This window comes from Echinops telfairi, unplaced genomic scaffold, assembly GCF_000313985.2.
Source record: "Echinops telfairi isolate 266 unplaced genomic scaffold, ASM31398v2 ScPeMD7_25;HRSCAF=90, whole genome shotgun sequence".
Lineage (NCBI taxonomy): Eukaryota > Metazoa > Chordata > Mammalia > Afrosoricida > Tenrecidae > Echinops > Echinops telfairi.
This window is the reverse complement of record NW_022103922.1, coordinates 25,635,625-25,779,803: the sequence shown is the minus strand read 5'-3', so window position 1 is coordinate 25,779,803 and position 144,179 is coordinate 25,635,625.

Here is a 144,179-nt window from a genome sequence, read left to right as displayed (position 1 = left end):
GTAAAGTTGCTCATTCCTTGAGGCTGAATTGCCTTGTTTATATAATTAACCCCTTTCATTTCCTAGTTAAATTTATTATGATGGAAAATGCTTTCTATTTATTCTGAAATTTTCTTTCTGTAAAGCCAATTTCTGCTTTCGACTTTGTTTAAACTGGGTTGACTAGAGAAACAAATCCAATGACACTCATATGTGTAAGAGAGAGCTTCATATCGAGTAGTTATTATATATCAGGGGAACACCCCAGCCCAGTCCAGATCAAGTCCATATGTCTACTACTAGTCCATGAATTTGATGACTAATTCATAAATCCCTCTTCAGACTCATGCAGTCACAAACAATGATGCAAAATGTGGGAAGATCACAGGTAGTGGGTGCAAAGTTTTGTGACTCCAATGGCGGTGGCTGCTGCAGGTCTCAGTGTGGCTCACCAGCAGGAAGGCAGAGAGAAAGAGGGAGGTTCCCAGAATCCTCCTTTTGAGAAGGCAGAGAGAGAGAGAGGGAGAGGGAGAGAAGTTCCCAGAATCCACCTACAGGGAGGCACCCTCAGTCTGTGACCTGATTGACAGGGTAGACTCCACTCCTACACTTTTATATCTTCAAATTGACATAAAGTTATGTAACTACCACAGACTGGAATGGCTAGGATGAAACAAAATGTATGTTTTCTATTTTTTGTCCTAAAAATCTACATAAAGGAGATTTTTTTATATGTAGATACTTGTTCTTATAAATAATATGGTATAGAATGAAAATATTCTGATGCACAGGCATTTGAAGGGTAGAAAATGTAAAATCCTTATGGTTTTAGTTAATACTTTTTAAATTGTATAAGTTCTAAAAGAAGGCCAGACCCTCAATAACATAACTTCACAAGCCTCCGGTTCCTAGTTTCAGTGCTAATTCTTTGTTATTTTGGTGATATGTTTGTTATTGGGGGATGGCAGTCAAAGATATTGTACTATTATTACACAAGGTTCCTTCATAAAGCCTTTATATTTCCTTCCCCTTTGTGAGTCTTCAGATGGAACCGAAGGCTTTCCTTGGGGCATAGGTGAGGCTACAACTGTCATGATGGTGTCTATCTCTATGAAATTATACAGAGTTGTATTCTAGGAAAGCATTGCATTCTTCATAAATGTATACATAGACATGTATAAAAGGTCACATGTCTTTAATAACACATTTTAACAGAGAGATATGGGAATGACTTTAAGAGCCAATTATTCAAGACGTTACCTTTTGTAATGAGGAAATGAAGATTCCCAGAGCACAGTTAGAACGTGGGAAGTCAAGGCTTGACCTTCTAGCACAGTGGGCTTCTTTCTTTAAAACATTGTATATGTAGATGCAAATAGTTATGGGTAGAGATGAAACAGAAATATATCTGTAATGCAAAATTGTTTGGAACACATAATTTCAACTGATTTAATATAAAATGGGAACCAACAATTCTAGCTTGAGAGTAACGACTTTATGTTACAGGGTGTATTCCAAACTGAAAATACACACCCATAAAGAAAAGGGAACACTTAGAAGGCTAACCAACTTTGAATATTTGATTTTATAACAGATCCATAGAAGTTTCCACAAAATGCTCAATTCTACACACTTTGTGTAATAAAATTTCTCTTCTTGAAATATCCACCTACTGATGAGAACTGCAACCCTGGGTGTGGGGTGGCAACGATTAGGGTCCAGACTGACATGGGACACTTAGGATGACTCGGTGGAAATCTTAGTGGTACATTCGTCACAGATCCAGTGTAGGTTGTGATGCAAGGGTTGCTCAGATATACTTTTTCTTTTTTTTTTAAATTAGTTTTCCATTCATTAATTTATACATGTTTTGTTTTATGTCATTGATTGCAATTCCCAGGATGTAACATCGCCCTAGTTCTGCTTGCGATTTCCATGTCCATTCCTGCTTCTCTTCTGCCCCTGCCTGCCTTCTGCATTTTGCCAGGTTTGGTCAGAGAAAAAGAGAAAGACCTTCAAGAAAATGGGTTAACCCAGTGGATGTAACAGCAGGTCCAAACCTAGCAGTGATTTTGAGGATGGTACAGTACCATGGGGGCAGTATTTGGCTCTGGTGTACACAGGATCACTATGATTTGATAGCGTCTAACAAGAATGACAAGAGAATACCCAACACCGAGTAAAGGGATGAGATACGGGTCTCTCCCCGTATACTGACACAAATGTCTCTCATTCCATCATAAACTTACATGGAGCTGCTTTGTGGATGATATCATCTTCATGTGTTTAAAGATGAAAAGGAAGGGCATTGCATTGTTAAAAATGCCTAATGGGCGCCAGTCATTTCTCATCTATCACCTTGATGGATCCATACGACACCTCATGCCATAAGAATATCTTTTGTGCAGTCAGGTGAGAAAACGGAGGCTTTCTTCAAGCAACATGTTCAGAGTCACAACCAACCTCCGCATAACCATAAAGCCCCTGCTTTTGCCAAACCATAGTCAAATCTATTACCTAGCATGCAGGCTTCATAATGTTATGGTTTTTGTGTAGCTATTTTTAAATGTCTACAGGCCTGGGTGGGTCATGAAAAGAAGGGGAAAAAGAATAGAATCAAATTCCCCGGAAAGAAAAATTTCAGTGCAAATGGCATATGCTAATTTTGCTTTGCTTGACTTCGTAGTGCATCCCCATATGGTGCAACTTTATATGGAAAGAGTTTTATTTTTTAAACAATTAGACTGGAAAGCGCCCCCCCCCCATTAATTAATATCCCTTGACTCTGGAGCTCAGTCATAATCTGGATTCTGTCTCCAAGTTTAATTTCTATTCCTTGTACATATCACTTAGTTGTCAATAGACAGAAACGTCATGACTTTTGTGTTGCTGTGGCTCAGGAGCATCTAGCTGAGGTCATTTCCTTATCTGACCTGCTGAGCACAAGAGAATACAGTTCTCTGTCCAGTGATCTTTCTGGAGGCCCTTAGTATTGGAGCTTTTGCCTTCCAGGCCCTCTGTTGTTCTGTAATGTCATCGGATGACAAGATTTCTAGACAGTAATTTCTGTCTGCTCAAGGAATGAAAGTAGTTATGAATATGGAAGGAATGGGGAACAAGAAGCATTATAGGGGAGAAATCAATAAAGTCACAGTGGTCAGCATGTAGCTTGCTGGTGAAACAAGAGCTATGGAGTGGGAAAATAAGCTCTACATTTGTCTCATTTTAATTTAATGAACTCTAAATTCAAATCAATTCCATCCCACCCCATTCAAAACAACAAATATTGCCTTGATGCCCTCATAAAGAGCAGGTACTGTCCTGCCTACTGAAACAACCTGGATTTCCTTCTGATGTTGTGTGGCCACACCAAGCAGAAGTAATGATGTAAATAGCATTGAGGAAGTCAATATACTTTCCTGGGTCCTAATGTCCTCATCTGTAAAATGATGGTCTTCTCCAGCTGCTCCCATTTGGTGATAGATACTCTTTCTGGGAATGCAATATGTTGTCATTGAGAGAGGTGTTACTTCAAAATCATGTGACTCAGAGCTTAGTCCTAGCTGTTGGAACTTGAAAAGTTATTCAACTTGACTAAGTCTCATCTGAATGACATAGAAGTTACTTTTGAAAATTTCCCCTTTATACCAAGTTTTTATCAGGGTAAATGTAACCTCAACAGCCCATATGTCTTGCTTATAGTAAGAATTCTAATAGTATTTTTCTTTTGGCTGACCCTACTTGTTTTCTTTACTCAAAAGGGGCACAATCATGTGAGCTTGTTTTGTGAAATGTTATCACGTAGGTATGTAACAGGCAGTTGTAACAGATAATATGGCTCAGTAATTACGAGGAGAGACAATCAAGTAAAATAACTCTAATGCTAAAAATAAAGCTACAGTTGTATATATATTTGAGTATCAAAAGTATCTCCCAAGATTTCACTTGGTGACTATGTTGTCAACATACAACAAGAACAAAAAGAATGTATTACACTAACACTTACTGAGGTCTGTATTAGCTTGCCTTCTCAAAGGGCCCTTTGAAATGTTCTGCTCAGCTCCTTTAGTTCATGTTGCTTCCACTTGCTTGAGCTACTCTCTGATTCCGAGCACGTTTCTGAGTCTCTTCTGACGTCCACCTTGATCTTTTCTGTCCTATCTTTTTTTTTTTTAACAAATAATTCTTTTATTTCTGTTCAATGGAATATACAATTGTTCCCTATGCAAACAACTTTTACTTATAACTACAATTTTATTTCACATTAGCAAAACACAGATGGTAAAAAAGACAACTTTGGTTGTGAAGATCTAATTACAAGAATAAATAAAAATAATTTATACAAGGAAAAAAAAGAATTCAGCTGTTTTCACAATTGTTGCTAAAATACATAGATTAGGAAACCGCTGTCTCAAAGATGAATTCTAAAACATATGTATACAGTGTAATTTTGTCATAATGCAGTTGATTTTTCAGTTACCTTTTTTGTTATTAGGACATACCATTCGTCACTTAATTGAAATGGAAACATTTCTGGAAGCTCTCCAGATCGTGGGAAAAGTTCTATACTACCTTTCAGAATCTTTAGTTCACAAGAGGAAGAAAAGTGTGGCTGGGGAAATTGTACTTATAACAGGAGCTGGGAGTGGGCTCAGGAGACAGCTGGCCATTAAATTTGCCCATCTTGGAGCTGTTTTAGTTCTCTGGGACATTAATAAAGAAGGCAACATGGAAACAAGTAGATATTTTTCTTCATGTATGATCTTGATATCGCCAAAAAGCTCATCAGATCTTTTATCATTATGGTTCAATGGATAAAATCTTGAGATGTTTTTAAATTCAGGTGAGATGCACTCAAAGTTCTATTTTGAATCTCACAGTCTTGTTTTAATTTTCTTCAACTTGAACCTGAACTTACATGTGCGCAGTTGGTGGCTTTGTTTAGTGTCTGATGCTGAGTTTCTCCCTCATCTTTTCCCACAGATGTAGTCAGTTTGATTTCCATGTATTCCATTTCCAGAAGTCCATGTGTAGAGTAACCTTTTGTGTTGTTGAAAAATGGTATTTTCTATGAGCAAGTGGTTGGTCTACAAAGTTCTGTCATGTGAACTCCAGTTTTCTTTTGGTCACCAAGACCATAGTTTCTGAGTACTGGTCTGTCCTATTTGTTTCCAACTTTTGCATTCCAATTGCCAATAATTATCATGTATTTTAATTGCATGTTTGATCAGTTTCACACTGAGACTTCAGTAAAGTTCTTTATTTCCTGCATCACTGGCTTCAGTGGTTGGTATGAAAACCTGAATAAGAGTTGTGACGACTGGATCTCCTTGTATCTGGATAGACATTAACCTATCACAGACAGCATTGTCCATCAAAATGGATCTTGAAATAGCTTTTTTGAAGATTAATGAAAAAAGAGGAGCTGATACTAAGGGATCAAGTTGAAAGAAAATGTTTTGAAAAATTATAATGGCAACATATGAACAAATGTACTTGATACAATTGATGTATGGATTGTTATAAGGGCCCCCAATAAAATGATTGCTATATATAAAACAAAGAAATGCCATTCCCAGCATCGTAAACCATATGATTTTCTGATGCATAATGCCCAATACCAGTCCCAGTCTGCTCCCTAACACCTAGGGTATTGATTTTTATGCATTCCATTTCATGTTTGACGATTTCCAATTTTCCTAGATTTATACCTTAGGAATTCCAACTTACAACTATTAATAGATGTTTCCTGCTCTTTCTTCTAATATTGGGTCATGCCACATCAGCAGATGAAGGCTTCAATGGCTTTAGTTCTGAAAGCGTTCCTCCACCTACAGCCTTACGGTTGACCCTACCTTGACAGGCAGCTCCTCCTGTTATCTTTTGAGTAATGTCTGACCTGAGGGGCTCCTTTTTGGCACTATCCATGGCAATGTTCTGCTTCTGTTCATTAGGTTTTCAGTATCTGACCATTTTTCACTGCTATCCATAAGATTTCTAGTGGCTAATTCCTCTGAAGTAGACAGCCTATTCCTTCTTCATAGTCTGTAAGCTTTACACAAAACCTGTTTACTTTGAGTGACCCTGCTGGTATTTGAAATGCTGGTGACATAGCTTTCAGCATCACAGTGACACAAGCCACCACAGTACAGAAAACTGACAAGTGGCGGACAAAGGGCAACTCAAGAAGACAAAGTAAAATATTATAATGAAATGTGCAAAGACCTAGTTAGTAAACCAAAAAAGGAAGGACATGTTCAACCAGAACAGGTCAGTGAAAGAACCCAAGAAAAATTCAAACTGTGAGTTGAAATATTGAAGGATTCTATGGGAAAAATAGTGAATGGTGTAGGAAGCATCAGAAGAGATGGAAAGAATGCAGAGTCACTGATATGAAAAGAACTAGTCGATAGTCCACCATCTCAGGAGGTAGTATATGAGCAAGAACCAATGGTGATAAAGTAAAAAGTTCAAGCTGAACTGAAGCTTTAGCCAAAAACAAGGCTCCAGGAATTGATAGGATATCAACTGAAATGTTTCATCAAGCTGATGAAGCACTAGAAGAAGAAACTGTTTGTTCTACACTAGGAAATTTGGAAGACAGCTACTTGGCCAACTGACTGGAAGAGCCCCATATTTGCACCCATTCCAAAGAAAGATAACCAAACAAAATGCTCAAATCATAGAATAATATCATTGATATCACCTGCAAATAAATTTTTTGTTGAATACCTTCCAACATCAGTTGCAATAGTACATTGAGAGGGAGTTCCCAGAGATTCAGGCTAGATTCAGAAGAGGAAGTGAAACAAGGGACATGATTACTGATGTCATATGGATCTTGGCTGAAAGCAGAGAATACCAGAAAGATGTTTACTTGTGTTTCTTTGACTGTATGAAAGCTTTCAACTGTGTGGATCCTAACAAACAATGGATAACCTTGAGAAGAATGGCAATTCCATGACACGTCATTGTGCTCATTTGGAAACTGTACATAGATGCAGAGACAGTTATACAAACAGAGCAAAGGAATACTGCATGATTTTAAATCGGGAATGTTGTATCCTTTCATCAAATTTATTTGATCTGTAAGCTGAGAAAAAATCAGAGAAACTGGATAATATGAAGAAGAATGCAGCATCAGTATTGTCGAGAGACTTAATAACCATCTATGCAGCTGACACACCCTTGCTTGTTGAAAGTGAGGAGGACTTGAAGCACTTGTTGATGAAGATCAAGGATTGTAGCCTTCAGTACAGATTACAAGTCAATGTAAAAAAAATAAAAAATGACCAATAGGTAACATCATGATAAATAGCAAAAAGAATTGAAGTTATCAATAATTTTTTTCTTTCATGTATGCACAATCAATGCTCATGGAAGTAGGAGTCAAGAGATCATAAGACCCATTGCATTGGGTAAATCTGTTTCACAAGACCTCTTTAAAGTGTTGAAGTGAAAAGTATGTTTCTTTGACATCTAAAGTAACCCTGGCCTATGACATGGTATTTCCAATGGCTTCTTATGCATGTAAATGTTTGACATTGAAAAGGGAAGACTGAAGAGGATTTGATACATTTGACACATTTTAATTATTTGAATATTGAAAGTACCATTAACTGCCTAAGGAACAAACAAATCTACCTTGGAAGAAGTACAGCCATCCTTACAAGCATGGGTGGGGAGACTTGGTCTTATGTACTTTGTACATGTTATCAGGAGAGACCAGTCCCGGGAGAAGGAGACCATGCTTGGAAAAGTGGATGGGGCAGCCAGATGGAGTGACAGAGTAGCTACAACAATGGGCTCAAACGCAAGTACGATTGCGAGGATGATGCGGAACTTGGTGGTTATGTTAAGCTGGGTTGTCTAGAGGAACAAATCCATTGACACATATGCATAAGAAAGAGCTTTATCATAGGGAATCCAGGGCGGATGATTCCTTCAGGACCAGTGGTGTGAGTGGCGATATTGGGAGGGTAAAGGGAGAGTGGGTTGGAAAGAGGGAACCGATTACAAGGAACTATGTGTGACCTCCTCCCTGGGGTACGGACAACAGAAAAGTGGGTGAAGGGAGACGTCAGACAGGGCAAGATATGACAAAATAATAATTTATAAATTATCAAGGGCTCATGAGGGAGGGAGAAGCGGGGAGGGAGCGGAGATTTTTTGTTCCTGATGCTTGGGGCTTAAGTGGAGAGCAAGTGTTTTGAGAATGATGAGGGCAATGAATGTACAAATATGCTTTACACAGTTGATGTATGTGTGGATTGTGATAAGAGTTGTATGAGCCCCTAATAAAACGATTAAAAAAAGAGCTTTATATTAATAAGGAATTATACATCAATAAAGTGTCCCAATCCAGTCAAACTCAAGCCCATAAATCCCATACTAGTCCACAAGAGTCTCTTCAGACTCATATAGCCACATGCCAGTGATGCAGAATGATGAACTGGGAGACAGGAGGATCACAGGCTGGCGGGTACAGAGTCCAGTGGATCCAACATTGGTGGAAACATGACAAGGTGCTGACAAGTCTCTGTGTGGGCAGCTTTCCATGTGAGCAACAGAGTGCCAGCAGGCAGGAAGGCAAAAAGGAAGAGAGATGTTCCTAGGGTCCTCCTTATAAGAAGGCCACATCTACCTGGAGACAAGATCAGGCTGTGACCTGATTGACAGAGTCCACCCTGCATTTTTATACATCTTCACATTGACATACAATTATCTAACTAAGCCAGAGATGTTTCATTCTGGTGTACCTAGAGTAGCTCTGAGTTGCAACTGACTCAAAGGCACCTAGCAACATTAATTGTCTGTATCATGGTTGTCTAACTATATATGTCAACCTTTTATTATGATTGGGCAATGACTTACAGAGCAGAGCATCAGTTTTACATTTAACAATTCATACACATTATATTTTGTCTCATTCATTGGAATTGTCTAAGTATTTCCATTTCCCTCTCTTTGATGCCCTCTTCATCCAAGGATGATATTTCCCTTCCTGATTGACATTGGGTTTGCTATGTGACTTGCCTTAACCAATAAAATATGAAGGAGAACTTAGCTGTGTCACTTCTGAATGACCCCTTTAGGACAGTGCATGATGAGTACTGTGACATTTTTCTCTTTTACCAGTAATGAGACCAGCAATGTTGCATAAAGTGAGGCTCCACCAGACTGGGGCTGGTGTGAAAACACAGTGGAGCCATTCTGTGTTCAACGTGTGTTGATGAGTTCGCACAAATCGTTTGCAGTTGCCACATAGGTCTCTTAGGCTGCATTGTAACCTGGTCCATTTAGAATATGCTGTACTTGCTACTGAGAACTCTAGAGGTAGCCAAGACAAATCAGACCCAGGGTCATTTATGGGTATTGTAGTTAAGTAAGATGCATTAAGATATAACCCATATGTATTTTAGGTAAGATTTTATAATAGCACATGACCTATGTGATTTTACAGGAAGAATGCAATGCATACATATATTGGAGGAAGCAAATTTGGTGTTGAGGTCTGTCTAATATGCTTTTAAGCTGCCAGTTTTTAAATGAATAGAGATGAGGCTACAAAGGGTCAGCTGGAGGAAGAGAGCACTTCAAACAGAAAGAAAATCAGAAGCCAAGACAGAGAGGCAAGAAAATTCACACCAAGCTGACTATGGCTGCAAGATAAAGTAAAAGGAGAACTGGATAGGCTTGTGGCTGGTGAGATCATATCAATAGCCATACCCCTCATTTCTTGACATGGTTGGGTTGCAAAGACCAAATCATTATGCAAAAATCAGAGTTATTTAAAGTGATAGACAATCACAACATCAAACGACTGAGAATCATGGTCAAGTATAGCCGACACACAATCTTAACCATCACAACCAGTTACTTGCCTCATATGTAGGTGATACTTACTGGAAGGGATATGTTGTGAATGTGCAAAAAAATGAAGGATAGTAGGTTGTTTTACTATTGTCATAAGTGTGAAATGTTGGATACTAAGGTAGCTGAGAAATGAAGGGTAGGTATAATAATATTGAGTTTTTATTATTTTTTTCTGGACATGATTAAAGTCACTTTATATATAAGGAGATAGGGCCTTGTTGATCAACCTTAAACATCACACGGTTAAGCTAATGGAAGAGGTGGCAGGACAAACCCACCAGTTGCTCTGCGGGAGGAAAGACCTTATGGTCTGCTCCACTGGGACTAGAGCCCAGGAGGCCCTCTGGGACACGCCTGCTCTGTCATATCGGGCAGTTATGAGCCAGAAGGGCATAAACTCAAACAAAGCTAACAGAATCCAAGAGGATTGAAAGCTTACCTGTAACTACCTAGTAGGATGTGTTATCCGATGGACAACAGAAAACCATTGAATTGTAGTACACAGTTGTGATTGTGTAAGCTTTGTGATCAAAGGTTTACATTTGTGAAAGCCTATTCAGGCCAAAGTACGTTTCTATCTGCTTTGAGGTGATGTGGGCTTAATTTTCAGTTTGCTTTTCGCAATCTGGTTTCATCCACCTAGAGAGGTGGTGGAGCATACAGCTTGGAAACTTCAGAAAATAATGAATTTAAAGAGATAGAGGTAGTACATGCAAGAGAAAATATATTACTGGCCTCAATAACGTTAAGATATTGACTAATTGTTTAAAAACAATATAAATACAATAAAATGACTCAAAAATGAGCTCCTGTACCCAATTCAAATAATGGATGTGATATTACATCAATACTTTGAACATTTCAATTTACTTTTGACTGTAAAATAGATAATAGGGTGGATAGATGAAAGGCAAAAGCGAAAATCTTTAAAGCAAATTTCGTTAGTGGCCTGTGTATTCTTTCTTCCTTGTTTATTGAGGTTGAGTGATAGTGATCATCATTTGCATTTTTTTCTTGTCACAGAAAGATGTATAGACCAAGAAGAGAAACATTTCTTTATAAATGACAGTGACGTTTCTGACAGTTGCTTTCTGTGAGTTATTACCTGAAGCTAATAGAGACCTGAGCCTGAGTTAAAGAGGTCTCTGAGTCAAAATGCTAGGGACTGTAATTAATATGAATGTTTTTTCAGTCTTTGTCCTGTCTTGTTGAAGTCTTAATTTTGTGCCAACAAAATTCAAAGGAAAAATTGTACAATTTCAACAGTTACCGTTTGCTTCTTAACCCTGGTGGTGAAGGGCTTGGCTGCTAACTGCCAGGTCAGGGGTTTGAACCCAACAGCTGCTTCCTGGGGAGGGCGAGCTGGAGGTCTGCGTCCATAAATGTTGCCGCAGTGCACAATTCTACTCTGCTGTAGGTGCTTATGCTGAGTTTCAGTCTACTCCCCACCTCGCAACAACCACAGTGCACACGAACCTCAGAGCCCCACCCTATCCCTTTTCTTTTGTCTTTCTCCCTTCCCTCACTGCCGTTCTCCTTCCCCTGGCCTCTGCGGGCTCGGGTGAAGCGTCTTTCTTCCCTTCTAAAACAGCCCATTTCTGCAGAACGTAACATGCTCGAAGTGAGCTGACTGCCAATGTGCGTAAGATTGATTGTAACAGAAAAAGAATGATGTAAGACATTGCACATATTAATCTTTCCGTTTTGGTCTATAAAGACCCAGGTTTGGCTACTTTCACTTTTTATGCTTTTAAGGAGCTGTAGTTAGGTTGGATAGGAGATTCAGGGCATGATAGATGGAGATTTACAGCTCCAGTGTCGGGGAATACAGATCAGCTCAGTATCCTGGTGTCTCATTATCAGCCACAGGCCCTGCTTCCTTCGAGAGACCATTCCTAGAGCCAGGCTTGGCAGAGGTTTTCAGTGCGGCTCTTCCCAAACCGAATGCCCAGCCAGGGAAGTTGTCAGAAAAGATCAGAGCTGGTTTAGGGATGGTTTTTTGAAGTTTTCCTGAAATAACCAATAATGAGTTGCCAGCTTTGATAGCTCTTTTTATAGATCTTGCAGCAGCTGGATCAAAATCTAATGAAGATGATTGCATCTGACAACGGCAGGCCCGCACATTTCTATCCTATTTCTTGAGTGCGCAAATGCGTTTCATTTGGGAACATGAAAGGCATATTTAGTGACAACTGATGGTTCTTTGTTTTTTAATTCCCAATAATGTCTTCAGTAAGTGCTTTTGTTAACATTTTTGCATTATACAATAGGTGACACAGGAAGATAATCGGTGTGCTGAAAGCAATTAAAGAGTTTATATCCAACTTGTTCTGCCTATTAAATGGATCCATTCGGCAGAGAAGCACATTAGCATCTTTACAGTGGAATGCTTGTGGAAATAGGTTATTCAGGGGGGCCTGTGCATCTTCTTTCTGCGACAATAAGACATATCTTCAAGACTGGAGAAAAGGAATGAGCCATTTTTCTCCCCTTGCAACTGTAAACAGAAGTAAAACTATTAATAGATGCTGTAGCTAATCCCAAGAAGCTGCAACTGAGAGATTAAATAATGTCGTGAAGAGAGAAAGCTTGAATAAAGGGGAGGGAAGGAGGGGGAGAAGAGGGAGGCTAGTTCCCTGATCCCTGAGCTGCATCAGACAAGGGCAAACTGAAGGACTGTAGCAACAGGCTCCACACTTGGTAAAACGAAAATCCTGTTTTCAGCTGAGGAAATATCACTTCATCTAGTTCCCGAGAGTTATTCTAACAAGAATATTTCTGTTGTGGTGGTTGTTTTATATAGTAATCAATATTATTATTTTTTAAATGGGGGTTGATTGCCGTGGAGACATAACTCAGCTGAAAGGGGGCAAATGGGCTTTGTGAGAAAATAAATGTTTTGTAATTTTAAAAAATCAGAGAATTCAGAGGTTTTTGGGTTAATTCACAATCTGAAACGGGGACTCCGTTTTATTGTCATATAGTATGAGATGTAACAAAAGGTATTCAAACATAATTAAATATTGTATCTGAGTATTAGAAATAACTAAGTGTCCCCGGATTTTATTCCGACTAATACACTTGGGCTTTTGTCCCTCCTCTAGTCAGTGAATACGAATTGAATGAGAGGCGTTATGAGTCAGCAGCTCCACTGAGGAGCAGCTCATCTTTTTGGATATTAACAGAGACTTTTTGGAATTGACGTTGTTGATACATTTTAGGGCTTCTCAAAATGTGGTCTGTGGATTCATCAGCATCTTTTGGGAAAGTATTAGAAATGCACATTCTCAGGTCCCTCACTAGATCTAAAGCCTAATTTCCAGGGCTGAGGTTCAGGAATGTATTTCTAGCAAGCTCCCTGGCTAGTTTTTGTGACCACTGAAGTTAGTAGGGAAGCAATGTTTTGTGACGGAAGACTCTGAAGTCAGAGTTTGGAGTGTTCTGATTAACATCACACAGCTTCAGGGAAACAGAGTTGAATTTTGACTTAGGATTCCTGTGCCCTAAGCTGAACTCTTTTGTAGCATTACAGAAATAAGTGGTTCTGGGGTCAGCAGCACACTTGGTCTCTAAAGATGGTCTGTCCGTAGGGAGTCTGTGCTATGGTTCTTTGTCAATGTCTAGATTTTGATGGGACCAGAGTAGGTCCCCAGAGGGGGCACAGAGATCAAGGGAAATGCAAACAGTGGATCAAACGGGGAGAGGGTGTGACATTCATCTATTTCATCCTCACATTCCCCACAGAGAGGACTGAATGTTGATCAACTCTCAGTATCTTTAGATCAGTTCTGGGGGAAAGGAATATCTCAGAATATTTTGAACATAAATAGGATTTAGTTTAGTGGTTGTGGATCACTAAAAATTAACAACGGATTAATTAAGATCAAGGAATGTTTCTGGCTGCATGAGAATATGGACCAGCACCTGGGGAAACAAGTTTATTGATGGAGGACCCCATCACCTGTGATACTTCATGCTTGAATAAACATTAACTCAGGCCTTTGGTGTTTGGGTGTCATTGAGCGTTCAGGAAGAGCGGAATAGTCGCTCATTAGAATATTGTTGCTTTGCTGACATCATTCTGCTTTGACTTCACATCTCTTTTGTATTCTCTGGATTCCATTGGGGAAGTCATGACCCAGAGATAGAAATATGCTATCCATTAATACAAGCAAAAACTAATTAAGTTGTCATTGGCTACCTATAATCTTGAATAAAAAGCCTCAGTGGTGCAGCGGTTAAAGCACCCAGCTGCTAGCACTGTTGGTTTGTGTGCATAGGCTACCATGTAGGAGCAAGTTGTGGCAGTCTGCTTTTATAAAGAGTTACAGCATTGAAAGCTCTGTGGGGACAATTCTATTCTATCCTATAGTGTCGCTATGAGTTACAATCAGTGACAACAGTGGGTCAGGCTTAGATAATTATCTTGACTAAAGGGTTTCAAGGAGGGAGTATATTTGTGGAAAGAACCTTTGGTGTCTTAGGACCTGAAGTTCCAACCCTGGGTCTGCTACTTGCTAGTTTGTGTATCCTTGACCTTGTTACTTTTAAATTCTCTGAGTTGTAGTTTCCTTTGGCATAATAGTGGTATATGAGTAGAATTTGTACCTCAAAGAGTGAGGTATGTGTTAGTCTAGGTAGACTAGAGAAACAAACTCATAGACACTCATGTGTATAAGAAAGAGCTTGATATACAAGAGCAATTGAATATTGAGAAAACATCTCAGCCTAGTCCAGATCAAGTCCATAAGTCCGATATTAGCCCATATGTCTGATACCAATCTAATAATTCCTCTTAAGACTCACGCCACACGTGCAATGATGCTGAATGCAGGAAGATCACAGGCCATTGGGTGGAAAATCTTGTGGATCCTGTGATGGTGTAAGCATCTCAGTGCTGGTGTGGGTCTCCACGTGGCTCCTTGAGCTGCAGGGTTCTAGCATAGCTTCACATCTCTTGTCTGCAAGAATGGCTTGCAGGAGTGAGCGTGTATCCTGCTGCCAGTGAGCTATTTATCTCCTTAGCTCACTAACGTCAGGTGAGGTCATCAAGTGCAACCTGATTGACAGGCTAAATTCAACCCCTTCACTCTTATGTCTCAAATTGACAACAGATTATGTAACTACCACAAGGTACAAGGGGAGGAAACAATGATGATCATATATTCAATATGCCCAGAACTGTGCTGATTTTCCTGGTTTGTACCTCTTGCCTTGATGTAACTATTGATAGCTTTAAGTTTAAAAATGTTAAGTAATTCTCAAAAAAATTTTTTAAGTACTTTACTGAAATTGTTTTGATTTGCATGATATATTACATAATCATGTTGATTAAACAAGATAGTGCATTTATTGTTTACTCAATCTATGCTGACCAAGTAATCCAAGTTAGATAAAGTAGAATGTCACATCAGAATTGAATGAACCCTCATCAATGATACAAAAGTTTACAGACACGACCTTGTTTGCTAAAACCCAAGAGGGCTTCAAGCATCGAGGAAGGTCAGACTCAACCTTCAGAAAAACCTATACTTCACACACACACACACACACACACACACACACACACACACACCGAAACCAGTAAGCAACATCATGGTAACTGAAGAAAAGATTGAATTTGTCATGGGTTTCATGATATGTGGATCCATAATCAACTCCCATGGAAGCAACAGTCGGGAAACCAAATGACATAGTGTATTGGGAAAAAGTGCTGCAAAATAGTGTTACAGAGGCAGTCTATTACTTGGAAGACTTTAATATCCTTTAATGTGTTCCAGAGACAGAATGTCACTTTGTGGACTAACATTCTAAGCCATGGTATTTTTAATCACCTCCTATGCATACAAGAGCTGGACATTGTATAAGGAAGCCTGAAGAAAAATAGATACCTTTGTATTATGTTGCTGAAAATATTGACTATTCCATGGCAGGCCAGGGGGCGCCCTGGTGGTATAGCGGGTTTCCTGTTGGGCTGTGAACTGCAAGGTCAGCAGTTTGAAACTACCAGCCACTTCCCAGGAAGATGAGTCTTTCTACCCTTGTAAAAATCTGCTGTCTCGGAATCCCATAAGAGCAATTCTACTCTGCCCCAAAGGATCATGATGGTCCAGAATCAACCCGATGGCAGTGGATGTGAATTCTTGGTGTGTGGACTGCCAGAGAAATGAACAAATATATCTGAAAAGACATGCAACCAGAATGCTCCTTAGAAAAGTGGAAGGGGAGACTTTGTCTCGTGTGCTTTGAACAAGTTGTTAGGAAGGAATGCTCCCTGCAGAAGGACATGCTTAATAAAAGTGGTCGGTGAATACACGAAGGCTTTGATACAGCAGGATCAGTGAGGCAGACTGATCGGTATTTGCACGCGTGGACTCAGCCATAACAATGGGTGTGAGGATGGGGCAGGAGCAGGCAGCCTTTGGTTATGTTGTATACATGCACACCCTCAGGGAGAATCAGAATAGACTTGGTGGCCCTGAAAAACAATATGTGTTGTGTTCATTGCATGGGTACATAGCAATGGAAACTATTATTTGAAATATTGCACCTGTGGGCCAGTTTTATAAGCAGAGCGAGTGTATCTCCCTGGAAGATAAATCGTCAGACACTCTATCGCCAACTATGCAAAATAGCTAGACAAACTTGATTCTCTGTGCCACCACCTTTAGCTTGAGCCACTTAGGTCAATTACAGCAAAAGCTTGGAGCAATATTCGCTGGTCAATTCTATATACCTGAGTGCTTCTGTCATTTAGGGGGCATTGGGAAATTGAAATAGTCTATTAGAGCATTTAGAAGAGAATTTATGATGCAGCAGAGAAATACATTCCGTATGTGGAGTTCCTACTCAGTGTCTTAGGAATCTTGGTGGTGTAGCGTTTAAGCACTTAGCTGATAATTGAAAGGTCAATAGTTTGAACCCAGCAGCATCTTCATGGGAGAGAAAGACTTAGATATCTACTCTTGTAAAGATTACAGCCGAGGTAACTGCATAAGGCAATTCTACTATGCCATTTGGGTCATTATTAGTTGTAACTAACCACACAAAAGACTCAATGCCAAGTGTCATATCCTACATCCCTTATCTCAATTCTCACAAAAATTCTGTAAAGTAGGCATTATTAGTCTGATATTTGGAGACCCATAGAGAAAGAAACATGGTCAAGGTTACACACTTGATAAAAGGAGATGCAAGAATTCAAACTCCTGGTTTTTGTCTCTTAGGCCCAAGCATGTTCCATACCAAGGCTCACTCAGATGACGTTAATGAGGAACCATTGTAATAGCACACAACATAGTGAGCAATATCAGTCAGCTTGATATTAGTCCCATCGTCCTGTCTTTGAAAGATGGCGTAGAACTACTCTATTGTCAGGGGAAAGTTTTTTTTTTTTTCAAACTAGCTTACGCTTCCACTTCTTTGATTTTATGTCCCTCTCCCTCCCTTCAACCCCCCCACCCCGCCATGCTTATCATAAACGTAGCTTTACATAGACCATTGGCCATTCCTGATAATCAATTACTGTTATCCCCCTGCCTCTGCCAGACATCACATCAGACTTAGTGGGAAGCAGATGGTCCGATTTGGGGGTGATGGGCTGGAGACTCATGGAAACTGTGAGTGGAAGAAGAGAGAAAGCCAGCGACAGCACTCAGACTGGGCCTCCCATCATAGGAACAGAGGTGAAATGTGGGGTAAAACCTGTTTCTTTCCCCTTCCTTAATTATTGTAGGTTAATTCTGACCAGCATTAGGTAGATAAAGATAAATGTGACTTTTAAATTATATTTAATCTTCATTAAAGTAATTATGTCACTTAATGAAGAATTTGCTGGGTTGTGGTTGTGCAATGGAGTATAAAATCCTAAGTGAATAAAATCAATTTCATTTTCAGGCTAGATTTTGTATCCATTAATAAACACAGCACTGGAAATATATTTGCTCAGAGTCACGCAGCCTGCTCGTAGCTCACCCAAAGCCAATACCACTGACAAAAACTGGACAGTTGGCTTCCCATTGCTCACCCTTCCTTTTTCAACCCAAAGGAGCGCTCTCACCTTAAAGAAGTTCCAGGAGCTTCCATGTGGAGGCTGTTTTCCTGGGCCCAGAGTGAGGCAACAGTGGGTGATATCTCACACCCAAATGAGTTCTCTAATGGAATGGTGTTTGTGTGGCGCTGTGTATTTCATCTTACTGCTCTGGCTTATTAATCACATAAGTATGAATTAGACTCTGGCATGCTTATGTTTCCTAATGTATGAAAATTGCTTATTTATTTCTGTGCTGTTAAAATGGAAAGAAACAGACTGGTTCTAAATAGCAGTGTACTGTAGTGTGAAGCAATTAAGTGAGTTAGGCATGCCCTTCAGCAGGAGGATAATGGAGAATTGGTGCCAGCTAGTTCTCCCTGCCACTGGTGAAAGAGAGAAGAACATGGCACAGAGGAGCAGCGAAGAAGCATCCTGTTTCACAGCAATCTTGTGAATGTATGACTGTAACATAACCTTAAGATTTAGCTTCTATGGACTTGCTGATTTGCTTAGTTAACATTTTTTGAAAGAAATGGAAGAGAGCATAAAAGTGCACCATCGATGGGAAGGTTTGTGATGTTGACGACAGACTTTTCTCTTAGTTCTCTTTTGGATACCATCACCTACCCGGTAGGAGCCCTGCTGGAGTAGTGTAATACTCATTGATCTTCGATCCACATGGTCAGCAGTTTGAAACCACCAGCAGCTCTGTGGGAAAAAGACTGGGATTTCTACTCCTGTAAAGAGTTACAGTTTCAGGAACCCACAGGGGGTCCCTATGAGTCAGATTGATTCTATAGCAGTGAGATTAAGAATAACACAGGGGAATCACCCCAAAGAGCAAAGGCTACTAGTCCTTTCTGAGGCTGAAATAGTGCATTGAAAGGAGCAGATCTGCAGGCCTTTCGTGGGATGTGAATTTCTGGGTAATTGAGTTGGTGATTTAAATGCTGTTAATCTATCATTCACTGAATTATAGATACTTAAAATGTGCCAGGTTCTGTTCCAAGAGCTTATGAAGTCATTACCAACATCATTCTCATTGTAAGCAAAGGCGCAGAGAAAACACAAAAACAAAACTCGCCCCAGGTGAAATTGCTGCTAGGTAGCTGAGCAGGATTTGAACATGGGCAGCCTGGCTCTAGACAGTATACTCTTAATGACCATACCTGGTTGATTCGGTCATTTTCATGTGACCAGACTCATGTCATAGAACTCTGCCGAACTTTATTTGTGAAATGGAAGCCGTATGGCGTACGCGTGGGGTTGCTCACTGGAAGGTGCAGTTCAAAATGACCAGGCATTCTGAGGAAGGCAGCAAGGTTCCTACTCCTGTGGGATCACTATGAGTGGGCACTAACTCAGTGGCGGTGGAATTTTGAGTTTACTATTGACTGAGGGATATGAGTGGTTCAAAGGTAAAATTCCTGTCTTCCATTTATGTGTGAAACCCAGGTTCAATTCCTAGCCAGTGTGCTTCATGTATGGACAGAACCCATCTATCAGTGGAGGTGTGTGTTGCTATAATTCTATAGCACTCTTATGTAATTGGTTGTAGAACTTTCAAACTAAGAAAGAAAAGTTAAAAAGACTTGATAATCTCCTTCTAAAAATCAGCCAAAGAAAACCCTACAGATCCCAACGGTTCTCTCTGCAACCAATCATGGGAGATGAGGTGAACAGGGGCTGGGTTTCTCTCAGTTGTAAAAGTAGTTACCATTCAGTATGGACCTAATGCAATGACAACTGGCAAGACAACATGTACGGAGGTACTACTCAAGTATTAGTTAGGTGCCTTATAAATAACACCTCATTTGAGCCTTCCTATAAGGCAGGTAAATTATCTCCATTTTACATATGGGAAAGCTGTAGCTTAGAAATATTTAGTAATGCAAAAGTCACACAGAATGTGGGACTGGAGCAAAATGTCACACGTAGGTCTCCTATTCCAAAGCTTGCAGTTCTCCTATTATACCACCACATATACTCAAGTATAAGCCGACCCGAATTTAAGCCGAGGCACCTAATTTTACCAAAAAACTGCATTAAAAATGTGCTGAAAAACTTGGCTTGTACATGAGTAAATACGGTGTTTTATGGAGGTGTCCCAGTGGTGCAGGTAAGTGCGCCGATGCTAACCACAAGATCCGTCGTTTCAGTCTACCGCATGTTGTACAGCGATAGACGTGACAATCTGCGTTGTAAGATCGCAGCCTGAGAAACCCTTTGGACAATTTCACACTGCCCTCTAGGGTTGCACCAGGGTTTGTGCGGATCAGATGGGACAATGAACTGAAAACGCCTAGTAGCACAAAAGACTACAGGCCACCTCAGAAAGTGTTGGGAAAATTGCACAAAATTCTTGTCATTACTCTCATTGCCTTTGATGGTAGCAGAAGAAGGACATGCCACCAGGAGGTTAATCTATCAATAGTGAATAGGAATGTTTACAGTACTTATCACTATGGGATTTAGAGGGTTCAAAACCAGAAAATATCAATATAAATTGTTTAATAACAAAACTATAGTACAAATCACTCCTGATACCTTTTCTAAGGTATGGCTTCTATGGTTATCCAGGAATTGGATAGACACTTTTTGAAAACTTGGTTTTACCTAGAGGACATAACATAGAACTCTGCAAACGATACAGTAACAAATACAAACGTCCTCAATAACCAATACGAAGATATCATAGGCAATATCATTTGCCGTCAAATTGACTCATATTTCTGGAAATTTAAAGAATAAATGAACTACAGATTAATTGAACATTTCCTTCATTGATGCTCTGTCTTATCGTTGTTCCCCTCTTGAACGCTGTGGTAGTTAGAATTGATTCAACTCAACTGAGCCAGTTCTCAGTGGTTTGGCAGTTGTGGCCTAGTAATCCCCCAGGATGCGACCGAATATACTGTAATCAGCTCGGTGATGGGATTTGCTGTGAGAAGCCAAGCAGTTTTAAGTTTAGGGTGGAGTGCACCCCCATACTAAGGTCACAATCCTGATGCAATTAAAAAGAGATTTCCTTGAGAGTATGGTCTACACCCTTTGCAAGTAGATGCCATGGAAAAACTTACTATTTTCATAACAAATCGTAATTTTGTAAGATTTAACCACACACATCAAGTATATGAACTAATTCATGTGTAGTATTGCATCCTCTGAATATGCCACAATTTATCAATTTCCCTGCTTTTGAACAACATTTGAATTGCTTGTCATTTTCTGTGATAAAATTCAATCTTGAATTTCAGTTTATATTATCAGAATAATATAAACATTGCTCACAGCTGAGGCATTTGGTTTCCATTTTTCTTTTGGAAATATCGTTCCTATTTGCCAGACTTCTTAGTTTGTTCGACAGCGTTTGGCTGTCTTCTGTGATCTCTCTTTTCAGTCATCTCTATCTTGTTCAGTCCGGTTTGTTTTTTCTTCCCTACCTTTCTCTTCCTTGGTTTCTCCTGCATGAAAGATGTTCTGTTGTACACAGGCCTTCAGTAGCATCATTTGTTCACTTTTCCCTCCTGTTGCATGGCAGGTGTCTGAAACTTCATTTTCTAGAACTCTCTTTCTTCTCAGATGATTGTGGGTTAGAGTTTACCTAAGAGAAATACTTGCATGACCTTTTGGGAGGCAGAAGAGGAGGAATACTTCTTCTCTGACTTGCAGGCCTGAAGATACGTGACGTGCTTTGAGAATCACCCTCATAGGTGCTTTCATGGACCTGGAATTTGAAAATTGTTTTGAAATGATCTTCTCCAGCCTTACCATTGGTTATGTTCTCCTCGAATTCTCTTTTTGAAAATCCTTTCTATTTGGAAGGTCCATGCTGCTTTTTGTTTCGTTTTCTTGATTGGTGTCCTTTTGTTTAAGCACATCTTCTATCAGTGATCTTTTGTTCTGTTTGTTGTTGTTGTTGTTACAAATTACTTTTGGCTGTCACTTAATTCTCTTCTCCATGTTTTTCTCACCCCAAGCAATGAACTACCTGCTTTCAGTGTCATTACTTTCTTCTAGAACAGCGGTTCTCAACCTGTGGGTCGTGACCCCTTTGGGGGTTGAATGACCCTTTAACAGGGGTCGACTAAGACCATCAGAAAACATGACTGTAACACAATTACAGTGATGAAGTAGCAACAAAAAATAATTTTAAGGTTGGGGGTCACCACAAGAGGAACTGTATTAAAGGGTCACGGCATGAGGAAGGTTGAGAACCATTGCTCTAGAAATCTTTAAAATGGGATCATTCAGCATGTGCTCTGCTTTGTGTGGATTTTTCAGACAGCATCATTATGTTTGGATTCTTACTCCTAGAATATAATTTAGCTTTGTCTTTCTGTCTCATCTGACGATCACTCTTTTTTAATTGGGTGTGTTAGTCTGAGTTGACTAAAGAAACAAATCAAATATGTGTGTAAGAGAGAACTATATATCAAAGAGCCATTGTACATTAAGAAAACACCCCAACCCAGATTAAGTCCATAAGTCCGATATTACCCCATATGTCAATACCAGTCCATAAATTCCTCTTTAGACACACTGCCATGCAATGATGTTGAATGCAGGAAATCACAGGCCAGTGGGTGAAAAGTCTTGTGGATCCAGTGGTGGTGGGAGCATCTCAGCACTGGTGTGGGTCTCCAGGTGGCTCCTCCAGCTCCAGGGCTCTGGTTCCATCAGTGTAGCTTCATGTGGCTTGTCAGCAGGAAGACAAAGCAGAGAGTAAATGTGGGTCTGGCCTCCAGTAAGCTTATTTATCTTCTTTGCGCTTCCAAAATAAGGTCATCAAGGTGTGACCTGATTGACAGGCTAGACTCCACCCCTTCACCCTTAATATTCTCAAGTTGATACCAGATTATGTAACTACCACAGGGTGCTTCTATCGTTTACTTTTAATTTGAGTGCAAATCTGGCTAGTTTTAAATCTACCATCAGATCATCTGCTATTATTTTGTTTCATTTATTCTTTGTTATCATTGTTCTCTTTCATGGCTTTCTTTGTAGTAATCAAATGTTAATTTGATTTAATTTCATTTTTCATTTTGACTTGCTGGTTGTAACTGTTCTTTTTTTTATTTGTTGATGCTGTAGCATGCATACTATGTATCTTGATATATTCACAGTCTACTTTCAGTGAGATGATACCAATTACTGTGTAGTAGAAGATCTATAATTTGTTTTCTTTCCTTATTTATTTTCAGGTCCTAAGGATGCTTACTTAAAGTCACTCTGAGATTGCTCCATCATTTTTGCTTTATTGGTGCCGACTGCACCTTCTTTTTGTTGTTTGTGCCATCTTCCCACAGCTCCAAGGAGACTTCTCACTTTTCTGCCCACCACGCCCCGTCCACTTTGTATTCTGGCTCCCAGGTCTCACTTTGATGGTATGGGCATCTACTCCTTTTTGGTTATAGTCTTAGAAAAATGAAGTCAATGGACCAGAAAGTAGCTTGGCTTTGTTGCTCTCTACATCTGCTTCCTGTGTTACTAGAATTGCTTCATTTCTTTTACCTTGGGTGTATCTATAACTTTCGGAGTCCTTCTTCTTGAAGAGAAAAGCCTGCCATCACATTGAATTTAGTCAGTGGGCCCATCCCTTTTTCCTATCATAAAGCTATTCTGTTGTTACCTGTTACTCTGCTGGAGTCAGATGGTTATTTGCTTCCCTCTGCTTCCATACCTAGAGTTCAACAGGCCGCTGGCTGCAGTCTAGCTCGTCATTTGAGTTTTTGCTCCATTTCTGCTGCAGTGTATCTATTTTATATTTTGAGCTAAAATGACTCTTTACCTTTAATATTAACTATTCAGTTTTTTCATTTTGGAGCAATATAGGCAACTCAAAGTGTGAATGCTCAGAGTCATATTTATCTGGAGTCTCATATTGTTAAAGACATTTACAAAGAAGTTTTATTATAATGGCATTTCTGAAACAAATACTTGAAATGAAATCCCACGTAAAAGTGAGTAGTGCTCCCTTTTTGCTTTCTCCCTCTTGACTTGAATTTGTGACGTAGACATGCTTAATCTTTTTCTCAATTCCATAGCAACTTTCCTTTGGGTATAGGAATAGGAAGAGCAGGAAATTCGCTATAGGTCTTGGATGACCCACACTGTGGGGTTGTGGGGGATGATTTGTAGTGGCTTTTGATAGTTACATTTTAAAATTAAAATGGAATTGAACTGGAAAAACAGTGAAATTACAGAAACATGCCCTCTCCTTATGCAAGGGATGCCTCCTTAGTCGAGTGAGGAATAAAACTAAGCCTTCTTGGGATGTTCCGGTTCTGTAGGTAGAATGAACACTTTAGATCTTATGGTTCCTTTAGCTGATTGCTGCTTTCCTTTACCGATAGATCTTTCAAAATTATGGAAATTCTTCTTTTTAATTTAGCAGAAAGAGTTCATTATCTACTCCCATCATGTGAAAGACTGTATTATGTCTCACTTTTTGTTTTTGTTTTTTCCCCTTCGCTTGCCTTAGATAAACTGGAGCTAGAAGGAAAGAAATGCCACATTTTCATTACTTTCTTTCTGAGCAAACTCTCCTATCCTCATTAAGGCTTCACAAACATGACAACACCTGCACCAGGCCACCTGCTTCTGTCTGTGCGACACACGTTTATTCCTCTCAGAGGTGACATTGCAGTGACTGCGAAACATCTGAAGCTTCCAGGCCTGCTTGCTCCGGTGTCTCTGGGAAGGAGGTTTGCTTGCTTTGGTAGAACCGAGGTCTTGCTATTTCAGCTTCTAGTAATTTAAAGGGGAAAAATATAGATGAAAGGAGGAAACAAGATCTTCAATTCATACGGGGCACTCTTTAGCAATGGTTAATGTGTGATTCTTCTAAGCTGATCTGGATATTTGGCCAGTTTGGGAAGTTTTCAAAATTCTGAATCCTGGAGCCAAATTCTCTGAGCTCAAATTCTGACTGTGCTCGTTGTTAGTTGCGTGGCATTAGGCTACTTCTTGAAGCCCTTTGTATTTTGCTTTCCTCGTCTATAAAATGGAACTGAAAATTAGCATACTTCGTAAGGTGATGTTTAGTACTTAATGAATTAATATATGCAAAACACTTATGACAGTGTCTAGAGCTTAGTTAACATTTAGTAAATGCTGTCATTTCTGCTATTTCTTTATTTGATCATTTACTTTGTTCTAGATACTGGAGATACATTGGTAAGCATTATAGAAAAAGTCTCTACTGTCAGAGTTTCCACCCTAGTGGGAGACAACTCCACATAAATAAGTAAACAATTAAGTCAAATATTTTCAAGTAGTAAAAAGTGCCACAACATAAATAAAAGAAGGTTCATAATTTCTAAATCTGAGCCTGGCATTTTTGATAGAACTTTACGGTTCAATAAAACAGGTAAGCCCTGCTCTTTAGATTATACCACAGATTTTCAAAAGTGCACGTAGTTTGACTTGCAGCCACATAACAAGTATTTGTAAGTAAGTGTTCCAGAACTGGAACTGAATTCGGTGTTGTACATGGTTGTGCTGCAGAGTTGAATCTTCCTCTGTTGTCAGCTGTCTCTAATCTCCAAGGATCACTCTCTCTGCCCATAGGTTTCCCTGTAGACCAGTGACTGTGATCATTCAGAATTTAACAATTTGCATATAAATAGGATCACATGCTTCCAAATTCGCCATTGCAGTGGGCTGCAGTCTCGATGAGGACTGAATCAATATCATTTTATTGTTTATACTGGTTCCCAATGCACTTGCCTCCTGACAGACTAGCCCATGTAGAGCAGCAATAGTAATGCAATTAATTCTGGAGCCTATTAAGCTTATAAAGTTCTGTAATTTAAGAAATGATGTGACAATTTATTTTGCCCATTACACTAATTATGCACTTATAAGACCCCAAATGGCACTCCTTCTAGATTTACAGTTGATTGAAGAAAAGAATATGTGTCAGCAACAGCCTATTGCATCAGAATAACAGTGAGGCTGTCCATAGTGGCCAAAGGTTACCTGACTGGGAATGAAGGATCTCGAGGCCGTGAGCACGGTTGGTGTTCCTCGCTGCGGAGCCCTCCCCTTGCTGTGGGGTCATTTCCAACTCGCCACCACCCCACAGGACAGAGCACCGCCCTACAGGACTCCGTGGACCATAGACTCTACAGAGGCCAACCACTACATCTTTCTCGTATGGCGCAGCAGTATGCTCCAACCGCTGGCCTCTAGGCTGCCAGATGAGTCCTTCACCACTCTGCTTGCAGGGCTCCTTCGCAGAGTGATGGGATGTGCTTTCTCTCTGAGATTAGGAACTACTGACATGAACATGGAACATTTTCCTTTCCAGAGAGCTCCAGATAGGGTTTCAAGTAGGGCTCGTACTCCCTGTTGAGAATATAGACATATTATTGCAACGTGACCAAACGCAGTGGTAGAGCTCTGTAGGGAAGTGACTGAAACCAGGTGAAAACCACACATTTCACTGTAATTAATAAATAGCTGATAATCCGATGTAAGCAGTTCCAAAATTTGCCTCAGGCCCAAACTGCACTTCAAAGAGCAATATTAAAAACTCTCTTCCATGCATTAACCAAAGGTGCCTACCATGCTGGCAAATCTCTGATATCAGAAAGAAAGAAATCTAAAAAAATAGTTCAAGTTAATTCTAGGTGTGCTCGAGTTAACCCTCTTAGCAAACCTAGTTAAACAGGTTGAATCTAGGCCCGTCAAGACTTCTGCAGCTGACGCTGTATTTAATGCAGACACAATTATCCAAGATCTCTGAGTAAGAGTGTTAAATAGAATATTAATGTAGTTCTGCTTTGAGGAAACGCATAGGGAAGGGCAGAGTGGCGAGCTTTCCCTGGGCTCTAGGAAACTTCTCAAAGGGAGCATTAAGAGGTCTGCGAATACTCCAGAAGAGAAAGCTCTGATCTCCAGCCTTCAGTCAGGGTTCACTGGAACAGAAATTAATTTTACTTTTTGATGTCTAAATAATAGAAACACCTTCTGTATTTTTAACTTTTTCTTTTTGAAAAGAACAGTTATCTTTATTCTACTTGTCAAAATCCTAAGGAATGTAACAGCAGCCCTGTTAAGTGGATTCGGCCTGGTCAAGTGCTACAAGGTCATGGAGCCAAAAGAACTCTCTAGCAGCAAACACTTGGAAAATTGAAAATGTTAAACATGGTTCACAACAGCATCATAAACCATTAGATGCTTAAAAGTAATTTAGCAGATATTTGTTTCTAGAAATTGACTATTTCAAAGTTTATTTGAAAGTAAAAAGGATTTGTCTTAAACAATGAAAACAATTTTAAACGAAATGTTGAAGACTTAGACTACCTGATTTCAAGTATTATTGTAAAGTCATAACCATGAAAACAGTATTTTTAACTTTCAAAACGTTTGCCAAACAATTTTATGTTTTCAAAGGCAAAATGAAGGAATATGGTAGGGGAATATGGAACTTAAATTGGAGGAAACCATGTACTCAAATTGCTCTTGCTGAAGAATCCATCTTCATCTGGAAGGGGATGCCTAGAAGTATGCCGTGTAATGAGTATCTTCACCAAATCACCAATTTCAGAAGGATGGACAGTAAGTCCTAAGGAGTCAGAGATACAGCGATACACTATAGAAGTGGGCCAAATATTTAAAATCTAAATTAATTGGGGCACATCTCTCAGGAGAACTGGAGCACCATTCTGTTACATATGGGGCGGGGTCACCATGAGCTGATCTTAAATTGAAGTGAACTTGACAGCCATATTTGTGTTTTGTTGTGCTTTCCTCTCAACAATAGTTAATAGTCATCTGAGACTTACTAGGCACTTTACAAGTGTTTAATGGACTCCAGCCTCAGCGTCTGATGAGGTTATTGTTAGGTGCCTGCCAGTCTATTTTGACTCACGGCAAATCCATGTGACAAGTAGAAATGCCTGACGGAGTTTTCTTGGCTGTAATGTTTATGCCAAGGTTTCCCCCAGGTGCCACTGGGTCAGTTCAGACAGCCGCCCCTTCTGTTAGCAGATGCGTACCTCAATCTTTGTGTCGCCGGAGAGCCTGGCCTTCTTATTCCTTCCAGCTTCAGCTGTGCTCGCTCCCTGAGGCCTAGGGATCTTCCGGAACTTGTCAGTATATAGTGAAGATAGATTTCAAATGCAAAGCAATTTGACTCTAACGCTCATGCATCGTAGATTCAAGGGAAGCCTTGAGGAAGCTTGAGGGATAAACTTAGGAAAATGTTCAAAATGTCTGGCATGGCCAATGGAAGGCCCCGGGAACGGCTGCAACCATTGAAAACCACGCACAGTAACGTCCCTTCCTAGTGTGCTCTCTGCCTTCATCATATATGAAACATTAATAATGAAGTCTGGCTCAGATCATGCCATTGCTTTGCATAAATATTTCTCTAGCTCCGCATTATTCATGCAAAGTCTCCCACCCACCTTTCATTCACAGAGTCCACTCCCCTGCCCTCCCCGCACGACACTCAGCCACTTCAGGCTGTTTCTGCTTGCACAAACTCCTCCTGGATGATCCTGTTTCCTTGCAAATTAAACGATGGGAACCTTGGCCTCTGTTAAAGGCCTGGGTCAAATGCCACCTCCTCCAGGGTAGCTGACGGGCCAAGAGAACTGTTTAACAAGAGTAGAAATTATGGTCATGGCAATCAGGTATTAATTATTCATGTACCAAAGGAGACCACACATTGTTTTTTTAACTTCAGCCACCCACTGAGCCTCCGTCCTGCTTTCTCTGGAGAGAAATTGGATGCACTGATGCTGGGTTTTTATGCATAAATGGATAAAGCATGAGCACAATTTCTAAAGCTGTTGCAAGGAAACCACTTATGGATGATATGATAAAGCTTCCCTGCATACTGTGTCTACCCTTTGTGCTGTGACAGTCTCAGGGATTCAGAAGTGGGATAGATCGAACTTAGAAACCCACCAACGTTGTCAATAATCCTTTCCGGAGACTCCCCACAAGCATTTTCCACAAAGAAGTTTCTTGGTCATCTTCTGCTCCCCTTGTCCCTCTAAATAAATACTTTGGCGTCTAGGTTATCTATAAACTAACATTGGGCATTATTTTCCTTCTTTTCTTACTACTGCATCCATCTCAGAGTGGTTTTATTTTTAAATAAAATATTCCTACTATGCTCCCTTACGCCATAATTGGCATCCGTGCACTCAGAAGTGTGTAGGACAACAGGCCGTCATTGGGTATTCCTCTAGGATGGGGTCCGTCGAGCAGTCTACACAGCTAGCTACCCAGGGACAGCTCACTGGAAGGGACATGTGATCCGCACTGGGCTGGTGGAGTTGCTCCCATCGCTTGAAAGCGTTAAGCCCAACAGGAGCTAATATTCCTAGGGACAACTCCGTAGCCATACCTTCCAGAGCCCAGTAGGGGACAGACTAGTTACCAGACTCACTGCATTCAGACAAGTATAAAGTTTGATTTCCCTGTCAGTGATTATAGTTCATGTAGGTTATAGACGGTTATCTATCAGGCTCATGTTTGCTCACAATCAATGTTATCTATAACCTAAATGATACATTCAGTGTTTACTTGTATCCTAGGAAACAGCTAGGAGTGAATCAAGGGTGAGGCCATTACAAAGAAAGGGTAAGACTTTTGTTAACACTTGGTACAAATGTATGAACCTTGTAGATTTTATATCTGCCTTTATTTTGGGGTGTTGCTTAGTAAAAAGTTTGAAACAATGTGAGTAGGAAGCAAGCTACATGAAAAGGGATCTATGATCACTTAGTCTTGATTTTCTCAGATCATATTTAGATGATTATGAGTATCACTTACATTTTTAGAAGTGGTGTAAAAGCAGTATCATAATTTTGAGAGACTTTTAATAAGAGGGTGTCTTACTCCCTTACGTTTAAGAGATGTGCTGCATCAAATTATTGAATATAGGGTATCAATGGAAACTTCATAATATAAATTGCTCCCATCTTACTAAAAATCTGAGGTGTAGCAAGATCAAACCATTTTTGTGATTCTACACAGGTAAACTCATGCATGTTATTCATCAACTGATTTAAGACAGACCCTCTACAACTGACATGCTGTTAAAGAGCTGTTTAGCAATTGTCATTTTTTTCACTTGACATTATATAAAAAAATCTTCCCAATAATTTGTGCCTCACCTTAATGATAACCATTTACATATGCCTGCATATTGTTCTAGACATTGAAATATAATGTTTTTTACATAAACTTTAAACATCTGGTTTATTGTCAACATCTTACATTTAATGTTGCCAGTGTCTCTTCTTGCACGGATTTTTTTCCTTGTCAATTCTTTCCTTTGCATTTTCTTTTGTTGGAATGCTGACAGAACAAACTTTCTCCCTAGATCTGATAATAACAAAATACATTGCATTTTGTTAATTTTGCTATGGTTTGGTCCTTTATCTTTAAATGTTTACTCCACATTTCTTTTTTATCTTTATTATTGTTTGATTTCCTTTATCTCAAATGTCTAGAAAATGATGTGAGATTAATTTGTTCTTTTTCAAATTGCTAACCAATAATGGTAGCTCTGTATTTAACAGAATGCTCTCTTGTTTTGACAAGTCTAGGTGCAATTACGGAAGTTTGTTTATTGTTGTTAGGGGTCATCAAGTCAGTTCCTACTTGATAACAGCCCTGTGTGCAACAGAACAGACCACTGCTTGGTCCTGTGCCATCCTCACGATTGGTTTATATTTGAGCCCATTATTGCACCCACTGGGTCAATCCATCTTGCTGAAGGCCTTGCTCTTTTGCACTGTCTCTCTACTTTACTCATCATGATGTCCTCTTCCAGAGATGGGCTCTCTGGACAACATGTCCAAAGTACATGAGACAAAGTCTTGTCACCCATGTATCTAAGGGGCATTCTGACTATACTTCTTCCAAGACAAATTTGTTAGTTATTTTGGTAGCCCAAGTTACCAATATTGTTTGTTGGAACCATAATTCAAATGCATCAGTTCTTCTTCTGTCTTCCTTATTCAGTGTTCCACTTTCACATGTATACAAGGCAATTGAGATTACCATGGTTTGGGTCAGGCACATCTTAGTCCTCAAAGTAAACTTATTTTTAAACACTTTTAAGAGGTCTTGTGCAACAGATTTACCTAATGCAATGCACCATTTGGTCTCTTGAGTGCTGCTTTATTGAACATTGATTGTGGATCCAGCAAGAAGACATCCTTGACAATTTCAATCTTTTCTCCATTTATCGTGACATTACCTGTAGGTCCTATTTTGTGGATACTTGTTTTCTTAACACTGCGTTCTAATCCTTACTGGAGGCAGAAATCCTTGATGTTCATCAGCAAGTGCTTTAAGTCCTCTTCACTTTCAGCAAACAAGGTTATGTCATCTGCTTATCAAAGGTTGTTCCTATATGCCTTCCTTTAATCCTGATGCCAAATTATTCTCCATATAATCCAACTTTTCTGGATTCTCAGCATATAGATTGAATAAGTCTAGTGAGAAGATACAACCGTGAAGAACATCTTTCTTGAATTTGAACCAGGCAGTACTCTGACTCGCTAGCTGCTGACTTTGGGATCGCACGTAGCTAGGTGCTTTCAAGTTTAAGAGAATATCTTGGCCTTAGCAAGTTTTGACTCAATGGACGCCACAAGCATTGTGCAAAGATCTGCTAGCTTACAGAGCTGATGTTACTTTACCATCATCTTTTAAACAAAATTGAGGCTCATTGAAGATGATGTCATGAAACTAATTAAAACTGGGGCCAGGCTTGGTTTTAAACCAATACAATCCAGAGAGCAAAATCCAATACAAATAGTGACTTCAGCCAATCTGCTGGATGAGAACGTTATGGTAACTGTTTGGAGGGAATTGCAAAAGGGTAACCTTGAGAGTTTTTCTCTCTTGTCCTGTTCACCCAACTGACTCTTTAAAAAAACAAAACAAAAACACAAAACCCAAGTTTTATTCACACATACTCCACATAGCATACAATTCAATCAATCGTTCAATTATATCAAGAAGAGTTGTACTGGTAGAGGGAGGCATCAGTCAGTGTAAGGTATGAAAAAAATATAATAATTTATAAATTATCAAGGATTCAGGCGGGAGGGGAAAAACGAGAAGCTGATACTGAGGGCTCAAGTAGAAAGCAAATGTTTTGAGAATGATGATGACAACAAATGTACAAATGTGCTTGACACAATGGAGGGATGTATGCATTGTGATAAGAGTTGTACAAGCCCCCAATAAAATGATTTATTAAAAAAGAGTTGTACAGTCATCACCGCAATCAATATTAGAACATTTTCTTCTTTCTTGTACTCATTGTTATTATTTCCCCATTTCTCCCAACCTCCCCTGCCATACCCTCAAGAAACTATTAATCCAGTTATGGTTTCTATAGATTCATCCATCCTGGATTTCATATACCAAGAAACATACAAAAACCAAAGCCAAAGAAATAAAAATCTAACAATAACAAAGTAAAATAGAGAAAAACTGCCATCGAAAGAAGTCAGAACATATTAAAAACTAGAACAAATTTAACCTGAGTCAAAAGGGATATCAAATGATAAGATATTAAACATTAACCAAGTAATATGTGCCATAATCCACCTTCCAATGCAGTATGCATGATGGGATTCACCGAGGCTTAATCTATGTACAAATCTTGCAAATGGGTTTGGGGCTTCCACTGTAGTCCCTAGTCTTCTGCAAACCAGATGTTTACAATTTAAGCTCTGATATCATTCCTTCCTTTAGATTTGGATTATATTATTTACAGTCTGCTAATTACACAGACTGTTGTGCTTCTTCCAAGTGAATTTAGTCACACAACTGCCTCTTGATCTATGTACAGAATCTGCATGAGAAAAGTGAAATGTTCTTGAATTCTCATTCTTCTCGAGGCTATCCATAGTTTGTCATGGCCCACGATGTTGAATCCCTTGGCATAGTAAAACACAAGTAATCATCTTTCTGGTATCCTCTGCTTTCACTCAAGAGCCATAAAACATCAGCAATGATATGCCTTGCTCTGTGTCCTCTTCTGAATCGGCCCTGAACCTCTGGCAGCTCCCTGTCAATGTACTGCTGCAGTTGTTGTTGAATTATCTTCAGCAACATTTTATTTGCATGTGATATCAATGATATTCTTCTATAATTTGCTCATTCTTTTGGGTCCCCTATATTTGGAATGCACGCAAATATGGATCTGTGAGTCAGTTGGCCAAGTAGCTGTCTTTCAAATTTCTTGGCATAGATAAATGAGCACCCCCAGTGCTTTGTCAACTTGTTGAAACATTTAAATTGATATTCTATCAATTTCTGGAGCCTTGTTTTGACTAATATCTTCAGTGCAGCTTGGACTTCTTTATCCAGTACCATTGGTTCTAGCTCATATGCTATCTCTTCAAATGGGTAAATGTCAACTAGCTCTTTTTGGTACAGTGCTTTTATGTATTCTTTCTACCTTCTTTTGATGCTTCCTCCATTGTTCAATATTTTGCCCATGGAATTTTTCAATATTGCAATTCGAGGTCTGGATGGATGTGTTCTTGAGTTGTCTGTTTAAGATATGCTGAGCGTGTTCGTCCTTTTTTGCTTTCTAACTCTATGTCTTTGTATATTTCATTATAATATTTTACTTTGTCTTCTTGAGCTGCCTTTTGAAAGTTTTTGTTCAGCTGTCTTACTTCATTATTTATTCCATTTGCTTTTACTCCTTTATGATTACGAGCAAGTTTCAGAGACCCTTCTGAAATCCATGCTGATCTTTTCTTTCTTTCCTGTCTTTTTAATGACTTTTGTTTTCTTCATGTCTGATGTTCTTGATATTATCTCACAGCTCATATGATCTTTCATTAGTGTTAAATGTTTGAAATTGGTTCTGATATTCTCAAAATTCAAGTGGGATATACTCAAGGCTGCATCTTGGCTCTCATGAGTTTATTTTCATTTTCTACACTTTTAACCTTAACTTACATAAGATCAGTTGATAGAATGTCCCCCAGTCAGCCTCTGGCCTCATTTTAGCTACTGATAAACACACACACACACACACACACACACACACACACACACACACGGCTTGGTGGTGTCATGGTTATGTGTTGGGCTGTGATCCATATGGTTGGCAGTTCAAAACTGCCAGTAGATCTGCTGGAAGAATACTAGGCTTTCCACTTCTGTAAACAGCTGCAGTCTTGGAAACCCACAGAGGGTCCCTCTGAGTCAGTATTGACTTAATGGCAGTGAGTTTGGTTTTTTGGTATAGGCAGATGTGAATATATATATAAATTTTGGGCCACACTCCTTTAATCTACTGAACTATATATTGATTTACTCAGTATTCACATGGTGTTTTAATTATTGCTTTTGTACAATATGTTGTTATCCACTGAGGTTGCTCTTTCTTTTTTCCTTCACACATATCAAATATCCACACTTATTGTGTGGAATATTACTTGATATTTTCATAATAAAATTTTAAATCCTTTGGCCAAGTTTCACTTAAAAAATTGGGTTCTATTAACTTTACAATTTAACTAGTATAGTCAACTCTGCAATATTAATCTTTTTTTCTAGCATAAAATATACTTATTAATATATCTGTCTGTGAAAGCTGGAGAATGAATAAAAAAGAACAAAGGAGGCTTGATGTTTTGAATTATGGTGCTGGTGAAGCGTATTAAACATGCCATTGACTTTCAGAAGACTGACTAGTCTGAGCTAGAAGGATGCTTCTAAGGAGCCAGAATGCTCCTTAGAAGCAGGGATGGTGAACTTTGTCGTCCATATTTTGAACATATTATTAGGAGAGATAAGTTGCTGGTAAAGGAAATTGTACGTGGTAAAGTAGAGAATTAGAGACAAAAAGGAAAACCCTCAGGGAGCTGGATTGCCACAGCTGCCGCAATCATGGACAATGGTCATGAGGATGACCGGCGACTGGGCCGTGGTTCCCACTCCTGTGGACAGAGTTGTTGTGAGTTGGAACTGACTCAATGGCACAAACCAGCAACTACAATGATCTCTCTTAATATTTGTTATTGATTGGTCAATTTTGCTATCTTTCTGGGTTTATACATGCTATCTCAAAAGCAGGAAAGAGGGATCTCCTTATCATCAATAAATCGAAGCCAGAAGCAGAGTGTACCCTTTGAATCTTGAGCTCCCGAACACTGAGCTTTTTGAGTCCAATAGACAGAGCTATCATCCTAGGTGGCAGACACAGCAGCATCTAGAGCATGAGGCATGGCAGTGGATACCTGGCACACGGAGAAGCAAACCTGAGTGTCCTTGGGCCAGATGCTTTCTTGCATAGGGAGCTACTTCTAGGCCTTTAAAAGGGGGTGGGGGAAGAAGGGGCGTGGAGCTAGATTTGCTGATTCATGAAACTAGAGCAGAGGACCCTGGTTTGAGCTTTTTAGCAAATGGAGTGCCCTTCGGGCGTTTATCAGCGGCGCTGGAAGAGTTTCGTAACATTTCTAGAGCAGGGCAAAGGCCAAGGGGCTGGGTGGCTGGGACTCCGAGGATCAGAGAAGAATGCTGTGGCACAGCTGACTAGAGGCTGTCCTGAACAGTTGTAATCCTGAGTTGAGACCTATTAAGATCTGTAATAAATTCCATAGTCTTGAGTCTGATTTCTGAGTTCTGTGTGGCCTTTGCTATGAATTCTTGAACTCCGCAGAGAAGTACAGAGTCTGTTGGGACTCGACTCCTGGCTGATGTGAGGATTGGGGGGACATTTGGAGGGGGGGGTGTGCCTAACCTCAGCCTCATAGGAATCTTTTTGGGGCTGATGCTAATGGTGATTTTCCCTACCTCCTCATAAAGCCAGTGAAAGTCATAGGTGGTGCCAATTCTATTTTTATGTGTCTTTGATAAACAGGTAAGTTTAAAAATGAAAATGGTTATCAGTTGCTCGCAAGTTAGTCCTGACTCAGCTGGCGGAGGAGAACTGCTCCATGGGGATTCAAGACTGCAATCCCCGGGATGGAGATTCCCAGGCAAGTCTTTCAGGGGCTTCTGGCCTACCTTGAATCGCCAGCCTTCAGCTCGTTGTTGAGTGCTTCCTTGTTTAAATGAAATAGACTTTCATTATCGAAGTCCTTTCTGTTTAGGCCAAAATACTGCAATCAATAAAGATGACTTATTTTATTTTTTCATGTACATTTGCTAAAATGGTTAAAAATAGAAACTTTTAGTATCTATTGAAATGAGTATTTATTGAAATACCAAATTTATGATCTAGCAGCAGTTACATAATTCTTAGTGTTGTGTTTTCTCTGCTTTACTCTTTAAATTAACAATCCTTGTTTACATATTGTACTGTTCAAGGTATGCAAACCATCTTTTAAGAGAATTTTTAACAAGTTGGAGTAAATTCACAAGTGTGTGATCAAGATGATGAAAGACATGGAAATGACGTCATGTGAGAACTAGGATATTCATCTCGGAATAGAAAAAACCTAAATTATCCTATTTGGGGAACGAGGATGGTTGATTTTTAAGTTTAGAAGGCTCTTTTTTGGAAAATATTTTTTAATTCCAAAAAATTCAAGGGGGGAATACATTATTAAAATGAGAAGCTACAGGAATATAGATTTAAAACAATTTTCTCAAGTATAGATATTGAGTTTTTAAATGTTGTAATGCATGAGCTATTGAGCCTCTTCCTTAATGTAAATGTTCAAGCACAGACTGGGTGGCTTTCCAGCTGTAGAAAAATTTCCTGCATTTGTTGTGTGCTTGGTCTGGATGAACTTTAATGCCCTTTCCAATTGTAAAACTATTAATCTATGATTCTATGATAAATGTGTACATTATGCTCTATTATTTCTATTCTATAAAAATCTTTTGAAACCGATGTGGTAGATGGAATTCTAACATTGCTCCTGATATACAAGCAGAGGTGTGTCCCTGTACAAATACTTCTCTTGTTGTTGCTGTCAGGTCCTGTCACAGATGGGTTTGAGGTCAAAAACCATTTTTCTTAAAACCAAAAAGGCAGATGAGGCATGGGATTGACCTAATCTCACGATCACATTAATAGTTGGTCCCAGAGATCAGAGAATGTAACACATCAAGCCTACCTTGAAGAGGAAGGGGCCCTTGTGGCATGAATCCTGGGTGGAGTTGTCAAGCTCTGTCTTGCTTTTGGATTTCAGGATCTTCTCAGGATTGAATCATCACATCAACATACAATAGTTACTTATAATGACTACTATTAATTGAATATGGTGGTAGGAGATATTCATTCATAGTTATTCCTTTTGTACTGTTTTAGAAATGGGTTATCTGTGGGTGAAAAGCACTATGCTGATTTTGAAATTGGCGATTGGAGAGTAGGCAGAAGTGACAGTGTATGATGTCCCAACATGTTTCCTCTAGCCTTCTTGTCATTTTGCTATCCATCATGAGAAGACTATGTCCAAGATAGCCATTGCTCTTTTAGACCAAGTCTTGGAGCAAAAAACCTGGATCCAGCCTGCATACTAGAGGCAACTACAGCTTAACTGTCTAGGAAACCTTAACGCCCTCCGCAGAGCCATAGCTGACCTGCAGTTTCTTGAATGAGAAATAAATATACACTGTTATGCATCATCAGCATTTCAGAGGTAGCTGTGGTCTTCTTTATTTAAGCAAATTATAATGAATAAAAATGCCTAATAATTGTAGACACTTTGTTAAATGCTTTATTTTTATGTCTGCATCCTTATAAAAATATTAAAATTATCTTATAGGATTATTTTAATTATTAAAAACATTTATTAATATATCCATGTTGTATATACAGAGAGGTGCAGAAAGATTTGCAATCTAGTTGCAACAAATAGTACTACCAGACATATAACCTTTCTCTCATGATACTTAACTTTTTCAATCTTAGCTTGTATTGTGTATTAAAATCATTTGTAAAGTTATCTCTTCCCTTTTTTATTGTGTCTTTCAGGACACAATCTATAAAGGAACTTGGTTCATCCTTACAGTGTATCCAATTCCTGTATACTATTCATATTAATCTTGTAGATAACTGAGTGAAGGAACCAACACAAAAGGTCTCTTGTTTGCACCAACTAGACAGCTCTATTGTAAAACAACTAAATGATCCTGAACCGGGCAATGGGTCATCTCAGTAGAAATATGAAGTAAGTAATAATTCCAAACATCAGTTATGATTTGCATTGACAAACTTCCTCAGAATTTATGTGCTAAGCCATTGCATATCTGAAGAAATAAATATCAGTATTAAGATATAATAAATGAAAGCTTGGTTACCCCAGATTGCAGTTTCAAAGTTTATCTGCATATTTCCTACAGTATTAGCACGTGTGACTTGAATTGTATAGCCGTTGCTCTCATTAAAATGTATCAACTCCCCCTGGAATTCATGGCTGCCATCTGGCCAAATATTGGCTTCTTACATTTAAAACTAAATTGCACTGAAGTCACTGAATCTCTCAATCAATTACAAAGGATCTGAGCTCTTAGAGTTTACATTGATTGGCCACCATTTTCCTAATGGAGTCATAGCCTCTATAATTACCCATTTGACAGGAGAGGTGCCTGCTTCCCGAAGGCTATATATCCTAGCTCTTCAGTTACCTAAAATGTTACTTGGCAGCCCTCATAAGAACATCAGCTACAAAATGTGATTAAAGTTAATGTAAGTGTAATCGAATGGTGTTTTCATCTCATCTCTACTGATTGCACATGGCTGCCACATATTATTCTGTAACACAGATTGCATTTTTAAAGTAACTTCAGTGTAGATTTTTATTTTATAATTCATCAAGAGCCCAAAAGTATGCATCTGCACACACCTTCATATGGACAGTCATATTCAAAAATACTGCCAGAGTCAACAAACTAAAATCCCCTTTTCTAATTGTATTCTGGCCATTAAAGCATGAATTACATTTGATCATAGTTTTTCCATGCCATACGTAAAAGGAGTTATGACTCCCTCTTGCTCTATTAGCAGTAGTAGAAAGAACACTGCTATTGGAGTCAGGCACACAGTTCGTATTCCAACCTTAGAACTCTCCTCAGTATAGATGTTATCATGCTTCTGATAATAGAGGTTATATGTTTGGTAGTATTATTTGTTGCAACTAGATTTATTTATCTTGGGGATTTAAATAAATAATAAAAGCAGAGACTTTCACTTCTGGTAATATCACCCTGAATTCTGACTTTCACAACAAAGATAAGATAAGCTAGGGAAGATGAAAGAAAATGTGTGTTTTAAGGTATAATGGAGCCAAAACCCTAAAAAAGTATTTTGGAGTCAAGGGCGGAAGACAGATCTCCAGAGAGTTGAGCCTAGTATTCGGGTTTCTTTTCCTGCGAGGCATTCGATGACTATTGAAGAGATGACTCGAATACTGAAATGTACTTTTGGTAGCCTTTAAGGCTAATGGGAAAAGTTGAAGTCTGGAATTTGCCAATGGGAGGGCCATTGGTAAACCTTCAGACTCCATGGTTTGGGATCTGAAAGGCCATCTCTCTAGTAGTAAGGATGGCTGGTGGTCAGTCTGCTCACTTTTTAGCCATTTGGCAGGCTCTGGAAAAAAAACCAATCCTTATAACTGTAGTAAGGCAATTCCAGAAGCCTCAAAGGGTTTGGCCCCAGCAGCAGTAAAGCTTTACTAGAGGAAGATAACATCATTGGAGACTTGTAGTTATTTCTAAAAGCATGATGTTCATCACATGAAAAAATACAAAGACCAAGTACACTGAGAGACAAACTGGTATGAATGAGACTCAACAGAATTATCAAAAGTAACTACCCACTGATTCACTGCCATTGAGTCCATTTAAATTTATTGCAACCTTATAGCACAGAAAAACAAACAAACAATGAAACTGCTCCTTAGGTTTTCCAAGACTATAAATCTTTATGGGTTTAAGCAGCCTCTTCTTTGTCCTATGTAGCAACTGGGGGTTAGAACTACTGACCTTGTAGTTAGTAGCCTAACATTTAATCCATCCACTACCAAAATCACTGCCATAAGCTTGATGCTGACTCATAGGGACCCTGTGGGGCAGCTTCCACCTGCCCTTGTCACTTTCCAAGGCTAGAAACCTGAATGCGAGCAGAAAGCCTCATGTTGCTCCTGAGGAGTGACTGGTAGGTTTGAATCACTGACCTCAATCCAACTTCCAATCCACGATGTCGCCAAGGTTACTTTTACTCAAGAAAAGAAGAGACAAATTAAAAAATTTCAACAGAGAACTGAAAAATATAAAAGGGAAAAATAGTTTTAAAACAAACCAAATAAAATTCTGAAAATGGAAAGACTGGAAAATCTTAGTTGACTTACTTTCCTGTAAAATAATTGAGTGAACTCTGCATTTTCTTAATACACTATACAGTAAAACCTGCAAAAGTCAGAACTTGTGTAAGATAGAAACCTCCCAGAGAAGAAAAACTCAAAATATTTCCCTCTAAAATGAATTCTTGAAAAGCGGTCAGACTGCCCTCTTTCAGAGGCAGAAAACTTGCGAGACCCAGAAAAACAAGCCAGACCCTTTGTGATTGGCTCTTAGACGTTTCACGATACTGTTCTATGTGTCATGTTTCACAATAAAAAAAAGGATACAGAAATCATAAGAGCAATCTGATGTTGCTGCCAGGTACATGTTGAACTGCTAACCACAAGGTTAGCCCCCAGCTGCTCCCTCGGAGAAAGGTAACGCGATCCGCTCCTGTAGACATGGCCTCTGAGATTCCACCGAGGCTCACTAGAAGTGGGTCTATGGCAGTGGGTTTGATTCTTTGGTTGTAGATTTTCTTTTTGCAAGTAGAATCTGAGTTATCCAGTGCTGTTGTAACAACATAACACAAACAGGTGGCTTTAAAGAACAGATGCATACTGCTTCCTAGCTTTGGGGAAGACAAAATAACCACCTGCCCCTTGCAGATGACACAGTTTTGGGTTTGCTGAAAACGAAGAAGACTGAAGCACTTACCAAGGGGCATCAAAGCCTTCAATATGGATCATACCTCAACAAAGAGAAACCCAGTATTTTTGCAGCTGAGCCAGTAAACAACGTGACAATCAACATAGCAACTATCGAAGTTGTCCAGGATTGCATTTCACTTGGATATATAACCAAGGCCCATGGAAACAGTAGGTGTGGGATCCAGGACACTTTGCATCGGTCAAATGTGCTGCAAAAAGAACTCTCTAACGTGGAATGAAAAAGAAATCACTTTGTAAACTAAAGTGTGTCTAACCCAAGCCTTGGTATCTTCACACACTTCATGGACGTGTCCCAGCTGGACTGTGAATAAGAAAGACTGGAAAAGAATTGATGTGCTTGAATTAGGGTGTTGGCAACAAATATTGAGAGTATCATGGACTGCCAGAAGGACAAACAAATCCGTGTTGAAAGGAGTGCAGCAGAATGCTCCTTAGCAGAGAGATTGGAGAGACTTTGTCTCACGTGTATCATCAGGAGGGACACTCCTAGTGGCGTAAATCAGGCAGTGACATGTTGGGCTGCTAACTGCAGGGTCAGTCATTGGAACCCACTAGCACGACAAGCCGCCGTTTGTCAGTTTGTCATACTCTGGTGGCTTCTGTGTGGCTGTGGTGCTGGAAGCTGTGTTGTTGGTATTTCAAAGGCCAGCAGGGACATCCAAAGTGAGCAGAGCTTCTAAAAGCAGACTGCGAGCGAAGAATCAGCTGCCCACTATGGAGCAAGTAGGGGCTGAAACCCTTATGAATAACAGAGAAACACTGTCCTATATTGGAGGCCTAAAGAATGGAAACAGCATCGTCAGGATAGTGGTGACAGAGCTTGGACCCCTCGGGTCCAAAGGTTCTCCAATGTGACTGATGAGGAGCTGCTTTCTCCATGGTGATGTGAATGGAGGAAAGCCTGTGGGAGGAGACTTCAGGATCTTCATTTGCTGATGGGGCACAACTCAAGGCTTGCAGTAAAAACTGCAACAGTCTAATGATATGCAGAACTTGAAATTAATAAACATATTAAGATCAATAAACTGAGTGTTAGTGAGCTGAAATGAACTGGTATTGGTCATTTTGAATCAGAAAATCATATGGTTTACTATGTTGGGGATAACAGATTTAAGAGTAATGGCATTGCATTTATTGTCAAAATGGTCACTTCAAGATCTATCTTAAGTACAGTGCTGTCTCTGATAGAGTTATATCTATCTACCTGCAAGGAAATCCCATCAATACAACTATTATTCAAATTTATGCACCAACCACAAAAACCAGCGATGAAAAACTTGAAGAATTCTAATGGTGACATTGATCAAACACACAATCAAGATGCATTGTTAGTTATTGGCCATTGCAATACACATACTGGAAACAAAGAGGAAGGATCAGTAACTGGAAAACATGAATGTGGTGCTAGAAACAAAGTTTGAGATCACATATAGAGTTTTGCAAGGTCAATGACTTCTTCATAGCAAATATGTTTTCCAACAACACAAAAGGAGACTGTACACTTCTAATGGAATACACAGAAATCAAATTGGCCATGTCTGTGCTAAAAGGTGATGAAGAAGCTCAATATCAGCAGCTAAAATCAGGCCAGGGGGACAGACCATCAGTTGCTCATATGTAAGTTCAGGTTAAAGCTGATGAAAATCAACAACAACAACAACAACCACAACAACAAAAAACCCCACGAGAACCAAAATAGAACCTGGTCTTTATCTTACCTGAATTTCAAAACATCTTGAAAACAGATTTTCTACATTGAACATAAATGACAGAAGATCTAATGAGCTGTGGGGGAAATCAAGAACATCATTCATGAAGAAAGCAAAAGGTCATTAAAAGAAAGGACCAAAGTGAATGTCAAAAGAGACTCTGAAGCTTGTTCATCATAGAACAACTAAAGCAAATGGAAGAAATTACAAAGCCAGAGAGCTGAACAGAAAAATTCAAAAGGCAGTTCAAGAAGACAAAAAAATAATATAATGAAATGTACCGTATGTACAAAAACCCAGAGTTAGAAAACCAAAAGATAACACACTCAGGACATCGTAAACTGAAAGAATTAGAGAAAAAAATTAAAGCTTTGAGTTGTAATATTTAAAGATTCTTTGAGCAAAATATTGAATGATGCAGGAAGCATCAAGATAAATTATTATTTATATATAAAAGAAGAATAAGAAGGGAGAAAATACTTAAATGTCAACATTCTAACATTTAAGGAGGTGGTATATGAGCAACAACCACTGGTACTGAGGAAGATGATCAAGCTGCATTGAAAACATTAGACAAGAACATGGTTCTTGGAATTGATTGAATACCAATTTAAAAGTTTCAACCAGCTGATAAAGCACTGGAAGTACTTACGCTGGGAAATTTGAAAGACAGTTACTTGGCCAACTGACTTGAAGGGATCTGTATTTATACCCATTCCTAAAAAAGGTGACCTGACAGAATACTCAAAGGAAAAAATACTCAGTATGATTGCTATCACATGCAAGTAAAATTTTGCTGAAGACAATCCAAAAATGATTTAGCAGTACATTGATAGTGAGCTTCCAGAAGAGAACATGGAACAAAGAATATTATTGTTGATGTCAGATGGATCTTGACTTAAAGCACAGGATAACAGAGATGTTTACTTGTGGTTTACTGACTATGTAAAGGCATTCAACTCTGTAGATCATACAAAACTATGGCTAGTCTTGAGAAAATGAGAATTCCAACACTTTATTTTGCTCGTGTGGAATTTGTACAGGGATCATTAGGCAGTTGTGCAAACAGAACCAGAGAATACTGCATGGTTTAAAATCAGGCAACAAGGTTGTATCCTTTCACCATACTTATTCAATCTGTATGCTGAGCAAATCATCAGAGAAGTTGGATTATATGAAGAAGAATGGGGCATCAGGACTGGAGGAAAATGTATTAACAATCTGTGACGTGCAGATGATACAATCTTGCTTGCTGAAAGTGAGGAGGCATTAAAGCACTTGCTGTTGAAGATTAAATATTGCAGCCTTCAGTATGGATTACAACTCAATGTAAAGAAGACCAAAATCCTCACAAATGGACCAGTAGGTAACTTCATGACAGATGTAGAAAAGATTGAAGTTGTCAAGGATTTTGTTTTGCTTGGTCGGACCCACAATCAATGTTCATGGAAGCTGCAGTCAGGAGATCAAACGATGCATTGCATTGGGTAGATATGTTGTATAAGAACTTACTTAGAGTGTTGACTAGCAAGGATGTTACTTTGAGGACTCAACTGTACTTGACCCAACCCATGGTCTTTCAATGGCTTCATGTGCATGTGAAAATTGGACATTGGCTAAAAAGACTGAAGAAGAATCAGTGCATGAGAATTGTAGTGCTGGAGAAGGATATTGGAATATTGGATCTGGGGGCTACTAAATGACAAGGCAATCTGTCTTGGCAGAAATATGGCCAGACTGTTCCTTAGAGGCAAGGATGGTGAGACTTTGTCTGACATACTTTGGACTTGTTGTCAGGAGAGACCTGCCCCTGGAGAAGGACGTCATGCTTGGTAGAGGGGTAGCAAAAGAGAGGAGAGCTCTCAGTGAAATGGATGGACACAGTGGCTGCGACAATAGGCTCAAGAACAGGAACAATTGTGAAGATGGTGCAGGGTCGGGCAGTGCTTTGTTCCGTTGGGCATAGGGTTACTCTGGGTTGGAACTGACTTGATGGCACCTAATTAAAAAAACAAAACAGCGGAATTCCAATGGAAAAATAATAACAATGGAAAAAGGTGAAGCTATTTGTTACTGTAAGGATTTATAGCCTTGGAAACTTTAGGGAATATCTTATAGGGTGCCTGAGAGTTGAAATCGACCTCATGGGAAAGATTCAGAGGGACTGATCTCTGGAGAAGGGGGTCAGGTTTGGCAAAGTATAGGGTCATCAAAAAAGAGGAAGACCTTTGATGAGATGGTCTGACGTCGTGGCTGCAACAGTGGGCCCAAACAGCAATGATTGCGAGGACGACACAGGGCCAGGAGGCATTTCATTCCATTGCATGTAGGGCACTCTGAGCTGGAACCAATTTGATGATAGGTAACAACAGTTTTGAAGGCTACAAGCCCAAATAAGGGTAGATAATATTTACACCCCTTTGTCCATAACTCGTGGCATGCCTTGACATTGCTTGACTTGTTAAAGGGCATTCCTCGCACTGTCTCTTTATTTTATGTGTAAATATTTTCTACTGGGTGACAGTTCAATCCATAGCCAATACCAACCAATACTTTTGAACTCATTGTTTTACTCTGTCTTTCACAGCAATCGTACAAGAGAGGTGCCATTATTATTTTCCTATACAAAGGAGAAGGTATACCCTAAAAGGGCCTTATGGTGATACAGCTGGAAAATATCTGGGCTAGTTTACAAACATAGATCTACCTGACTTCACCCAAACTCTTAATAATATTATTAAGTAGTAAAGGTCTTAAAAGTCCTTGGCAATCGGAATGGTTTCTGAGGGTGTGCTAAGTTGATGTTGGGGATAAACCTTCTCCATCTGCTGATGCTATAGTGGCCCTCAAAGAGATGATGACCTTACTCAATGGGCATTATGTTCAGCCAAGAGGCATCGAGGACAAATTGACTGGGACACTTCAACATAGAGTTTCTTACTTTTACCCACAGTGTCTTCTCTTTAGTTTAAATCTGTCTCTGCGTGAGAATGGGGCAATGGGTTCTTACAAATGAATGCTTCCTTTGTTCTTCTTTTGAACCCAAGAAACCATCACCTGTTTCTGGTCTTATGACTTTGTATACTCATGCTTTTTAGAATTCAAGGGCTTGGTTGCTTTTTTAAATACCATTTATAGTACCAAAATGTTCCCCAGTTCTTTATGTAAATTGCTTCTCCCTCCCAGCAGAGCTTGAGATTCCAAGTAATGTTGGGGAGCACAAAGTTGACCAAGCTAAAACAAAACTTCCCTTAATATTGTAACTTACACCTCTTTACCTTATAATAATGTGGTAACTAATTCCATCCAATGATTCTCCCAGAAAATACAGATTTATTCTGGGGTCACTTGTTGGTTCCATTTTTATACATAAGGTTAATCTTTATTTTTAGTTGTTAGCTTCTCTGGATTAAAAATGTTTTGTTTTTTTCCTCACTGGTGCTTCAGCACTTATTATACACAATGAGACTCTTCTCCAACCCAAATAAGCTCAACTGACAACTATTTGTGTCCTGTAATGACTTAGTATTTGGTAAAGGAAAATCAACAGACACCGTCCACATTGTGGTTGATCAGGATCTTAAAGTGTTGACCATACACGTCTGATTCTCCCCAGCTGTGAGTATCACACTATACAAATGGCATTAGAAGTGAAATGGAACACATTCAAGGGCATGGGGGCTGGCACCCACATTAAGAGAAGTGATTGGAGGAAATGGGTATTATTTTGGAGCGATGAGGACAAAGAGCAGTATGAGTCCCTGGTCCATGATAGGAGGAAATGTCAGGTGGTTGGTAAAGGCGGGTTGCAGCTCAGTATGAATAAAGTGAGCTATTCTACCAAAGGATATATTTGCCTAACGACACAAGCTGCTTTAGGAGCAGCAAGCTCTCTGTCAGTTAAATGACCTTCGTTTTCCTTGAGTGTATGGTCAGCTAAGAAATCTAAGCCACAACCCATCAAAGCCATTCCTCTGTATATAATAGCCATCTCAGACAAAGTAAGAAATGCTCAAGATCATTGGAAGCACAGTCCAGCTCTCTGAAGCAGTGGAGGCCATGACCGAAGGAGCCAAAGACAAGTGGAGTAGTGCTGACACCTTGGGACTGTGAGCTAGAGCGACAAACTGGCTTCCTGGCCCATCCTTGAAGCCAAGGGAACATGTGGTTAAGAGGCTGAGGATCACAGATAGATTTGACTCTTGGCTGCGAAGAGGTGTTAGTGTGGACCGATGACTATTCTTACTGTTTCCTGATCCTGACTTGTGCTAACCTATTAATTTACCTAGTACATTCCCATAATTGTATTGTCTGTGAGTTTGTGTGCCCATTGCAAGAAATTATTGAATCCAGCAAAGAAATAGTGTCATGGAAGAAACGGATGGTGTCAGAGTAGGTAAAGAAGACTGGAGTGTTAAGACCTGTCTGCCCCATAGCAATGGGGAGGTCAGAGGAGGTCAGATATGGCCCCACACCATTTCTTGCAGCACCGCTAGGTGGATTTGAACCACTAACTTTCGGTTAGTAGTCAAGCACTGAACTATTTGTATCCCCTAAGGATTGCCACACCTGTAGTGCAAGAACCCTAGTTCTAACTTTCATATAAGGTTGACTCGCATCTCCTTCTTGGTCACTTAACTGACAGAGAGGGATGGTGTCTTAAGTCACACTCTTTAGAAGAGTCTAAAGATCCCTCCAAAGAAAGGGTGTGACTTGGTTCACATCCCTTACTAAGGTCAGGACTTAATCTCACCTAAATACCATCTGTTGGTATAGCACAGAACTTCTTTCTCAAAGAGAGTATTGCCACAGATATTGAGTCCAGAATTATAACACATCAAATAAGAAATGTTGGCTAAAGGGGCCATGTTGATTGACTATATCTCAGGTGCTTTGGAACAAAAGCTCAGTGAGCTGCATTGAGAAGGTGCAGCCATTGAAAATCCTATGGGGAGGGCTGTTTCCCTCTGCACACATGGAGTTCCTATACATTGGGATGGGATGGAACCGACTGCTGCAAATGGTTTTTAATTATTTGTGGACTGTTCTCCAAAGGCAGTAACTACAGTTCCCATCGGAAATGTGTACCCATATAAATTTTAATATTTGGTATTATTTGGAAAATGGGGAGAATAACACAATGATTGGACTAGTCAGATATAATGCTACATGGTTGACCAAGTAGAGGAAGCTGAGATTGAATCGGTATTTTAATTGACCAGCATTAAAAATCATCGTACATACAAACAGATAACCTTGAGGTTCAGGAAAGAGCACTGGCATTTTTTTTCTTTCTCGCCTTTGTTAGACAAGAGTGTCGTTATTTCTTGTTAATTCTGTTACTCAAATCTGTAGTCTCCACAATATACCATGTGGCTGTAAGAAGCCACTGTGCACTTGAGTCAATAACTGCCGTGGTGGCCAAGACCAGCTTAATCCTGAATTTGATCAAGAATTTGTGCTCTGTGGAGAAAGAATGAAAAGATGCTTTGGGGCATTGCTTTCTGAAAAGTAATGTTTTGTAAACAAAGCTTTCACTTACTTGAGTCAGTCTTTTAATAACATAAAAGCAGGCAGAGCTTTAAACTCACTGGTTTCTGCTTTTCTGAGTTATTTGGTGTTAGAAGTTAGAGAACCTTGTTTTTCTTTGGTCTTTTTTTCTAATCAGTTTTATCTCAATAATCCCTGATTTCAGAGACAGTGGTAACAGAACTAACTGGGCAGAAAAAAATTCCCTTGAGTGCTGTTTCAGTTTGTAAACCTTTGGTAAGCAGTTTAGCACAAGGATCCTTAACCCTGGAGGAATCATGTCAGGGTTTAATAAACCTAAGCTAGCAAGAGACTTTCAGAGCTGCAAGATTTGATTGGAAGGCACAGAATAGAGGGGGGAGGAAGCTGAGGTAGGGTAGGCAGTAGGCCTCTGGTTTCCATTGTTGCAAAAGAAAACTGGTGACTTCATATTTAATCTTAGCAAAAGCTCAACAAATTGCTACCTTAGGTTGTAGGATGAATCCGTAAAATGGAAGAATGATTCTTTTTTTTTTTCCAAGACAGACATTCAGACATGAAAATGTGAGTTCCTTTGACTGTATCAACCAGGTCTTATGCCTTTTCTGATCAAAATATTCATATTGTATTACTGTAATGAGAAAAACACAAATTTTTCACATCATAGTTTCTGGTGCTTTAAATTTTGAGCTTGATCATTAATTTCTTTGATTTTGGTTTTTGCCCCCTTTCCTCCAAAATTTCTACCATTTATAATTTACTTCCAATTAGACCATGAATGATTGCTTTCATACTTTGATTTCAGATATGTCTTCTTGTATTTATATATACTTTAAGTAGTAGGTATAAGCAATTGATAATCTTGGTAAAGGTCCTTTGCTTCTTAACAATATTCCCCAGACGTATGGTACACATGAGCGATAAAATGAGAATAAGAGAGAGAGAGAACAAGATGATGGGCCAAGTCAAAGGAAAACGTTTTATAGAATACCACTTTATTGCCTTTGGGGATATTTTCAGTATTGTCAACTTTTACGACTGCTGCTTTACGTGAGCCTGGGACTGCATTCGTTGCCCCCCTTTTCATCAGGCCCATTGGACGCTCCGTTGTACTGTGCAGACTATTTCTTTAGTCATGACTTTCCAGGCTCCACGAGGGATTAGATCTAGTTTTTTGGTTTTGTTTTTCTTTCATTTTAAAAGGCTCACTTACATAGATGAAGCAAGTCAATGTGACAGGAATATATGAAAAGCGATATGAAAAATGGTCCTCTGCTTTAAGCACTGGATAGTTCTTTACAAAAGAAGTTTCTTGGATTAGTGAATTGTTAGCTGGCCTCAAAAAGACGTGGTAGCCCCATCTAATCACTTTAATGCTTTTAGAAAGGGGCACTTCTCTTTCTATATTTTGGATCACTTTCTGATATAATGGCTCTAAGAGTGCTATTGAGTTCTTATCATATGCCAGTCAACATGCTAAGCACTTTATAAAATCATATCATTCGCTACTCATAACAATCACATGTAGTGGGTTCTACATGTTAATAGATGAGGTCACTTCAGCTTGGAGAGGCTCAGTAAATTGCTTACGAGCAAAGAGAAAGGGTTTATCTGGCTAGTGCATTGAAGATCCAAGATTCCATACCAGGCAGTCTAACTTCAGAATGTATGTGCTTAATCTCTGTGTTACGCTGCTTCGTGATTAGTTGTTGCACGGACCCATCAATGGGAAATGGAAGGAGCAGTTACATAAGACTATTGTTGAGTGTCATGGGGTCGGTTCCAGCTCACAGACACCCCATGCTTTTAGAGCAGTCTCCTCTCTTTCTATGTTGTGGCATATATTCGGATAGAGATATAATGGCTTTATGGAAATGGCTCTGGAAACTGCCCCATAGGGTTTTCTTGGTAATAATATTTTTGGACACAGATTATCAGGTCTTTCTTCCAGGGAGCCATGAGGTGGGTTTGAACTGCTGTCCTTTCCATGACTAGCAGCCAAATGCTTAACCAGGACAGTCACCAGGCCCCCTCTATAGTACATATATTTATATGTCTGTACAGTATATGTACACATATACATAAAGTAATCTTTTTCATAATATTTCTTGTTAAAGCTTATGACTTGTGCCTAAGAGTATATTTTCTTCTTTAGTAATAGGCTATGTACTTTTTTGAAAAAAATTTTATTGGAAGTTCATACAACGCTTATCACAATCCATACATACATCTTTTGTGTCAAGCACATTTGTACATTTGTTGCCATCATCATTCTCAAAACATTTGTTTTCTGCTTGAGCCCTTGGTATTAGCTCCTCATCCCCCCCCCCATGCTTCCCCCTCCCTCATGAACCCTTGATAATTTATAAATTATTATTATTTTGTCATATCTTACACTGTCCAACGTCTCCCTTCACCCACTTTTCTGTTGTCCATCCTCCAGCGAGCAGGTTATATGTAGATCCTTGTAATCGGTTCCCCTTTTCCACCCCATCCTCCTTCCACCCTCCCAGTATCGCCACTCTCAGCACTGGTCCTGAAGGGATCATCCTCCCTGGATTCCCTGTGCTTCCAGTTCCTGTATGTACCAGTGTACATCCTCTGGTCTAGCCAGATTTGTAAGGTAGAATTGGGATCATGATAGTGGGGGCGTGGGGAAGAGGAAGCATTTAGGAACTAGAGGAAAGTTGTATGTTCCATCCAGGCTATGTATTTTTTAATGAAACTTGGAAAATAAAAGTTGTCTAGCTCATCATTCTGGCCAGAGTATGTTTTAAGGTTAGTTCAGGCCTAAGAAGGGGAGTTGTTTTATTTTCCTTATATGTCACCGATATTTCCCTAGAGATGATGTTGACTGGCTTCTATCACTGACATACATTAGAAAGAAACATCCATTAAAAAGCAAATATAAATCACATTTACTTTTGTGATAATTTATGCTTATGCACTAGGGTTAGGCTATGCTTTGGCACGCACGTCTATGTGAGCAGGGGTCCCCGTGGCACTGTGGAATAAGCATTAGACTGTTCACTCCTAAGCCGGCCGCTCCCCACCCTGATGAGATGCTCCTAAGGAGAAAGGCCAGGCTACCTGCTCCTGTAGAGATATGCAGTCTCAGAGCCCCGGCCAGGGGTTGTGATGAGTCAGAATTTACTCAATGGCAGTGTTGCTTCTTATTTATCTATTTGTGTGTGTGTGTAGTAGGTGTATATGTGTATGTGAGTACATAGATTTTAAATCATATTAATTGAATATTTTTTGGCTCTAGTAACAATCAATGAATAAATAGTATTCTTTATCCTTCAAGAAACCCATCTATAAATATGAAATATCTTCAATTTCTGGATTTCTAATGAACATCAAAAAGGAAACAAACTAGTACTTTTTTTCTATACTTACTACCTCATTCTTTCTTGAGAGAAGGTTTTGTTCGTCTCTCAAATAGGACCCAGACTTCTTTGACGCCCATCTCCTAAATTTTGGAATATTTTTTCCTTGAATCTCTCAATCTTTCTTTCTGCTTCTTTAACTCTCCCTCCCTTTTATTCCCCACCTTTGGTCCTGCTCGTCAATCTTTTCCTTCCTTCTTTGTCTAGATAACCCCTCTGTGTCCTTTTAAAGGTTCCTCTTAGACACCATCGCTTCTAGTGTCTTCTTTCAGGTTTCCTCTACTCGTTTTCCTCAGACGAGGCTGGTGGCTACCGTTTCTCCGGGCCCTCACTGGATCCTGGACACTCCTCTGTCAGGACCGTTCTTATATCATTTGCATTGTTTGTTCACTTGTCTGACTCCCTCCTAGACCTGTTGCTTCTGCTGCTTCTTTGAATATTGTGGGAATATAGATAACATGGAACATTTGCTGTCTCAACCTAATTCCCACATAGAATTCAGCAACTCTACTAAAGTTATAGTTATCATGTGGTTCAACCATCATTGTGATCCCTTTCTGTTTAAAAAAATTTTTTAAAAAAAAATTCCCTTTAACATAGGCCCTTGGCTTCTGAGTGAACAACACTCCTACTGCATCTTTCCATCCCTGCCAGGCAGCAGGGCGCCTGACACCTGGTGGGCGTGGCTAAATGTTGGCTTGAAGGAATCAATGTTCAAAGACAACACTCTGTACCCTCTTGGGTGCTTTTCTTCAGGAGATCCTCCTTTCCTGACTTCCTACAGCAGGTCTGGGCTGGACTACTGATTGGGGAATCAATCAACTATTTCTTTGGGGCTCTCTTTTCTGGGAAAGCAAAGAGCAACAAAACCATGTAAAGCTGCTGCCGTGGGTTTCAACTCATAGCGACTCTGTAGGGCAAAGTAAAACTGCCTGCCTGGAGTTTCCAAAGCTGTAAATCTTGATGGGTGCAAACAGGCCCATCTACCTCCCCAAGCGTGAATAGTGGCTTCGGCACCACTGACTTCCGGTTAGTAGCCATGTGCTTTACTTACCGCAGCACCGGGCCTCTCCTGCACTACTGCTGTTTTCACCTTAGAATGTTATTTACCATTTTCTTGACGTTATCCATGAGATTTTGAATTTCTTAGAGGTAAGAAAGTATGGTAATAATGACTGTCCTCGGAGTATCTTAAATTTGACTTTGCACGTAGATCCTACTTGAACTTGATACTATTTGTTCATGCATGGTGAAACCATTTCAAAAGACAGGGCCAAAGTGCTCCCTCCAAAGCACAGGTCTCACTGCCACGTCCCTTTTGCGCTGCGTTTCCTCATCCCTGCAGAAGGTTGTGTGTGGACAGGGACAGGGACTGCAGTAAAGTCCTTCGAATGCTCAAAGGAATTTCAAGAAACTCACAGTGAGTTTTCTTATGGAAAGAGAAACTAGTTTGCCGAAAGCTACGTCATTTTTGAGCCACTGTTTCCTCGCCCGTAGACTCAGTGTAATAGTGAGACTATTTCCCCGATGAGGTTGTGGTGGGGAATATATGAGAAAATGTATGCCAAATGTCTGGTCCCTGGGAGTCATCAGTACACAGTAGCTGCTTTAGTTTCCTATTGTGGCTGTCACACCAAAACCACAAATCTGTGGCTTTAAAGAAGACAAATTTGTTTGCTCGCAGTTCAGGGGGCTGGAAATCTTAATTTAGTGTCCGCGCTCTCGGGGAAGAGCCTGTTCTTGGACTCCCCAGCTCTATTTCTTAGCAATATTCACGTGACATCTGCTTCTCCTGTGTTTGCTTCTGTGTCTTATCTGCTCTTTTTACAAATCAGAAATGTGTATGATGACAGCACACTCACCCTACACTGATAGAACCTCATTAACAAAACAAAGAAAGCTTTATTTCTACATGGGATTACATCCACAGGGCACAGGTGCTGTTGCTTGTTCTTGAAGGTTCCTGCAGGCTCTGTGCGGTGCAGTCACAACCTGTCTTGGAAAGGTGTGTAAGACTGTCACTCACTCAAAACTCACTGCCATCAAGTGGATATCAACTCATGGTGACCCTATAATGCAAGATTGGACTGTCCTGGTGAGGTTTCAAGACTCTTTATGGGAGTAGAAAGCCCTGTCTTTCTCCCGTGGAGTGACCGATGGTTTTGAACTGCTTATCTTGCAGTTAGCAGCCCAACATGTAACTACTACCCCACCAGGGCTCCTTGAAGGCTCATTCACTACTGCCTTATTTTCTCTTAGGACGGATAGTGGGTGTGATAGTTGATTTTATGTGTTAACTTGGCTAAGGTATGGTGCCCGGTCTCTTGGTCAAATACAAGTCTTGATGCTGTTAGGAAGTAGTTCCAGGTCTTTAAATTAGTTGGTCAGAACTAGAGCAGCTTGCCTTCCATAAAGTGAATGGACATCATGACTCTGTTGAAAGCCTTGAGAAAAGTGATCAGCTTGCAATTAAACCCAACCCAACCCAACCACTACCATAGAGTAATTCTGACTCATCCATTAAGACAGGATAAAACTGCCCCTCTGGGTTTCTGAGACTGCAAGTATTTGCAGGAGTAGAAAGCCTCATCTTTCCCCTGACAGTGCAGCTGATGGTTTCAAACTGCTAACCTTGTGGTTAACAGCACAGCTGGTAACCACTTCACTATCAGGGATCCTGGTTTCTGCTTCCAGACTTCCATGATGTCTTCAATGTCTCTTCACATTGACTAATTTATAGATTTTGAGACATAAGTATCCCCAGGAATCTTCAGCCTGTCTCATGAGTTACAACTTTTGTGTTTGCTAGCCCACACAACTCACAATTGTATGAGTCAAATATTTAATTTTATCCCGTTCTTCCTCTCCCTCTCTCTCTCATTACTCTCTCCATCCTTGTCCTCCTACACCCCCGCCCCTGATCTTTTAATTCCATTTTGTCACAAATATGTTGAAGAGCTCACTCCTCACTTGCATCCCCATGTAGATCTTCTGCCAAGACAAAGTTACCGCTGGTGGGTGCTCTATCCCTGTCCGTGGTACAGGGTTTTCTTAGAACCCAGGGTACTTGGCCATCTAGAGCCCATCTCCCTCGTCCTAGACCATTTCAGGTACTTAGAATCCAGAATGTATAGCCCAAGCCATGTTAACCATGGCTCACACAAGACTCTTTCTCAAAATCTTCTTCTTGAGAGAAAATTAGTCATGATATGGCTGGGCTTTCCTCTGAGCTTGGTAGTTGGGAAGGGATGGTTATTTTCAGGGGTAGCATGTGAGTATGAATGTTGGATGAGAGGGTGACAGGGTGCAGATTCATGACCATACATGCTCCTTCACAGTGTAAGTTAGAATCAGGTGGGAAGAGTAGGTGAGAGGGTTAGACCTCTTGCCTACTGTGCTGCCAGATTCTGCGACGGAACTCCAAAGGGCTTGATCATTATCATTTGAATCTGGTTTTCCAGGTCACTATTAAGGTATTTTTGTCTGAGCAGAAGAAGAAAACTGATTGCATTTAAATGTTTTTATCTATTTCAGAACTTTAAATTACTTAGACACTTACAACTGTTTGGCTTTCCATTTGGACTCTTTCCCTGGACCCTGCAAAAAAGTGTTAAGTGAGCCTGAGCCAGGGCTTATAAATGCTAGAGAGACATTCAGATTCTCTCAAAGATGGGTGACAGATTACATACCTGCTTGGTTCTAATTAGCTAATCCTCATTTTTCCAGTATTCTATGTAATAGCAAATTAAACAGCTCATCCAACTCTTACCCTACCTCTCAAAGTAGAGAAGTATGGTGACTTAGTTTGGATCTGCACCAGAGGTCTTTCTGGTGAATCCTCTAAGGGGGATAGTAACTGATTACCTCTCAAGTGCCAATCGCTGTATTAATTACTTTGTTTTTATTATCGTCTTCCTCACAAAGGAGATATTATAATTCTCCTTTTAAAATCACAGAAACTTCTGTTTAGAGAGGTTAAGTAACTTGCTTAGGGTCTTATCAGAAATGACAGACTGTAACTCAGATTCTAGGGCTTAGGATTTTGTCCTATCCAGATACGCTCCAATCATAGAGGGAGATATTGTTTCATGCAAAATTATAAGGAAAGACATTATACTAAGAAGTTGAGTGTCTTTTTCCAAATGACCTTGATATTCTGCCTCTCATTTCAACCCCCACTCAGCTGTCTCCTTTCCTCTCCCCTGCCTTATGAGTAAATCACCCTAATTATTAACTTTGTAAATGAAGCTCTAAATAAGCTATTTAAGTTTATTCCTATTAGATGGGACAACAGATTAGAACTCCAGTGCCACCTGGGGTGGGAGCGTGCTAGATTTCCATGCTAATGCCTCATGCATGTTTTATGCCTTAGATTAGTAGCTAATGTGGTCATTGATCATCTCGTGTCATATGAGCTACAAACCTGCTGCTTTGAGCTAATTCTTTTAAAAACTTATTTCCAAATCAGTATTCAAAGTCCAGACTCAGGTTCCTGGCAAAAAGAGAGGTCATATTTGTTTTTGGTGAGGGTCAGAAACACTTTTTTTCTAACTACTTGTGCTTTTTGTAGATAATAAATAGGGTATAATACATCATCCTGTGTATTCTGTCCTGCGAGGTCCACGTGTATAGTTGCTATTAATGCTGTTGAAGAAAGGCATTTGCAATAAATCAAGTTGTTGGTTGTTAGTCTTGCAACGTTCTATCATGTGATCTCTGGCATAGATCCTCTCACGAAGGCCATTTTTACTAGCTGCTACGTCTTCGTTTCTGGCTTTCTCATTCTAAACACCAGTAACGCATCTTGATTGTGTGCTTGATCAACTTCAGACTGCAGACCTTGGTAAAGATCTTCAATTTCTTCATAATTGGCATTCATGTTTGCTGCATAAATCTGAATAACAGTTGTATTAACTGGTTTCCCTTGTAGGCATATGGATATTATCCTGTTAATGATAGTCTTGAATTTTAGGATAGATCTTAAAATGTTAGCTTTGAGAATGAATGTGACATCCTTCCTCAGTTTTCATTTCCCAATTAGTAGATTATGTGACTGTCCAATTCAAATTTGTCAATACTTGCTCATTTCAGCTCACTAATGCCTGTTGTCAATCTTTATGCAGTTCATTTTAATTTTTAAAGACTTCAATTATTCTTTTATCCATACTACATACACATAAACACAGACCTTAGTAGACAGAACACACAGGAATCAAATCTGCACCTTTGGAAAGAGACAACTAGGAAACTCAACAGCAGTAGTCAAAACAAGACCAGAGGCCAACTGTAGACCAGAAAATCAAATGCTTATGTGAAAATTAGAGTTGAAGCTAAATACATTTAAAAATAAGTCCACAAGAGTCAAAACATGATCTCCAATCTATCTCACTTGAATTTAGAAATCAAGTGAAGAAGAAATTTAATGCATTATAAGTTGGCACTGACTTAATGGCAGTGAGTAAGTGAATGAGTGAGTGAGTGAGTGAATGAGTGAGTGAGTATACCAGTGACTGAAGACTAGACAGGTTGGAGGATGATATCAAGGTCATCAGACATGAAGAAATTAAAATGTCACTAAAAAGATTGAAAAGAAAGAGAAGGCCAACATGATGTCAGGAGAGATTCTGAAATTTGTTTTTGAAGGTAAAGGAGTAAAGTGAAAGAAAGAAAGACAGAGTTGAAAAGGAAATGGCAAAGGGTGCTTAAGACAATGGTGAGTATTATAATGCAGTGTGCAAAGACCTGGAGTTAGAACTCCAACAGGGAAGAGCATTCTCAACATTCTTCAAGCTGAAAAACTAAAGAAGAGTTGTGTCTAGTTGTACTATTGAAAAACTCTATAGGAAAAATATTGAATGGTACAGGCAGTATCACAGGAAAATGAAAAGGATACACAAAGTATCTGAACCAAAGAGAATTGGTTGACATTCAACTTTCAGGAGGTGTCATGTGGTGAAGAACTGACGGTATTTAAGGGAGGAGTTAAAGTGGTAGATGCATTCGTGAAAAGCATGGCTCCAGGAATTAATAGAATATCAATCGTACTGAATTAATGTTCTCTAATTTATCTCTATGTTCTAATATCCATTGCAATTACTACATGGAACCCACAGACAACATTCATGGTTAAAGGACTTATTAAGGACGTTAACAAGCTGTAATGCTAGTGAGAAATTCTCAGGGTTGAGTTGTTTATCAGCACAGGTTACACAGTTCTGCTAAATTGGTAAAAAATGCCCAACGGGCATAACACTCTCCTATAAGCTCAACCAGAGGTATTCAGTTTAAGCTTTGTGGGACAACAAACCTAACTCCCTGAATTAAGTGCCTAGGGGCACCCCGCTCCTGGAAGCCTCAGGCCAAAGGCATTTAGCTGCTTTTCTGTGGGTCAGCAACTCCAGCGTCCCCATTAAGTCCCCAGAGGCATCCCTCAGTGAAAGTCAGCTTCATCTGTACTTGCTCTGTGAGTTGGGAAGCGCGTTATTCTGACCCAGGCTTTGGCTCCTGGTTCTGCAGCAAGTCCTCTGATTGTCTAGCTGACGATTTTCTGGATCCAGAAGGGTCACTGTGTGGGGCTTTCCTGTACAGAGGATGGACTCATCTCCTGGCTCCTCTCCTCTCTCCTCCTTCTGAGAGCGCTCATTCTGTACACAGCAGGGACGCGTGTTCCAGGAATGCCCCTTCGCAAACACTCACAAGCGAATCCTGTTACTATCTTCCCCCACCTCCTTACCAGACCCAGGCAGGGAAAGGTCATTTGGTGGGAGTTAGAGACGTTGGCTACAAGAGTGACATGAAAAAAAATTCACTGCCCTTGCATCAACTGAAGGTTTCAACAAATGAATGCAGACTTGGAAGCACCCTGCCGAGAAATGTAGAAGCCAGCTACCTAGCCAATTGTCTGGAAGAGAACTATAACTTGTTCCTTCCAGAGAAAGATAATCCAGGTGTTTTTGGAAATTATCAACCAAAATAGTTAATATCACATGCAAATCAAATTATATAGAAGGTCATTCAAAAAAATGAATGCAGCTGTGAATGGAGAGGGAGCTGCCAAATTGTGGATAGTTGATGGATCTTGGCTGAAAGCAGAAATTAACCAGAAAGGTTTTCAATTGAATTTTATTGACTGTACAAAGGCATTTGACTGAGTGGATAGTAACCAACAGTGGATAGCACGAATATTGCAGAACACTTAACTGTGCTCTTGTGGAACCTGGACCTAGACCAAGAAGCACCATTGGAATAGAAAAAAAAGGCTATTACCTGGCTTACAGCCAGGAAAGGTTGTGTCAAGGTATCTTTTCTTCATACTTATTCCACATGCTTAGCAAACAGTCTGAAAAGTTGCAGAAGGATATGGCATCATGAAAGAAGACTCTTTAGCAACATGAATCATTAACAACCTCATTAACAAATAAAGATAAAATAGCCATCTTTGCTGAAAGTAAAGAACACTTGAAGCATTTGCTGATGAAGCCATTAGTGTTGGTAGTATTAACATAAAGAAAACCCAAATCCTCACAACTGAACCAATGAACAACATCCTGATAAACAGAGGAGATAACTGAAGTTATCAAAGATTTAATTTTACTTACCGGTAGGTCCATAATCAATACCCAGGGAAACAGCAGTCCAGGAATCAAGTTATGTATTGCATTGGGCAAATACGTGGCAAAAGGCCTCTTGAAAGTGTTAAAAACAAAAATATGGCCTGAAAGAATAGCATGTGCCTGACCCAAGCCATGGCATTTTTAACCTCCTCATCTATATGGAAAGCTGGAAAAGGAATCAAGAAGTCCAAAGAACTGATGTCTTTGAATTATAACATGTGTGAAGAATACTGAATACACCTCTGCTAGAAAAACAAACAAATCTACCTTGAAAGAAGTACAGCCGGATCTCTCTCAGAAGGAAGCCTAGTGAGACTCTGCTGCCTTGATTGCTTTGGGCATGTTACCAGGGGTACCTGTCCCTGGAGGAAGACACCATGGTTGGCAAAGTAGGGGGCCCATGAAAAGAGGAAGGCACTCAAAGAGAGCCGTTGGCACAGTGGTTCACACATAACGATGACCGTGGGGATAGCACAGGACCGGGCCACATTTTCTTCTGCTGTACATGGGCTGCTGGGTCAGAATTCACTGGAAGATACCAAACAACAGCATCACTGTATCTGTGGAATAAGTGAGGTGTGCGCAATTGCCAAAGCAGAAATATTCCTAAAATGTGGGCTTGGAAGGCCTTTTGTTGCCTCCAGTTTCTTTTTCATTCAATCCAAATAAAATATTATCTTTGTCAGTCGAGCTAAGTTGGATTTGAATGAGCTATTTTTCACATAAAATGGAAAAGTGAGGTCAATTTAACTTTAAGCTATTTAGTTCTGTTCTTAGAGAGGTCTAGCGCAAAATCTGGTCTCTTTACTCTGTACCTTTGTGACTTTTATTAACCAGCTTCTTATCATTTCTCAGTGTCAGATTTTTATTGGAAATGTGAGACTTCTGATAGCAACTTCTTCCTTAGAGGTTATGAGGGTTGACAGAGACAAGGAATATAAAATATTCACACTGAGTAAATACATAAATATTTGTGCTTATTTCATACCTCTTCCGTTTAGAAAATCATGTGATAAGTAATTCATTAATTGAATAGCTCACCTCTCTTCTTTCCCAGGCAGAGATGTTAACAATCTTCTGCTTTGGGAAGCCAGTGGTGGGGCTGACAGAGTGATGGTTACTCTCCCCAAAGGCGCCTCTCGGTGTCTCCAGATTCAGATGCTCTGGTGGTCCAACTAGGTCAGAGGTAGGAAAAAGTAGGAAATATCAAAGCACTCCACCCCCGAGACAGAAGGCCAGTTCCAACTGTGACTCACACGACTGACCCTAGACAGAGAGAGTTTATCTTTATGTTGCCATAATTAAGAGAAAATGGTGAACTTTGATGTTTCCCGCTTCTAGTCCTCGAAGCATCCTCCTCTCCAAAAAACTGGAGATTACTGTGTTTCTAAGGAGAATGGGCAGGAGTAGGAATTTGTAAAGGAATGCTCCTGAGGTGAAGTTTCCTTTGGCTCTGTCAGGGTGAAAGCAAGACATGTTGGTCTCGCGGCTTGGCTTGCAGCTTTTCTTCTTGCAGCTGCATCACAAGAACATTAGGCAGTCGGTGAGGCTTTGAATGACTCTCTGGCCACCAATAACTTCATGAACTGGAAGCTGAAGAGCAGAAGTTTTGGTGATCAGGGACTTTTTGGTTCAACAAGGACGTCCCTATGGTACAGCAGTGCCATCCATGACTAGTGAGTGGGTTGAAGGTTCTGGGTTAGACAATTTTGTTTAAAAGTGCTTGCTGGGCAGCATTTCCTATATGACCTTGGTTTCTTCTTCTTTCTTTTTGATGGTTCAGGCAAATAGGATGAAGTGGGGCACCAAATCTATAAACTTGATGTGTAATTCGCTAAGTTAAGTTTGCTCTTTCTCTTGGTGAACTTTTGTTATGAACTTTGAATATAAAAAAATGTTTCATAGATAATTACAGAATGAGTTCCTCACAAGATAATTGAGATCTTCAGAAACATTTTATTCTCAAGACAGAGAATATGTATCTTCAAATGTACAAAATATGTACACATTTAGAGGTATACTTTTCTCTTTTAAATAGACACAGATATAAAATGTAATATTTGATTGAGCAAAACTTTGTTTACATATTTTGTCTCCACTGAATATACAGTTAATGATTTTTATTGTAAGTACAAAAGAACTTGATCCTTTACACATGCTACCTGTGTTAGACAGGGTTGTCTAGAGAAACAAAACCAGGGCACTTATGATTTTTTTTAATATATATATATATATATATACATACATATATATACACACACACAAATACACATGACATGATGAAATAAACAGCTAATTAGTCTACAGAGCAGTACAAATGGCTTAGTTCAACTCACTTTTATGAGACAGTTAATACATTGACAGTCCTTCAACTCACAAGGGCTGCTGGGTGCAAGTCCAGCTGATTCTTCTGTAGAGCTATACAGGCAGTCTGGCCACAGGCAGCAAATAGGAGGGCAGGAAACCAACTGTCAGCCAGATGACAAGGTCCGACAGTCCCCAGCTCAAGTGATGTATATACCAGCAGTGTGGCAAAGCAGGTCTTGAAGGAACTTCAAACTATAGTGACACGATCCACGGGTTGGGTGTCCCACTGGTAGTGTAGTTCACAAGTTGAGGCAGAGAACTAGCTAAGGCAGCTGCACACTGGTCTGATCACTAGAGCGCAAGAGACAGAAAGGCAAGGCTTGCCCAGCCATTTATCTCTTTGCTCTTCAATTAAACAGCAACCTTATTAATCTCACATGTGTTTATTGGCCAAGCTGGCACAATAAACCTATCATACTACCTAAGCACATGCTGAACATATGGTACGTATTTTACACATTGGTAAAGAAATAAGACTGGATAAATGAAAATTATTAAGTTCAAGACAGAATAAAAATTAAGAAATTTCAGGTAATTGACTTTGTGTTCAGCTGAGCTTTCTAGAGAAACAAAACTAATGATACTCATATATGTGTAAGAAATAAAATGAGGGGGAAAAAAAGAGGAGCTGATCCCAAGGGCTCAATGGAAAGTAAATGTCTAGAAAAGAATGATGGAATATATGTACTAATATGTCGGACATAATTGATGTATGGATTGTAACAAGAGTTGTAAGATCTCCCAATAAAATGATCTAAAAATAAATATAAATAAATTAAAGAAAGAGCTTTATATGAAGAAGTAATCTTTTATCAAGAAGGCATCCTCGCCTAGTCCAACTTAAATTCATGGGTCTGGTGCTAGCCAGAGCCCTCTCCATGCTCATCATAGTTGCAAGCCGATGATATATAAAGTTGAAGCAGGATGCAGGAAGTTCACAGGCTGGTAGATGCAGAGTTGGATAAATCCAAGGTCAGTGGATACAAGGCAGGGAGGGCATTGACAGCTCTCAGGGCTGGGTGACCCCAAGTGGGGGAGGAACAGAGTCCCAGTAAGCAGAAAGAAAAATTAGAGGCACAGGAGGAGGAGGACATGGAGGAGGAGGCGGAGGAGGAGGACGAGGAGGATGAGGATGAGGAGGAGAAGGAAGAGAGAATCCCCAATGTCTACTTCAGAAAGGGCCCATACCTTCCAGGAGGCATCATCAGGCTATGACTTGATGGATGAGGTGGCCTCCACCCTGACGCGTTCATACACATTCAAGTTGACATAAAATCTAAGTACCACAGACTGGTCAAATCTAGAGTTCAAGAAATTCTCTAGAAGTATTTGACTGCAAATATAATTAAGAATAAAACGAATTGAAGTAATCACTATGGAAAACAAAAAGCATTTCAAGGATGGGAAGTCCCTGATGGTGCAAATGGCTACTGTGCTAGCTGCTAACTGAGAGGTTGATATTTTTGAGACCATCTAGAGACACCACAAATGGCATGATTTGCTTCTGAAAATGAGCCTTTGAAGTCCCTATAGAGCAAGTTCTATCAGATGCTGTGGGATAGCTGTCAAGGGAAAAAACAAATTTACTGCCATTGAGTCGTGGGATAACTGTGAGTCAGGACTGATTGTATGACAACTGTCATTAAAGGAAGGGCCAAGCCTTGCGGGGAGTGTTACAGATTATAGGCTCTGTAGAAAGAATAATAGGCATGATTCCTGAGATTGCTCTTTTTTTCTGTAGGTAACTGGAAAACTTACTCTAGCATAACCACCCCACCTCCCTTAAAAAGCCAAACCTAACCAGAACAACAAATCTCATTGCCAGTGAGCCAATTCCAACTCATAGTGATCCTGTGCGAAACAAGGGAAGTGCCCCTGTGGGTTTCCAAGATTCTACCTCTTTATGGGAATGGAAAGCTTCATCTTTCCCCATAGAGTGGCTGATGATTTCAAATGGCTAACCTTGAGGTTAGTAGCCCAAAGTATAACCTACTACACAGCTTTAAAAAACAGACAGAATGAAAATATCTAGGTTGTTTGTAGGATAAAAAAAAAGTCTTCTTGGAGAACTTGATCCACAACAACAACAACAACAACAACAACAACAAAACTCGACTTTTTTTTAATCATTTGATTGGGGCCTCATATAACTCTGATCACAATCCATCCATACATCCATTGTGTCAAGCACATTTGTACATTTGTGGCCATCATTTTTCTCAAAATATTTGCTTTCTACTTGAGCCCTTGGTATCAGTTTCCATCTTTCCCTCCCCCCCATTCCCCTTCCCTCATGAACCTTGATAATTTATAAATTATTATTATTTTGTCATATCTTACACTGTATGATGTCTGCCTTCACCCACTTTTCTGTTGTCTGTCCCCCAGAGAGAAGGTTATATGTAGATCCTTGGAATTGGTTCCCTCTTTCGACCCCATCTTCCCTTCACCTTCCCGGTATCGCTACTCTCAGCACTGGTCCTGAAGGGGTCATCTGTCCTGGATTCTCTGTGTTTCCAGTTCCTATCTGTACCAGTGTGCATCCTCTGATCTAGCCAGCTTTATAAGGTAGAATTGGGATTATGATAGTGGGTGGATGGGGAGAGGAGGAAGAATTTAGGAACTAGAGGAAAGTTGTATAAAACTCTACTTCTGTGAAGTTGATTCAGACTTATAGTAACTCTCTCGGACAGCCTAGAGCTGCTCCTTAGGGTTTCTAAGTCTGTAATTCTTTATGGGAGCAGACAGCCACATGTATGTACCATCTAATGATAATGAAGAAATTGAAAATTTCTACCAGTTTCTTCAGTCTGAAATTGATTAAACACATAATCAAGAGGCACTGATAATAGTGATTGAAAAGCAAAAATTGGAATACAAGAGGAAGAATCATGACACTGAAGATTGTGTGGTTAGAATTTTCGAAGGCCAACAAATTATTCATTGCAAATATCTCTTTCAATAACATAAGCTATGACAGTACATCTTCAGATGGAATACACAGGAGTCAAGTGGACTATATCTGTGGAAAAACACAACGGAGAAGCTCAATATCATTAGCCAAGGGCTTACTGCAGAACAGACCACCAGCAACTGTTCATATGCAAGTTCAGAATGGAGCTGAAGAAAATTTAAACAAGTCCAACAGCCAAAATAGGACTTCAGGTATATCCCACCTGAATTTAGAGACTATGTCAGGATGGAGTTGATGCATTAAATACAAATGATTTAAGGCAAGATGAGTTCTGGGATGAGATCAAGGACACCATACACCAGGAAAGCAAAAGGCCATTTAAAATAGACAGGAAAGAAAAGATCCAAGTGAATATCTCAAGAGACTGAAATTTTCTTTTGAATGTAGAGAAGCGAAATCATATGAAAGAAATGAAATAAAAGATCTGAACAGATTTTCAAGAGGCAGTTTGCAAAGACAAAGTGCAGGATGAAAATGAAATACTCAAAGACCTGGAGTTCGAGCGCCCAAAGGGAAGAGCGCACTAAGCATTTCTCAAGTTGGAAAACATTGAGAAAAACATCCCTGCTTGAAGCTACAATAGTAAAGGAATCTTTAGGCAGAATATTGAATGATTTAGGAAAAATCAAAGTAAGATGGAAGGAATACACAGGGTTACTACACCAAAAATAATGGTTGATATTCAAGAGGAAGCATATGAGCAAGAACTGATGGTACTGAAAGTCCAAGCTGCATTGAAATAAAAACCAACAACAAAAACCCCTCACTACTAGAGTCAATTCTGACTCATAGCAAACCTATAAGACAATGCAGTACTGCTCCTGTGGGTTTCCAGGACTGCAATTCTACAGGAGTGGAAAGCTTTGTCATTCTTCAGTGGAGCAGCTGGTGGTTTCAAACTGCTGACCTTACAGTTCAGAGCCCAATGAGTAACAGCTATGCCAACAGGGCTCCATAAACTGCACTGAAGACAATGGCAAAAATATATATATATAAGACTTTAGGAGTTGACAGGAAAGCAATGAAAAAGGTTTCAACAAACTCATCCCGTGCTTGAGATGCTTGCTTATGTATGCCAAGAAATTTCAAATACAGTAGGCTAGCCAACAAACTGGAAAGGATTCATAGTTACGCACACCTAAAGAAGGGTGACCCAACAGAATGTGGAAATTAATGAACAAATCATTAATATCAGAAGTATGATTTTTCTGAAAATAATTAAAAAACATTTGTAGGAGTATATTGACAGGGAGCTGCCAGAAACGAAAAGCAATTAAGAAGACGACATGCTATGAGGGAAATCATTGAGTGAGTGGAGACTAGCGGAGATTACTAGAGTCTCATAGAGACTATTAGAAAGATGTCTACTTATGTTTTATTGGCTATGTAAAATCATTCAACTGTATGCATAATGCTATGAATGACACTTTCAAGAATGGGAATTCCAGAACACTGACTTGTCTTCATGCAGAACTTGTACACAGACCAACATATAGCCGTTTGAACAGAACGATAGGATACTGAATGTTTTAAAATGAGGAAAGGTATGCATTAGCGTTGTCTCTCTTGACCATATTTATTCAATCTGTATGCAGAGGAAATACTTTAAGAAGTTGGGTTATAGGAAGAAGGATATTGCATAAGGATCAGAGAACATGCTCATTAATAACCTGCCCAATGCAGATGGGAAGCCCCGATGTTGTAGTGGGTTATGGGTTGGGCTGCTGAACCCATCGCCAGCAGTTCAAATCCAAGAGGTGCTTTGTGGGAGACAGATGAGGCTTTCTGCAGCCTGAGAAACCTAAAGAAGCAGTCCTACTCTGTTTTACTGGGTTCTTATGAAGCAGACTCAATTTGACGGTAGTGTCTGTAGTATATATGCAGATGACAACCTTGCTTGCTGAATGGGAAGAGGCAGTGAAGCCTTTACTGATGAGGATCAACACCTTCGGTGTGGATTCCAACTCTGTACAAATGGAACATTCCTCACAGTTGGACAAATAGACACATCGTGGTGAACAGAGGAAAAGATGGAAGTTGTAAAGGATTTCATTTTACTTGTATCCACAACCAATTCATGGAGGCAATAGTAAATCAGATGACATATTGCATTGGGGGAATTTGCAGCAAAAGACCTCTTTAAAGCATTAAAGATCACAGATGTCGCTTTGGAAACAAAAGCGTGATTGTCCTGAGCTCTAGTATTTTCAGTGGCCTCCCGTGCCTTTGAAAGCTGGACAATGAATCAAGAACAGTGCAGAATAATTGATGCATTTTCATTATGGTGTTGTCAAAGAATCCTGGATAGACCATGGACTGCTAGCAGAAGGAGCAAGTCAATCTAAACCAGCATTCTCCTTAGAGGTGAGGATGGCAACATTGCAGTTCAAGGACTTTGCACATGTTATCAGGAGGGACCAGCCCGCGGAGAAGGGCTGCGAGAAAGAGGAAACTCTTCAGGAAGATGGATCGACACAGTCGCTTCAACAGTAGATGCAAACGTAACAATTGTGAGCACGGTGCAGGACTGGTCCATTTCCTTCTGTTGTACAGAGGGTTGCTATGAATTGGAATCAACTAGATAGCAGCTAACCACACAGTCTTGAGGAAAACCGACTGCGACATCTTTCTCCATCGGCTCAAATCACTGACCTTTTGGTGAGCAGCCAAGCCACCAAGGCATATAAGTAATGACTTGTGCCAAAATGGTTAAGCGTTTGGTCGCTAAGCAAGAAGCCAGAAGTTCAAACTCACATGTTTCTCTGCAGTAAGAAGCTTTCATAAAGAGGAAGCCCTATGGGGTAGTTCTACTCTGTCTTAAAGAGTCACTATAAATTGGAATTTACCTAATGGAAACAGTTTGAGGCTTTTATTTAAAAACGTATTCAACACTTGACTGACCTGTGATTGATTTTGTATTGTGTATATTGGATACTAGTCCTTTCAAATATTTTATTTTTCCAGTTTGTGGATTGTACTTTTCTTCTCTTACTAGAAGTTTTAAATTTTAATAAGATCAATCTGATCACCTGCCCCCACCCCCTTATGAGTCCATATGAACGGGGGAAAAAAATATCGTTAAACCCAAAGTTACCTAGATTTTCTATCATAGCTTTAGAAGTTTTATAATTTATGTCTTATGTTTAGGTCTGTAATCCATTTTGAGTTCACTTTCATGACAGACATAAGGTCTGTATCTAGAGTCATATTTGGGACGTGGATGTCCAGTTTTTCCAGTACTATTTCCGAAGAGACTACTTTTCCCACTCAATTGCCTTTGTCCTTTATCAAAGATTAGTTGACTATATTTGTAAGGGTCTCTTTTGGGGTTCTTTATTCGATTGAATTGATACATTTGTCTATCCCTGCCCAATCTATGAGTAGAGCTGTAATTACTTGTAATAATAGGACCAAATCTGTCACTTATTTGAGTGGCCACTGAGTCTGTAAAACACCATAGATGTCCGAACAGCTTCAAGATGACAAATTTCACTTTTTCACTGTTTATCTCAAGTACATACAAATAGAAGCAGATACATTTTTTTAAGCTGATAAATTTTTAAGAGGCTGGTTTAAAGTTAATTTTAGCAATTTCTAATGCCCTTTTTATGAGTTATAATATACATAAACATAAGTTGTTTTATGTTAATTCTTGAGAGCAGTTTTTTTTTAAATTTCATGTGAGCAAGCCAGACATATTGTTAACAATATAATTTGGGCTAAATTGAGCTCCTCATAAATTATGAGTACTTTCTTATTACTCACTGGAATACATTTACCCTGCTAATGCAATATTACAATTTTTATTCCATGTTAATAGTTTAACAGCTAAAGTTAAATGATATTAATAAAATGGTACAATGAACAGTTCTCATTTGTACTATTCTTCAGTTTCTTCAACATTTTATTAGCGTTGAAAAATGTGTTGGTGACACAAGGAATACAAAACAAAAGCAATTATTGGCCTCAATATAAATTATGGGAAACTTGAATTATGTGCACTCAGCTAAAACAAAGCAATGTTGGATATAGTGCCTCATGCACTGTTTCACAATTAAGTGAATACTGGTTGATCAAGAAACAATTATGTTGACAGACTCATCTTCTTAATTTATAACTCTTATTCCAGCTGTATCTATTGAGGTAAAACTGAGAAGAGAATTGATATTCATTTCAAATATTAAGTCAAAAAAGAGTACAAATGATATATCTCCTCATTCCCTTTTCTCCTGTAGTTGAAGATTTGTCTCAAATAATTTGTTAATTTCTATTTTCCACTTTATTTTGCTTGTGTACATGGAAATGATAATCGCAATGTATAGTGGAGTAGGAAAATGAATGTTTTAAAAAAATTTCCATCATAAGTTAGTTGTTGAGTAATGAATACATATGAATGGATTGCTATTAAAAATAATAGGGATAAATTAGACTATCAACTTAAGTCTGAAATCATAGCCATACAATAATAGAATTGGGAAAATATGACTTTATGAGACGAAGTACAAACTGTTAGGGATTTCGTCTACAGTACACGCAATGTGAATTAATGGTGTCGATTCAGTCAGGAAGACAAACATTTTCCTGCTGCCCTAGAACCCAGAGGGAGGAGCCTGTGAATCCTGCTGGACGCATCCTGCGTCAGGGAACACTGGGATTATCGTGCTGTATTGTGGGAAATTCACTTTTTGAACCACAGAGACCCAAGAGAATTGTTGACCTGAAAGGAGAATCAGCTGAAAACTATATCAAATGAGTAATTATGTGGAAAACTGGAATATGGTGGGCAACCAGACAACAGTGACAGATGTGTTCAAACATTTTAAGGTCTAGCATAAAAGTGACTAAATGGGATAAATTCTGTGTGACTTCTTCAAAGATAGCCAGCAAGGTGTATGTGTAAAAACCATACCATTTTTATTCATTAAAAAAATCTATACAATGTGATGTGCTATTTTTCTACTGAAAAAAAATCCACTTTCTAGAAATATTTTATCAAAGCCTGATAAAAGGTAGTCAAACCTAAAATGAGAAGTTGAATAAGATTCTCTCTTATCGTCATGCTAGATATTAGAGAACAAAGAAACTATTAAGGTATTTTTAAGTAGTTTGACATTTTTAAGTGCAAAAACTCTATAAATATAAAAAACTTATTTTCAGGAGGAGGTCAATAAAAGAAAGATGAAAGTATATATATTACTTTTTCTTATGAAAACGGTGAACTACAAAATAGTGAACAATTTAAAAGTATAGTGAGTTTAACTAAAATATGTGCAAGTAAAGTGACTAAAATATATTTCTCTATGAATTAAAATTTTAGGCAACTGTTTTCATGTGGGGTTTCAATCTTTTCCTACGGAAACTCCCTCAAAAGGTGTTATGGATTAAATTGTGACACCCCCCCCATACATGTTACAAATTCTAACCTCTATGCCTGTGAGTTTAATCCCATATGGAAACAGGTTTTATTTGTTATGTTAATAAGGTAGGAGTAGTGGAGGGTACATTTTGAGTTGATTTTTAAAAGAGCAGATTAGGACGATCAAGCAAGCAGAGATTGAAGAAGAGAAATGCCAAGACACATGAAGATTAATCAGGAGCAGAATCTCAAAGAGCCAACTATATCCCTCTGGAACTAACAGAAAAAGAAAGCCTTCTCCTCAATTGAGATTTCCGTCCTCCTAAATTGTGAGAAAAGGAATTACTGGTTGCTAAACCACCCACTTAGGGTTTTTCTGTTATAACAGCGCTACAGGTCAGTGGTAGAATTTGGTACTGCAAGAGTAGGATGCTGCCATCACAGATAATTAAAATGTGGAAGCAGTTTTAGAATTGACTAATGAGTATAGACTGTAAGAGTTTTCAGGTATCTGGTGATGCAGCTGGGGAAGCACTTTATTGACTGGTTGAGCCCCTGAGACTATAATCCTTGGACATCTTTCAGGCCTGGAACTGAACTTAAGCCCCTGGCTCAATTTTCAGAAAAGTGGGCAGGTGGATAAGATGAACAATAGCACTAAGGAGGTAGGTACTCTTTAGAACCATCAACCATTCATGATCACTGGGGTACATTTTCCCAAGGAAAAAGTTCAGAAGGCAGGAAAGGTTAAGAAAAAAACAATCCATTTCAACCAAACAGATTTTTTTTACTCATAGTGACCCTATAAAGCAGAATAGATTAATCCAATGTGGTTTCTGAGGTTATAAATTTTTACGGAAGCAGATTGCCTCATCTTTTTCTTGTGGAGTAACTATTAACTTAAACCTTTCAGTTAATAGCTGAACACCTAACGTCGCATCACGAGGATTCCTTTAGGAATATATGAAGAGTTGAAACAGGAAACACAGGATAGAAATGGGATAAGTAATGTTACATTGCGGCCATGACCATCAATGACATGAAACAAAATGTGCTGAAGCTGTTGGATGAAAAAACAATTTACTCTAAACTTTCACATCATAATTATGATTAATGTGTGCAAGGAAATACATTAAAATTATAGGCAAAAGAGAATAATAGTAAAATAGAATTAAACCTTTAAAAATACTCAAATGGGTATTTGAGAATTAAAAATCACAATGCCTGAAGTTAAAAAATCAAGGAATAGGTTTAATAGGATAGTAGACACAATAGGAGTCAAAAAGTAGAAATTGAAAGACAAGTTAATAGAAAATACCTAACTAAGAACTAATGCCTAAAGAGAAAAGGTGGAGGGGGGAGTGCTCAGGAAACATAAATTGTATAATTGTAGTCCTAGAAGGAAAGATAGATTTAAAAGAGGAATAAATTGATACATAAACAGATAATGGATAAGAATCTTTAAAGTATGATAGAGGGTCTTAATCCACATATTCAAAAAATCCAGTAAAACTACAGTAGAATAAAACACAAGTCACCTATCCATATGTGGCAGTTACATAATCTCCTGTCATCTTGAGAGAAGGGGTGGAGTTGAGCCTGTGAATCAGGTCTCACCTTGACTGACCTCATTTGGAGGCTCCATGGAGATAAAGAGCCCAATCTCTCTGCCTTCCCTTTCCTCCTGTTGGGACACTCAGAGAGCTGGAGGAGATACATGAAGACCTGAGCCACCATTGAGATACTTTCAAAATCAATGGAACCACAAGACTTTCTACCCACTGGCCTGTGATCTTCCTGCATTCAGCATCATTGCACAAGCTGCGTGAGTCTAACGAGGAATGTATGGACTAGTATCAGACATATAGTCTAATATCAGATTGATGGACTTGATCTGGACTGGGATGTTTCCTCAATATTTTAATTGCTCTTTTATATAAAGCTTTCTCTTACATATATGTGAGTGGCTCTGGATTTGATTCTCTAGTCTACTCAGACTAACACACCATATCATGTCAAATTGCTAAAATCGAACACAAAATACTTAAGACAACCAGAGATAAAAGACCTTATTTAGTTTCAAAAGAACAACAATAAATCTAGAAGCTAACGAAGAAAGAATTTATGTCAAAATAATAAAACTAGCCCTTTAAAAATGCTGAAAGAAACTCAGCAGATGGCATTAAATCAGGTAGCTGTCCTTTGGCACTACCTCTCAGCTAGCTTGCTGTTGCAGGATCTCTACATCATCCTTCAGTCCCCTTGCTTTCTCCTCGCACTTGCTTCCCTGCCTTCTCTAAGTGGCAAACCAACAATAACATAGACTGAACAAAAAGAAAACAAAAGATTAAAAAAGAAAAGAAAAGAATGAGAGAAAGAGAAAAATATATACATAATTCCAGGTCTGTCTGCTGACCTTCAGGACTATCTCCCCACTGGTCCTGGGGAATGCCAGAAGCTGCCCCTCCTAGCCTGAAGTCTATTTGAGGGGCTCCTTACGGGCTTTGTGGCTTTGCTTTCCTCCAGTTACTGATCTTGTATGTTCCCTTCTTGGTTTGCCTTGCTGCAGGGGGTTCAGACTACATTACTTCCACGCCGTGTGTCCCCAGTATTGTTCTCTGTCGCAGTATGCGCCAGTAAGGGGATGTCTCATGAGCTGTTGTTGGCCCTACAGTCCTCTCCGTGCCTTAGCAGCTCCGTGCAGGGACATTGTCATCCTGCGGGCTTGGTGCACTGACATGGGATCTAGACCGACTGTCCCTTTCTCTTGGTCCTTCTTGGCTTGCTTCTTTGTGGGTGTAGCCTGCCGGTCCCTCTCCCCAACCTGTAGGTCTAGGGTTGTTCTCTGTCCCATTTACTTCCGGGGAGGGGGTCAGGTTGGCTCTGGTTTGGGCAGCCCTGTAGCCCCGTCTTTTCATGCCTTCCTCGACGTCGTTATGTTGCTCTCATGGTTTGGTTCACCATGGTGGGGTCTCACAACACATGCTAAGACAACCCTGCCTTATTAGCATAACAAATATAATCAATTACTAAATGGAGTTGAGCTATACAGGTGAGGATTTACATGACATATCTTTGAAGGACACACTTCAGTCCATAGAATGAATCCCTAAACCCCTAAAATACATGTCCTTCACACATGCAAAACATAGCCACTCCATCACGTCACACAAAATTTTAAAATCAACTCCAACTCCAAAATCTCTCTTCTGAATCATTGAAATTCCATCCTGAGGTAAAACACCTTTTTAATCTGTGAACTTGTGAAATAGAGAATGCACTTTATCTGTCTCTACAGTGCAATGGTAGAATGTCGCAAGATAGTATTTCCATGGCTAAGAGGGGAAACTGAAGGAAAAGAAGGGGGGAGGAGGCACCAATCAAGTCCAAAACCTAACAGAACAATCTGCATGAGCTCTCCAGAACTTAACTGCTCCACCCTTCAGGTTCTGTGTTCAGCTATACTCTCGGGATACTTGGTGGAGGCCCCTCACCCTTGGGTTTGGCTCCATTTTTCAAGCCCATGGGAAAGTATCTTTAGCTCCTTTGGCTTTCGGGCACCCCATTCTCCTTGTCCATACGATTGGTGAATCTACTCCCTTGACCCAGGCAGATGTTGTTCTCTTGCACCTTGGACATAACAGCCCCGTCCTGCTGACGTAACTTCATAGCAGCCCACACCCCAGATGTATGGTGAAGATGTATGTATTCGTTCATCCTTAGGATAGTGTAACCCCACCCTGAAATTGAGGTGGCCCTGCTTCCGATATTCCCTTTAACAGTTGATCTGAGCTGTTTTAGGGACAGTCCTTTTCTATTCTTAGAGGACAACAGATGAAACTCCGTTGGCCTATTTTCTTTGTGATTTTCCAAGAGGCAGACAGCATTCTTTCCAAGGAAAACTAAAGACGAGATGCCGGGGGCTTAGGTGGAGAGGAAATGTTTTGAGAATGATGAGGGCAATGAATGTACAAATGCGCTTTACACAATTGATGTGTGTATGGATTGTGATAAGAGTTGTATGAGCCCCTAATAAAATGATTTAAAAAAAGAGAAAGAAGAAAATATTCTGAAATTGATGTGGTGATGATTGTACAACACTTCTTAATATGATCGAACTATTGTATGCTATGTGAATTGTATGCCAATAAAATAATTTTTTAACCCCCCCCCCCCAAAAAAAAAAAGAAGAGATGCCTTTAAATTATGGTGTTGGTGAAGAATATTAAATACATCATGGGCTGCCCAAAGAATAGACAAGTTTGTTTGGAGGAAGTACAGCCAGATGTTTCTTAAAAGTGAGGATTTTAAGACTTTGTCTCTTATGCTTTAGATGTGTTATGAGGAGAACCAGATCAAGCCGAAGGCTATCAAGCTTGGACTGTGGTGATGGTATAGGGAAGGGAGCAAGCCAACATTATTCCTAGGGAAATTTGAAGGACATATAAGGAACATAAAACAATGTGCTTCATACATCTTTAGACACACACACAAATAGGTGTTTGAGTGTGTGTGTGTGTATGTGTGTGTCCCTACACTGATTTTTAAACCACTTGTGTCAATTGTCACCCTTGGCAATCCCAAGTGGGTCAAAATAGAACTTCCCGTAGGTTCATTGGGTATTCAACTGGATGGTTTTGTTTGGCAATAGACCATCTGTGTAGACTCAAACAGCCAATTTTATTGTTAGTAGCTGACTGCACAAATGGTTTGCACCACTCTGGGACTTTTCAGTGGTTCTTGACCATGACCAAATCTGAATTCTACATCATGAGGCCATAGCTGTAATTGGCTCCCAGGGAAAAGACAACTTTAGATCAACTGGTCACCTTTGAAGCTTCTACTGTCTTTAGAATTTTATTTATTCATGTGTGGTAGATATATAATCTGTTGTCAATTTGAGAGGATTAGGAGTGAAGGGGTTGAGTCTAGCCTGTCAATCATCGTATAGCTGATGAGGCCTCTGTGTGGGCATGGCCTTCCCCTGAGGATTCTGGGAACTCCTGCTATATTTCCTCCTTGGACGCAGGAGACACTCTCTCTCTCTGCTCACTCTCTTGGAGACTCTCTCTCAACTCACTCCTTGTTAAACATCCCCGAGAAGCCACATGGACCTACCCTGATGCACCCAGAGCCCTGAGGTCTAGAGAAGCCACGTGGAGACCCCTGCCAGCGCTGACATGCTTACAATGCCACTGATTCACAAGTCTTCCCACCCACTGGCATGTGATCTTCCTGCATTCAGCATCATTGCATGTGTTTCATGAGTCTTAAGAGGACTTTATAGATTGATATCAGACATATGGGCTAATATCGGACTTATGGACTTGATCTGGACTGGGCTGGGATGTTTTCTCACTATTCAATTGCTCTTTTAGATAAAGCTCTTTCCTATATACATATAAATGTCTATGAAATTGTTTCTTTAGTCTACCCAGACTAACACATCATGCTTCTCATGTAACGGAAGACAGACTACAAGTCCATTTATTGTTTCCCTACATGTGGACCCTCTAGGTGGCCTTTTTCTATAGGTATTATATCATTTTAACTACCAGCCACAAGGGCATGGTTAATAGTAAAATCTTCATAGATTTTCCCCCCCCTGGAATATAAGACTTATTTAAAAATGCAGCTACCTTTGAATATGAGATCTGTTTCTTCCTGTGTCCACTTACAAAAAATATAATTAAAGCCCAGGCTCCTGTACAAAAGATTTATTTTGAATAGCCAAAGACTGGAAATCACCCAAATGTTCATGACAAATGAAAGGAGAAAAATTAATTGTGCACTACATACAATAGCACATTACTCAGTAGCAAAGGGAGTGGATTGTTGTTGTGTGTAACAACATGGCTGAATCTTAAAAATATTAGAATCCATAAAAATATGAACACGTGCTACACAGCTTTATTTACATAAAATCTAGAAAACAAATAACCCATAGTGATAAGAGAAGAATAGCAGTTTCCGAGGGAGGGATTATTAGGGAGCATGAGAAAACTTTTGAGGGTGATAGATATTTTCACTATCATAATTATGGTCATTTTCATTGGTGTTTGCATTTCTAAAGCTTGTCAAGTTGTACACTTTTAATAGTGTAGTTTATTGAATGGCGATTATACCTTAATAAATATGCTTAAAAATAACACACGCAGACTATTTTTTGTAGTTGTTTGCTTATTCTTTGAGTACTCTGTTATGCTAAGTAATGTGAAAATAGTGACTAGGACTTCCAGGTTCAGTGATATCTCCCCAGTACTTGATTGAAGGTGAGCATTCAGTAAATACTTTTTGAATGAATAAAGAAGTGGCTAAGACATACTGCTACTAGAATATGTAATATTTGCCTTTATACACATATTAAAAACACAGATCAGACCGTAACATTTGTCTTTAGCCATATTATTTTCTTTGTAAAGCCAACTATGGTATAAATGTCCTTGAAATATATAAAAGGTAACTCTAATCTTAAAATAAGTCCAAACTCAATGACCAATTTAAGTGGAAATTTATATTAGAAATGAAAGCCCCACAAAGTTGTTAACATCAAGAGACATCTAATATGCAGAGGTAAGTTAGCTTCCAATGAAATCCCATAATGTACAAGCCCATCTGGATAAGTGAATTAATGTTATAATGAAATTACTAGCTTCTGCCTTGCCAAATGTTGATGCCTACAAATGGAGTCCCTCCCTTCAGTGGGCAGAATGATTCTACGCCCCTATGTCGATGATTATGCTTTCTGAACAGTGAAGGGAGGCAAAACTCTGTAAAAGTCTCACTGTCCATCCCTTTAAATTTCTTACAGTGTCTGTCATCCTTTCTTATATATTTTTTATTTTAGTTTCCTGGTTGTTAGTCATTCAGAAGTCCCCTCTATGGAAATTTCAACTCGCAGCCATTTGAGGAATTATGAGGGCGTTAAACCTGGAGCCTACCTTGGAAACTAGTCTATCATTTTCTTCCCAGCACTCTCTGCAACACCATCATGCACTTAAATGGTAAAAACATACATTACAACAATCTCATAAACAGCTTTCTATATAAATGTAAACACAGAGGCCGAATCACCTCCAACACTGCAGCTCTTACTCTTTAACAGTGCTTTATACTTTTTCTTATGGATTCATTGCACCAGCACCTACTGCAAGCTCCCTTTGCCTGCCAGCTTCCCTGGCCTTAAAATAGTTGTTCAAGCAGCTGCAAATGTTCTCAATGACAATTGCTTTTGTGATTTACTCAAAATCCTGACAATTTTTAAGTCTGCAAGAATAAAAAGCCTAAGATCTCTGGGGATATCACTGTGCACGATCATATTTCATCTTCCTGTACTCTCTTCCCTTAGTGCTTCTCTGTTTCAGTACAGTGCCACAGGAGTTGTGAAAGAAACCCTCTGCCATCCCCTCCCATCTGACAGGTATTCTCCTGAAGCCTGGTTCTTCTTCTTCTTCTTTTTTGCCCCAAATCTTTTGGTGCCCAATAGCATCTCAAAATTGTCTTTGGCTGTATTCACTGTGAATAATAGTTACTCCCTCAGCTTCAGGCTATAATTTGTCTTCTTACATTCTAGTTCTAAGTTAATGTTAACTTACTTGCTGAATATTTGAGGATTAAAAAAGAGTTGTCGCTAACATTGGTCCATATTTGATAGCAGAAAGGTAAGAAGAAATCATTGTTTCAGGCTCTTGAAAGTCTAAAGTCATTGCAAATATGAAGAGGCTTAAAAAATTTATAGATAAATGGAATCAAATTATAATGACATTTTTTTCCCGTGAAAATGTTTGAAACCTTGTCAGATAAAGGAGGACTCGTTGCATTGGGCAAAGCTGCTGTAAAAGATTTCTTTCACCCAAATATGTCACTTGGATGACTAAGGTCTGCCTGGCCCACGCCATGGTTTTTAATATGCATACAGAAGCTGAACAACTAGAAATAAAGATGGAAAAATTGATGTATTTGAACTTTGATGTGGGCAAGGAATATCGACTATACTGTGGTCTTCTAGAACCCCAAATTCTGACTTAGGGAAAATAGAGTCAGAATGCTTCCAAAGGCCACCCCAAAAAAGCCTGGACATGGAAGCCCAAATGAATGAAGTGTGCCCTACCTCAAAACTACTTGTAGCCCTTGGACTTAGGACTGAAACTTCCTGACCGGAAGGGAAGCAAATGATGGCTACCTCAAGACCGTGGAAAGGGCAAACATTGGTCCTTGGGTGGAATCCCTGACTTAGTGGGTTTCCAAGGAAATGGGACCCAGATTCAACATATATTTAGTACCTCAATGCATCCCTTGCATTGCTATGACAGTTATTATTCTAATAGATGAGGATCTGCCCTTGTAAGAAATTACACAGTAAAATTTCCCTTAGAACCAACCCCCATGCTTAATGTAAACAGAGCTCAATCAAATAAGTAATCAATCTGTACAAAGAAACATTTCATGGATTGCAGCTCAAAGTTGGATTCTATGTGCATAAACTCCTCATATCAATGGTACCTTAAACTCCATGACATTAGATAAATTATTGTTATTATCAATGCAATCACCTTATACCCCAGGAGAATGACTGACAGTGATTTTCTGTCCACCCCCACCTTTTTTTGTTTGTCTTTGTTTGTTTTCCTTTGGTTGTTGTGCTTGTTGGTTTTTGTTTCTGTCATAATATGACCACTCAGGTAAACCAGACTTGTTCATATCCCATAGACAAGCAGATGGATTCTGGGCTCCCACTTAATTCTAGCCCCAATCCAAGAATAGTTAGCTCTTATAACATTGCCCTACTCGATACTCACCTTCATGAAGAGATCACTGAAAGGAAGGGTGCTGCAGCAAAGTGTGCTGAAGAAAGCAGACGGTGTCCAGCTACCAATTGGAAGAGTGTCTGGGGCCTTAAAGGCTTATATTCCAACAAGTAGGCATCTAGTGAGGCATCAACTAAATCTGCAAGGAAAAAGCACACCAGCCTGTGTGATCCAAAGATGCTTATAACGAAATCCAAATATGACGAAGGGCTTAGATTGTGAACTTAATTTTAGAGCTTAAATTTAAGAGCTTAAATTGTGAATACCCAATTTGTACAAGACTATGGAGGACAGTAGGAACCCAAAATCCATCTGCAGAGTATCTAGTCAGATTAAGCCTCTGGCAGATCCCCTCTGGCCATAGATGAGGCATTCCTACAGCTTTACCATCAGAAAGAGACTATTGTCAACTTGATTATGGTGGATCAAACTATGGTATAATAGGACCCCTGGCCAGTCGACCTCCCTCTTGACCCAACCTAAATTTGCTATACGCTAAATATTTCTTGCTTGTTCCATGACAGAAATTCTTCTCTGGCTTTTAAAATATTATCAGTGGTCTTTTCTTTTTCATTCATTTTTATCTGTACATTATTATTACTACTTCTTCATTTTGTTTTTTATTGTTTCTGTTAGTTCTCTCAGTTTATTACACACAGAAGGAATGGCCAAATAGAGACAATAATCTATGCAAGGGTTTATTGGGACTGGGAATGTGGGAGGAGGGAAGGAGCTGAGAATGGATTATGATGATGTATATACAACTCTTTTTAAAGTGAGTTAACAATTGAAGTCTATACTGTGTGAATTTTATGTCAAGAAAACTATTTTAAAAAGAAAGAAAGAAAGAAACCCAAGTTGACCCATGGCTCTAACACGGTTAAAGGAGGAAGGGCATTTGCTTCGGGGACATTGCATGTATGTTAATGGTGGTGAAATAATTTGGAAAAGAATATCACAATTGATACATAACAGGGTATAATCAGTGGTACTGAAATATAAATGTAGAAGGTGTAGAATTGGAGGATATTTTATTGTGTATATTTTGGCCATAGTTCAAAAAATTACATCAAGAATGAGTACATGGAAGAAGAAAATGTGCTAAAATTGATTGTGGTAATACAATTCTTGGTATGATTGAATTATTGAATTGTATGATATGTGGAAAAAGCACCAATAAATCTGGGGGTAGGGGGGAAGGCTGGAAAATTGAAATAAAGAGACTAACCACAAAACAAGCACACAAAAATAAACCCTCAAAAGGGAATGCTTCTTAGAAGTAAGGATTGTGAGAAGTTGTATCACTTACTTTGGGCATATGCGAGGGTACCAAAAAAAAAAAAAGGAAAAACTCTCCGCTAGATGAAGCTTTCGTAGTACGCATTTTTTTTTTCCAAAAGGCAAGCGAGCATCCAGCAACTTGCTCTGAGTTAGTGCACCCAGTGGTGTCGCCTGGGAAGGTTCTATCTGGGAACAATTAATTTTTTTGTTGAAGCAGTTTTGCTTGTATTTCATTTTTTTGTGACGGCCAATGTAAAAGAATAGCGTGCGGCTGTGAAATTGTTTCCTGTTTGGGGAAAAACACCACAGAAACTGTTGTGATGTGGAACACAGCTTACAAAGACAGCGCTATGGGAAAAAGTCAAGTATACAAATGTTTTTCTCAATTAAAAAATGGTGAAATGTCAATTGATGACAAACCTAATTTTAGATATCTGTTAACTTCCTGACTGGATGAAAATGTTGACAAAATTCAAGCCCCTTGTGCTCAAAGAACAACAACGAACCCTTGAAGAGATGGGGAGTTGTCTGGATTATCTTGGAGCTCAGTTCAGCAAATTGTAACAGAAAATTTGGGAAAGAGAAGGGTTGCTGTGAAGTTTGTGCTTCGGTTTCTGACTGACCAGGAAAAGGGGCATCAAGTGGAGTGCCATGCTTGGAAAGAACAGCTCTGAAGTGACCCAGACTTTGTTTCCAAGGTCATTACTGGTGATAAGATTATTCTTTAAACCCCGAAAGCACACATCAATCAAGCCCAGGGAAGATGCCATTGTCAACTCGTCTCCCCCCCACCCCACCCCACCACCCCACCCCCGCAAAGTTCATCAAGTGAAATAGAAGATCCAGACGATGTTCATTTGTTTTTTTGATGTGAGGGGGGTAGTGCATTTGGAGTTCAGTCCAACAGGTCAAACTGTTAATCAAGTTTTCTACTTAGAGGTTCTGAAAAGATTGCATAATAGTGTGCAAACAGAAAGGCCTCATTTGTGGCAGATGGGGGAATGGTTTTGCCATCACGACAATGCACCTGCTCATGAAACCATCTCAGTGCGCCAGTTTTCAGCAGAAGGAAGCATACCTTTGCCCCCATGCACCTCACTCACCTGCTCTCTGTGTGTGACTTCTTTTGGTTTCCTCAAGTGCAGAGGGACATGAAAGAATGGCGATTTGACAAGGTAGAAGGTGTGAAGAAAACATGGATGGAGGTGCCTTCAGCCATCTAAACAGATGAGTTTGAAAAATGTTTCCAAGAATGGCTTCACAGATTTGACAAATGTATTAAGTGTAATGGAGAGTACTTTGAAGGCGATAAGGTTGTTTTTGTAAAAAAGAATTAAATACATAGTTGTGAAATTTTTTTGGTTTTTTGAGGGTACGCCCTCATGTTATCAGGAAGGAGCAATAGCCGGAGAAGGGCATCAAGCTTGTTGAAGTAGAAGGTAAATACAAGAGGGAAACCCGCGATGAGATGGAGTCATTCAGTGGCACAAAACTGTGAACAGTGAGGATGGGTCACAGTCAGACAGTATCTCATTTTGTTAAGGTCACTAAGTGGTGGAACTGACCTGATAGAGCCTAACAACTTAGTCCATAGAGTTTGTCAATAGTCTTGTAATATCTTGACCAAAAATTGCAATTCCAACTTTAAAATGCATCACTTTTGCACAGGTGGGTTATTGAAGAAAGAAGTTTATTATAACTAGATGAAAAGTTAGCAAGGGTATCAGATAGTTTGCATTAGCATAAAGATTAAAATGAATCCAAACAAGTGAAGTGTATGTTATCCATTTAGATGATAATATATGTTTCTTGTACTTGGCAAATTGTTTATATAGTGTCTTTTTTATTATTTTGTTGTAAGACTTTTAAATTTTTTCTCAGTTAACTCCTTTAAGACATAATTTGTACTGGGTGTAGTATATTAAAAAATGAGAAGAGATAATATCTATTTGTTGTTCTAAGTGCTTTACAGATCTCTCTCTCTTTTAAAGCAAGAAATACATGAAATCTATAGAGTTTTTACTAACATGATTCTCATTTTACAAATGAGAAAACTGAAGTTTTGAAAGTTTTAAAAACTTTCCCAAAGGCCCACTAACTAGAAATCTGGATAAATCTCAGGTCTGTGAGTACCGAAGTCTACTTTCTTTCAGCTACAATGTCCCCTGGATATGGCGAACTTCCCTTGAGATGACCCAGAAGGGGGAAGTAGTGGGTTTCCTCTCCAGTTTGGATGCTTGCCAGGAAGCAAACTGTGAAACAATAAAACTGGTTTAGTTGTGACGTGAAACTCAAAGTTGGGTGAGTGGGGCGGTAATTGAAATATTGTTGGAGTTCCAAGTTTGTGAACAGAATAGCTGGAGCATCTTTGGAAAAACATCCATCAGCATCACATGTGGGTAGCATGATATAGCAGGTCGAGGGGCCAAGGGTATTTTATCATTAAGTGCTGTGAAGTCAGTTCCAACTTCGAGTGAGCCGAGAGGGAACAGGATGAAAGGGAGGGAAACACTGCCTGGTCCTGCACTGACCTCACCGTCAGTGCTACATTTGGGACCATTGTTGCAGCCTCGGTTTCAAGCCCTCTCCTTGAGGATCTTCCTTCTTTTTGCTGACTTTACCAAGCATGAAGCCCTTTACTGGAGACTGGTTTCTCCTGATAACATGACCAAAGTATGTGCGACAAGGACCCACACAGTCATACAGTCTGAAGAACAATAGGTTCTCGATATTAATTTGTTTTAATTTTCAGTCTGTAAAATGGACATATTAAACCTATTATCATGGACAGCTACTGTCTGAGTGTCAGTCTGTCATACTGTAATGTTTGTGTATTGCTATGATGCTAGAAGCCATTTCACCTGTATTTCAAGTATTGCCAGGGTCACCCAGGGTGTTTCAAGGAGCTTTCTGACTAAAACAGACGCAGGATAAAGTCCTGACAATCTACTTCTAAAAATTAGCTAGTGAAAGTATTATGAATCACAACAGAACATTGTCTAACACAGTTGTCTTGAACACATTACAGGAACCATAATAAATCACAGGAGGAAGACATCATGTGTGTTGAAGTGCAGGGCCAATGAGCATGGGTGAAACTCTTGGTAAGATAGATTGAGACAATAATTACAAATACGGACTAGAATGTGTTGGTGAGCAGGGGAACGATGCAGGACTAGACAAGATTTTATTCTCTTGTACACGTGATCTCTGTGAGTCACTGTCAACGCCATAGCAGTGATCTACATATCATCTGTTTGTCTTTATATTTCTATCCATTACCAACATTCATTTACTCTCTCTTTCATTCAACATTTTTTTGAGCAACTATCCTGAATTAAGCTCAGAACTCTCTGCTAGGTACCTAGGACACCAGGGTAAGAAAACCAGATTTTGCTCCAGTTATAACAGAATCCATAATTCAACAAGGTAGACAGATCAATCAAATAAGACCCAAATATAGATTTATAAATAGTGAACATCAATTTTGAGAACTAAGTGCATGGAAGAGACTGCTGGTTGTACCGCACTATATTTTTGTAAGCATTTAGTGGTGCTGTGGTCTAGGTGTTGAACTGCGAACTGCAATGTCCACAGTTCCAACCCGTCAGCTGCTGTGTGGGAGGAAGTTGGGCAGTCTGTTCCTATTAAGATTTACAGTCTCAGAAACCCTGTAAGTGGTTGTTACGTGTTGATTTGATGGCAGTGGGTTTGATTCTCCATGTACTTCCCCACCTGAAGGAGTCTGAGTGGTTAACCTTAGTGGCTATCTGAGGGGCTAATAAAAATATCGGTGATTCAAACCCACCAAGTTCTCCCTGGGAAAAACGTGTCCGTCTACTTCACCAAAGATTTTACAGCCTTGGAAACACTGGAGAAGTTCCATTTTTACAGTCACTATGAGCTGCAGTTGACTAGAAAGCACACAACATTTTTTTTTCTCATCCTCCATGGTAATACGTTTCATAGCTGTCCACGTACAACCCTTAATAAAGCAAATGCCAGTCTTTCCTACAGTGGAGTCTGGTTCTGTGGTTTATCAACAAGCAAATATGAAAGTGTCTTGCAGTTTCCATTAACCTTCCCTAAGAGCTGTGTGTCCTTTGTCTTGTGTTTTTGCCCTTCGCTCTATCCTGCTCATGGTAATGTGAATATTGATTACAGCTCTGTCTGGAATCAAAATGATCAGGGAAAGTCACTGGGCCTGATGGTTGAGGCGCAGAGCTGCCATAGCAAACTCCTTTCTGATTCTTTCTATGACAGCAATAGCACCGATGGGCAGTCTTGCAAAAATACATTTATTTTCTCACAGTTGAAGAGGCTGGGAGTCCAAATTCAGGAGTCTGGCGCTTGGGGAAGGCTCGTTCTGTGGGGGGTCAGGGCGAGCGGGGGGAAGCCCTTGGTTCAGCGTCTCTGGTGTTCTTCTCGGCTTCCCTTGGAGAGCCGTATCTCTTCCGTCTTGTGTCCTTGTGTCCGTGACTCATCGGCCCCTTTATATATATCACAAAGGATTGACTTAGAGGACACCCTGTACTGACATGTTCCATTAATTTCAAAAGTAATCCCAAATGGGATTACGTGCACAGGTATGAGGGTGAGGATTTACAACACATACTTTATGGAGGAACTTCATCATTTATTCCAGAACACCATCTATCGGTTGTCCACATTAGGAGTTTTTCTGGGTGTGCCGTGAATAGATTGTGAGATTTAGTCTTGCAATCAAGAAAGACTTCCCCAGAAGTGACTGTTTGGCTTATGGAGGAACATTAAGTGGGTGCTGTTTTGAAAATGAGGCAGAGCAGGGAGAATGAAAAGGTAAGGGAGGATTTCAGTCTAGGAAAACATGGTGGTGTGAGAAACGAATAGCTGTAACAAGTATTGCTTTAACTGTAAGACATTCTTATTATGAAGCCCATGTGTCTTAATACACACTCCAAGGCCAGCTAGCAATTAATGACCTGCCCACGTCTCACCACTTTCATTTCTCATTACTCTTTGCCGTGGATTTCAGACTGGGCTCATCAATTTGTAATTCCCTTCCAGCATTCTTCTCTGCCAGCCCATGTCATTTTAAAAAGTTCCATTCAACTGCCTCCTTCATGGGGAATTTTCTGAGTAACACAGCTCACCCTCCCACCCAACCCCAGAGCATTGATGACTCTACTCGGTGGATAGTTCTTTTCTTCTGCGTCAGCTGCTTCCAGTGTGGGTTGCCCAAGAGCCAGGACTGTGCCCGTTATTTCCCTTTGCATCCCACGGGCCTCGCTCAAACCTCTTCACAATGACATTTTGTTGACTGAATGGCTAGAGACCAGGGTGGAAAGTTCCTTCCAGCTCTGTCTCTCCCATAGCTGCTGCCTCTGGGGATGAGACTCTCTGTGGACCAGTCAAATGTTATCATTTCTCATTCTTGAAAGGTCCCACATCAAGGGTGGCCCTGCAAAAAATGCATCAGGGGAATAAAGTGTTGTTTGTCCCTTCTGCAGCCCTGCAGGACTTTGGGTAAAATGACGGTGGATGGATTGGGGCTATGATGGCCAAATGGAATATTAAAGCTACTTTCTGTCTCTTCCTGGTCTGGCTGGTGGATTTTGATTTATTGATTATTAATTTCATCTCGAAAAATTCATGCTTCGAGCCTGTTGCATTAGGGACGTTCAGGCAAAGATCGCGTGTGCACGCCAATGTGGCAACTGTGACCTAAGTGGCTTTTCCTGTGGTCCTTTGGACTTCTCTTGAGGCTGGCAATGATGGATAGAAAAATAGGTGCAAAAGGTTTGATGTCTTCACCTTCATGGAATCAGCATCGTCGAGATCCTCCGTGAAAATGTAGTGTTAACAGCAACCCTGTCTACAGAGCTACGAGAGAACAACCGACTGCCAATAGCTAAGCCTCCATCTTATTTGAGAGGCTCCTTAGCTAAAATAAAGTTATTTTCAATTCAATCCATTCGGGAGAGATTTTTCCCACATATTTTTCCTTTTGCCTTCTTACCTAGATAATATGCAACCTGCTTTTAGTAGATTTCCATTTATTTCACTAATATTTGAAAAATCAAACCCATTGCTGTTGATACCTTCAACCCAGCAGGCGCCGGGGGACAAAGCACAATGAGCTGAAAGGTTTCCCAGGCTGTCCGCGCCAGGGAAGCACGGGGCTACATCTTTCTTCTCCGGGGAGCCACTGGGTGGGTTTAACTGTTGACTTGTCATTTAGCCACCAATAATTAATCATCGCTTTACCAGGGACTCTTAGCTAACATTTGCCGAAAATCTATTATACACTAAGAAGTCAAGAGTATGAATATAGAAAAGAAATTGACCTCACAGAGGCTGCAATTTTGAATAGGGGTTGCCAACCTTTTTCTTTTTCTTTTTTTCTGTGAAAGGACAGATAGTAGGTATGTTTTGGCTTTGCAAGTCATGTAGCCACTGTTGAAAGTGTTCTGCTTTTGGGAGTGCAAAATCCTAAACCCTGAACGTTCAGCACCATTTTCCCTGTCTACCAGCACCTACTTGTATCAGGATACTTTAGGTGAAGCCGTTCCTGACCATGACACGCGTAAGAAGTTTCACACCCACTCTAGTTTGCGTTCATTTTGCTCAGGGCATCTCCAACACTTGACAAGGTTCACTTCTTTTCTGTTTGCACAGGTGGAGACTGTAACGTCATCACAGGCAGGGACTATTGTGGAGTGTTTGCCACACTGGTTAGATCAGAAGCTGCAAGGAATGATGTGCAGGCAGAAGGGGAAGAAAATTGCTGGTGAAGCATGCGATCTTGAAGACCTGGGAGTTGGCTAGGCTATTCTCCGGACTTGATTTTGTGTAGGACACATACAGATTTTCCCAAGTGCTTTTCAGAGATGAATGCCACAATCAGATGAGAATGGGTTAAGACTGGAGGCAAGAAGACCAGCTGGATGGACAGATGCCCATTCAGTAGTAGGGTGGGTCAAGGAAGCCAGATTGATGAAGTGGTATTGGTTGACACTAATTATAAAGGATCATACTTAACAATAAAGCCCTAGCTACAGTCAGTTTCTCATTAGGAGTCACAAGCAATAGTTCTAGGTCTAGTTTCAATAGTACTTACATGTATGATTCTGAAAACTCATTTGTCCTCTTGAGTTTGTATTCTCAGTTGTAAAATGAAGAAGTCAATTTAAGAGCTTCTAAGATATTTCTTCTAGTTCTAAATGTCTACAAATGAATTGCTTGGTTGCTAATGATCATTTTCCATATGAGAATTAGGCTCTACCATCCACTTCTCTTAGATTATGATAACCTTGATTGAATCCTCATGTTTTAAAGAAGCACTCTTTAAGTCTTACCTTTTTAAGACTTGTTGAAGAAACTTGGATGACACTGTAGACTTTCTTTCCTATTTTGTTCTCTAAGCCCCCATCCCACCTTGATTCTCTCTATGAACTATGTCATGATTCTTCTCTCCATCTACTTCAACCCCATTTCTTCTTCGGGAGCCATTCATTCATTGCCATGGCCTTGATGGACCTGCACTATAGCCCTTAACTATTGTCTATCATTCCATGCTGCTTTTCTCGTCTTGACCCTGCTCCATTCAAAAATGACAATTTACTCTCATGTAACTTCATTTTCTGCTTCTCCTCTTGAAACTACATTTATTGTTTCACATGTCTCCTCCTGAGACTTGGACTGTGACCTGTTCACCCTTGTGTCTCCAGAGTCCTGGAGCCTTCCTGGTACATAACATTAGCCCAGGCAGCGTTGCGATCCAGGCAAACCTTCGGTCATGTCTTCTCCTACTCTAGAGTGTCTTTCTCTCTTCCCTTCTAAGCCCATGGCTCCGCTCCCGGCTGCAGTCAGCCCGTCATAAAACTGAAGCTGAGAGCCACAATAGGATGGGAATTCTGGCCTTTCTCAGCTCCTTTTAGCACGGATTTTCACTTCTCATTTGCATTTACCTCATTCTTGCTTGTGGTTTAGTTCCCCCAGAGGGTTTCCTGTTCTCTATAAGGCAAGAATATCTGCAATACCTATGGTACATGCTTTGTTTTGCTTCTTCTGAAGCAACCGCTGCTCTGCCCTATAACTAACTAATAGGCTCTCGATGGGAGTTTTGGGGTGATGGAATCAAGAATTCAATTCCCTGCTATATAGATACTGTAAGCATTGCACATATGCTTTGTGTCAAATGAGCATGCTTTGTGTAGAAAGGAACATCAGCTTCCCTCTTCCACCATTGTGATAACCTGGCAACAATTGAGAAGCAGACTTCCAAAGAAAGAAAGGACAAGCAAAACTCCCACCATCTCTGCATTCTAAGTGTTGGAGGGGATTTACCTGTGGGGTCTACAGGCAGCCATTTGCATCTTGGTTTATGGGAAGGAAAGAAAGCCCGAGCATCTGAGTGGGACTGCTGACACAGCGGGGATGCAAGACCCAGCAGAGGGAGCAGGAGCAGGGGCTCAGGGCCAGGATGAAGAAATTAATAATACACTTATTATTCAGAACAGCAAAGGGCTGCAGGCTATTGGCAAGAGGTCCCACAATTATCTGATTAACTGCTAATGTAATACCAAGAAGCCTCTTCTAGCCTGCACATTTACTGGTAGGTGACACAGAATGGTAAAATGGTAAGAAGCTGCTATTTTGTGCAAAAAGCTGAGAGCTGCAGGTAGGTGGGCCGCACCGAGACCCTGGTGGGTCGTCACTCTTTCAAAGTTGGAAGCAAATGGGCCTTTTTGATGCTGTTATAACTCTTTCTGGAAATATCAGCTTCTCTATAGTACCATAACTCAAATTTAATATGAGCACGGAAGTTGTTTTCTTTTTCATTTTGAGCACTTGCTTAGACTAAAGGGGGCTGGCATCTATCTTTTCAGTGGGAATTTAGACATCAGCCTCACATAGGTCTTCAGATTATACCCCTGCCACACTAGGGCTGGAAGTTGTCTACCCTTGCTTGCTAGGAAGGTTCAAACCTCACCAGGCTCTGCTCTCTGCTCCTGTTCTTCTCAAGAAATCACCCTCATTTTAAAGCCACGTGCCACCACTGTGGCATTCAAGTGCTTTGTTTAACCCCCTCCGGGCTTCCTTTAGTCCCCAGAAGACTTGGAAAACCTACCCTGTCTGCGGAGAACTTGATTAATATTCTCAAGACTAGACCGTGTGGGTTGATAGCAAGCCACCCTTTCCAACATTTAAAAGTAAACCCAGGTCTCAGTGGTAGAAAAATAAATGGGAAAGTACTTATTTCTAACTGGCAGTGATAACCCGAGTCATAATCACAATTGATTTCCCTTAGTTTGTGTTCCTGATGATTCAGGAATCCGTAGGATGTCCCTGTAATGATGTTGAAAAGCAATTTCCCATTTCTACTGATAATATCCTCGAGTATTCTCAGAGAATCCTCCTCTACCCTTCAATTCCCAGCTGTAAATTCCTCCCACTCTCCCCCAGCTCTGTGGGGGGAAATTGACTGCTCAAATGCAAACATTCGATGTAATTTTTCAGTAGATAATCATTCAAGTCAGTATCAGGAAAGGTTAACCAAGAGAATGTTTACATAAAAACCTTTCACTTTGTCACAGTTCATGAAACAGAGGCACTTTGAAAGCAGAGGCATTTTTGCAGCTGAACAGGCATTTAAGTGAGGAAATAAAATCCTGTATAGAAGTATTACAGTAGCCTTATTTCCAAAGTTGGTTAATGGAAAGTCTTTTATGTGGATATCAATTATACCACGGCTAAAAAGTCAATTATAGAGTAATTGGAGGATAAAATAATGGGTTTACCTTAGGTAAATTCAAAGTCATGTTTGAAACGTAGCTCTTCATTATTGCGGCCTTGATGTTGGAAATTAATTTTATCTATATAATAGCATTCATTAAATGTAGAGGTTTAGTGACAAGTACCTTATACAAATTTGAAAACTACAGTATGCAAACAAAGAGGCAGTTGGATTTTTAAGTGATTTGACTGATTTCTTTTTCTTTTGGTTATTGTTATTCTTTTTTAATTACTAACCCCACTTACTACCCCATTCCACCTCACTTGTTTAAAATAAATATGATTATCACATGTTGAATGTGCATTTTCATTGCAAAATACACAAAGGATAAAAAGTCAATGGTTTCCTTGTCATTGCTTGTTCTAGTTTTAGTCAATCTTCAGTAAAAAGAACCAGAAGCAGCAGCCAGCTTTCCACGGGCCCTTGTGCTGTTTTATGCACATAGGTCCTTCAAACCCGGCTGCTCTTTTCCCTCTCTGGTGAGCACAGTCATTACAAAGCAGCATGGGTCTTCTCCGAACAGCAGGCTCTGCGAGGACTGGGTCCTGTAACACTTCAGGGAGAAAAGAGCCCCGCTGCTCTCCGGAAGAAGACACTTGCAGGAATCAGGAGGCGGTGGGAAGGACTCTCCAGGGCTTGCGTGGGCTCACTGAGTGGCAGCCAAGTTCCTCTTCTCCTGTGAAGGAAGTCTTCTGTTTCATCCGCAGTATTTCCTTGCCATTAGACCCAAAGATGTAGAACCGATTATGTCTACTCATTCTTTGATTATCCTTAAAAAAGTTAAATTCAGTTTCCAGGTTTGGAGTTGCAATTCCCAAATGCATAATCAAATCCAATCACTCATGTATTAAATTGTATTAAATAAACAATTATTGACTGCCTGCCTACTATGTTTCAGACACTAGTAGGCAGATTTGGAAAAATCATGACATTGACTCCTTTGTGTAGATAATCAGTTTGCAAACATTTGAGATTGACCGTACTATATTGTATCTCCTACCACTTACTGATCTGTAAAAGATTATATATGTATATATATGTTCACACAAAGTATTCTGGATATTAACTGGAAAATCAATTTCTGACATTTGCCCTGAAATAATAATTCTAATGAATATCCCAGCCAGCACCATATTGCAACCCTTCTTGTCAGTTTGCCCTTCTATGCTGTGAGTACACCTTTATGTCTGAGACCGGGTTAAGTATAGCCATCTTAAACCCTGCAGACCCTTTGAAAACAGCGACGGACGAGAATCTAATACTGATCGAACTGAGTGGGAAAGTTTACACATCTGCAATTTGGGCTTCAGTCCCTTCACGAAGTTCTTTGTGAGTCGGACCAAATCCTACCTGGTGTAACTGTTGAAAGGAAGAACGAGGCAGTGGACAAAGAAAGTCACTCTGTGAAGAGAACGTGAGCTGTGGGCAGTGGAAAATGACTCCCAACGTGGAGACCCTAAAGACTCACACTCACTAGTCAGTATGGGAATGAATGGAGGGATAGGGTATTTCCCAAATATAATTTTCCATGGATATCCAAAAAAGGTCTTTGACTACTTTCCATCTGCCGGTTGAATTTGTTGAATTATCTCATCAATTATAAAGACAATTCTTTGTAATATTTCATCATTACAGTGTGTGAATAGTTTTGGGCAATCTTCAAAAGAATCAGTAAAGGCTGATATTCCATAACTTATGGGGTGCGTAAGTTAAATATTTCAGAATGGTCAATTGCCCAAAGTATATTATGTACCTGCTATAATTACATGAACCTTCTTCTGTCTCTACTCGCCTGCCAAATTAAATTAATAGCAGGTATGGGCTCTCTCTCTGTGCAAGTTGATGCATTTGAAGAAGGGCAAGGAACATATGTTGGAGGGCCAAATGTAGCAAATTAGTCATATGAGGTAACTTCTTGTCTCACGTAGATATAACAAAATTAATTATTTTGCTAACATAGAAACCACATATCTTACCCCAACTACTAAATTTTCTTTTCAGGATATCTCTCCAGTTTTTCAGTGACATACAATTCATTTAAAAGTATTAATATGAAACTGATAGTATTTGGTTACCTATTTTCTAAAACAATCTTGTAATTGATGGCACATTATGTAATTGCCCTGTCAATAAAAATTAGATACTTGAAGTGTAAACGCCCAACAAAAATTAGCCAAACTGGAACACACAAAGTAAAAATATAATTGCAATAATAATCACAATATTATTGAATTTCAGGAGTGCTCAGTTACTATAGAAATTGCAGTTCCATATTTGCCCGATTCTTTGGATGACAAGGTGTCTTTAACATTGAGTTATTTAGTCACAAATAATGACAGAGTTACTTGATCGTAGGCACTATTCTAGGTGCAAAAAATGAAGTAATGTGAAACAACAGCAACAAAATAAAAAAAACCAACCAGTACAACCCATAAAGAGAGGAAATGAAATAAATATAAAAACCAAATATACAACATGCCAAATAGGACTATGGTTCAAAATAAATTGAGTTAATGAAAATAATTAACATTTAGATGTTCAGGAAGATTTCAGAAATGTGTTAAAAGTAGAGACATATAGAGGTGGAAGGATGGGATATGCTGTGTGGTAGTTACGTAATCTTGTGTCAATTTGAGAGGATTATGAATGAAAGGGTGAAGTCTGGCCTGTCAATCAAGATATAACCATTGAGGCCTCTGTGTGGGCATGATCTTCTTCTGAGAATTCTGGGAACTCCTGGATTTCCTCCTTGAAGGTGGAGACTCTCTCTCTGCTGCTCACTCCCTGAGCGATGCTCTACTGACAAGACACATGGCTGTATGCCCTGTGAGCTGGAGAAGCAACATGGACGTACCCTGTTGCAACCAGACTTCTGGAGCCGGAGAAGCCGTATAGAGACCTCTGCCAGTGCTGAGATGCTTACAAGACCACTGGATCCACAAGACGTCCAACCCACTGGCCTGTGATCCTCCTGTACTTGGTATCATTGCATGTGTTTCGTGAGTCTGAAGTGGACTTTATAGATTGGTATCAGACAGATGGGCTAATAGTGGACTTATGGACTTGCTGTGGGCTGGGCTGGGGTGTTTTCTCAATATTCAATTGCTCTTATATATAAACCTTTTTCTTATAGACATGTGAGCTTCTATGGATTTGTTTCTCTAGTCTACCCAGACTTACACATGCTGATACCAACGTGATCAACAGGCAGAAGAACAACAAATACAAAGGCCCTAGGATTGGATCATGAGACAGTTCTTTTATGACTACTTGTGCTTTCCGAAGGAAATAGAAAGGAAAGCCATTAGGATGTTGGTCTGAAATGAGGTGATAATAATTTGAGAAGAGAGAGGAAAGTAAGAAATCATCTTCTAAGGTTGTGGGAGAAATAATGGAATATGGAACTGTAGGATTTCTGAGCACCAGGAAGGGCCCACTGATGTTTAGGAGTGATTAAGTGAAGCCAATCAGCATGGCTAGGCATTGTCTTCAATTATGATCATCTTCCCAGGTGTGGAATCATCAAAGAGTAGGGATTCAGCAGAGTTAGGGTTTTGTCAGGCAAGTATAATAGAAGGAATAGAGACCCAGGAGTTGAAGGTATAGAGGGAAGGATAAAGAGATTAGAGTAGCAGGTTTTATGTCACAATGGTGAGCATATGAAAACAGCAGGAGCAATGCCCATTTGCAAAGTTGCTTAAGTCATAATGCTGTGAGTCTTTATTGACTCCTTGTCTTGAGATGTGCTCCCTAGACACAGGATCTCAAGATGAGCATTTCTTGCAAGTGATTTATTAAGGAATGGATGACAAGGGAAGCTGATACATATGGGTCTAGAAAGGACAAGTAGAGGATGGCCAGCAAGAATGATATCTCAAGCAAAGTTCCCTTAGAATGTGGACTCTACCTATTCTTTCAAGGAACATTGGGAGTCTGATTTATCAAGGATTTTCTCTTGCTTGGATCCACAGTCAATGCTCCTGGAAGCAGCAGTCAAGAAATCAAACAGCACATTGCATTGAATGAATCTACTGCACAAAGTTTCTTTACAGTGTTGAAGGGCAAGGATGTCACTTTGAGGGCTGAGGTGTGTTTGACCCAGGCCATGGTATCTTCAGTTGTCTCAAATGCATATGAAAATTGGATATTGAATAAGGAAGGTCAAAGAACGATTAATTCATTTAATTATGGCAAAGAATATTATGGACTGTACCTCTCTGCTTAGAACCATACCTGATATACAGTAGACCCTCAATAAATCATTCTTGTACTAATAAATGATTAGTTAGACTGGCTAGTTAGATTGGCTGCTGGCTTATTCTCTGTACTTCACATAGTTAAGTAGGAAGATTCTTTTCCCTCTATGCATTCCTGCTATGCGTTCCTTGTTTCTTGTATTGATTGAGACTGAGGTTTAAATCCTGCTGCTCTCAGGAGCTACAAAACACTATACTTATCAGGACTATAACCTTGGGATAACTGTGAAGCAAAATAGCTGTGGATGTTAGAGGATTATAATTCACTTAGTTATTGTGTGGAATGCATAATTATTACTCATTGGGAAATATCAAAGTTGTCCCAATAAAAACCAATTATTTGCTTGCAAATGTGCTTTTGAATATTAATTATTTTATATGATATGTTTATTTGTTGCTGCTACACAAATGATTTAAGCCCTGGGAATTTGAAGTATAAACCACTACCCTTGTAATCTGAGTTCATAAAGAGATGTTTAGAGACAATTCTTTAGAGACCAAATTATAGTTCACTCAAAGCCATTTAAAAGAATCCCTACAGTTGACTGCCCAACAATAGGATTAGTCAAAGCATTTTAAAATATGACAAGTGAAAACAATTAATAGTACTATATTTATTAAAGCAAACTAAAATCTTCAAGCCTTGCATAGAACATTTACAGTTCATCGACTCATCTCTGGTGATGAATGAATTGTACCGATTCCCTTACATGTAACATATATTTACCAGTGACTCAAGTATAGATCATTCTTAAAGCATGATTTTATTTTAAACATCTAGAGGGAAATATTGATCCTACATCTTTCATTTTCTGCACTTGAAGCTGATTGATTTCTAAATTACTTTGCTACTATGATCCAATTTAGGATTTAAAATCCCACAATGGCAAGATTTCCAAGCTATGAGGAAATTTGAATGCTCAGTGCGCAAGTCACTTCTTCTGATTAAGCTAGACACTTGGGGAGACCATCAGCTCCTTCCAGAAAACCAACAGTGCATTGCAGCTGCACTCAATCTAACTGTGGTCATGAAATTTCAAGAATCTTGGCTTTTGATAGGGAAGCAATATGTTTGTTTATGACTTAGTGAGCAAGATGTGGGCCCAGAGGCCCTGTTCTCCCTCATTCTGTACCATGAAATGCTTCCACAGCATTAATGTCTATGAGAGACTGACATCAAAGAAAAAACTGCAAATTCCACTGAGCAAGCAGGTTATTACATTTTTTAGTTTTATTGAAAGATAATTTACATCTCAAAACCAAGCTCACTGCCATCAAGTTGATTCCGACTCATAGTGACCTTATAGGACAGGGTAGGATTGCCCCTGTGTGCTTCCAAGACTGTAACTCTTAGTCGGACTAGATAGCCTCTTCCTTCTGCCAGCAGCATCTCATAGTTTTGAACTGCTGACCTTAGAGGTAGCAGTCCAATGCGTAACCACAACATGACCAGGGCTCCTTATAATTTATGTGCATTCCAAGAGTTCACTCCTTTAAAGTGTACACTTTAATGAATTGTCATAAGTTTACCAAGTTTTACAACCCTCATTGTGATTCCATTTTTGAATATTTCCAGCACCCCAATATGACCTTGTGCCCATTTACTCTTAACTTCTATTACCACCAATAGCCCAGGAAAACACTATCTCCAGTTGTCTCCAAATATTCCCTTTGATAGGCATTTCATATAAGCAAAACCATGCAATATATACTTGTTTGTGTCTTATTTCTTTCACTTTCCACAATGCAGTTGAGGTTCATTCTTATGGTAGCATGTTTTTGTGCTTTGTTCCTTTTATTGCTAACATGTCTATTGTACGAGGGTGCTGCACTTTATACCTTTACACATTGATGACCCTTGAGTTGCTTCTGTTTCTTGGCTATAGTCAATAATGTTACTATGGGCATTCGTGTGTACATCTTTTTGTAAACATACAAGAGACCCTCAGAAAGTTCATGGACAAACGGAATTAATAGACTGCATTTTTTACCATGAACTTTAAAAACTTCCTTATATATTTTAATTTTCCTTATTTCAGGATCTTATGGTAGTTTTAGGTTGAACTTCTAAGAACCTAACAAATGGTGAGTGCATGGCTTAGTGAACTGTAGGCTTTTCAAAGCTAAAGGTGAAGAAGCAACCCTCTCTCAAGAAGTTTACAATTTATAAAAGGTAAAGCAACTCCACAATGCACTTGACTCCTAGACACCATTAGATTGCAAGGAAGCATGTGAATGCCATATGAAAGTTATTGAACTTTCTAAAAAAGAAGGGTTATCAATTTGTAAGTGAAGAGGGCATTCTGCATCATCCTTTGTGATCTTTTCGGGAGGGCCTGGATAATTCAGTGAGGTGACACAGTGATGTAACTAAAATTGATGTTACTGCCCTCTAAGGACCCTCTCTAATACCAGACCATGTAGAGCCTTAGTACTGCTCCTTATTCATTTTACTCAGGGAATGTTGTTGGCCAGTGCTGTCCAGTATGTTCTGGCTCATAGCAAACCTATGCACAAAAGAAGGCAAGACTGCCAGGCCCTGCGTCATCCTCACAGTTGTTCTTGTGTCTGAGTCCACTGTTGCAGCCACTGTGTGGTTGTTGAGGGCCTTCCTCTATTTCACGGAGCCTCTACTTTACCAAGCAGGAGGTCCATCTCCAGGAACTGGTCTCTCCTGACAACATGCCCAAAGTACGTGAGACAAAGTCTCACCATCCTTACTTCTAAGAAGCATCATACGCAATAGATCTTGTGAGAGGTAGGTTTATTGTGCCAATCTGGCCAATGCACACATATAGGATTAATCGAAGGGCAGTTTAATTGAAGGGCAGAGAGATAAATGGCTTGGCGAGCCTCGCCTTTCTTGTCTCTTGCATTTTGATGATCGTGCCAGTGTGCGGCTGCCTTAGCTTGTTCTCTGCCACCATTTGTAAGCTACACTACCTATGGGACACCCAATCCAGGGACTGTGTTGCTGTAGTTAGAGATTCTTTCAAGACCTGCTTTTGGTATATACATCACAGTCATCTGGCTGACTGTTGGTGACCTGCCTTGCTGTTTGCTGCCTGTGGCCGAATTGCTTGAATTGCTCTACAGAGGACTCAGCTGTCTGCTTCCTTGACTTGCACCCGGTGGCCTTAAGGCTTGAAGGACTGTCTCACGTAAATGAGTTGCACTGAGCCATTTGTACTGCTCTATAGACTAACCAGCTGTTTATTTCATATTATCTATCTATCTAATCTAAAATCATAAGTGTCCTGGTCTTGTTTCTCTAGAGAACCCTATCTAACACAGATGCTGTTGTAAATTGCTTAAGTGTATATAATATTTCTTATAGTATATGAATGCCAACAACAAAATTTTTCTTGTAAAATCTTGTACATTGAATTGCAACCTTATTCTTATTTCCAACAATGGAAATACTGAGCAGAAGACTTTTATTTTATTTTTCTCCTTTTCATTTGAACAAAATTATTTTTGCTGTTATAACTAAACTACAAGGATATTTTTAATAAAATTAATTATTTTGTTAAAACACTACACACAAATTTCATTGACAGTCATTTAGGTGTCATCCACTCTGACGAGGATGCCCGGGAAGCTTCGCACCTCCTCACATCCAAAATGGTATCACCGAGGTGACGCATAGACAGGACACACAGAACGTTCTAAGCAAGTGTCCCAGGATAGCAGGATGTTCAAATGGGACTTTTGGGCCTTGGTTTTGGTTGAAGCCTAAAGTCTTGAACACTGCAATGGGGGTCAAGCCACCAACATTCTAAATTGAGTTCCATGGGCTCATGCAGGATGTGCTATGAATTTATAGAAGCAATTAAGCTATGGAGCAGCTATTGAGGAGTAGAATCTGAGAGTGAGAACACAACAAACCGAAAACAACAGTGACTGCATTGATGGTTTTTTTGGGGGGTGGTGAGGTGGGGTGGGGTATTATGCCAGTATACCAGGGGAGGTTATAGAGAAAAGGGGAACTTATAATAATAAGTACAAGAAAAAAGAAAATGTTCTAAAATGGACGATGAAGATGTTTATACAAATCTGTTTAATATGGTTTAGCTATTGAGTTGCATGGTGAGTGGATTAAATGCCAATGAAATGTTTAAAAATAAAAATTAATAGGCTGGATGAAATCATTAGATGGAGAGAGATTTAAAAATATATACATATATATTTGACTTTTCCACTCCCCACCTCCATTCTATCAGGGAAGGAAAGGAGGAATCATCTTTTTCATCTACAGTAACTTAGAGGTGCATCCAAGGTACATGTCTCCTGGGATTTCAGTTTGAGGGAGCGGAGGAAAGAAAAGGGATCCATTGTGGGTACCCACTGGACTTGTCCTGTCTGTAAACTAGTTGGTGTATAAAATATCCATGGCCTGCATGGTCTGGAGTGTTAGGGAATGGCCAGGGGTTATGTAAATGAGGACACTGCCCAAGAGGACTATATTGAGGGCACAAATAGACTGTTTTGGTGGCATCTACTACCAGAATCTCAGAGTCCGTGGGCTGGAGTCTTAATGAGGTCTTAGGTAGAGGAAGGCTGCCCCTTATGTCTGGGAAGCTGCCGTGAGGAACTCTGGGGAAGTCCTTCCACCTCTGCAAAGGCCCTGAGTTTTCACAAAGACAGGAAAACAACGAAGTGCATCTGCAGCCTTCCCAGGGAGGCTGTGTGGCAGCCCAGGTAGCTCAGTCCTCCCCTACAACTCCCTCTCCCCTTTAGCCCAATATCAAGGAAAGCCAAAGACTGTGCCGACTTAGTACGGAGAGAAGGTAGAGCTAGCGGAAAGAACAGAAGTTGTCCACACTGCCCCTCTCTAACTGTGCGCCTCCAAATCACAAGCACACCTGTTGTTACATTGAGGCGACGTGGAAGTGTCGGCTGTCACTGTGGAAGTGGCTTTTATTTATTCAAATAAAGTTGTTTTTGAGACTAAAGGGATTAGAATTGTTTATTATCCATGAATGACTAAGTAAGTTATGAGACCCTCCTTGGATTTCACATAAGAGCAGAGAAAAAAACAAAAGACAATAAGAAAACATTGAGAGCACATTTACTGGTACTATGATGGAAAAGAATAAATATGTTTTCTGCTTGAAAATTATACTCATCACTTTCAGCTCATTCAGTATAATGGCTTAGTAGTGGTGTGGGGGTGTTCATGGCATTCAGCTCACAAAGATAAATTGGAGTTAGTGTTTGAAAAGTCTTACAGGTCATTTTTGGGATTTGCCTGTTGTGTTAGTCTGGGTAGACTACAGAAACAAATCCATAGACACTCATAGGTGTCAGAGAGAACATGATATCAAAGAGCAATTGTACATTAAGAAAACATCCCAGCCCAGTCCAGATCAAGTCCATAAGTTCAATATTACCCCATATGTCAGTATTAGTCCATACATTTCTCTTTAGACCCATGCAGCCATGCAATGATGCTGAATGCAGGAAAATCACAGGCCAGTAGATGAAAGTCCTGTTGATCCAATGGTGGTGGAAGCATGCTAGCACTGGTGTGGGTCTCCGTGTGGGTGCTCTAGTTCCAGGGCGCTAGTGTAGCTCCATGTGTCTTGACAGCAAGAAGATGAAGCAGAGAGTGTCTCTTTATCTGGCCTCCAGTGAGCTATTTATCTCTTGCGATAATGATGGTGGTAATAGTACTTTCTTAAAAAAGAGTTAATTATAATAAAACATAGTCTTTCAAAGTGATTAAAAATGAACACATATGTATATAACAAACAAACAAATAAACAAGCTCACTGCCATTGAGCTGATGCGGACTCATAGTGACGCTACAGGGCAGGATTGTACTGCTCCTGTGAGTTTCCAAGACTGTAACCCTTTAAGGGTATAGAAAGCTCCATCTTTCTCATGAGGAGTTACTGGTGGTTTCAAACTGCTGACCTTGAGGATCGCAGCCCAACACCTAACCGCTACGTCACCAGGGGCTCCATATATGTCTGTGTGTGTGTGTGTGTGTGTGTGTGTGTGTATATAATATTTTAACATCCTAGTTCCCCAGTCTCCAGAGTCTCCAGACTCCTCTGGGGGCCTAAAGGAGCTATTGTTCCATCTGAAGCCTCTCGGCTGGCACCAATGCCTTCTTTAGAAGGGTGCTGAAGAGGAGGGAATTTAGTCCATGAATTCACCGAGCTCCCACAGGATGCTGTATAAACTGAGCAGAAAATAATCTAAGGAGGGGTGACAGATCCATACATACCCACCTCACTGCCCAACTTTAAGGCAAAATGTAGATGCCTTCATCCATCTCTACTTCCCTGAAGACCAAAAGGAAATGAAAAGTTCAGACTGTGAATGTCAATGAACTGCTAGATTATAGTTAGTAGAATAATGCCTTTGTGACCATTAGTGCAGTTAAGCAGAGCTTCAGGGAGAAGCTGGAATTCTCTAATAGAAGTTTTGATTTGGAATCAGTGTGCTCAGGCTATTATTAGAACATATTTGATACAGTACAAAGTGGTCAAGGCAGAACCCAGTTTCCCTTTTAAATACAGTTTTCACTTTTTAAGGAGCATTTCATGCCTACTTGATGCTTTGGGGGAGGAACACCTAGATATACTCTTGAACAACCAGGCCTCCATGGTTTGCATATCTATGTCTTCCTTTAATGAAAAGTTAACACACCTTAAACACAGTTAGCAGCCCCCACCCCCCGCTGCCTCAGTTACGGTCCCTTCAGGTGAAAAATAGAGTGCTAGCTTTGTAGTTCAACTTGAGGCTGTCAGTAACATTGCTGGTCTCTGGGTGGTGCAAACAGTTAATTTGTTCAGCTTCTAACCAAAAGATCAGAGACTTCAATCCATCCAGAAGTCTCCAAAAGAAAGGTCTGGTGTTCAATCCCCAAATTTTCAGCCAATGAAAGCCATGAAGCACTGTCCTATACAGACATACCTGGGCTTGCCAAGAATTGGAGGTCATTTCATCACAACTGATTGGTCCTTTGCTAAGTACATGCAAAAGCATGATATTTCATTTAATTCTGAAATGAAATAATACTGTCATTTAATTATGGTAGAACTAAGGAGGAAAGGTGTTGTATAGAAGAGAAAATTGAGATTTTGAGGGCTTATATAACTTGTGTGAAGCAACACAAGCTGAGCAAGTGGAGGGTCAAGATTAAAACAAGGCCTGCCTGTGCTCCACAGCCTCCCTTATGCACAGTGAGATGCTGTCGGAGACAAACACGTAGAGTAGGCTGTTGCCTCACCGAACTGCTCCCCAAAGCTTCAAATGGCGGAAAACGAGCCCTCCTACAGATATAAATATGTTTCATGTCCATTTTTATGTCATAGTCAACATGTCACCTATTTACATTTCCAAAAAATATAAATTTCATTCCTTTTCCTTTTTCTAAAATTCTTATCTTCAGATGGTAAGGAACCACTTAAGTCTTCCAGGTCCTGAGGTGAATGAAGCGTGTGCTTTGATTTCAGGAATGTTTAACCCATTCAGACTGAGTGTCCAGTCACCTTTTATGTTTCCCCATTTACTGCTCCCTGTTACAGTCTGCTCCCTGCTCCTTGATTTTTCTTTCGGGTGGTTGCGTTTGATTGCCTAGGCTTATCAAAGCCTTCTCCTTACCCTTCGTTGGCTTTAATGTCCAGTGCATTCTCTCCTGCCTTCACTGTCCCTTTCTGTATTTCAGATAAACTCACTTCCTCTGAATGAAACCCATCCTATCACCTTCTTGTCTCTCTTTCCTGTTCCTTGGACCCTTCGAGTCCTAGGCCTAGAGTGAAATCATTCTTACTAAAAACTAAAATCTTACTAACTATGATGCATTTGAAAGATTAGCTAACGTTCAAAAGGTATTCTATGTTTATAATAGGAGTGAGTTTCATTGCTTAGGAGATTATGGCTGAATCAGGGCACCAGCTGTGGGTGAAGACTGTAATTTCAGAAGGAAGATCTTGTTCAGTTTCTGTAGGGAACACTTCCTTTGGAGATACAATTTAACCTTTAGCAGTAAATTTATATAGTCCATGTATTTGTATAGCATGTCATGTAAAGTATATATTGTACTTTTATGCACAACAGAGAGTAGAAATCTCGACTAGAGATTTCGAAATGGCTGATGGTAGTATTTCCAGGGGGTATTAACATCTCTATGACTTTCAATCAAGAATCACATCTTCTTAGGTCAGACCCAATACTTACACATTTTCCTCCTATTAAAAAAGTACCAAGTACTCCCTCAATGCAAGGACACTTTTTTTCTATTAATCTGGCATTCCATGATGCTCACTTTCCTGACATGATCGTGGAAAACAAAGTGGGTGCATAAGCAAATGTGGTGAAGAAAGATGATGGTGCCTGGCTATCAAAACATAGTTTGGGGTCTTAAAGGCTTGAAGATAAATAAGCAGCCATCTAGCTGAAAAGCAACAAAGCCCACATGGAAGAAGCACACCAGCCTGTGTGATCACAAAGGGTCGATAGGATCAGGTATCTGGCATCAAAGACCTAGGACAAAAAAATCATATTATTGTGAATGAGGAGGAGTGCAGAGTGGAGACCCAAAGCCCATCTGTAAACAACTGGACATCCCTTACAGAAGAGTCGTGGGGTGGAGACGAGCCAGGCAGCATGCAGTATAGCACCAATGAAACATACAACTTTCCTCTAATTCTTTAATTCATCTCCCCGCACTGTCATGACCCCAATTCTACCTTACAAATCTGGCTAGCACAAAGCATGTACATGGGTACAGATAAGAGCTGGAAACACAGGGAATCCAGGACAGATAAACCCCTCAGGACCAATATTAAGAGTAGCCATACCAGGAGGGTAAGGAGATGGTGGGGGAAGATAGGGAGGACTGATCACAATGATCTACCTATAATTCCCTCACAGGGGGAATGGACAACAGAAAAGTGGGTGAAGGGAGACATTGGGCAGTGTAAAACATGAAATAATAATAATAATTTGTAAATTATCAAGTGTTTATGAGGGAGGGATAAACATAAGTGTTATGTTTATCAAGTGTTAATGAGAAGCTGATACCAAGGACTCAAGTAGAAAGAAAATGTTTTGAGAATGATGATGGAAATAAATGTACAAATCTGCTTGACACAATGAATGGATGTATGGATTGTGATAAGAGTTGTACGACACCCCAATAAAATGATTTTTTTTAAAAATACCAGCAACTGCTGTTGCTGGAAGGCAACTAAATTTTCAGAGTATTCAAAACAGAAAGAGCATTCCAAACTCCATTCACAGCAGGACATGTAAGCAAAGAAAGGACATTTCCCACAGAACTCTCTTTAATAGCATGGATCATTTTGAGGCTGAATTTTGAGAGTGCTGACCAGGAGTGTAGCTTTATAGGAATATTTGGCAGAATCATTTTAGTTCATTTGAGGGTTAAGTTTCACCTGGCCCACACCATGATATTTCCAGTCACTTCAAATACACGTGAAAGCTGCACAATGAATAAGCCCAAAGAACTGATGCCTTTGAATTGTACTGAAGACCAAACATGGCTGTGCTGAAAGCAGTACAGCCGAATGCTCCTTAGAAGTGACGATGGTGAGACCCTGTGGTGATGAGACTTAGAAGAGACGATGGTGAGACTTTGGACATGTTATCAGGAGAGACTAGTCTCCGGTGAAGACCTCATGGTTGGTAAGGTAGAAGGTCAGTGAAAAAGAGGAAGAATCTTAATGAGATGGGTTGACAGACACAGAGCTGCAACAATGGGCTTAACGATTTTAAAAAACATCTAAGACAGAAATTAGAAGGATGGCACAGGCCTGGGCAGGGTTTTATTCTGTTGTACGTCGATAGGGTTTCTCTGTGTCAGAACTGATCCAGGGCACCTTACCACGAACAACAATGCTTTTGTATCTAACTCCTCAACAATGGTCGGACTGAATAGCAACTACAATATTAACTGAATATCAACTCCTTCAAACCACAAATAGTTTTCTCAGCAATAACTGGCTAAGAATTTTCACTTTAAAAAATACATCTTATTCAAAGTTATGGGAAAGCATCAAGTCTTTCTTAATAATGTACATTTTGGCATATAGTCACCCAATTAAAGACTATATTTCACAGATTTTGCAGAAGGTATGCATAACCATGTGGCCATGAAGCCTTGCCCAATGAGTTGTTATGGGAAGGGGTATTTTCACATTTCCTGCTGTGCATAAAAAGGAAAGGAGTTGCCTTCCCTTTCTCAGACTACAATGAGTATATGATAGTGGGAGTTGGACCACACTGTCCACAACATGGATGATGGTTAGTAGTATGCTGGAATATCACTACAACCTGGTGCTGAGATGGATCACAACATGGAAGTCAGTTATTAAGGATAATAAAGCAACACGGTACAAGTTCAAAGCCACTTATCTAATTTTTATGTGATAGAGACATAACTGTCTTTTTCAAGCATTTCTTTTTTTGTCTGTTATAGCACCTGAGAAAGCTCTTACCTGATACAAAAGTTAATGTCAAAATAACAGTAGGTACAATTTGTAATTGGTTGTAAAATAAATAATATTAACCATGTATATTATTTCCTGTCTAGAATATTGTTTCACTCACTGTCATTTTTTGATGCCCTTATGAATTTATAGTTAATAGAATCCTCTATGTATTACAATAGATCATTATTTGGTTTGGAGAGCACCCAGTGAGAGAGAGCTGTCAAAGGATAACAGTAGTAACACTGTGGTGCTTCCAGTGGACACCACAGCTACAGGTGCCCCATAATGCATGTGATTGCACTAAGGTTTATTTTATCTGAGAGATTAAACTATAACCCCTTCAGTAATTTCCTCATTTCATTAAATTCTCAATCTGTTAGGCACAGAGCTTCAATCTAAGTAACATTGCTAAGATTTTATTTCCTTAACTTTACAATAAGGATGATACCTTTTAACTTTGCTTCAAGCATTTTGGGGGGGGGCTTATTTGGTTCACAGATAATTTTAGTGTCTTCTTATAAGTCTTATAAAAATTAGCCCTTGGTGCTAACACAATTATATCTATTTATTCATGTACCTCCGAAGCAAGGATGGTGAGACTTAGTCTCACACACTTTGGACATGCTATCAGGAGAGACCAGTCCCTGTGAATGGACAACATGCGCGGTAAAGTATAAGGGCAGGCAAAAAAGGAAGACTCTCGGCAAAATGGATGGACACGGTGGCTGCAGCAATGGCTCCAAACATAAGAGCAATTGTGAGCGTGGGGCAGGACCAGGCAGTGCTTCCCTCTGTCCTACACAAGGTGGCCAGGAGTCGGAAGTAACTTGACAACATTTAGCAAAAATATCTACTATCTATCTATCTCTCTATCATCTATCACCCAGACATACGTAGATGTATTATTTTTAATTAAGTAACAGATTCGGTGCCATAGATTGAATTATCCATCCCACGCCCATTTATATTAACATATTAATTTGACTAGACCAAGAGTCTTCATTTTATTTATTCTATACACTGTGAATCCTAATATCTATGCTATTGATGGGGCAAGATTAGTGGCATTTATGTCAATGAGGCTGCATACAATTAATAGAATTAGCAACATTTTTTTTTAGGTAAAAAGTAGATTAATGTACTTTGAAATATAAAAGAATCCATCTATTTTGGGATATAAAGGAGATTAAATTTGTGATCAGAGAGAGAGAAGGGGGCCTACTACCACCGAGAAGGAAAAAAAGAGTGGAATATATGTCTTGGACCCAGGGTCTCTGTGCCAAAAAGTTTCTACACTCAGGTGAAAAATTATGTCAAAATCTATCTCCAGAATGGACAGAGAAAAAGCCTTACCTTAGAGTCAGCACTTTGCATTCTTCGGTGGTCTAGTGGGTTAAATGTTGAGCTATTAAGTCCAAGGTTGGAAGTTCAAATCCACCAGCCACAGGGGGTGAAAGATAAGGTTGTCTGTTCCTGTAAATATGTACAGACTTAGAGACACTATGGGGTAGTTCTAGTCTGTCTCTATAGGGTTTCCCTGAGTTTAAATTGATTCGAGACTAGTGAGGGAGTGAACCTTCTAAACTGTGAGACGCTCTGGATTAAAGCACCTGTTTTTAGTATTTCTATGAGCAGCACTAGATAAGGAAGCAGTCAGATTTTAGGAAACAAAGGCGGGGAGCAGGATAGAGGGCTGATTCTGAAAGCACAGCTGCGGTGAGGGAACATCCACACTGCGGGCTGGCATGTTGATCAGTACCACCGCTGGCTTTGATTTAGACGGCCACTTCATGACAGGAAAAGAAAACACCTTTTAAGCTTTCCCACTTCACTTGCAGCTATTAATCTTTGAGCTGAGAACCTATTGATTTAAACAGTGCCATTCTCGTGCTGTTTCCCCTCTTCTTCTTCCTCCACTTTTCTCATAATTCGTGCATGTTACTTGCTCTTTAGACCTCTGTTACTTAATGAATTCACATCTGCATCGAATTCTCTACCAGGATGCTGATTTCCTCATCTCGGAAAGTTCATTAGCATGTATAAGTAATAGAAGCAGGGGGTAGAAATGTCCAAATCAATAAATAGGTTCATTGCCACCATTTCACAGTTTTTACTCCTGGGCGGGTTGGGGGTTGGGTGGACAGGCACACACAAAAATGTCTGTGTACTATTCTAGAAGGACACAAAACGGGAGGGTTGGAGAGTGTGTGAATGTAAATGGTCCATTTGAATTTAAGAGTAGAATTAGTACTGTAGCTGAAAAATCTTGCAATGTATGTTCTAAAACTAGCCTCCCATTCTATGAAATATCGTAAATAAGTAAAATTTACAAAGAAGTGCAGTTGCTGCCACATAGGCATAAACTGTTTATTTCATTCCTTGAACGACTACACAAATTGTGGTAAGAACGCAACATCAGCCCTTACCATCTTAACAGCTGAAAGTCTGGGCTAGTTCTGGCAGCGAGGAGCACAAGGTAGAGCACTAATTCCCCTCGCTAATTTTTTGACGGATCCCAAAGTATGACACACCGAAGTATGAAAATGAAAGACACAAACAAGTATGAAGCACACTCTTTTATTTTAATCATTTTATTGGGGGCTCATACAACTCTTATCACAATCCATCCATCCATCCATTGTGTAAAGCACACTTGTACAATTCATTGCCCTCATCATTCTTAAAACATCTGCTCTCCACTTAAGCCCCTGGCATCAGCTCCTCATTTCCCCCCTTCCTTCTCCACTCCCCCCTCCCTCATGAACCCTTGATAACTTATAAATTATTATTTTGTCATATCTTACACTGTCCCATGTCTCCCTTCACCCACTTTTCTGTTGTCCATCCCCCAGGGAGGAGGTTATATGTAGGTCCTTATAATCGGTTCCACCTTTCCACCCAACTCTCCTTCCACCCTCCCGGTATCGCCACTCTCAGCACTGGTCCTGAAGGGATCTTTCACCCTAGATTCCCTGGAAGCACACTCTTATCATAAAGAAAACATAGGAAATAAAGTCGTATCATAATAAGGAATAGTCATTTTAGTTGAGTACATTTACGTCTATGAAAAGCTCCATGAGTAGGTATTATTGATTTCTTTTAATTTTAGCCAGAAACTGGTGCTACAGTTTAGCTAACATATAATCAAACTATGAATTGCTGATGTGAATTTCTCTTGCTAATGAGAGTTCCTCTGTGCCTGATTTTTTTATTGGATGTTTTTGCTCAATTACCCAGCTCTGCATTCTTTCGGAGTTCACAGACTTCTTAGCCTGGAACCCATCTTCAATTGTTAGAACATTTTGCCTTCTCACTTTTCAGGCTCCTTCCCTGTCCTTGAGGTGTTAATAGCAATATTGAACACCATCACACCGAAGTTCAAGTGATCCATCAGTTTAACCTTACATCGCCTAAGAACCTTCCCTGATAATACAGCCCCACTGAGGAAAGGCTTAAAGTCAGTTTTTATGATCCCCTGTGAGTGGTTGCTTGCTAAGGTAGGGGACGCTGGACATCGGTGACAGAGTACATCTGTCCATAACACGCAGTGGGGAAATGGTGGAAGTTATCCTTTTAACCGGAATCGTTGGTTGTCAGCTCCTCCCCAGCTTGAGCCGCCGGCATTGCGTTGGGAGCTAGAACCAAGGAGGCTGATGATGACCGCCTCTCCCCGGGCCCCGTCCGCGAGCACATTTCTTAAGAAACAACACTGAAAACAGTAATTGCAATACACTGGGTAGATCACCAACTGAAGCATCATTTGGAAATCCCTTCTTCGTGACCCTTCTTACTGCATGGGAATTTCTTATTTAGGGGGGATCATAAACCCAATGTCGTGTCTGTTGATATCCCATTGTTCAAACATTGAAGGTCGCAGGCTGGTGCCTATGGCACGATTTCTATGCCTTTCTGGATCATGTGTCTGCTCTGCCATCAAGGGCTCCCACACTGTTCTTCCTCCCTTCCTTTTAATGTTACCCATGAGCAGAGGGGTGAAACAACAGTGCTAGTGGCTCTTCTACCTTCCATTACAATCATTTTAATAATTAGTGCAGAAGAACAGCTGTGATCATGGCAGACAGATAATTATAGAAAATCAAATCTCAGGATGGGTCCCCTGAACACTAGGGAACAGTTATGTCGCAGTACCTGAACATTTTATTCAGAGGAAATGAATTCAGAAATCACCCCTTCTTCAGTATTTCCTTCAGAAAAGATGGAGAAAATCAAGACTTGGGAAATCTCTAATATAATTTCCTTCATGACCCAGCTTACACATTTTTGCTGTCCTTGTTTGCTGTCTCACACCTAATATAAGAAAGTAATTAACCATTTTAATTTCAAAGGGAGTACTTCAAACATTATTCTCTTCCAACTATTGGCCTAGAAAATTGAAGTAGTCATGGTACCAAAGGTATTATTTGAGCAGAAGGAGATAAAAGTTAAAATTTTTGAATTAATTTAGTTAACAATTATTTATTGAGCAATTGCCATGCTGGTGATTTTCACAGGGAGACAGAAATGTCTAATCTACTACCTCTCCTCTCAATAAGCCTGGATCTTTTACAGCTCATGTTTGGCTTCATTGGTGCATAGTCACTGAATGAGTACCTACAATCTGATAGGTATCATAGGAGCAATTTAGCTAGATTTCACTTCAAAGGTAAGCCTGAAACAAAGGTTTTTGTTTAGGGAATGCATTTGGAAAGTGATCTAAGAGCGCTATAGTGATTGGAGCAGGGAGGAGGGAAGAAGACAAGAATTGCCACCGCTATAGACTACCTGTGGCATCCTGTGCACGTACTATAAACGAAGCAGCTGTAGCATTTATAATTCAATATGTTATCATTTAATCAGTGGAGACACAATTAGTACAAAAGATGACAGAGAAGACTATTGACAGTTTAAGACTGAGGGAAAAAGAGCTCCATAACGACGGCTGGTTCTCATCCGGGATTACCTTTGCCCTTCCCCAGTCGCTACACGGCATTGCTGGGCCATGTGGTTTGCCACCACAATGGCGGAGTACGAAGGGTAGAGGTCTCGGTTGATGCTGAACATCATGCACAGGGCCGACCTGCCCCACAAAGACATATCTGGCATAAAATGCCTGTTACGTTGCTGTTAAGAAACTGCTCTAATGTGAATTTTTTTTTTTTACTTTTAATAATAATGACCTCATAAAAGATTTGGGCTTTGTAATTGACTTTATTTCATTCAGCATTGTGGTTTTTGTCATTTTTGTGACCAGGAACTCAGTAAAATTGACTTGTATATACAGTGAAACCTGTGAGAGCCAGGACTTCACGGGACTGCCTTATTTTCTGGGCCTCTTGAGTTTTCCACTGCTGAGAGTCCCTTTCTCGACCTTTCTTCTTGGTTGGAAATATTTTAGTCCTTATTCTCTGTCAGGGTTCTGTCATACAAATTCAGGCATTTGCGGTTTTGATTATATGAAAATAGATGTTTTACAAAATTACTGTTAGAATTGTTTCAGTCCTGAATATAGACTAGGCACTGTTTCAAGTTACACTAAAATTACCTGAAGCCAACAACTATCGCATCCCCATGTTGCAGATGGGAACCTAGAGTTAAATAAATTGCCCATGGCCACACAATTAACAAATAGCACAGTCAAGTTTCAATAAGTGTCTGTGTATGTCCTTGAAGAAAGTTTGGAAGTCTTTGACCTGTAATGTTGTCCATCCAGACATGACAAAGGTAAGCATGGGTATGTATTATTGTCATCTAATTGGTTCCCATTCACAGGGACCCCATGGATGGCAGAAGGAAACACGGATGATCCTAACAATTGTCTGAACCCCTCCTTTCAGCCACTGTGTCACCCCAATCCCTTGAGGATGGAACAAAAGGCACCGTTCTATGAAATTTTCCATTCTCATTAAACAGAATCTCCAGGTCTCCTGCTTCTGTCAGACCGACATTTTTTAAGAGTCATCTGGGGAAGACGCTTAGGTGGACAGCCTCCTTTACCTCATACCCTTTCAAAATACGCCAAAGTCCCCCTTCCCTCCATCTCCAAGCCCCTCGCGGAAGGGAGTGGATATTTCTCTTGTCAACCACAGAGCTGTGCCTGTTGAGAATCTGACTGACAGTGTTGATTCCTCGTTTTTGACATTTTCTGAGCTATGGGTGGTGCAAGAATATATCAGGGATTGTGGGGTGTGTGTGCGTGTGTGTGTGTGTGTGTGTGTGTGTGTGTGTGTGTGTGTGTTTAATGTGTCACGAAATCAGTTTTGGCAGATTTCAAAAAAGACTTTGTAACTGAATGAAATGAAAGGACAATACTGAGAGTGTGGATGGAAACACACCCACCCCATGAGTTAGTATATTTTCATTGCCTTTGTCTTTCCTGCTGCGCTGAGATGCTCCTCCCACAGAGCTTGTGATGCTTGCTGAGCCGAAGGTCTCTGGCACTCCAAAGCAAATACCCTCCAACAGCCCTGAGTCCCAAACTACGAGGCAATTACAACCCCTCTTTCCTGGGAGGTGCCAGTCATAAAGGCACAGGACCTCTGGAGATGAGCAGCAGCATGTCAGACAGCCAAAGAGAAAACTCTGGCATTGAACAAATGGTGCATTCCTGCTTGCGATGCCAGCAGGCAGCTTCTGGCTATAAACTCTTTTGCAGGGATAAAAGCCTTCCTAGTGGAGTTCTAGCAATTCTAAATATTTCATGCCTGTACTTGAACAAGAAGTTGCCATGGGAAGGCTGGCTTGAAGATGTTTTATCAATTTAGTATTTTCCAAGTTAAACTTTTTCATTAGCTTTTCCTTCTCTGCCCCATTCCCACCCAAGCTAGAAACTCCAATTGTAACCATTCTTTAGATATGACATGGTATCATCTTTATTGAAATCTGTCAGCTGAATCCTGCTAAAGATACAGCAAAGGATAATGGGAGAGGAAATAGAAACGTTTTATTGTGACATATGCTTGGAAGGCTTGGTGGAAGTCAAAGTGCATTAGGAATCTGTGACTGTGTTGTTGCCATTGTGTGCTGTCGAGTTGATCCGGACTCAATCATTCTATGTGATAGAGTAGAACCACCCCAAAGGGTTCCCAAGGCTGTGTATGTGAGCAGAAGCTGACGAATATATCTTCCTATTACAGATCAGCTATGGGGTTTGAACTGCCAACCTTTGGCTGAGCAGTAGAGTGCTTAACCCCTGCACTCCCAGAGAGCCTCTTCTGTTACCACCCCGAATTGTAATGGCTTAAAAAACTCATGGTTTTCCACCACCTTTCAGTTTATCATGCAGTGGTGGCTACTGCACTACTTTGAGTCTATAAATGATGCCACTGGTATTGCCCACACACGCAGGGTCACCCAGGGTGGAGGTTCTTGATTGAGATTCGAAATAAAGGCCTGGTAGTAGTTTCCTTCCAAAAACTACCTAATGAAAACGTTATGAATTGCAGCAGAGCATTGTCTAATACAGTGCTGGGAGATGGGCCTCCACAGTTGGAAGGCATTCGAACACTACAGTGGATTTGAACATACCAACCAGGTCTTCCTCATCTCATTTAAGAGAAACTTTATACTTCCGGTAGATCAAGCCAAACACAGGAATCATCTTTTACTTGTCCCTATCTCTCACGCCCAACATCAAACCCACTCACATATCTTACTGGCTCCCTTCCTGCAATATGACTAGAATATGATCACTTATGACAATACTCTTCCTCATTAAATTACTCTCCCGTCCCTCCTAGGCCATTTTAGTAGACTCCAAGCTGTTCTCTCTGCGTCCACGTTTGGCCCACTAGAGATTACACTCAGCGTACACTGGCATTCAGCCTCCAGGCAAGCATACTGCATTTCTGGGCTCACCCTCTACCTAAAATGCTCTTGCATAGCTATACCACAAGATTCCTTCCCACTCTTTATTTGTCCAAAATCCTCTGCAGTGATGCATGGCATAATCACTATTTAAAATAAGCATTTCTGCTACCATATCTTTCTCTTTACCTTGTCCACATCCAATGTAGATTTTCTTTTCTCCAAAGTAGTTTTCACCATACAGTGGCCAATTGTTGTGGCTATGTCCCATGGAGTCAGTTCCCAATCAGAGCAAAACAAGGACAGTACAATGAAACCCTGCTCGGTGTTGGAGCATCTTCACAGTCATTGCTGTATTGGAGCCCATTGAGGTGACTACTGTTCCAAGATGTCTAATCGAGGGGTTTTTACTTTTCTGATGACCCTCTACTTTATCAAACGGGGTGTCCTTTTCATGGCCTGATCCCTCTTGATCAAATGTCCAAAGTATTTGAGCTGTAGTCTCACCATGCTTCATTATAAGGAACTCTGGTTGCTCTTCTCCCAAGACAGATTTATAAATGCTTCTGTCAGTCTGTGGAATGCTCCCTATTCTTCGCCAACACTACAATTCAGAGGCATCGGTTCTTTGGTTTCCTTCTTCATTGTCCAGCTTTCACATGCTTACTCAGGTGATTGTAAATACCATGGTTTGGGTTCAGGCACACTTTAAGACTTGGCTTTTGAACACTTGAAAGAAGTCTTTGTATGTACACTTGCCCAAGGTTATACTCCATTTGATTTCATGGCTGTTGCTTCCATGGGCAATGGAAGTGGATCCGAGTAAAATGGAATTCTTGACAACACTACCTTCTGTGTTTATTATTATGTTGCTTATTGGTCTAGTTGTAAGGATTTTTGTTTTCTTAATTCTGTGGTATAATCTATATTGAAAGCTATCACCTGACATTCATCACTAAGTGCTTCAAGTCCTCTTTTGCTTGCAATAAGCAAGGTTGTGTCATCTGCATATGATAAGTTGTTAATAAGCCTTCCTCCAATCTTGATACTACATTCTTCTTTATATAGCACAGTTTCTCAGAGTATTTGCTCAGCATACAGATTGAATAATATGGTAAAAAGATACAGCCTTGATGTACATTAGAAAAAATGGCAAGAGGGCCAGGTCTAATTTTCTCCAGCTTCACTAGTAGAAAGGAGAAACTACCTCTATCTCTGCTTGAAGTTAATTCCGGTAAGTCAGAGTCAGCCATATCACTTCCCCACAATTCCTTTTACCTTCTTCTGACCTCAACCATTCTCCAATGGGACTTTACTTCTCTGCTGGTCTGCAAAGGCATGGCTGCACACAACTCACAGGGGCCAGTTATCATGATTATCGACATTTATGAGGGGAGTTCACAAGTAAGGTTCCGAAAGCAATAAAAACAATAAAAATACCGTTCTGTTGCCCATACCCATGCCCTTTCTCAGCCATGCCAACAGGCACATCTCTTTGTTGTCTATCTCCAGTCTCCAGCCATGGAGTCCTTGGGTATCTTCCTTGCTGAAGCTCTTTTAGCACCAATAGATGCCTGCAATGAAATAAAATGTCTTCATATGGTTCTATCCATGTCTTTGTAACTTCCACCAATTGATTGGTTGAGACATGCATATAGCTGTCTTCCAAATATCCTGGTATAAAAGAGTGAATGTTTCCATTGTTTTACCAGCTTGTTGAAACATTTCAATTGGTATTCCATCAATTCCTGGAGACTTGTGTTTGGCTAATGCTTTCATTGTAGCTTGAACTTCTTTCATCAACACCATTGGTTCTTGCTCATATGCTACCTCCTGAAATGGTGGACTGTTGACTAGTTCTTTCTGGTACAGTAATTCTGTGTATTCTTCCCATCTTCTTTTGATGCTTCCTGCATCATTCAATATTTTTCTCATAGAAACTTTCAGTATTGCAACTCAAGGCTTGAATTTTTTCTTCAGTTCTTCTAGTTTAAGATGTGCTGAGTGTTTTTCAATTTTGCTTTTCTATTCTTGGGCTGCGCACATTTCATGATAATATTTTACTTTCCTTGTTGAGCTACTCTTTGAAATTTTCTTTTCAGCTCTTTGACTTCATAATTTCTTCCATTTGTCTTGGCTACTCTAGGATTAGTCTCTTCTGACATACACTTTGATTTTTTCCTCTTCTTTCTTTATAATGCTCGTTTCCTTTCTCCATGAATGATTTTCTTCATGTCCTCTTACCGCTCATGTGGCCTTTTGTAAATAGTGTTCAATGCACCATTTTCTTTTCTTGAGCTCTTCTTAAAATCCAGACGGGATGGACTCAAGGTTGTAATTTGGTTCCTGTGTGCTAGTGTCCACTTTCATAAGGTCCAGCCTGTTTTTCCATATGGACAGTTGGTCATCTGTTCCAGTCATCCCCTGGCCGGGTTTGAGCTACAGATCTTGAGCTTCTCTCGCATCCCTTCCAACAGATGTAGTCAAGTGGATTTCTATGAATTTCATCTGGAGAAGTCCAGGCATACAGTCACCATTTTTGTTGTTGAAAAAAGCTGTTTTCTATGAACAAGTTGTTAGTCATATAAAATTCAATCATACAACCTCTAGTTTCGAATCTATTACTAAGACCATAGTTTCCAACTACTGTTCTGTCCTCTTGTTTCCAACTTTTACATTCCAATTGCCATCATTATCAATCCATCTTCATTGCGTGTTTGATCAATTTCAGACTGAAGACTTTGGAGAATTCAGCCTTTGGGCCTGCTAACAACAAGGTCCGCAGTTGGAACACACCAGCTGCTCACTAGCACAATGGAGCTTTCTACTCCTGTTAAGAGTTACAGATTAAAGGCTTCCCTTAACACAAGCAGCCATCTAAGTGAGGGGTCAACAAAGTCCCTGTGGAAGAAGCACACCAGCCTGTGGACTGAATGGCATCAGAGCTTACATTCTGAACCCCTGTTTTTCAGAAGGTTAAGGACTACTGTAGAAGCCCAAGATCTGTTTGCAGGGTCCTACAGGTATGAAGATTCTAATACAGTGGTTCTCAACCAGTGCGTTATGACCCCTTCACAGGCGTCACTTGATTCATAGCAGTAGCAAAATTGCAGTTATGGAGTAGCAACAAAAATAATTTTATGGTCGGGGGTCAACACAACATGAGCAACTGTATTAAAGGGTCACGGCATGAGGAAGGTTGGGAACCACTGCTCTAATGAATCCTTTCTGATCACCAAGAGGGGTTGTGAATAGCCCTGTTATCAGATAGAAAATGTTGAAAGTTGATTATGACATATGAAGTTAAGTTAGAATGTCATACCTTATCATTTTATCTCCCTTTTGAACTATTTGAAGTGGTTACAGGTTGGAATGTGACCCACAAAGTCAGTAGTTTGAACAACCAATCTCTCCACTGGAGAAAACGTGTGTGTGTGTGTGTGTGTGTGTGTGTGTGTGTGTGTGTGTGTGTAGGGGGGGGGATGGGGGGGCAATACCAAGGGCTCAATAGAAAGTAAATGTTTAGAAAAGAATGAGGGCAACATATGTACAAATATGCCTGATTCAATTGATGTATAGATTGTGATAAGAGTTGCACAAGCCCCCAATAAAATGATTTTTAAAAGTAATAAAAAAATAAATAAGAATTAAAAAAAAAAAGAGTTACAGTCTCTGAAACTCACAAAGGAAGTACCCTGTCCCACAAGCTCACTATGATTCAGCATCGACTTTATGGCAGTGAGTTTCATCCGGTTTTTGATAGCATGAGTCATTGATGCATACATTTGAGTAAGAGTTGCGTCAATTGGATTTCCTTCAATGTGTGTAGATATAATCCTACTACAGACAGCATTGTCCTTCACGATAGATCTTGACATGTCCTTTGTGATGACTAATACAATATCATTCTTCCTAATTCTAAATCATTTTCTGATTTAAAATTGCTAATTCCAGTCCTAAGCAGCTCACTAACACCTAAATATTGATCTTTATGAGTCCCATTTCAGTTTTGATGAATTCCAGTTTTCCTAGATTCATAGTTCCTACAGTCTGCATTCCAAGGATTAGATTTTGCAGCTGTTACTTTTCATTTGAGTCATTTGAGTCATCATCAACAAATGAAGTCCCCAGGGCTTTACTCCCACGGCCTTAACTCCATCCACGTCATTGTGATCGACTCTACTTTGAGAAGGCAGCTCTTCCTCTGTCGTATTTTGAGTGCCTTGTAACCTGAGGCCCTCATTTTCTGGCACGATCCCTGCCAGTTTTGCTTTAGTTCCTTGGACCTTTAGTATCTGACAATGCTTCCAGGCCATGCATAAGGTTTTCAGTGACTACTTCTGATGTGGACATATGATTCCATCATCTGGAAACTGCTGAAAACTATTCACTTTGGGTGACCCTGCTGGCATTCACAGTAGCAGCGACATAGCTTCCAGCTTCAAACATCGGCCACCCCAGTACAACAACTGACAAATTGTCATGCTGTGGCAAGTCTTAAAAATTCAGAGTGTAGTATCCTTACCCTTGTTCTTATTTTTCAAGAGTGTTTTTGTTAGTCTTGATGCTAAGAATGTCCACACACATTTTTCATTTAACTTGATAATTTTTACAAAATGTATTTTTCTCCCCCCTCGTCCCCAGGGATTGTGTCAAATTTATAGTTCAATTTGAAATATTTTAAGGGTGGATCAAAAAGTTCCTGGAAAAACAGAATTGAAAGATCATTTGGTTTTTCTGTAAATCTTTTGAAACACCTTCATAATTATCTAAATAATAATAGGACATGTAGTATGTATCTCCATATGTTTAAATTTTCTTTCTCTATGCAATTAAAGTATTATAGTGTAGAATTTCTAAACATGTTTTGTCAAGTTAATTCTTTGACATAACTTTTGATGCAAAACTAAATATTCTTGTGTTTTTAAATTCAACTGGAAATTTCTTTCTATAAAAATACCATTGGATTTTAAATTATTGACCACTCTTATCAAATTCCATTCTCAATTATGGTAGATATTTTTAGAGATTCTTTGGGTTTTTTTGGTACACAGTCATTTGTGTATATAAACAAATTCTCTTTATCTTCTTCTTCTCAGTCTCATGCCTTTTCATATGTTCCTGCTCTACTGCACTGACTAGAACTTCCGGAATCATGTTGCATAGGTCATTAAAACATACACATCTTTGTCCAGTTCCTAATCTTAAAGGGAAAGCCATGAATAGTCCATCCCTAGGTATCTTGCTAGCTGCAGCTTTAATTCTAAATACCCTTTATTTTATTAAGACAGTTCACTTTTACTTATTATTTGTTGACAGTTGTTAGATGATTGTTCATTTCTCTCCCCCCACCCCAAATTTTTTCTCTGCATCTATTGAGATGATCATGTGATATATTCTGTGTGGATTGAATTGTGTCCTTTTAAAACGTGTGTTTTAAATCCTGACCTCAAAACCTGTGGTTTTCATTCCATGTGGGAATGGATTGTCTTTGCTATGTTAATGAGGCAGGATGAGTATATAAAAGAGATTTATTACAAGTAAGCTGGCAAGCAGAGACCAGTTAAAATAGATGCTAAGACTCGTGGAAATCTCAAAGGAACTTGGAAACAAAAGCTGAAGAAACACAGAAGGACCTTCCTCTAGAGTCCAGAGAGATAAACTCTTCCCCTGGGAGCTGGCATCCTGAATTTGGACTTCTAGTCTCTTAAACTGTGAGAGAAAAAAGTTTGTTAAAGCCATTCCCTTACGGTGTTTCTGTTACAGGAGCACTAAATAACTAATATATGTTCCCATTATCCTGTTAACACATTAAATTACATTGATTAATTTACAAATATTAAATCAAACAACATTTATGAAATAAATCTCACTTTGTGGTCATTTATTATCTTTACTCTAGAATGTAAAATTCAGTGTGCTAATACTTCAGTGACACTATGTCTATATTCATGGGGAATATTGAGCTGTAATTTTTTTTCTCTTGCAATACTTTTGCTGAGTTTTGACATCAAGGTTTTACTGGTCTCACAAAGCTAACTGGAAAGAGTTCTCTATTTTATTTACTGAAAGAGTTTGTGTAAGTATTTCCTCTTAAATTTTTGATAGCACTCACCAGGGAAGCCATTTGGAGTTTTGGTTTATATTAGGGAAGGTTTTTAATTGCACATATTTATTTATTTCAGCAGTTCTAATGGATCTTCAAGTTCTCTAATTGCTTTTGTGTTAATTTTGATAAATCGTGTTTTTTTTTAATGGAAAGCAATAATTTTATGTAAAGTTCTCCATAGATTGGCAAAAAGGTTATACTATCCCTTTGTTATTATTTAATGCCTGGATGATCTAGTTTGCTAAGAAAGCAGAAAGTATGAAACACTGAAATAACTTCAGAGTGGGTCAAAAAGAAGATCAAATAATGTGTTGCATTTTAACCTAACTACATATGCCATAATTGACTTTACAATGCACTCTGTCTGATAGCAAAGCTATTTATATCCTTGGACTACGCTGAGAGGGGATTCACCTAAGTCTTAATTGTGTGGGGACTCTGCAAATGGATTTTGGGCATACACTGTCATCTATAACCTTCTGCAAACCAAGTATTCAGAATTTAAGCTCTGATACCTTACCCCCTCTAGATTGTGTTTACAATCCTTAGATCACACAGGTTTCTACTTGAGTCTTTATAGTTTCTCTTCTGTTGTTGGCGGGTTTGTGCTGTTGCTCTTGTTCTAGTAGTTGGAGGTGTTGTGTTAAGGTATTGATTTCAGATTTCTCCTCTATTTTTATATATGTGCTGATAATATAAACTGCTCTCTAATAACTGCTTTTCCTGTGTCCCAAAGATTTTGGGATGACCCAGAACTTTTAAAGTTATTTCTCGGCTGGTCTCATGTGTTTGTCTTTGTGTTTCTTCTTTCTGTTGTTGATTTCCAGTTTTATAACACTGTGACCTGAGAAATTGGGTTGTAGAAGCTCAATGTCTTTACTGTGTTGAGGCTTTCATTGTGTCCTAATATGTGTTCTACTTGAGAGTATGTACCGTGTGCAATGGAAACTAATGTGTACTGTGTTGAGTGTTCTGATAGTCTAGGAAGTCAAGCTCGTTGAATGAGTTATTTGATGCTTATGTTTTTTTTAAATCATTTTATTGGGGGTCGTACAATTCTTATCACAATCCATACATGCGTCCATGTGTCAAGCACATTTATACATTTGTTGCCACCATCATTCTCAAAACATTTGCTTTTTACTTGAGCCCTTAATATCAGCATCTCATTTTCCCCCCTCTCTCCCCATTACCCTCTCCCTCATGAACCCTTGATAATTTATAAATTATTATTATTTTGTCATGTCTGACACTGTCCGAGGTCTGCCCTCACCCAATTTTCTGTTGTCCATCCCCCAGGGAAGAGGTTATATGAAGATCCTTGTATTCGATTCCCCCCTTTCAACTCCACCCTCCCTCTACCCTCCCAGTATCACCACTCTCAGCACTGGTCCTGAAGAGATCATCCGCCCTGGATTCCCTGTGTTTCCAGTTCCTGTCTGTACCAGTGTACATCCTCTGGTCTAGCCGGATTTGTAAGGTAGAATTGGGATCATGATAGTGAGGGGAAGAGCATCTAGGAAGTTGTATGTTTCATCATTGCTACACTGCACCCTGTCTGGCTCATCTCCTCCCCGCCACCCTTCAGTAAGGGGGTGTCCAGTTGCCTACAGATGGACTTTGGGTCTCCACTCTGCACTCACCCTCATTTACAATGATATGATTTTTTATTCTTTGATGCCTGAAACCTGATCCCTTCTACACCTTGTGGTCACACAGGTTGGATTCTTATGTTTCTTTATTGTGTTTTTTTTTCTCAAGATAATCTGTCTTTCAATGAGAGTGGTTTGTTGAAGTCTCATACTAATATTGTTCACTTATTTATTTCTGTTTCAAATTCAAGTCTAATAATTTGGCTGGTGTATTTTGAGGGGCTTTCATTGGGTGTATACATATATTTATCAAGGTTATTTGTTCCTGTGTATTGTTTTTTAATCATCATGTAGTGTTTTTTTTTTTTTTGGTAAGGATAAAAACATAATAGTATACAAACAAAAATACAAATAATTTAATTAAAGAGAGGTAGAAGATCCCCATCAACATTCAAAAAGCCAGGGAAGAAATTTATATCATAGAACAACTAAGAGATACTTGCACCCAGAACAAAGTCAGATCATGTCTATAGGGAGGTCAACTGGCCAAGGATCCTGTTTGATCCAGCATAATCAAGATTACTGTGGTGTCTGCCTGACAGTAAGGCTGTTTGAGACTCTTGCCTGTGGCTAGAGCAGATGTACCAGTGGCTCAGTCTGATACCTACTCTGCGGATAGGTTTTGGGCTCTCCCTCGCCCCCCACAGCCCTCCACAACTTGGGGCCCCTTAATTTTTGTTGTGGTGCTGTTCTCCTCACCATATTAGAATTTTGTATTGTCATCGTTGGATCACACAAGCTTGTGTCCTTCTTCTGGGGGTAGTGTCCATTCTTGTCCCTCATTATGTTATTTGCCTTAAAGTCGATTTCATCAGAGATTCTTTTTTATAGTCCTACGCTTGGTAAAGTTTTTTGTCATTCTTTGATTTTTAGTCTGTTTTTTTTCTTTACGGTGTGTCTATTTTAGGCAGCATATAGATGGATCTTGTTTCTAATCTAGTCTGGTACTCTCTGTCTTTTGATTGTTACATTTAATCCACTGATAGGGTCATTATTGATATATTTTGCTATCTTTTTGCTGTGTTTGGTTACTTCATCTCCCCACTCCCATCCCCCCCTTTTTATTTGTGTCTTTGTTCCTTATTTATATGGTGTTTTGATTGCTGATTTCATCATATTGGTTTCTGGGTGGTGTTTTTCTCTGTGATACTCTCTGGTTTGTCTGCTACTGTTGCTGATTTTTGTCCATTTTGACAGTGTATTGTTTTATCTCATGCATATGTCACATTTTTAACTAGTGGTGCTGAGGACAAGACGCTGGTCCAGGCAGTCCATACTTAGACTCATTCTTTGAGTGACTCCACCATGTCCTGTGACCTCAGAGATAGCCACTGGAACCAGAATCGAGCTATCAGTGATAGTGAATATTATTATACTCAATGTGTTTGTAGACCAGGTAGAAGAAGGGTGTATTTCTGTTTTGCCTATCTCATATCGACTATAACTCAAATTTCTCAACTGAAGGAGGAATCTGGGTGATATAGATGAGCTGTGTGATCAGGAAGAGAAGGAAACACATTTTGGTGCTACAACACATTCCATCTCTACCAAGGTCAGCTCAATACTAGCTTTAACAACCTGGTATGTTTATATAAATCTTCATTTTATTTCAAGCAGAGAAGCAACAGAAACTTTAGTACTTGAATTCCCGCTTACATTAAATGCTGTGTCTTCTATTGCTTTGGTCAAGATTAATTATTCCAACTTTTGTGCATTTGATAGTTTTCTTTGAGCCTTGGTTAAAAATGTTGCCATAGTCCTTGAATTAGAGAAAGATGTATATTCAGTTGTCTTCTATTTGCTAGATTGTGAGTCACTTGAATAAGGGAATTGTGTGCTATTAATCTTTCGATTCCCATAAGAGCCTAGAACATGGTTTTGAATTTGGTTCATAGGCAATCAGGCAAAGTGAACTATCTGGAAGTTTTTAGACTTTCAGTTCATATAATTTAATTTCCCAATTTTACTGTTCTAGGAATTGAGAATATAAGAAATTACATTTTGTACCTATGTCTATATAAATAGTTCATTGTACTAGACCTAAATTGAACCCAGATATTCTTTTTGGTACTTGGAGCTGTTATTTTGTAAACCTCTTTGTCAAGCATATTGCTTTTCAGTTGAGGTGGAACAGTGAAAATGACATATAAAAGACAAAAATTTCCATTAAAATTTTCTATTAGGGCCATTACAGCATTTTTAGAATAATTTTCATTTCTGCCAATTGTGCTTCCAAAATATGCCCTCTATAGGAAAGGACATGGGCCCAAGAGGTGCAGAATGATGTCATCATGGAGACAAAGAATCGCAAATTGCATGTATCAGACCAAACTTATCCTTCATCTTTTTTACATTTGAGAAACATTCAATACCATGAGCTACTCAAGTTATTTTCTTATTTGGTTATCAGTATTAGAATTGAAGCAAATGTTCTTTCCAGAACAATTTATAATGGAGCCCAATTGCAGAAGCAATTTAGCCACTTCGCGTTCACTTGAAGATTACAGCTGTGAACACTGTGTTCGGAGTCATTTCTGTACATCAAACCGTGCCACAGAAAGGGAAACAAATCTAGATTTCCCAACAGATAGTGAAGAGTTAAGGGAATGGATTTGGGTAAATACATGTAGGGAAATTATGATCAGGTTGCTCCAGAAATAGAAATGCACACTTAAATAAATATAAATAAAATTATAATTACTAAATAATTCCTCTTGATTAACATCTCTGTTCTTCTGATGAGCTCAGATTTTGTGATAATGTTAAAGAATGGCACTTAGTCAAAGTTCAAGTGATATGCCACAAGTCTAAGCAGTACAATCTTGATCTCTTTGATTAAATATGCTTAGCATTAGAGGCTGAGATTAGCTTTGTCTGCAGAACAGAACAAAGGCCTGTCTTTCTTCTTTTGCTTTCAAACCATTGTATTAGGACCTAATCCACAGATTATACCTTTTCATAGTTCAATCATATCAAACAGTGTTTTTCAATTGCGACTACAATTAGTTTCGAAACATTTTCTTCCTTCATGTATTCCTTGATACCAGCTCCCCCTTACCGGCACCCCCAACTCCCCTAACATACTCCTTAAGAACCCTTAGTCTAGTTATTGTGTCCATAGATTCCCCCATCCTGGGTTTCATTGAAGGCCTTTCTTGATGAAAAACGAGGATATTTTCTTCAGCTCATCCTATCTCAAAAAACTTTTTTTTTTTTTATGTCGGGGGAGTTATTGATATATAATTCTTCAATTAGATGATAGATTTTTTTATTATGCTAAGCATTTATTTCATTATTTTGGGGTCAGAATTACCCTACTCCGTTGAGAATCAGTTATCATGTTCAAACCTGAGCTATTGAGTTAGTGTTTTTTTGTTTTTGTTTTTTAACCACTCCAAGTGAGAGTGACTTGGATTAACACTGGCATTATATTCGTAGCATGGATAGATCTGGCCTTATGGGAGAGTCTATTGATTAGCATCCTGAGGGGATGGCTGGAATTTTCTTCAAAGTCTTGGACAGGCCCACGTTGATTGTGTCATGTTTTAGACAGGATGAAGAGACTCAAAGGCCTGCTTTGAAGGTCAAAGCGCATCTGATTTCTGTTCGTCTCTACCTTTGCCAGACAACAGAATCTTATTAGATTTTCTTTTTTTCCTGCTTAGGAAGGTGTATCTTAGGAAATTTACTGCTGTAAAATATGTGCCTCCCAGGTCATCATTGACGGCTGAAACCCACATTCAGTTTACTTTCTTGTTGTTTTATGAGACCCAATCACATAATGAACATTTAATTACTTAAATTTGATTTATCATTTGCACAAATAAATATAGATCTAAAGTATAAAGTATTCAAACCAACAAATTTTTGAACAGCATATATATGGAAAGGAACATCTTTGATCCTGAGAATTTCAAGTTGAACACAACCTAATTACTGATTTGAAAATGCTGACAATGTATTAGTGGTTAATTTTGTGATTATGTCAATAAACACTGGTGAAGCAATTTTATTTGATTGATCCTCTCACAGATAATAATGATTCATTATAGAAATAATATATCTAAATATCTTTAGGTATATTTCTATCTATAAGATGAACTGTAACTGGTAAGATCTGCTCATTTGAAACTCTGATTCAAGGCATTTCCAAATGTATGTGAGGCTGTAAAGTCAGAAAGTAACTTTTATTGGCTTGGATGTCACAGAAAAGGGTTTGGGGCTATAAAAACAGATGAGAGAGAGAATATGTGGATTAAGACCTAGCAGAAAAGGTTTAAGTGTGAATCTCGAATATAAAATCTTTGAATAACTGCTAAACTAACCATGCCCAGGTGAAATGGCAGAGGTCAGAGAAAAACTACATTGAGGTATAAGAGGATGCCATTTGTAAAGAGACAGAGTTGGAAGTTTGAGTTCAGCCAAGGTAATTATATTTGAGGAAGAAAAAACCCAACATTATTCACATGAACACAACAGAAACTCAGTTCTGAAAGTGATTGTCCATAAGATTAAGTAAATGCCAAAAATGTGGGTAAAAAAATCAGGAAAATATAATCTGAAGAAAAGACAGTCAAAATTAATTTATCTGGAAAATAACTTAGATGTTGCAATTAGCAGGAAAAGATTTGAAATTACACATTAGAAATACGTTTAAAGATGAAAACAACGATATCTTCATAATGCAAATTGATGGAGCATATCATTAGAGAAATACAAGAACAGAGTGCCGTAAGTTGCAATGGACAATAACTGCAATGAGAATTCTTTGTCACATTGGAGGTGATGTATAAAGGGCAAAGAAGTTGAACATGGATTTATGGAAAGTATTATTCTGAAGACTGAAGAGAACATGATTGAAGAGAATGGACTTGTATCTTAGAGATTTATGAGCAATATTAAGGGGCCCAACATACATGAAACTAGAGTCCCAAAAGAGGTAAAAGGGAGATTGGGACAGAAAAAGCAACTAAAGATGTAAGGGCAAAATGTTTCTCAAAATAGGTGGAAAATGTAAGTATCAAGATCCAAAAAGCTCAACACGTTCTAAGAAAGCTCAACCATAGTAGTAATCAATGCTCTGTGCATCCTAGTGAAACTGCTAAAATCCAAAGAGTAGATAATGAAATAACATTAAAACAAATTAATTAAAGCAAGAGGAAGATGGCATATTACATACAGGAAAATGGTAATATCAAAATGACTGACTTCTCATTGTAAACAATGGGAATCAGAAGAAAATAAATATCTTGAAAGTGTCAAAAAAGGTAAGTAAGCAAACAAAGAAAATATTCAACTGGCAATAGAGAATGACAGTGAAATAAAACCATTTTATTTCAAATGGTATGCTTGGTATGTTTCAAAGACATACCAAAACTTGGAAAACTTGCCGCCAGTAAACCTGTACTGCAAGAACTAATAAAGGAAGTTCTTCAAAATGAAAGGAAACTATACAAAACAGTAACTCATATCTACAGGGAAAAATGTTATAGAAATGCTGAAGTATGTAGTTAAAATATATATTTGTATGTGTGTATATATGTAAATATCTATTTTAGTTCTAATGGATTTAAAATGCACAGATGTTTAAATAAAACTATAAATGCATGTTTTGGGGGCTCTAATATATTTAACTTCATAATTGTACAAAGGACAGCAGGAATGGTAAATGAAACTACTCTTCCATGGTACTTATGTTTTATGTGAAGTGGTACAATATTAGCATTAAGTGTATGTAAGTTGTCAAAATTTTATTGACACAAATTAACATTCACAGAAGCAGCAGTCAAGAAGTCAAAAGAGAATATTGATGGGCTGACAACATGGCTACTAAAACGGGCTCAACACAGTACTGGTGGTGAGGATGGCACTTGTTGCATTGGGTAAATAACCTGAAAAATATCTCTTTGAAGTGTGAAAAAGTGAAAAGGCACTTTGAAGATGAAGGGGCACCTGACCCACACCAGGGTATTTTCAATTGCCTTGTATACATATGAAAGCTAGACAACGAATAAAAAAGACTGAAGAAGAATTGGTGCCTTTGAATTATGGTGTTAGTGAAGAATATTGAATATACCACGAGTTATCAGAAGAATAGACACATCAGGGTTGGAAGGATAGCCAGAATACTCTTTTTTAATATCATTTTATTGGGGGCTCACACAATTCTTATCACAATCCATACATCCATCCATTGTGTCAAGCACATTTGTACATTTGCTGCATCACCATTCTCAAAACATTTGCCTTCTACTTGAGCCCTTAATATCAGCCCCTCATTTTCCCCCTCCCTTCCCACCCTCCCTCATGAACCCTTGTTCATTTCAGAATCCTTTTTTGGAAGTGAGAAAAGTGCAACTTGGTTTGAAATACTTTGCACAGGTGCCATCAGACAGGACCCGTCACTGGAAGAGGGTATTGTGTTGGTAAAGCAGAGGGTCAGCAAAAGAGAATATTGATGGGCTGACAACATGGCTACCAAAACGGGCTTAACACAGCACTGATGCTGAGGATGGCACAACATAAGATTACATTTCATGTTGTTGTATGTAGGGTCACTTTAAGTAAACAAGAACATATTGTGATGACATAACAACATATTAAAATCCTTGGAGCTACATATTAACAATAACTCAAGGGAGCGTGGCTGAACATGAATAGAGAAACGCAAAGAACATGGTATAAAATATCTTACCACCCACTCCAAAACACTCTAATTAAAAGGCAGAGAGTTTCAAAACTGCCTAACAATAAAAACAAATACATGTTACATATAGGAGATGTATAGATCACCACCATCTGTGGTTAATAGTACAAAGAATGGGGATTCTAGAACACTTGGCTGTGTTCTTGCAAATCTGTGCATAGACCAAGAGGTAGTTGTTTAAACATAACAAACAGCTATTTATTATTTAAAATCCGGAAGAGTGTTTAAAATTATATATATATATGCAAACAAGTAAAATGTGACATGTGAGTTTCCTGTGTCCGTCTCTAATTTTCACAGAGGGTGAGGAAAGGAGTCACCATCAGCAACATTAGGAACACAAGGCTAATTTCTCTGAGGCTGAGGTCAGGCATGCCTCCATCCCTTAACCTTCTTCCCAGTTCTAACACCAGTCATTTCTTTGGCAGCACTCACTTCTCCATTGAGCCCAATAATTCATTGCAGTGGCCACACAGAACTGAGAGACAATATTTGTGAGTATGGGTTTTCCTAAGGAAGGCAACAGATTACAAATTAGGTGAGAAATGATCAGGATAGAGTTGTTCAATCAAAATAGCTTCTTCTCTGCTGTGCCCACAGGCAGGCTTCTCTTTGGCTTTCAGCCTCTGACCTGTTTGGGCAATGTTACAAAGCTATTTTAGGGCTGACAATAAATGTCCAAAGGGCACACCACTAAGCAAGCCCGCCTCTATCAATTAGGTGCCTGGAGACATAGCACTCCACCAGCTCAAAGGGACTCCAGTTTTACTTTCTCTATGGGCTGGAAAGTGCACTGCTCTGCCTTGTGGTCTGGCTTTTGGCTCTGCTGCTGCAGCTCTTCTGCCTGCCATTCCTCTACTGCTCCTCTGCTGTGATGGCTGTCTCCTAGATCAAGGAGGTTCAATGTACAGGGATCCCAGGGCTCAAAGGACACATCCACTCGTAGTTCTTTCTTTTGTGAGATCCTTCCTGCTTCTACGATGGCTCATTTTCTACTCAGCGGGATGTTAACCATTCACAATGAAATCCTATCATCATTTTACTTGACTTCATAATCAAAGTTCATGGCAGCAGCCATCAGGAAATCAAGTGAGGTATGGTATTGGGCAAATCTGCTGTACAAGATCTATTGAAAGTGTTCTTTTGAAAGCACAGCTGCCACATGGAGGTCTAAGGTCGGGCTGAATGAAGCCACAGGATTATCAATTGCCTCGTCTGTATGCACAAGCTCAACAGCGAGTAAGGAAGATGGAGAAGAATTGGGAGCCTGGTGGCATTGTTGTTTACAAGCTGGGCTGTCTGCTAACTAAAAGGTCTGCGGTGTGAAACCACCGCAGGGGATCCAGGGGAGAAAGAGGCTTCTACTCCGGTAAAGATTTAGTTTCAGAAACCCACAGAGGAGGTTCTACTCCATCCTATACATTTGCTAGGAGTCTGAATCAACTTCATGGCAATGCATTTTTCTTTTGGGGAAGAACTGATGCATTTGAATTATGGTTCTGGATCCATGGGATTCCAGAAGAACAAACGTTTCTTGGCTGTCTAGCCAGAATGCTCCTAAGAAGTGAGGATGACAAGGCTTCACATCAAATACTTTGGATATGTTATCAGATAAGACCAGTTCCCAGAGGATGACACAATGCTTGGTAAAATACATAACAAAAGATGCAAACTCACTGCCACTGAGTCATGGCAATTCCTAGCAACCCCTTAGGACTGGGTAGCACTTCCCTGTGAATTTTCCAAACTAACTCTATGGGAGTACATAGCCCTGCCTTTCTCCCTTGGAGCGGTTGGGGATTTCTCATTGCTGACCTTACAGTTAGAAGCCTAACAAGTAACCAACATACCACCCAAAATTCAGGAAGACCCACAACAACATTGATGGGCACATGGCTGTAACAATGGGCTCCTATATAACAACAATTGGGAGGATGACACGGACCTTAGAGTTTGTTTGTTTTTTTTCCTTTTGTAGGAAGGTTCTCAATGAGTTGGAGCCAACCAACTTGATCATATCTAAAGACAGCATAGGAAATACACTTTAAAAGGGTATAAGTAGCTTGAAAGTCAATGGGAGAGGGAGGAAAATAAACATTTATTTTTTTGTTATTTTATTGGGGGCTCTAACAGTTCTTTTGACATTCCATATATTGATTGTATCAAGCATATTTATACATCAGTTGCCATCATAATTTTCTAAACATTTACTTTCTTTTTTTTTTTTAATCATTTTATTGGGGGCTCGTACAACTCATCACAATCCATACATACATCCACTGTCTCAAGTACATTTGTACATATGTTGCCACCATCATTTTCAAAGCATTTTCTTTGTACTTGAGCCTTGGGTATCAGCTCCTTATTTTCCCCCTTCCTCTCCTTCCCTCCCTCCCTCCCTCCCTCATGAACCCTTGATAATTTAAACATTATTATTTTTTCATGTCTTGTACTAGCCAATGTCTCCCCCACCCCCTTGTCTGTTTTCCACCCCCCTGGGAGGGGGTTAAAAATAGGACATCGTGATTGGTTCCTCCTTTCTCCCCTCACCTTCCCCTTCCCCTCCTGGTATGGCTATTCTCAATATTAGTCCTGAGGAGTTTATCTGTCCTATATTCCCTGTGTTTCCAGCTCTTATCTGTACCCATGTACATGCTCTGGTCTAGCTGAATTTTAAAGGTAGAATTAGGGTCATGATAGTGGAAGGGAGGAAGAATTAAAGAACCAGAGGAAAGCTGTATGCTTCATCAGTGCTACACTACACCCTTACTGGCCTTTCTTCTCCTCACAACTCCTTTGTAAGGGGATGTCCAATTGTTTACAGATTGGCTTTGGGCCTCCACTCCCCACTCCCCACCTCATTCACATTATGATTTTTTGCTCTGGGTCTTTGATGCCTAATATCTGAGCTCATCAACACCTCATGATCACACAGGCTTGTGTGCTTCTTCCATGTAGACTTTGTTGTTTCTCAGCTAGATGCCCACTTGTTTATCTTCAAGTCTTTAAAACCCCAGACGCTATATCTTTTGATAACCGGGCACCGTCAGCTTTCTTCACCACATTTGCTTATGTACCTGCTTTGTCTTCAGCGATAGTGTTGTGGAAGGTGAGCATCTCAGAGTGCGGGATTATTAGAACAAAGTGTTCTTGTGTTGAGGGAGTACTTAAGTAGGGGTCCAATGTCCATCTTCTTCCTTAATACTAAACCTATAAATAGATGTACATAAATTCATTTCCCCATTGTCATATATAAATATATTTATATATGTATGTGCCTGTATTTAGATGTCTGTAAATGCCCATTGCCTTTTAGTTCTTTTCTCTATTTCTTTTTACTTTCCTCTTGTCCCAATATCATGTTCAGCTTTCATTTGGGTTTCAGGAAGTCCTCTCAGTTACATTGCTCTTGCTCAAGCCCTGCCAGACCTCCTACACCCTCCTCACTATTGATTTTTTATCACTTTAAATAGTTACTTTCTATTTGTGCCTTTGGTATCAGCTCCTTCCCACCCCCTCCAGAATATACCTTTCTAACATAACTATGGAAATTTAGAATGATTATGTAATTATCAGAAAAATAATAGTTTTTGAGACTTGGAGTATTGCTAGAATGAATAGTTTCATAATAACAAAAGGGGAAGTTTACCAGGAAGACAAAACAATGATAAAAAATATATACTTAATAACAGAACTTCAAATATATGAAATAGAAACAAATAGAACAGGCAAACTTGACAAATCTACAATCATAATAGGATGTTTTAACATCCCTTCCTCAGTAATTGATTGGTCATCTACACAAACAATAAATAAAAATATACAAAGGGTATCTCCCCAAAATCAGAATGTCACTGGATGCAGCAGAGCTTCCATAACACACATTTTTCCCACTAGGTGAGCATTAACCAACTCTCTGTGTTAGTGTACCCAGTGGCATCGCCTGGGAAGGTTCTTTTTGGTCACAGTGAATTTTTTCCTAAAAGCAGTTTTCTTCGAACCTCGTTTTTTGTGATGGTCGATTTAAGAGACCAGCATGCAGCTGTGAAATTGTGTTTACTGCTCTGGAAAAATGCCACAGAAACTGTTGTGATGTTGAACATAGCTTACAAGGACAGTGCTATGGGAAAAATTCAAATGTACGAGCGGTTTTCTCATTTCATAAAAGGTGAAATGTTTATTGATGACAACCCACGTTTTAGACATCTGCCAACTTCCCAAACAGACGAAAATGTTGACTCATAGTGCAGTCGGAGTTCCTTCCACTAAATCAGACTTTTAAATAAGCTTTGTATTTAAAGATTCTGAAAAGATAGCATAAGAGTGTGTTACCAAAAAGGCCTGGTTTGTGGTAGACGGAGTACTGGTTTTGCCATCATGACCATGCACGTGCTCCTGCAGCCATCTCAGTGTGCCAGGGTTTAGCAAAAACAGCATGTCTCTCTTACCCCATGCACCTTACTCACCTGACCTCTCTCCACGTGACTCCTTTTTGTTTCTGTGAATGAAGAGAGACCTGAAAGGAGAGCAATTTGAGACGTAGAAGAGATGAAGAAAAAGACCGTGCTCTACTTCTGACAATAACCCGTTGCTATCTATAAGGTTTTCCGTGGCTGCTGCTTCTGAAGCAGACAGCCCATCTTTTTGGTAGTCTTTTCTTTGTGTGGAAGCTCCTCTGAAGCCTGTTCACTCAGTGATGCTTCTGGTATTTGAAATACCAGTGACATGGCTTTCAGCCTCCCAACTTAGAACAACGTAGACACAATGCACTCAGTATAGTATAAATACTACGCAATTCTATACTTGATATAAACACCATGCAATCCTATACTTGATAATTATTAGTTTTTTGATGATTAAATGAATCAAGTCATGATTTCCAGGCCTGTATAAGTATATTGTTCAAGTACTTGCTGTATAAAATCCTGTAGAACAATTAGTTCAGTAGTATACCTAAATGTGCTGGTAAATTGGGTTGGAGGATGGAGTAGAGTCGTGTCTGGTTATTTAGAATACCTAGAGGAAATACCAAATTCTTTGGATCATCATTTGTAATTATGTAATTTGTAATTCATGGTTCTAAATAATTGGTTCTATTTTTTCCTGATTTTCCAGTGACTGGCTGTATCTTTCATGTCGTGTTCTATTTCCAGACCTGAGTTGAATACCATCTGAAGTGTAGCATTAATTATTGAGAAACATTAGCTATCTGGTCAGTAGACTGACATTCTAATTGCTTTGCCTGACACATTTGAGTCAAGGACTTATAAAGCACCTAGGTTAACTGTGGAATAGGGACATAACTCGGTCAGGACATAGACAGGATGAACAGGATCTGGTTATTGTGTCCCAGTTGCCTCACAGTAAAGACCTGAGGTTCCCTAATTCAATTGATTCCAAGTCCTTGTTTTCGGCTCTGAATATTTTAAAGTACATGCATGCGAGCCTAAAGTGAACTGAAACTGTGCAAATTCAAAGTTAGGGGTAATGATAGTGTATATATCTATATCTATCTATATCTATATATATAGATATAGATATAGATAGATATAGATATATACACACACATATATATATACACACACACACATATATACACACACACACACACATATATACACACACACACATATATACACACACACACATATATATATGCCATAGTTTTCAGTGGTTCTTAGAGACTTATAGAATAATGGAAACTCTTTAGAAAAAGACTTGTAGGAAAATCAGTGAATCTTTTATAAAAGGAAGTATTGTTTCTTTGTTCGTTGTTTTGTTTTAGATGAGGTTTTATCTATGGAGTATTCAGTTTCAGAATCTCCTCAATTTATTCTAATGATGGTCTAACCCACTTCAGTGTGTAGGAATGGAAGTGGAGGAAAGAAATTCCCATAGTCAAATGGAACACACACACACACACACACACCTGGCTTAGAGCCAGGTGTCTTAGGTCACATCCCCTTTTCCATGCTGTCTGACTCAGTGGTGCACGTTAGGTACTGTCCACAGGCATAAAATCTGGTGGCTTCAATCCCCTTTAACTGTAGTCTAGACAAGACATTTTAAATGGTTCAATAGTTTCACATAATGAGTGTCATAGGAGTGTGCCTGGTATTATATGTTCACAGATGCCACTAATATTCTATTTAATCAGATGCAAAGGCATAGACTTCTTTGGGTTTTCTTGTGGTAATTAGATAAACTCAGTGTTTGAGGGAAGAGGTGCAAACAGTTTTAATGCCAAGAAACTTCGGAGTTTGCGGAGGTACTGGGGAATCTCTCTCTCTCAAAATCTGTGTGGGTGTCGCGTTGGAGGAACTCAGCAAATCCAAAAATGATGCATAAACAGTTCGTGAGCATCTACTCTGCGCTAGGCACGGTTTTAGGGACTGAATGTAGCATAGGAACCACCGCCTTCCTGGCACTGGCCGCTTGGGGCTTCTTTCTTGGAAAACATCCCTCTTCTGTGATGAGTTGATTCTTACCTTTCAGAGGGAAAACGATTCCAATTTTAACACAAACAGAGGAACATTTTAAGTAATGGAGTAAAAAAAAAGTTCCTCTTAGGAAATAAGGTGGCCAAGAGCAGATTTGTTGCAAGGAATTAAGGGGCGAGGCTGCGACAAACCCTAAGCACATTTTGGATCTGTGGATGGAAAGAACCCACACGTTCACAGCCAAATCCATCCAAAGTTACCCGTTTTTAGATAAAGCCATCTAGCACAGACACAACCATCATATGTTACAATGTTCCCTGCCAAAAAATTAATTGGCCCTGGCTGACTTTGAATTCCACCCAGATTTGCACAAAACTTGCTGAAAGGTTTGTCTACCTCAAGAAAACTTTTGATGAATCCAGTTATAAGTTTCAATTTTTAACAAAAACTTGAAGCCAAGTAAGATTTTCTTGGTTTTCTGCTTGGTGCACAGGTACTGCAAACTCTAATTATGAAGCCTCAGGGGAATTGAAGAAATGACAGACATAAAAATAAAAATCCTCTGAAATGGGTAATTAAGGAGAAAGCACATCAGAAAACAAAAAGAATCAGAAGATAATCGGTATTGCAAAATTGTTAATAATATATTTGCACAAATGTTTATAAGGGGCAAAAATCACTTAACAAATATGCTTTTCTGAGTGTGTATTGCTGTTAAAAATGATGAATTTTCAGAATGAATCCCAAATCTACGCAGAAGGTGATTTATAAATAGACCATGCTGTCCTACCTTCAACCCTGCACAAATTTCACAGTTTTTCCTTTTGTTTATAGACAAAGATGAATTCATAGAATGGAATGATTATTGAATTAGAAGTGACATTAGAGTCATAGATAGGTATGTCACACAACTGAGATTTAATGACAAAGTTATTTTGCATTTCACTGACGTGAACAGTAATTCAGCCCTTTTATCCAAAATGTTATCAGTTAACCCAATTGTGGTATTTTATTGTAAAACCCGCAGTTTTATGAGCATCAGGAGAATCAATTCAGATTGTTTTTGTTGTTGACTCTTTGTATGGTACTTTAAATTTAGAGACAATTTAAATATTTCTATTATTAATGCAGAGAAACTTAATTTTTGTAATTGGTGTTTTGAAATTAAAATTACTTTGTGTTTCTCACTAAAACAATACATCTGCAAATATACTGTTATTTCATTAATGGAGTAGAATTTGAGTAGCTACTAAATGTCCAGGGATTAGGTGGTATTTAAGTTCAAGAATTCACCCACAATGAGAGAATAATGTCATAGAATAAAGCTGAATGTCAAATTATGGTGAGTACACAGCTTGCTTTTTTCATGAGCAGAGGGTTTATTAAGGAAGGCAACAGGTTGGAATGTCAGTGAGAAGTGCTCAGGATAGCTGTTTAACTGGATATGTTACAAGTCCTTTCAGGACTGCTAGTGAATGCCCAAAGGGACATACCACCCCGCTGTAAGCCAGGACCTGAAGGCATTCAGTTCAAGTGGGAGGACACAGTTTTAAAACAAGGACAAGATAAATACGATGTTGCAATTTAGTTGCGTGCGTCAGGAAGCAAAGGGATTGGAAGGATTAATAAAAGACAATCTCCCAAGTCAGGAAAATGTTTTCAGTGAATGGAAGAATTCAGGTGGAAGATAATTCAACTGTTTAAAAGCATATTTGCTAAAGTTATTGTTGTCTGTTATGAAGTATCTGAATTGACCAGTTGGCTTGGGGAGCCTTTGAGGTTTACACAGCAACGCATGAAAAAAAAATGGTTGGGCTTATGTGTCTTTGTTTTATTTCTGTTTATAAAATTATGTAAGTATTTTGATGACACTGTCCTGTGAGAGATCGATGGAGGCAGTGTAGTTTGAAGGAAAGTTCATATGAGACAATATGATACATAGGGAAGGACTTGATTCTGAAGTCATATTGTCCGTCTTTAATTGCTTCTACCAATTACTTCCTGCATAGCTTTGAGCAATTTAGTTTATTGTGTTTATAACTTATATATACAATTATATTCTTTTGTGAAGAATGGAGTTGCAAATATATAAAAAAAACTCTGTAATTTGTATGGTGCAAAACTTTCTATCATACTTACGATGTCATGATTATTATATAATCATTTTGAGTAAGATAGCCTGGTCTGAATTGTTACAGTTATCTCCCCTTGGGCAAGTTATTTAAGTTCTGCCCTTCATTTCGTAAACACACATGTAGGGGTGCTGACCATAAAGTCGACAATTTGAAACCACCAGCCACTCCTCAGCAGGAAGAGCAGGCTTTCTCCTGTCAAGAGTTCTAGCCTTGGATACCCATGGGGCCGATGCTACTCGGCCTTCTTCGGTTGATATAAGTCAGGATCAACTTGATGACAGCGAGTGAGTAATGTACCTCAAGGTAGAATAAAAAAATAGTGTATGTGACAGAACATGTAAATTATAGGCATAATATCAATAGTTGGAATCACTGGTGGTTCAGTGATAAAATCCTTACCTTCCATGTGGGAGGTCCAGGCGCGATGCCTATTCAATGAAGCTCATGCATAATCACCCCCTGCCCCATTTCTGGCCCACATTTATTAGGGGGGGCTTGCATGTTGCTATGAGGTTAAATAGATTTTAGCAGAGCTTCCAGTCTAAGACAAACTAGGAAGAAAGACTTGGTTATCAGTCACAGGAAAACTTATGACTCAGAGTAATCCAATCCGCCACTAACTTGGGACGTGCAGAGCTCGGCAGACTTTCTGTCCACTGGGCTGTCTTGAGTTGGAGCAGACTGAATGGCAGCTAGCAACAACATGTCAATATATACATTTCACTGCTACTGAATTATTGATGCACATATCTATTAGCCATTGCTTGGGCAGTTGGGGAGCTAATGTAAATGGATCATTTTATCAAAAGCAAATGCAATAATAATAAAATATAAAATATACTCATAACAAATACTAATGAGTTGGAAAATTACACCATTTGTGACCCAGAAGTGGAGTCAATACCAATATTATTTATTTTCACGTTTCCCTCCCACTTTTTTGAAGGCAAAGATCATTCTTCTTCAACTACATTTCCTCATTGTCAATCTAGTGTCTGACATATAATAGGTATCAAATGAAGATGGAAAGAATACAAAGAGTCACTGTACCAAGAACTAGTTGGCATTCTGCCACTTAAAGGAGTAGCATATGAGCCAGAAACAACCATAAAGGAAGTAAAGGAAGGTCCCCAAGCACACTGACAATATTAGCCACAAACAAGGCTCCAGGAATTCCCGGAACACCCAACGAAATGTTTCAACAAGCGGATTCAGACATTCGGAGTATTAACTTGTACTTCCAATTTTGAAATTTGGAGGAAGCCTCCTTGAGCAGCTGATAGGAAGAGATCGGTATTTGTACCCTTTCCAAAGAAGGATGACCCGACAGAGTGCTATGTGGTAAACCGACAGACCGGCTGAGGATGCAGCGCAGCCAAACCCTCTACGCTCATAATTACAGGTCTGGAATGCTGACTCCATTGGGGGCCCAGCACTCATGGTTATGAGATAGAAATACATCTTAATACACATCCTCATGACTGGACACAGTCCCTCCATAACCCCCCATTAAGGAACTGTTGTAAAGTAGCTACCATAAAAGATGAATCATTCCTGGCTGTTCACTATACTTGAAGGTTATCAGGTTCTGTAGCCCAACTTACCATCAAATGTACTGATACTGATCCTAGATTTCTCCTCTGGGGAGGACTAGGGGTGTTTGAAGTCAACTAGCACTAGATAAAGATGCTGAGTCTTTTCATTGCCTGTTCATTATGCTACCCGCTTATGATATTACCCATTGAATATGTAATATGTTTACTGTATTAGATGTATGCCTTTTGAAAGATCTGTAAACCTTGTGATTAAGTATGCCTATTGGAAAATAAATTATCTCTCTCTTGGTCCTGACATAGGGACAAGGGGCCCCTGTGCCCCACTGTCTATCTGTCTGTATTATTTTCCACAATCACAAAGTTACTCCTAAGGATCCGTTTGACTGTTGGGGGCTGGTACCCCCACAATGCTCAAATCAAAGAACAGCATAATGGACATGTAAAATTTTGCTGAAGATTATCCAGTAACAGTTGTAACAGGGAACTACCAGAGGTTCAAGCCAGCTCAGAAGAGGACGTGGATGCAGGAATATCATTGCTGACATCAGTTGGCTCTTGACAGAAGGAAGAGGATACAGAAAGATATTTACTTATGCTTCGTTGACTATGTAAAGGAATTCAACGGTGTAGATCATAACAAACTATGGATATTCTTGAGAAGAATGGGAATTCTAGAACACTTCATTGTGTTCATTTGGAACCTGTGCATGTAACGAGAGGTGGTTGTGCAATGGAACAAGGGAATACTGTATGGTTTAAAATCAGGAAAGATGTGCATCAGACTGTGTCCTACCACCATCCTTATTCAATCAGTATGCTGAAAAAATCATCAAAGAAACTGGATTATATGAAGAAGAACTCAGAATCAGGATTGAACGAAAGCTTTTTAACAACTTGCAATGGGCAGACAACACAAGCTTGCTTGATGAACGTGAGGAGGACTTGGAACTACTTGGTGATAAAGAACAAGGATTTCCACCTTCAATATGGATTAAACTCAGTGTAAAGAACACCCAAATCCTCATGCCCAGACTAAGAGGTAGCATAAGGATAAATGGAGAAAATATTGAAATTACCAAGAATTTCATCTTGCTTGCATCCACAATCAATGCTCGTGAAAGCCACAGTCAAGAGGTCAAATGATGCTCTTTGGATGAATCTGTACACACGAACTCTTTAAAGTGTTGGAAACAAATATCTTAATTTGATTACTAAGGTGTACCTGACTCAAGCCTTGGTATTTTCAATTGCTTCCTATGCATATGATAGTTGGACATTGAATAAGGAAGACAGAAGAAAAAATGATGCACTTGAACTATGGTCTTGGCCAAAAATGCTGAAAATACCATGGAGCGCCAACAGAACAACAGATTCTCCTTGGAAGAAGTACAGCCAGAATGCTCACTAGAAGCAAGTATAGCAATGCTTCATCTCATGTACTTTGGACATGTTATCAGGAGATACCAGTCCCCAAGCATGCATAGAATATCATGGGTGGTAAAGTGAGGTGTGTGTGTGTGTGTGTGTGTGTGTGTGTGTGTGTGTTGGGCAGGGGAGGGGAGGGGTCTGCAAAAAACGAAGAAGCCCTTAAGAAGCTGGAGTGGCAGAGTGGTTGCAACAAAGGGCTGAAACGTAAGAGCAATGGTGAGGGTGGGGAAGGAGCGGGAGCTCTTTCATCCTGTTGTACAGAAGGGCACTGTACGTAGACACTGACCCGACAGCACTGCACAAAACAGCAGTCTGGTTTCTAAGATCCCCTGGACATGTGGGGGTTGTGCGTCAGCTGATAATCTCACCGGTTTGGATTTGCAACCTGCTCCGAGGAAAACAGAAGAGACTTATGCTTCAGCAAAGATTTAACTCTTCAGCAGGTCTCGAAAGTAGTTCTACTCTGTGCTCTGTGGTTGGGATAAGTTGGGATTGACTTAGTGGCAATGGATTTCCTTTGAGTGGGTATAGTTTAATGGAAGCATAAAAACAAAAGATGAAGACATGACGTGAGCATGTGGATTTATGGTTGCCAGCAGAAAATTTGGTAGTTTGACTAAATCACCAAAGCATCACGGCTATTATGATCAATATTGTAAAATAAAGAATTTAAATTATTATAGCTTTGAATTATCATAAAATAGAAAAGGTAGATCAAAGTCCACCAAGGTGATCCATCAACTCCTGGAGCAGAATGGAATTTGCATGTACTCCCCGAGGTGATGAGGAGGTTTTCCCGGACCGTTTGTTTCCTGCCACAACCCTAACTAGGAACAGGAAGTTGGCCTGGGCTTTTCCGTTCGTTGCCAGAATATGAATACTTTTATTTGTGGTTAATCCTATTTTTTCTTGCAGAATATTTAGAGAGCCACATAAGTATAAAATGAGGTCAGATCTCTTTCTTTCGAGTGATTCTAGGCTCTTCTTTTTTTCACCTTAAAAATTATACTCGTAAGTCATTTTTACCACTTAAGAACTTTAATAATGTAATGGAAGCAAAAGCTTTGTGCGAAAGGGACAAATGTAGAATTCTTGATTAGATTCCCACCGCCTTTTTTTTCTTGTAAACGACTCTGCTTTCTTAAATACCAGTTTATTTGAAGCCTATCAAATCTCACTTTGAAGGTTGGACTCATTTATTTACTCTCCAAGTCAGTGCTTCACATAGGCCCTGGCAGCAGATTTCTTATTGTTATTGTAGTTACAATGATAAAATCTCACTCCAACTCACGTTCATGGAGTTGACTCCAATTCAGAGCCACGCTCTAGGACAGGATAGAACTGCTCTTGGGAGTTTGGGGAATTCTGACTTGTTAGAGAGTAGAAAGACTTATCTTTCTTCAGGGTTGATGTGTAGTTTCAAACTGCTGACCTGGGTGTTAGCAGACATTGACATAGTGCTGTCTATGTTTTAATCACTATATTTGCCATCAGTTTTTTTTTTTACCAATCCTATCATGTCACATTTTTAGCCGAGAAAATTGGCATAGGGAGACAATTACTTAGTTACAAAGTAAGTTGTGGAGCATATCTAGTACCATTCCAAAATCTATGTTCTTCATTATTATGGAAATATGAAATTTCAGAATCTCAAATTAAATCATATGTAAATGATAATATCCCACACATTGCTACTGACTCATTCATCCCTACTTGTAGTGTCCTGTAGGAGAGTAAAATCGTCTCACGGTTTACCCATATATGCCATCTTTGTGGAAGCAGGCTACCATATCTTAACCTGTTGTTGGTAGAACAGGAAAGTCCATTTCCAAGCAGGAATGGCTCCCCAAATTAGAAGATATCCTCTTAGCCTGAAACTGAATCCTAATTGCAAGGCCATGGTTTCCATGTTTCTTCATTACAAGGCTATGGTTTCCATATTTCAGCAAAAAGAAATGATAAACTGAAAAAAAAGGAAAATGTCTTGGATTTTGGAAAAATTGCTTCAATTTTTTAAATTATACTAGGTAAATAGTGATTTTGAAAAGTAGATCATTTTAGGAACTGCAAACAGGGAGTCCAGGACAGATGATCCCTTCAGGACCAGTGGTGAGAGTAGTGATACCAGAGGGTGGAGGGTGGGTGGGGTAGAAAGGGGGAGCCAATTATAGGGATCTACATATAACCTCCTCCCTGGGTGACAGACAACAGAAAAGTGGGTGAAGGGAGACGTCGGACAGTGTAAGATATGACAAAATAATAATTTATAAATTATCAAAGATTCATGAGGTAGGGGAGAGTGGGGAAGATGAGCTGATGCCAGGGGCTTAAGTGGAGTGCCAATGTTTTGAAAATGATGAGGGTAATGAATGTACAAATGTGCTTTACACAGTTGATGTATGTATGGATTGTGATAAGAGTTGTATAAGCCCCAAATAAAATGATTAAAAAAAAGAAAAGTAGATCATTTATTACAAATAAAATATTGCAATTAGATATTAAAAGAATTAAGAGCACAGGGGCGCATGACAACTTCAGAATGATGCATTTTATTTATTTATAAAATTTCTTTTATAATAATTTTCAATGGTTCAGTCACATCAAAAAAAGTTTTACAATCATCACCACAATTAGTGTTAGAAATTTTTATTCATTCTTGTGCTCATTGTTGATAGCTATCCATTTCTCCCCAACCTCTCCTGCCATATCCTTAAAGAACCACTAATCCAGTTGTTGTTTCTATAGATTTACTTATCCTGGATTTCATATATAGAAAAAGATTACAAAACAAACAAACAAACAGCAAAAAACTAATAAGAATAAAAAACTAAAACAGATAGAAAAGTTCAATAGAAAAGAAAGCAGAAAATACTAAAGACTAGAACAAATCTAAATGGACCATAAGGAAGATCAAATAATAAAGTGCTCTGGAAGTGTGTGCATCAGAGAATGACACTAGACCTTCTGGTGGGGGAAAAGAACCGACCTACCATACCCAGATGGAAGCAAACCAAGAAGGGAAAAGAGAAAGGGGCAGTCGGCCTAGACTCCATATGGGCACACCACGCCCAGAGGATGAGGTGCCTGCATGGAGCTGCTAAGGCACTCAGAGGACTGTGGGACTACCAACAGCTCGGGACATGTTGTCCCCTAACTGGAGCATACAGAGACAGGGGACAATAATGGGAACACACGGTGAGGAGACAGTGGGGGAATGAAGCATAACAGATCAGCAATTGGAGTAAAAACAGAGTCCCTGAGGAACCCCAAGAATGGACTTCGGGCTAGGAGGGGCAGCCCCCAGATCTTCCTCAGGACCAGGGGGCTGGGTCTCATGGGGACCAGCAAACAGACTTGGACCCATGTAGGTTTTTTTGTTTTGTTTGTTTTTCTTTTTCTTTCCTTCTTTTCTCTCATCTTTTTCTTTCCCCTTTTCTTTCTTCAACCGTAGGTTTTCTTATTGTTCAGACTAGGACATGCATTGGTGAGAATGGAAGGGATTAGGAGTGGAGACCCAAAGCCCATCTATGGACAATGGAATATCCCCCCCACAGAGGGGTCTCAGGGGGGAGGTAAGTCAATCAGAGTGCAGTAGAGCACTAATGGGTTACACAATATACTTATGCTCCCTGGAGGCCTCCTCACACCACGTTATTGCGTCCTTTGTGCCGCCTCCCAATCTAGACTAGACAGGAGCATGCACATAGGTATAGGTAGGAGATAAAGCTCACAACACCTGGAACCCAGGACCAGGAATGGGAATAGAGATCCCAAAAGGGTGGGGGGAAGTGGGAGAGAGGTGGGGCACAATGACTGGCACATGGCCACACCCCCCCAGCCAGGGGGAGGAACAACAGAGACCAGAGGAGAAGGGAGACAGCGGTCGATGTGAAATTTGAAAATGATTGACAATCTACAATCTATCAGGGGGCCAAGAGTGTTGGGGGAGCGGAGGGAGCTGATCCCAAGGGCTCAATGGAAGTAAATATCTAGAGAAGAACGATGGAATGTATGCCGTATGAAGATATGTATTATTCCGACAAGCCTGCGAGGAACATTGTTTTGTTTTGTTTGTCCATATTAGGGTTTATCTCATGGGTGTTATTATCTCATTGGGGTCACCCTCTTCAAGTTGTGCTACGTGTTTTTCAGGTTTTCGGTGTTTGAAACCCAGGATTGACAATCCCATAGGGACAGCAAGTAGAATCAGGGTTTCAGTGGGAATGGGGTACCGTGGTGATGGTGGTAGGGGGATTAAAAGGGAAACGGTGTCATGGAATCCAGGAAGAAAAATAATGTTTGGAAACTGATTGTGGAAGCAACTGTACAGTTCTGATTGACGTGATTAAACTATGGAATGATATGTGTATGAACTCCCAATTAGTAATAAATTTTAAAAAGAGTTGATGCACTTAAATGGTGGTGCTGGAGAAGAACTTTGAAAGTAGCAGGGACTGCTAAAAGGACAAGCAGATCTGTCTTGCAAGAAGCACTGTCAGAGTGCTCCTTAGCATCAAGGATGCCAAGACTTCCTCTCATGTACTTTGGACATGTTATCAGGAGAAACCAGTCCCTGGAGAAGGATACCATGCTTAGTAAAGTAGTGGGGCTTCAAAAATTTTGTTTCCCCAAAAATATGACAGTGTCTTATATTAATTTTTGCTCGCAAAGATGTGCTAGGTCTTATTTTCAGGGGATGTCTTATTTTTCCACGAAGAAGAATACAGTACACATTTATTGTTTTATTAAAAGAGACCTTGCACTTCCTGTCTGCTCCTGTTGCTCTGAGGCCAACAGTGAGCTGCGCAGCAGCACCCTCTGCTATGGTCCAGAGTCCAGAGTTATGGTAGCTTCGGGGGGGCTTATTTTCAGGGAGGTCTTATTTTCGGGGAGGTCTTATTTTGGGGGACATTGTATAGTTATGAAGATACAATGGGAGAAGGCCTTGAGGAGGCTTTGCAAAATGTAAAGTGCTATTAAAACAAGTCAAAGTAACTGTTAAATTAATTATTTAAAAAGAGTTGGAATAAGGACTGGAAACAAAATAATTTTTACAAAATGAAGCTACTTACCTGTGGTTCTGTAAATGACAAGATAGTCTCTAGATTTTCTGTTTCACTTCCTTATCATTTCCCATCTTTGATGACCAGGGCTCCTTTGGTGTGCCTCATTTCTCACCGTGGGGGAGACCTAATCGGTGTTGGAGCAGGATCCACCGATTAATTGCTGGAAGCAATTATCTCTTTTTCTGAATGTTTCCAAAACCCCAGGATTTGTTTTACCAGTTTAGACAGGTTTGCTGCCAATAAGTGCATTGATATGTATATATAACATATATGTATATCTCTGAGTGAAGTTTTATTTCTTCCTGTTAAATATTCTTTGAAAATCTCCATATTATTTGTCACATTTGTAATGCTTCAGTCAAACTTGCATGGGTCCTTTATACCCTTGTAAATTTCATCTTTCTGTTACTAACATGTGTACAATCATACTAATTATGAGCATTTTATATGGACACATTGCTGCTCTGACCCACTGCAGCCCCATTTTAATGCCCTTTAGAAGTTTTTCAGAAACATTGTACAGCATAAGTCAACAAATATTATATTTACGTTTATTCTTGAGCATAGACATTTTCAGAAACTTGATGCAGCTTTAAAGTTATTATCAACTGTTAATTAGTGACCAACGCTGTTCTAGAGGTCTCAAGATATCATGATAATGTTTTTAGTTCCAGATTTCCAGTGCATTCCTTCTACAATATATAGATCGGAGCTTTGGTTTTTCAACCAAACAACACCCCGTTGGTTTTCCTGGCCGTTTCTGAACGTTCTCTGTGCGATCGGTGGGCTGGTGTTCGTGCCCACATTCCAGCAACAGGAGGTCTTCCTTCGGTCATTTCCTACCTTTCCAATGTTCCAGCTACAAAGATGAGGTAGTCAGTGGAGACTCCCAAGTGTGAGTGGTGTGAGTGGCGAAA